Genomic DNA, 144,179 nt, shown 5'->3' on the forward strand with positions numbered 1-144,179 from the left:
CCATTTTCTACATTTGAAAATGCCTGTACCCAGTCAAAAATATGACAGTTGGTGTTCATTCGTATGATATTTTTCATCATTTGATTTTGCGATTAGATTAGTGACTTTCCGTTTTGAATTTTCTTCGGAGTTAATTTTTTTTGTGATTTTACTTTTTTTGTCGTTTCCCCAACTACAAGATTGAATATAAACAATATAACTCTGTATGCCAAAGCTATTACAATGTCGTTTGTTATGCTCGTTTTCCATTTATCATTGGTGTGAAATACCAGTTTGTCTCTCGGGTTTAATCAGGTTTCTACTATAATCCCAATCTTTCTGTGATATTATTTCAAGGTTTTGTCCGATTTAAGATATAAATGCCGATCTATGTCGTGGAGATTATTATTATTATTATTATATGTCGCAGCACCTAGACGAAAGTTGAGAGGATTTAAGGCCTGTATATGTCTTTTTTTAATTTCTTCTTTTCAATTTAGATATTTTTCTTTTATGTAGCCGTCCATGACATATATTCCACTGAACATTGTCCAACCGACATTCAACCATTTATATGGTACAGTAGTTAGATTTCACCAGTAAAATAAGACAATTTATATAGCAAAACTTAGCCAATCATGAGCATACACAATCTTCCGATTTATTTTTTTCTTACATTTATCGTGTTATTCAACTCAAAGACTGCTGTTGTCTGTTCTTTGGTCGGGTTGTTGTCTCTTTGACACATCCCCCATTTCCATTCTCAATTTTAAATATCATCCCATTAGCCAGTACTTCGATACTATTATGACACACGGATTTTGTTATTGAAATTTGCTAATACAAAATGTAGTTAGTTGTTCTAAATCAAGGAATATATCATCATGATCATGTAAAGCTCTGGTTCCTTTCTCAGCTTTGGATATACCTTTTTGTCCTTTTGGTTTATAATAAAATTAAGAATGGGCATAGAGAATATGTCAAAGAGACAACAACCCAACTAAAGAGCAGACAACAGCCGAATGCCACCAATGGTTCTTCCACGCAGCTAGAAAATCCCGCAATCAGAGTTGTCCTCAGCTGGTCCCTAAATAAGATGGTGTACTACTTCAGGGAAAACATTCACCTTTGTAATAAGGTTTGGATGTTCAAATTGTGGATAGTTTTCTCATTGGCAATCATACCAGGCGTCACGGTCATAAAACTTTCGAGTATGATTTTTGTACTCAGACTCGAATATCAACCAATCAAATTGCTGGATTTCATGTTTCGAGCATGATTTTTGTGCTCAGAGTAATGAGCAAAGTTTTATGCCTTCAAGGCCTGATCTTCTTTTTTTATACTTACCTTGGGCGTCACTGAAAAGACATTGTTTGTCGAAATTCGTTTCTGGTGCAGATAAATTTGTACCGCTTATGTTGTTATCAGTATAAATAGCATATAATGAAATAATAGAAATGCATAAATATTATGTAATTTATTAAATGTTTCAAAACAATATGAATATTCTTAATAATTAAAGCGTCTCAATTGTCTACTGGAAAAGTTTAAACAATTCTTCCAGTGAATGATCCATTCACTTAATGCCACGATCCACACTTTGGAAAATTTAGCGGTGATTTTGGATGTTCATGAAGCTCACCAACTTGGAAAACTAGGCCCATACCAATCTCTGCGTGAAATTCTATGTGACAGTGGAAAAACCAAAATCCTAAAAAAGACAAAAAAGTTATTGATTTTGAGATAGGACTACTGTATACTAACTTGTTATATGTTTTCCGTCCTTTAAATGTCTTGAATTCGTCTAAAAACCACCCAAGTCACACTTTTGTATTATTTTGTACATAAATCATGTCGTTAGTTTCCTCGTTTGAATGGCATAAAAAATCGTTGTTAACCGATGTGTCATTTAGTCTCTTGTGGATACACGTAAACTATAATAGGTCAAAGTACGGAATGGTCGAACATATTTACCTGGATTAGTAGCATGGAACCTGACAATCGTGTATTCGCCATCTGGTAAAGTTATAGTATCTTAAGAGTCGAACTTATTTACCTGGATTAGTAGCATGAAACCTGACAATCGTGTATCCGCCATCTGGTACAGTTACAGTATCTTTAGAGTCGAACATACTTACCTGGATTAGTAGCAAGGAACCTAACAATCGTGTATCCGCCATCTGGTACAGTTACGGTATCTTTAGAGTCGAACATATTTACCTGGATTAGTAGCATGGAACCTGACAATCGTGTATCCGCCATCTGGTACATTAACGGTATCTTAAGAGTCGAACATATTTACCTGGATTAGTAGCATGGAACCTGACAATTGTGTATCCGCCATCTGTTACAGTAACGGTATGTTAAGAGTTGAACATATTTACCTGGATTAGTAGCATGGAACCTGACAATTGTGTATCCGCCATCTGTTACAGTAACGGTATGTTAAGAGTTGAACATATTTACCTAGATTAGTAGCATGGAACCTGACAATCGTGTATCCGCCATCTGGTACAGTAACGGTATCTTAAGAGTTGAACATACTTACCTGGATTAGTAGCAAGGAACCTAACAATCGTGTATCCGCCATCTGGTACAGTTACGGTATCTTTAGAGTCGAACATATTTACCTGGATTAGTAGCATGGAACCTGACAATCGTGTATCCGCCATCTGGTACAGTAACGGTATCTTAAGAGTGGAACATATTTACCTGGATTAGTAGCATGGAACCTGACAATTGTGTATCCGCCATCTGTTACAGTAACGGTATGTTAAGAGTTGAACATATTTACCTGGATTAGTAGCATGGAACCTAACAATCGTGTATCCACCACCTGTTACAGTAACGGTATCTTTAGAGTCGAACATATTTACCTGGATTAGTAGCATGGAACCTGACAATCGTGTATCCACCACCTGTTACAGTAACGGTATCTTAAGAGTCGAACATATTTACCTGGATTAGTAGCATGGAACCTGACAATTGTGTATCCGCCATCTGGTAAAGTTATAGTATCTTAAGAGTTGAACATATTTACCTGGGTTAGTAGCAGAACCCTAACAATGGTATATCCGCCATCTGGTACATTAACAGTATCTTAAGAGTCGAACATATTTACCTGGATTAGTAGCAAGGAACCTGACAATCGTGTATCCGCCATCTGGTACAGTTACGGTATCTTTAGCTGCCCGTTTTGTAAGATTTCTGTGCAATAATCCAAGGTCGTCTAGTTTTTTTACTTCCTCTAAAGTTGTAGTGGATCCAAGCTGTAAGAAATATGTAATTGCAAATTATCAAATATCTCTTTAAGTAAGGGATTTCCTCATATAAAAAAGATGTGGTATGATTGCCAGTGAGACAACTGTCCACAAGAGACCAAAATGACACAGACATAATTAACAACTATACTCATACTCAATTTTGTAAAAACTACAGGCAAAATGGTGATTTATAAAAATAGGCAGATATGGTATGAATGCAAATGAGAAAACTACCCACAAGAGACTAAATGACACATAAATTAACAACGAATGTTTATGCAATTCAAACGAGGAAACTAGCGGCATGATGTATGTGCAAAATTATGAACGGAAAATAAATATGATATACAACATCAAACAACAACAACCGAATTACAGGCTCAGATATTTCAAAATGTTTATGACTTCATTGTGAAAATAAAACTGATATTTCATTTTCAAATTTTTAGATTTTATTCACTGATACATATGTACTAGCCCATAATTTTCTATCAACCGCGGAATTTGACTGTTTTTGTAAGTTAATGCTCTTATCATACCCTCTACTTTAGTGTGACAAAAATTCAAGTGAAGAGAGAATCTCTTAACTATGCATATGCATACATGTAGCTTCAATTTCTCAGTCGAGGTTTGTTAATCGTTTTTGTTAATCGTTTTTATTATTTTTTATTTGTTAGTGTACTTCAAAATTGTATTACGTGTCGGTTTAAATTCTGATGGAATATATATCATACATCACATACATCAATCACAGACGTTGGCCTCTTGTTCATTCAAAAGTTTTAGTGTTATCACATAGCTTCATTAAATGTATATATTATAACATACAGTACTACATTTCAATCGCTAACACATACAAACGATCTTTAGTAACACAACAAAAGGTACAATTCTACCTACCCTATCCATACCAACTACTCGGAAGTATTTCTACCTACCCTATCCATACCAACTACTCGGAAGTATTTTTACCTACCCTATCCATACCGACAACACGGAAGTATTTCTACCTACCCTAACCATCCCAACTATTTGGACGTTATTTCTACCCACCCTATCCATACCAACTACTCGGAAGTATTTTTACCTACCCTATCCATACCAACTACTCGGAAGTATTTCTACCTACCTTATCCATCCCAACTACTCGGAAGTTATTCTACCTACCCTAACCATCCCAACTATTTGGACGTTATTTCTACCTACCCTATCCATACCGACAACTCGGAAGTTATTTCTACCCACCCTATCCATACCGACAACTCGGAAGTTATTTCTACCCACCCTATCCATACCGACAACTCGGAAGTTATTTCTACCTACCCTATCCATACCGACAACTCGGAAGTTATTTCTACCCACCCTATCCATACCGACAACTCGGAAGTTATTTCTACCCACCCTATCCATCCCAACTACTCGGAAGTTATCTCAACCTACCCTATCCATACCGACAACTCGGAAGTTATTTCTACCCACCCTATCCATACCGACAACTCGGAAGTTATTTCTACCTACCCTATCCATACCGACAACTCGGAAATAATTTCCATGTAAATGCATAGGATGGTTTGCATCATATGTATGTCCTTCATCAATGAGCACCAGTTCTACTGTATCTCCCAGTGACACTTTCTGTACATGTACACACTCACAGTACTCCTTGGTACAGTCAGTTGTTTTATTTAGTGTCTCTGGATTACATAGTAATTCCTGCAAGAAACGAAATAATTGATTAATTAAGTTATGAAATGCACCTGTGCTTTTTTGATATATTTCACACGCATGCGTTTTCAAACTTTCTTTTTGATTAGATTAGGTTTTTTTTGTACAGTGCAAGTCTTAACGTTTCATCTATTAGGCTTTATTTTTGCAGCTATACATTTTCCAATGACGTAACACAACAATTGAAGAGGTTACTAAATGACTTATGACAGCCACATGCGGTATACGTAGGATTAAATTACTGTATCGTGATCTTTTCGAAGACTCCTAGTGTTTAATATCGGTTAAAGTGCACAAACTTTAATAACAACTAAGAAACATTTGAAATTATGCTTGAAGATATGCATTCTGTTTTACCATTGTTTGCAGAATTTTTCATTTAATCAATTTAAACAGGTCGATGAAACCGAAATAATATATAAGAAACAAAATTTATTTGATATTCTGACAAAAGTAATGATAGTCTTTCTTGGAATAAAATCCACAAGATCTAAGATGTCTGTTAGTTGTCTGTGCTAATGGGTAACAGTATCATTATCATATACCCATTAGCTCATTGTAATAATACTAATACATATAACAATAAGTGTATAAAATAATATCACTGTAACGTGTTGGATAGATGCTCAAAGAGTAATGTGATGTTTCAACTATAATTGCTAGAACTACAGCTGTATATTAGACAGACCACATTATCAAGACTCTAATCTTCAGTTTTTTTTCTATATTGCATGTATTTAATAGAGTATCTGAAAACATACGATGCATGCTTCTATTTTATCCGTTTCTGTGTGTGTTGTGTCGTTGTTCTCCTCTTATATTTAATGCTTTCCCTCGGTTTTAGTTTGATACCCCGATTTTGTTTTTTGTCCATGGATTTATGAGTTTTGAACAGCGGTATACTTCTGTTGCCTTTATTTAAAGACTATTTTAGTTATATATAGAGAGCATCTTTTAGTGGACCGACGAGACGGTTTGCAATCCTTGAAATAGTATGTTGTATTTTTGACTGTTTTAGTTATACAACAAGAAGATGTTGCGTGATTGCCAATTAGACAACTCTCCACAACATACCAGATAACACAGAAGTTAACAGTTATATGTCACCGTACAGCCTTCAGTAATGAGCAAAACCCATACCACATAGTCAGACATAAAAGGTCCCACAATGACAAATGTAAAATCATTAAAACGAGACAAAACTAATGGTATAATTAATGTACATAAAGTTAAACGAAACACAAATATATAGCAACAAACGACATGCAACCAATGAATTACAGACTTGGTACAGACACAAACATAGAGAATCTAACCTTGGGCAGTGGTCTAACAGTTCATCATAAGAACGAACTATTAGTTTTCTTTCGACTTACCTTTGGGATGTCATTAAACTGTGATAACACTGGTGATGGTGGTAATGTGTTAGATATGTGATTAATCTGTGGTGTATAATGGATATGGTCATGGTCATGCATTTGGTACACATCATTTAATCTGTAGTTACTGATATTGTAGAAGTCCATTGCCAGATAAAACCGTTTGTCCGGAACATCTTTCAGTGATGCATCATCGTCAAGTTTTGATACCAAACTGGAGACTGGTATAAGTGTCTCTGTCTCTTGAGAATTCAATGGGTTCAGTGTCTTTAATTAAAACGACGGTAAAGATAGATTATGACTGTATTGGCATACACGTTTAAACGAAGGATATGTACAAATAACGTCGATATCGATATCATAATATCAAACACAAAACAATTAACCTTTTCATGCCAAGAAACCTAGCTAAAAATTCCGGTCGACCCCCCTATCAGTCATTCATAGATACAGATTTAATTCCATTCAACAAATTAAATTATGACCTTTATGTTCGTGTCGCATAGAACTACACGGTTATATACCAAATGGTCAATTTTAATCATCTATGTAATTTGCTCTATGGAGTGTTTGCAGAATTTCAAGGGAGGCAATTTCTTGGCATGGAAACCATATTACAATTTATTGTCATAAAACGAACATTCTTACAAGGTATTCTTAAGAGTTAAATGTTTGTCTATCGTTTATGATGCACGGTTTATTAATTTGAAGTCATATCTGTATCATTTATTTAGTTTAGCATGTCTTTATGCCATTTTAAGCTTACTTCTTTGAATCCATTAACAAGCAATTGCCAAACATTGATCTGAAAGTGTTCATCTTACTTTCTTTCAACTGTAATCATTGAGTATGTATAGTTAGATCATATCGTCGTTGAGGTTTTTCGATATCCATTTTCGTTTATAAACTATTTATGTAATTTATGAAAACTTTAAATGTATTTTAAGAGGAACAGCATTTTACAGAAAGTCAAAAAATGTATTCATTTATATATACCCTGCGTGTAACTTTATGTACTACTGGGTTGTTTTAACAATTTTCACTACCGATAAAGTCCCCCATGGTCAGAACTTATGTATACCACCAAAATAGAAACTTCTATATACCTTTCCATCTCTTTTTCTATCATCATGAAATCTTGACTCCGATGGGTCAGTCTCGTTGGCTCCTCGATATCTTATGATAGCCAGCTGTGAAGCATTTTTCACTCCACAGTCTGCAAGTCCTACAACTCTCATCCAGTAATTGTCAACCGGCTGATCACCGTTTATGATGACGTCATAACGCTCACCGTTGTACATTACCAGACTTTCCACTTCTATTGGTTCGATTGGAGTTCCGTCGGTCGCTATGACTGTTAAGTTGTGGTCATCAACAGAGATATGTTTAGGACAATAAAGCAGACCGTTACTGATCAGTCGAAAGCGGTATCGGCGACCAGAATCGATTGTAAAAACTTCAAATGGCGTGTACACTTCACTTCCTGTAGGCGTCGTAAACTTTTGAAATGCTCCCTTTCCTAAAACATAAGATTATGAGTTAAAACAAAACTAATTGTTTTAAAAACTAAACTGTTGATAAGTGTATCAAAATATTCGATAAGAGATATAATTTGAAAGAGGCGTGTATGACTGAGAGAACCAAAAATAAAAAAAAAGTTACTGAAATACGTGTGTGACACTTTAATCAAAAGAAATATATTACGCAGTGGCGGATCCAGGGAGGAGGGGGTGGGAGTCCGATGGGTAGAACCCCATCTTTTTCAAAATGACTGGATCCGCCCCTGTAAGAAAAACATGTGTGGTCGTTAATTTTGTAGACGTATTCTTTTATGAATTCATGAATAGTTGTTTCAAGATGGGTTTACAATAAGACTGGAATAATGCTGGCGATCATTCATTAAATTAACAGAACCACCATCATCTGTTATGCACATCAATAGGGTCTATTTCAGATGCTCCATGTACATTCACACGTTGTGATGAATCTTACCAATTTTTAGTTCGACATAGGAACCAATTGGTATTGTATACAGTTGGAAAAACATACGCTTAACTTCATTATGTCGTTGGATATTGCTTTTTTTTTTAAATCATGGCCCATTCATGTATCTTGCAAAAATTTGCTAAAATGACGTACCGTTTATAAGCATTGATGCAGGTTTGTTGTCGCCATCCGCAAGATAATGATGGGCAAATTTGTTGATTGACAGCTCTGTCAACCAATCGTTGATGATTACTGTATACTCTGGTGTGTCGATGTCGTACATGTTGTATTGTTGATCTTGTTCTGGGGTTTGGCGTATGACTAACGGACCAAAGAAACCATCAGATCTCTGTAATCCTGAGTGAGCATGCCAAAAGTGTGTTCCTGATGTCGATGCCTTAAATCTAAAAATACAATATTATAATTGTATTTAGATTTGTCTGTCTCATCTTTATTTGGTTATCCTTGACATATTTGGCAAAGTGAATACCAGTTGGATACAGGGGTTATTACTCTGATATTGCTACTGTTTTTACTCGAAATTAATAAATGTCTAAAATAAATACAAGTATATTTGAAATTTAATGTCTTATATTTTCAAGCATTATTTTTTTTTGCAGATTAGATCAGATAAAGTCAAATAAACATTACTGCTAAATAACTACACAGCTGTTTTTGCAAAGGTACTATTTCTGTACTAAAAAATGCAGTACTGGAAATTTACTTTTAATATTTTACTATTTCTTTACTTTAAAACTATTGTAATATTAAGGTACTTTTAATTTACAGTACTTGATTTGTACTAAATGTTTTGGTACAGAAATAATATAATATTCCATTTTTGAAAATCATAACTTTAAGAGATTTGAAAAAGAAAAAAAACTTTCAAAATGCTGAAAATGTAACGGTAGTACTACAAAAATCTGTAGTACCTAAATTTCAAGTACAAAATAAAGTACAGCACTGTAAAATACATGTACCTAAATAGTACAATAATTTAAGAGTAACAAAATAATACTGAATTTTAAAGATTTCCTTACAATTTTAGTACAGAAATAGTACCTTTGCAAAAGTAGCTGTGTACAGTAAATTATTAATGATTTATTTATATAAGGCTGCGTTTATCACCGAGTTTTTTTTTTAAATCTTCAAAAATGAAAATAATACTAGTTTTTCACACTGTTTTGAATATACTTGATTATCTCTGAGTTTGTTTTTAAAATCCTCCATAATGTAAATAATACTAGTTTTTCACACTGTTTTAAACGTACTTGTACTGGAATGAAGTGTATGGTAGTATTGGACACTGTGTTACCATGGCTACACCATCCATAAACTGCGATTCTCTCTGGTGTATACCATGCCAATGTACAGATGTTCCTTCGCTACCCTCCAGCTTATTGTGAACATTTACAACTATTGTATCGTTGTAACATACCTGAAAACGTACATGTATATTGGGTTATTGTAGTTTGAAACATATGAATACTATACAATCACAAACACATGTAAAGAGACAGTAATGAAGAATAAAAGCAAAAGTTTAAGACCGAAAAAAACCAAACTATTTGAATTAGAATAAATCAATCAATGGAGGAAGACCAGATCTGTATGATGACGAAGACCAATCAGAAATGTTAAAAAGGGATCTGTATGATCTTTTGTTCAAGACTATTTTCCCGATTTTCATTTTCAGATTTGTTGAATTGTACTGTATTTGCAAACCAATCACTCAATAAAGGAATTACGTGCAACCGAACGCATACACGCATACACAATTGTTCGGATGACACATTCAAGTATTGATTGGACATTTATTGTCATTTTAATGATTACGTAAGGTGTTTTAACTTACTAAAGAATAAGGTTACACTTTGTACTTTGTTTCGTTTTATCAATTTATCTGATTTTAGGGACACATGCTCTCTTGGTAAAACGATTCCTTGATATACGTGTACCTGGTTACTCGTCCTTGCAACACACGAATTTCATTACAGATATTACATAAGAGGTTAACATTTCCTTTAGATCGATTTAAAAAAGTTTTATTTGTAATATCCCTATGATGAAACCAAATTTAAAGTCTAGACTCTTTATCTATTCAACATTCAAAAAATAGTTTGAAACATAAAAATCTAGGTTGGGTAGAACGTGATGAGGGTTTGCTGACATCATATTATTTTTTAACCCTAATAGTAATATCTTGTATTTAAATGTTGGTGTTTTTCACAGTTCATGTTTGGATAAATTATACCTCATGTAAATTTGAAAAAGAAATTAACTCAAGAGAAACTGTGTACAATTGGTGCCCATTGTAAAACATTATAAATCTCTGAAAAATCAGTGTAAATAGGCGCATCATATATACATAAAATGTTTTCTTAATATTTGAAATAAGGTTTAAATAATTTTGATTCCTGACAAAATACAAATTTTAATCTTCGTAATAAAACTAGATGTGCGTGAAGTAATGAAGTTGTACAATGTAATAGTGTATGGAGCACTGATACATGATATTTTGTCTTTTAATACAATGTATACTAGTCAGCAAAAGAAACATACAATGAAACATAATGACATTGGCTACACTGTTCCAAGATAGATAATTAATTGCCAAATTGGTCTAATATTTAGATAACCCGAATAATTCAGTCGTTATAATCCGCTGATCTACGAAGGCTACATTAACGCCTGAACGACTTCCTCGATCAAGACCGTCAACCACTATCATATATCTTTATTTCTCAACAAACCAAATTACAATGGTATAGAGATATACACAATAATTACATAGTGTATATGTACAGACATACAAAAATTATACGAAAGCAAGAGGAGGTACATATCATATATTACGATATACATATTAAACTAAATGATATCAAGTACATGAATTACCCAGGAGAGCCTAAATGAATATTTACAATTCTTATATATTTGCACAAGTTATTAAGATCAGAAAGATTTTTACTATTCATCAGTTCATTAAATTTCAATGCATTTGGTTGATTTCTATATTTTTTTCTCAAAAACTGTTTACGCTCATCATTGAATACAGAACACATAAACATATAATGAAATTCATCTCCGATGTCACCAGAATTACAAAGTAAGCATTTTCTATTTTCTCTTGCAACGTTTTGCCATCTACCAGTCTCAATAGGAAATCTATGACTTCCTGTTCTCAATCTACATAATGTAATAATATTTCTATCATCTAAATGTTTAAAATAATATTCAAATTGACAGTTTTCTTTATACATACGGTAGTTTATAGCTTTTGGCGATTCTTGCACGTTAGTGTGCCATTTCTGTTTAAATTGATCAACAAGATTTTGTTTAACAATAGTATATAGCCATGTATCGTTTACAAAATATTGGGTATCCCACACAAATGATAAACCAGATTCATCAAGAATGGATTTAACATGTTTCAACCATGTAATATCATTTTTATATTTATACAATGAGTACTTGTATAGTATTGCAGGAAGTTTTTCTTGTTTTACAGACAACAATTTAGTCCAGTAGTTAATTATACGGAGTTTTATATCAATCTCCAAAGGATATCTGCCCAATTCTCCGTATATCATGAAATTAGGTGTAGAATTTTTAACCTTAAGCAAAAGTTTGCAGAATTTCATATGAACCCTTTCTATAACCGAATTATTACCAAAACCCCAGACTTCACTCCCATAAATTAAAATAGGTTTAACAATCTTATCAAATAATTCAATTTGACATTCAATAGAAAGATTGTGCAATCTGCCTTTTTTGATAACGTCGTACATAGCACACATTGCTTTATTTGCTTGTGCTTTTTTAGCCTTTAAAAAATTCCTGTTCTACTGAATAAGACACCTAGATAAGTAAACTCATTAACAATTTCTAGTACAATATCTTCATAATTAAACTTAACATTATTAGGTAGTCTACCTTTAGAAAAAAATACAATTTTACTTTTTTCTACATTCTCTTTCAGTTTCCACAATTTACAGTATTCAGATAAAGTATCCAGTTGCTTTTGTAAGTCAACCTGAGACTCAGATAACAAGACTGTATCGTCTGCATATAATATAATAAAAAGTTTAAGATAACAATCTAGTTCAGTTTCTAATTCATCTGATAGAGATTTCAAACCATCTATGTTCTTTTCTATTAGAAAATCTTCTAGATCATTTACATATAAAGAAAAAAGTATAGGAGATAAATTTTCCCCTTGCCTAACACCAACATTACATGGGAAAAATTCAGAATATTCATTACTATAAAAAATTCTAGATTTTATGTTACTGTACATATTTGTAATAGTATTAAACATTTTACCATTCACAGAGTATTTAAGTAATTTTGACCAAAGTCCTGCATGCCAAACAGTATCAAAGGCCTTTGCAAAATCAATAAAGGCACAATAAAGTTTTTTCTTTTTCTGTTTTAACAGTTCAAATAATAGATGAAGTACAAAAATGCTATCGGTAGTAGAATATTTTTTCCTAAATCCAAACTGGTTTTCCTTAAGTAATAAGAAATTTTCTAAAAAAGAGCTTACTCTAAAATTGAGTACTGAAGTAAAAAGTTTACCCAAGCAGCTTAAAATAGTGATGGGTCTATAATTTTGTGGATCACACTGATCTCCTTTATTCTTGTAAAAAGGTATAATATTTCCAATAAGCCAGGATTCTGGTACATTTCCCGAACTAAATATAACATTAAAAAGCTTAACATAAACAGGCATAAAAATATTACATGTAGACTTTATATATTCATTTATAATTAAATCATCACCACATGCTTTTCCATTTTTTAGTTTTTTTATACATGTAAAAATTTCTACCTCAGTAATACTACTGTTAATAATTTCATTCAATTCTTGCAATTCTTCTGAAATAGGTATGTTTTCATCTTCAGAAGTTGAAGAATTAAGACTTTTAAAAAATTCGTAAAGAACATCAACAGAAATATTAGCTGTTTTTACCCCCCTGAAAATTCACACCGCTTTGCAATATGGGAATTTTGATTTAAATTGGCAGCTAAGGAAGGAGGAGTTCTGCATGTTAATTGATGTTAAATTATGTAAACTGATGTTGATTGATGTTAATTGATGTTAATTATTTATTATCGGATTTGTGTTAATTGAACGCACGTGGTGAGACTTTAATAAAGTATTTGTCTTGTCTGTCTTGTTTGGTAAGACAATTAAAAGACAGTTGCGCAGACTCATTATCCTGATCACCGCTGATTGGCTCACTCTCTCAGAGAGCAGGCGACGCGGCCAATGATCATAAGGAGTTCAAACCCTCGTGTGGGAGAAAATCGGACACGGAAAGGGCTTGAATTATTCGAGATAATATTTAGAGTGGTATTTTCTTAAGGCAAAAACCCGATTTTTTGGGTTATTTAAAAAATCGTTTTTCACCCCATAAATTAAAAAAATCGATATTTAAACTTATAACGTGATTCATAGACATTGTCTACATAAAATTTTGAATGTTTTTGCAGACACTTGAATACTTAATTGTCATTTTCGAAAGTAGGTGTCGACTTTTGTGAAAATTTTACCCCAAATAAATGCCAAGCTCCCCTAAGGGTGGACACGAATTAAGCTTACAATCCTTGTTTGTAGAGGTTTGTTTTGATTTTAGAACAGAATAATTTGATAAATTTATTAATCTTACATGTATACCAGGGCCCGGTAACATCCTGTTCACTGTGATTATTCCCCTTTGATTCCCATCCGCTGGAACACAATGAGGTCGTCCACAGTCTGTTGTATTGTAAGGACAATCGTAACAAGACTTTGTAAGAGTATAATAGTATTCTACTGTAAAGTTATATTCACACGTCATTGGACGATCTGTCTTACATGGTCTTATGCACGGATGGTCCTTGTAGTCTGAAACAAATATGTTAGAATGCAAACAAAAATACGTCAAAATAAAAATAAAATGGGTTTACCTATATCCCCACACTTGACAACCTTCAACAATGAGAAAAAGCCAAAATCATGTGGTTGGCTATAAAAGACTCCGAAATGACGATATAGAAAACAAGTTGAACCAGAAAACTTCGGGCATGTGGACTTGAAAAGTTTTAGGTTAAGAAATGTTGTACTGATTTGTGAAAATATAATTTAGTAAAATACTATGGATATTTCTTTACAAAGAAATATCGTCGAAACCAAACAATGAATCAGCATGCATCAGGTCATGTAGTACCATTTGTGATCATTTATAAAGCAGCATCTAATTTGATGCGTAGTTTGAAATATTGACTTCTGATGTAACAGTAGCACCAGTAGCACAACATACAATCTATATGGTCGGTCTCGTATGATTGACAATAAATGTCCTTCAGCTTATTGGCTGAAAAATTCCTAAAGGGCTTATGGCTAACTGATCGTCAGAACTGTTTCAGAATTATTAAAGTGAGAACATATTGATTTTAAACAAAAACAGGTTAAGAAAAGAAATATCTTTTTATTGTAATATTCTATACAGAAGTTTATTTCATTGAATTACAAAGCAAAAAATAAAAAAAATACCGAACTTCGAAGAAAATTTAAAAAAGAAAGTATCGAAACAAAAGGCAAAATCAAAAGTTCAAGCACATCAAACGAATGGATAACAACTGTCATATTCCTGACTTGGTACAGGCATTTTCTGATGTAGAAAATGGTGAATTGAACGTGATTTGAAAGACTTTGAAAGCAGACTCAACCTCATGTTGTTATTAGAGTCGCATAAAATTCTATCATATTGGCAACGATGTGTGAACAAAACAAACAAACAGACATAATAGAAATAAATGTCAAGAATAGGGGTACAATAGTCAACATTGTGTTATAATCTTTATCACTATGAAAGTTATCATGTCGCTAGTGTTGATATAGATTGTTTTCATTTTTATGAATTGGTTTTCGGCATCTTTACACTTAAAATGTTTTTGCAGTGCTTCATGGTTTCAATACAAGTGTATTTCTTTAAAAAAAAGAGATGTTGCTAGATTGCTTTACTGTCCAATTTTCTAATAAACCACACATACTTTCTTGTATATTTAATAAAACGTGCGTTTGCATTTTTTTCTTTAAAAATACAAAATGATATTTATTTTTTTTTGTAAGATTTCTCATCTTCTACGATATCTATGCTAAGTTGCATTTTCTATTTTTATGGTCAATTGGTAAAACATATCCGTCTCCCAACATTGATAATTCATACCTTGTAATAAAATATGACCATGCGATTCCACCAAAAATATTAATATTGTCGTCTTCAAAATAAGTAAGTTTGTTTCCATAAATTGTGCCATTGTATTGTCTTATTGACCGATGCGTCTTTTGCCTTAATTTAGATGATATGTCCCTTTTATAGCATTCGGGAAGTTTAATTAATTTGATAAGAAAATCTTGTGTCAATTTACCCACTTTTTCGTTATGTGAAATAAAGTTCACCCCTGTTCATATATGACAAATTATTGATTTTAAGTGATAGGTACTTTAATACGTGTATAGTATATCGTATACATGTACTTATGGTAATTGAAAACGAAGCTTTTATATCATAAATTGCATGTGAAATAATCGAAAAGAAAATGCATATTAAGATACATTTAAATTAAATTAACGTCACTTCCCTCTTTCGATCAATGATATTTTGCACTTCTTTTAAAGAAGCCTGATTTGGGATGCTTCTAGCTACACTGAGATACCCTTGGTTTGTCACGGTTTATATCTTACTGATTTATGCAGATTTCGACCACCCTGCATCAACATTGACATGACGTTCGCTGTTCGAAGTTACAACTTGTCAAACATTTTAACAAAGTATAGAGAAATTTGTATATATATAAATATGATTGCAATTATCATCATTATATTCTTGCCTCTATTTTTTTTAAAATTTAAGCTTTGCAAAGAGTGGAATATTTCACATTTTACCTTCTTGTACAGAGTGTGAGAGCATGCTGGTCAGTTTCGGGAGAGGTTATACGATTTTGATTGGTTTACGGTGTTTTCGGTGCTACACCATTATCAAGTCGTATAGCATGCAATTGTCCTTTTTAAAAATAGTTTGAATCTAGTCTATGGCCGTGTTCACACCAATCGCCGTGTAGAGTAAACATGTTTACAATTAGTTTAGTGTAGTGTACACTGGTTTCACATTACATTTGTTCACATCTATACACCTTGTTTAGCTACCTGTACATAAGATTTGTTCCCACTTGTAAACTATATGTCATTTAAATGTTCATTACGTAGAACTGAATCCAAAATTTTTGAACAATTTTTCTAGCGGTAAGGGAACAACCATTTTTCTTCAAACGGGGGGTGGGGGTGGAAATGGAAATATTTCGATCCCCAATTTGATAAAAAAAAAAAATGGTCATACAGATGATAAAAAAAAGGTCATACAGATGATAAAAAAATTCTGAATCAAGAGTTTCCCCATACATTAGTAATAGTGTTAAATTTTGAAAAAAAAAGTATGTGATCACCAGCATCGAAAAAAAGGAATAAAAAAGTACGCGCGAAAAATTCTGACTCAGATAAAAAAAATAACCCTCCCCCTTTTTTTAAGTTAAGTGGTTGCTTCTTTATGAAAGCCATTTTTATTATTTGTAGTGGTTTGAATATACTAGAGATGTCTCGATTGCGCATTAGAAAACGTTAGCTTCAGCAGCGTGCTTACAGCCGAAAAAAAGGATTGAGATATTAGGGATCTGCCCGATCACTACATTTTTATCTTTTCTGTTTGTTTCAAATGGTATTTCTTCTCTAATGAGTATTTGGTAAAGGAATAGGGTTACGTTTTTTAAATTTATTTTAAGTGGTATTTAACGGATCTGAGATACTAGACAAACATATCATTTACCTCACACTTTTTTAAGTCCTGCATTTATGCGTGAATCGTTGTTTGAGTAAAGACCAGTGGCGAATATTTCTGTGTACGTCAAGTCGATTCGGGAAGACCTTTTCAAATGAATTAGGCAGCAACTATTTACTTGATTTTTTTTGGGAAGGGGAGGGGAGCGGGGGTATGCGGTAGGCTATTGATTTTTTTCAGGACAAATTTTGATGACAAGTTGAATCAATTTTAGCATTATATATAGTGGCAGCTGAGGGTGAAACAAACAAACAAGTTTTCAGGGCCAAAAACTGGAAACATTTTTGGTTTCCAAAACAAAATCCGTAGCTCACCACCCCACCCACTTGCCTTTATGTTTTATACTCATCTATAATTGAGTCAGATTTTTTTTACCGAATATATTGATCAGGGGTTAATAAAGTACGTTAATTTTTTTTAACAAAAAAAATCTTTAAAATTTAGACAATAATTTCTGTAAAGAACTATACTTATAATTATCAAAAATAGTTTCCTCCTTAAATATATACACGGTAAAACTAATGTCCTAAATGCCTAGTTTTGTGTACACTTAACCTACACAAGGCTTACATTGACTATCGACTGTGTGTAGATAAAACATGATTTAAACTACATGTAAACATTGAGTTTTATCAATGGGAACGCAATTGTGTTTAGTTTACGTGTGAGTTACACTAACACAACACCGAATTTAGGTCAATATGAACACGGCCGTGTTCACACCAAACGTCGTGTAGAGTAAACATGTTTACAATTAGTTTAGTGTAGTGTACACTGGTTTCACATTACATTTGTTCACATCTATACACCTTGTTTAGCTACCTGTACATAAGATTTGTTCCCACTTGTAAACTATATGTCATTTAAATGTTCATTACGTAAAACTGAATTCAAAATTTTTGGACAATTTTTCTAGCGGTAAGGAAACAACCATTTGACTTCAAAAGGGGGGTGTTACCCGGGTGGGAATGGAAATATTCCGATAGGTGGCGTGGGCTATTATTTTTTTTCAGGACAAATTTTGGTGACAAGTCGAAATCAATTTTAGCATTATATATAATGGCAGCTGAGGGTGAAACAAACAAATGTTTTTTCAGGGCCCAAAACTGGACACATTTTTTGTTTCCATAGCTCACCACCCCAACCCCCTTGCCTTTATGTTTTCTACTCAACTATAAAAGCCCCCCCCCCCCCGAAAATCAATTGGTTGCTGCCTTATGGGTTCGGAAATGATGCGGCTTTAAGTCTTGATCAGGGGTTAATAAAGGACGTTAATTTTTTTTAACAAAAAACAATCTGTAAAATTTAGACAATAATTTCTGTAAAGAACTATAGATACTAATAATTATCAAAAATATCAATTTTACTCAAAAATAATTTCCTCCTTAAATATATACACGGTAAAACTAATGTCCTAAATGCCTAGTTTTGTGTACACTTAACCTACACAAGGCCTACATTGACTATCGACTGTGTGTAGATAAAACGTAATTTAAACTACATGTAAACATTGAGTTTTATCAATGGGAACGCAATTGTGTTTAGTTTACGTGTGAGTTACATTAACACAACACCGAATTTAGGTCAATGTGAACACGGCCTTAGTTATTTATATTCAGTGAAAATAGAATATGGGTTCAATGTTTTTACCTGTAGCGGTTTAGAAATTCAGATTTTCATCATTGCCGTTCTTTTCGTTTTATAGCACACATCTTAATGTAAATCATTTGGACAAGCTAGTTTTCTTAAAACATGTTTATATTGTTTGTGTGTGCAGCGTCTGTGTCAACTAAAGACCCATCGATAGTTATTTTTGTTTTCCAATAGTCTTAAACCACACAAAGTATACCAGTATATAATTCCAATATAATTTGGCGACTGGTACCTATAAACAGCACTCATCAAGGTAACATAGATAGCAGTAGTCCTATCTTTTATCAGTCTATGTTAAAATACAAATATCAGCATTAACTAGAAAGGCTAAAGTCAGTAGGGCAGTCAGTGTCCGATACTTTCATTTGACCTTGAAACCTTTAAAAGAACTTATTTTTAAAATATTTTTATTATTTCCCAAATTGGTTCAAGTTTCTATATTTAAACCACTGTTCATATTCTCACAAGATCTCCCAGCTCTATCTAATCAATTTAATCCTCAATGTTCATCTTATCAGAATATAGAAACCTTGAACAATGACAGACAGTCTAGATACCGTCGACTATGTTGTTATAGGGATCTATTTTATTGCAGTTTTATGTGTCGGAATTTGGGTAAGTGAAATTTCGTCCCTGAAAATAACATGTACTTTACGTTTGTTTTTTACATTTGAAAAGTACTGTGTACAATTATTGGGTCTAAAAGAATCGATAGATATAGAAATTAACCTCTAGTGTCGTGTTTGTAGTACCTAAGATTTCTGACCTAAAACATAGAGTTTGATCTGAATGTAAGGTGATGTAGGTATATGACAGTTATTGATGAGTATATACTTTAGGATTTTACTTTAGGGTATTTAACTATAGAAAAATGTAAACACATGAGTCATATAGGAAACTCTGATGTCCTTAGTACATGAACTACAATGTAGACTAGTTGCGAATAAAATTTGCAGATACAACTAGAACACCTAGTATAACATAAAAAGCACAAGACAATCACTTGTATTTGCGATTGTATTTAGCTTATGCTGTATTGATTTCAAAATACTGAAAATCCTAAATTCTGCCAATAAGCCAATTCCACTATGCAGCAACAAATGTTTGAACAATTCGTAAAATGTAAAAAATCAATCGAAATAAACCTGATAAGTTTTAAGAAGATATTGATTTTGTACATATATTCATAGATTTTTATGCAGATTTTATAATTGTGTGATTTTAGTCAACATGTCGTCCAAACAGAGGCAACACAACAGGATACTTTTTGGCGGGAAAATCAATGCACTGGATTCCCGTGAGTACAAAGTAGGAGAGATGCATAATCCCATCAAATGGGACGTATAAGTTTTAAAGTCAAGTATCATAAGCCTGTATTGGCGCTGGTGTTGTTTGTAAATAAATCAGAATACAAATATCTTAAACTGAAGTCGTACTTTATTTGTAATGTTTACCAATACTGTTTGCTGTCATCTTGAACTTTTGTATATTGTACTTATATGGAGAGGATTGTCTTAAGTTGTTATAACTTGTATCTAATCCTATTGTATATTTAGACAATACAATAGGTTCAAACTGAAACCAATACTAGTACTTGAAATCCATGTTGTAATTATGCGCCTCTTAGCTAGGGTATTTGCAGTGGCGGAGCTCCCCTTTATTTTACGATCAATGCATTTGAATTTGGACAGATGAGTAGACCCCCCCCCCCTTTTTTTTCAATTTAACACTTACTTGAATTATAACTGGTAACCCCCTTGTTTTGAAAATCCGGACTTGGTGTTAATCAGATCATTTTTAAATGTAAAATGAATGTGGATGAGTTTTATGGTTCTGTTTTAATATTTGTAAAAAATGTCCTTATATATTTTGTTTTTGTATTACATATAGTTCTTTTAAAAAGCTTCATTGAATACGACTTTTACAATTAGGTTGGTGCATCAATCTATGCCAGTAACATAGGAGCTCCAATGTTCATTGGTTTAGCTGGCACAGCTGCTGCTTCGGGGTTGGCTGTCACTATTTATGAATGGATTGTAAGTATGACGTTTTTAAATGTCTATGCAGGTGGATTTTACAAGAAAAGCTTCTTATGTTAGTGACTATAGTTATTGAAATATACAATATTTTAAAACCCACATAGCTAGTTCAATTTCAGTGTAAAATATATGGCTTAAAAATGTTTCCTACACTTCAATAATGTAATCGGTTTTTTTTGTATCATTTATATTATATTTATTTTATTAATGATAGTTTATTGGATCTCATTTTAGGCGGTATATTTCTTGGTAGCACTCGGATGGGTGTTTCTACCGGTTTATATTTCGTCTGGGGTAAGCTATCTTATATACTCAGTATATGCCAACAGAAAACAGGACATTAAAAATACCTTAGATATAGTTCATTGCAATTTTAAATGTGCTTTTTGATAACGATAAAGCAATTATTTTGAGTGTGCATTAATTAAATATGGTACATTGGTGTAAGAATTTCAAAATCTATCGTTTTGCACTCAAAAAGAAATTCCACAGTTTTCATATATGTGCATGTAGCTTACATTGAAATCTCAAATATAAGGAATTTCAATCCTTTATTGAATCAAATTGCGTTTTGCAGCAACATTCAAGTGTCAAAAATTTGTAACACTTATTACATGTAAACCAAGGCACCTGGATTTGTGGCTAACCAAACCTCCCGCTAATATAGAAATGTTACAAAATATTGATAAAATGACAACACTACGTGTCAGAAATAAAGCACAAATATACACAAGAACACTTATCACTGAAAAACTCACAAACCTTTATTTAAGTTGGATGGATTTGGATTTTGTATGTCCTTTTTGGTCGTAGAGCTCCTTAACTGTTTCGGTTCTTATTCAGCCTTGGTTTCAAATATTTGGCATTGAGCGTTCCTTATGTCGATAGATCCAGAAAAGCACCTCCAATAAATTTATAACGTGTTGTTTTCATTTACTTAATCTACAAGAACGGGACTAAACTTAGTTGTTCTAAAAGGCTTCTCAATTACTAGTCCTAAAGCGACATCCATTATGTTCCTCATGACAAATACAAACTCGTTGATAAGTTGCATTTTGTTTTATTATATACGAGAAAAGGCGAATGGAACTTTGGCTAACACTTATCGTTCACTTTCTTATCATGTTTATATGTCCTATCAAATGATTTTTTTTTTCTTTACTTTCATTGATATCTGACATACTTCTTTTGCAATTTGATTTTGTTTTTAAGGTTTTTACGATGCCAGAGTATTTGCGGAAACGATTTGGCGGGAAGAGAATAAGGATGTTTTCGTCGTTCTTTGCGTTAATAGGATTTATTCTTTTTAACATCTCGGTAAGAACATGTTATAAAATACTCCCAAGGTTGTGGTATCCAACTTTTGAGATCCAACTCGAATGTTGACTTTTATACATCATCGGTTTAGTCATGTTCAGCCACTGTCTCTATGAAACATCACTAATCATAACAAAAACCATTGAACAAATTACACAAAGACATGGAGGGAAAACACAAAAAGAAATAGGTATTTGACCAGCTGAAGGACGCCTCCGCATTTGAAGACCTGTTGGTGACCTTCTGCTGTTGTCTGTGCTATGGTCTGGTTGTTGTCTTTTTGATAGATTCCCCATTTCCATTCTCATTTTTATTTGAGATCACCTGAGATCACCCCCAGTTTTTTTATGGGGTTCGTGTTGCGTAGTCTTTAGTTTTCTATGTTGTGTTTTGTGTACTTTTATTTGTCTGTTTGTCTTTTCCCTTGCATGTTTACCAATAGCGTTGTCAGTTTATTTTCAATTGATGAGTTTGGATGTCCCTCTGGTATCTTTCGACCCTCTTTTGTCATAGATTTAGATGTTTTTTGCTAAGCATGCACATATTTCACTCGAAATAATTCAAAATACAATTATTATTTAAACATCCTTTTAGTAACATAATGTGCTAGTGACGTAATACGGTATATTTGGGGTCAATAAATTCCATATGGGGATTCGAGCTTCGTTATCACTCCATATGGAATTTACTGACCCTATAGAATCATATTCAAAACAGTGTGGTCCTGGCCATTGATTGACGACCTAAATTATCCCATTGACTGGGACAGATAAGGTGAACGTTTGTCGGTAACAATCACTGCTCACTATGTACTTGTTAAAGACACTGAATCTGTGGGGTCACCAAAGGTTCTCAACACCTAAATAAAGCAATTCGAAAAACTAATCCGGAATAATACGATGTGTTGATTTATATCAATAATATAAATAAAAACATAAAGGTTATTCTGAATATTTTTTCGAATTATTTTATTATTAAAGGCGTTAAGAACCTTTGGTTACCCCACAGTTTAAATTCTATAATAAGTAAAAAGTGAGCAATGGTCGTTACCGACAAACGTTCACTTAATCTGTCCCAGTCAATGGGATAATTTAGGTCGTCAATCAATGGCCAGGACCACACTGTTTTGAATATGATTTTATATACGAATTTATCTTACCGGCTAGCTTAACGTGTGAAATTTATATTAATGACCTATAAAAATGAGTCTTTAATACTGTTAGATAAAGAAAGGCAAGCATTAAGAAGCTACTTTCATTGATCCTACAAAAACAAATGCAAACAAAAACAACTTGTTAGGTTTAAATGTGTTTTATGAATTTAATCATCAACTTTTGTGTCTGTTGAAACCTTTAAGATTTGTTTCCAGTACCGTTTTGTTAAAGGGACATAACACCACTTCTAACCGTGTATGAAATTATCTCTGCCCCTTCTAACCTTATTTGAAATATAAAGGGACGTAACACCACTACTAACCGTGTATGAAATAAGCCCACCTCCCTACTAACCTAATATGAAATATATACGGTCTCCACGCGGACGCTTTTAAACAATCATATTCTTAGAAATGTATAGGAGGTAAGATAAATATTATTATCCATCAAATAAAACATGAACGTTTTTTTCAGATAGAAATATACTCGGGCGCCATATTTCTGCAACAGATTTTGAAATGGAATATGTATTTATGTGTTGTCCTGATATTGATTGTTACAGCTATATTTACAGTTGTAGGTAAGTTATTATACATACTTGTGCTATGAGAATGCGTACCCAAAACAGTATAATTATTGCTCTCAAGTGTATTAACATTTCCATTTTTTTTATGCTTCGCTTCTATAGCATACTTCTTATTTGCACCATAACCCATACACACGGGGCACTCATAAAATCAGTATACGTAATTATTATAATATATAACAGTAATATATAGCATGCGGACAAATCCATCACCATGTAAACGAAGTTATCTTTATATATTACACAGCCCAAACGTCCATAGCCTTTCAAATTTCTATTGCTTAATTGCCATTTCGTATGAAATTGTTAAGAAGAAAAATAAAGAAAAGATAACTACATCATTCTCAATCATCAAACAAAATATCCGTAGAAAATACAAAATCCAAAACAAAATGAAAGTTTTCTAACAAGAAACAACAAAGATAAAGGATCGTTGCAGTTGATTACATTAATTATGCTTCTGACCAAAGTTCAACAACTTCCATATAAGTAATTGTATATTATCTCTTCAGGTGGTTTAGCGTCCGTTATTTACACAGACACCTTACAATCAGCAGTTCTTCTTATCAGTGCTACAATATTAGCAGTCATGGGTAAGAATATTCAAAGACATAATACTGACAACAATCAGGTGATACTACTTAACATGTTATACGTAAAGATGGTAAAGCTTATCCCCTTGAGGCTTCATCTGCAGCTGCACATAGTGAGTGTGTGTCCTTTCTCTGGCTTGACTACTCTAACTCGTTCGCTACTGGAATCATTGTCAGCAGTAATTATGTCAAAAACAAAGTGACAAAATGAAATGACAGAAAAAAAGTTGTCAGCAATTTAATGTTATAAATAATATATGTTGATATGAACGCATACATGTCAAATAATTCATAATCCTTTGACAATTGAACATCTCTTATTTGAAGCTGGTAAAACTCGTATATTGTATACATATAAGTGAAATGAAAAAATCTAGTCACACGTGTTATTTGTGCGTGTCTCGATACAAAATTGACAGAGTATAATTATATCACAGTATTTCGGTGATTTTTACTGAAAAAACATATTTAAAAGATTACTCCCAACAATAGTATGCAGTAAACAAACAAAACAATTCAATAAGAGACTTAATCTTGTCAGCTATTTGATATGAACAATAACATTTTTTGAGACAACAAATAGACATGCCTTCATTTACAGTAAATTGAAAACTCTAGCCATTCCTTAACAACACACACACAAGCATGGTTACAATTGACAGACCACACGTCTAGTTCTATTTTAAAATGTGCAAAATCCTTTTAACATAAGTAGGAAGAACTGAAAAATTTAAGTTGAACTTGTTAGTGTAACACATTTGACCGAAAATAAACATCACCATAATTTGATAAGTGACATTCTAAACAGGTCTGAACGAGGTCGGTGGTTGGAGTGGTATGACAGCTAAGTACATGACAAGTATCGCCAATCAAACTTTCAACAACCAATCTTATCAGGAATGTAGTAAACCACGTGAGGATTCGTTTCACATCCTCAGAAGTCCAGTTTCCGGCGATATTCCATGGACTGGTGCATTTTCAGGATTATCGTTCTTGGGACTATATGTATGGAGCCAGGATCAGGTAATAATAATAATAATCTATTTTATTAAAGTGTCACAATCTGTTAGTCTTTTTAAAGTACACACATTTTTGTATTGTGTCCTTAACTAACTACAAAATAACATTAATGATACCACCGTACAAAAGGAGCTCATGCTTTTATATTTTGAATTTCAAGCAAATCGTTTGTATGCAATATAAGGAGTTGTGCTTTTGTGAATATCTTGCCAATAAAACAACTTGAGAGGACGTGTTTTTTTTACAAACAATCAGTATTCCAATGGAAACCAACTGTTCTCTTCTTTTTGTCGTCTTGTTAAGTTATTCATATGAGACTGACTTCATATGCGAATTTCTTAGGAAGAAAGAAAAGCAGTTAGTGGTATTCTTCATCTATTTTGAATACACATATCTCTACTAACATCTAGAAGTTGCGGGTCATTTGAAAGCAAACCATTGCGACAAATTAAATAAATTTATCTTCTCAAGTGTAAACGTTCTGTTTTCATGTAGCACATTGAAGCAGCGCCTGCAAACGAAGTACATGTATAACTCAACTAGTTGAAACGATACTCTATGGCTTATATTTCCTATCGCGATTTCCTTGATAAAGGGATTGCTACTCACAAGGAAGCCAACACATCAAGAGTTCCAAGTGGTGGAGTTGAAACCATCCCTTTATCCATTTTACGAACGCCATCAGTTGGTTGACCGTTATGGGTCATCTGTTTCATAGATGACGAAGAATATGTTCAAATTGTCGTCAGTATAACCCCGTCCCCAAATGACATACTAAACTAGACTTCACCGGGTGTGTACATATATTTCAACTTGTTGAGCAAGATATAATTACCCATTTGAAACACCATATATCACCCCCGGATTTTAGTGGGTGTTTGCTTTGCTCAGTGCTAAGTGTTTTATGTTTTGTATACAATTTTTTAATCTATGTTTCTCTGTAGATATGGCGTTGTCAGTTTAGTTTCGACTAATGATTTGAATGTCCCTGTTGTATCTTTCGCTTCTTTTTTAGCTTTATATTGACTGTAATATGATATCGCAAAAGAATATAACCCCTCATCTGAAGTCTTATATCATTTCAGTTGATTGTACAAAGAACTCTTTCGGCAAAGAATATGGTGCATGCTAAAGCGGCAACATTGTTTGCATCTGTATTAAAATTGACCGGATTATTATTATTTATAATCCCCGGAATGATCAGTAGAATACTATACACAGGTTAGCAGCAGATAGACAATCTCGAAAATAATATAGACTTTATATAAAATTGACCCATTGGTGGCCTTCGGCTTTTGTCTGCTCTATGGTCGTGTTGTTGTCTCTTTGACACATTCCCCATTTCCATTCTCAATTTTATAATGAATATACAGATAAAAATTTATTGACGTAGATTTCAAAACAGTATTATACTTATGAATAAAAAGAAAAGTAATTGATTTCTATTAATGATAATCCCATTAATAATATAACTTGGAGATAACATGCTAGCAAATGACAAAATAGGGATAAATATTCAAAACAATAAATATCAAGAATCAATACGAAGTAAATAATTAAGTTATGTTATGAAACGTTGTTTGTTGCTGTTATAAGAATATACAATTCTTCAACATTAAACTTAAATCTAAAATCTGTGCAGTTTCTTGTGTACAATTTGGAAATTGGTATGTCGTTCATTATCACTGAACAAATATATACTTGTTTAGGGCCAGCTGAAGGACGCCTCCGGGTGCTGGAATTTCTCGCTACATTCATGACATTGAAGACCTGTTGGTGACCTTCTGCTGTTTTTTCTATGGTCGGGTTGTTTTCTCTTTGACGCATTCCCCATTTCCATTCTCATTTTTATTTGGACGTTTTTCTACATAACATTTTCTTTTGGTATAATCATAGACTTATTATTTAGATGACTTAGCCTGTTCTGATCCTAAATCATGTTATTATTTAGATGACATAGCCTGTGCTGATCCTAAATCCTGTGAGGAATTCTGTAATAACAAAGCAGGATGCAGTAACTTTGCGTATCCAGTGTTAGTCATCAGACTACTACCAAAAGGTAATATATTTGTTAATACTATGATAAACACAAACGTAAGGTTATACATGGATTTCAATCAAACTAAATTTATTAAAGAAAGAGATATAGCAGCATGGCCAACATTTGAAGTCGAAATACAATTTTTCAAAATATTACAAAAAGAGAAAACAATAAAGAGTGACCAACACAAACATAGTAAAAAGATAGTGAGCTCATTTAATTTGCTCTAGATATGTTAAAGTTTTTGTGTCTTTTTATAACCACGGCATGTAACAAATTGTTCGAAAAATTAGAAGTTACGATGTTTATGCATACCCTTTTTTGGGGTACATCTTTTACATAATATCATCAATTCTGTGGAAATATCGTTAGCAACAGTAGTATACTGCTGTTTAAAACTCATAAATCCATGGACAAAAAACAAAATCGGGGTACAAACTAAAACTGAGGAAAATTAAGTCAGTAATATGACAATTGTTTGATGTGATAAATCTTCTGATTTTGATATTCAATATTGGACTTTTTGTTTTATTTCCCTTTGAGTTTGGTATTTCTGTTTTGTTACTTTTCATTATGAGCATTTCGTGTAGTACATGTATTTGCTGTGTTTTGAAGGACTTCGAGGACTAATGTTGGCAGCACTGTTAGCAGCGTTAATGAGTTCGATGACATCTATATTGAATAGTGGTAGTTCTATTATGACCATGGACATTTGGAGACAATTCCGAAAGCAAGCACCACAATCCGAACTGATGATTGTAGGAAGACTAACAGTTCTAGTACTTGTCGTACTAAGCGTGTTATGGCTCCCGATATTAAAGTCGGCGGAGGCAGGAATCATTTGGTTTTACATGCAAGCGATCAGATCTTACCTGATACCACCGATGTGTGTTCTGTTTGTCTTGGGTTTGTTCTGGAAGAGATTAACAGAACAGGTAATTTGCTCCTGGTAAATAATAACCGTCTACTATAGAAAATGCCTGTTTCAGGAGAGGAATATGACAGTATTTTTATTATTCATTTGATGTATTTGTGCGTTTAATTTTGCGATTTTATTAGGAACTTTCTGTTTTGAAATTTCCCCGGAGTTCAGTATTTTTATTTTATTTTACTTGTTACTAAAAATTACATACTTTAAAGCATGACAGTCATGATCAAGATCAAAACAAAATTGAATATAAAGTAAGCCATCAGAAATAGAACCTATGCAAGATTAGCTGTGTATGTCGTAAATATTTTGTTTTTTTTGTATATGACACAAAACTATGGGGATAAACGAAGTTTACAACATATTATTCTGTAGATCATGTCTGCTTTGTTACTCTTGTAAAGAACCTGTGTGAATGTGAGTTCTTTCTTAGAGATGATGGATTTGAGAACGTCGAACAGATCAATCGATGCGTACATGTACTTATATATCTACTGTTACAGTTTACACCAATCGACACTGTAACAGGTATGTTTGTCTAATATATAAACATAAATAGTTATATCATTTGTTTCAGGGAGCCTTTTGGGGACTAATTCTTGGACTTATTGTTGGAATAATAAGGATGGTCTTAGATTTTTCCTTTCGTGCACCTCTCTGTGGTAGTGGAGATCCAGACAACCGCCCAGCAGTAGTGAGCAAAGTAGATTTTCTACATTTTGCAGCAATATTAGGTTTAGTCACAACAGGAGCAATGATTATTATTAGCATGTTTACTGAACCAAGACCAGATAGAAAGGTAGTTGCACAGACCTTTTTTATAGAAACGTAGAAACTTATGTTATGTAAAAAAGACTCTTTGATAGTCAAATGTTACTACAAATCACATTCTTAAGTTGAAATCATGAAGTCGGTAGTCTTTATCTATGTCAATGTGTGATTGGATGGTTGTTGATTAAAATTGATAAAAGCACCTGTGGCCAAATTTCAGATATTTATTTTTTGAAATAAAAATGATATACTTGTATCAGTATTTACACTAATAAGAAAAGAAACAAATTGAATAATTTCCAAATTCACTAAACTATAATCTAGCTGCATAAGATTTTCAAGCGACAAGTTACAGACTCACAAATAATTTTACAGGTACTTTCTTTTAAATACATTGTACTAACGTTAAAGGATCTTTCAAAATAATGTTCAATAATGTCAAACCTACTATTATAAGTAAATCCAATAAATTCGTCTTTTTTATATAGCTGAAAAGAGTAACATGGTGGACCAGAAACGATGAGGATGAACCTGAATTATCTTCTGATGAGGAAGAGGATTTGGGGTTTGATTCTGAAAATGAACAAAGACAATCCTCTGAAAATGACCAAAGACAATCCTCTGAAACATTGAAAAGTAGGTATCAATCATAGGATTTTTTTTACATTGGAGACATTTTAATGGGTTTTTTTTAAATTTGATATTGCAAATCCAAAAAGAGTATGAAAGTTCAATGCCGTAAGTTGGAAACTCTCCAAATTGCACGTTCATTTTACACCACTTAAAAAGTCAACTGTCAGTTACTACGAGCACCATAAGATGTATTCGTCCATGTCGATGGTTGAACCTTCCTTTTGATAATGCCTCAACCTTATTCATTAAAAATGTATACTTTAACAAATTTTATTGTAGACAATACATTCGTTTACCACATCTGTAACGGATACAAAGTATACGAGTAAGTAAAGATCTTTTTACGAGTATCGCTATGCAATTTAACCTAATTATATTTAATGAAAGCATTAATATCCGTATTTTTAAAACAGATGGAAAATGTCAAATGCTACAGAAATGCAAAGATTGGATATGTGGTACTATAAAGGAACCAAAATCTAAATTATCTCCTGAGGAAAAATGTTTACTGAGAAAAAAGATGACCTCCCTATCAGAGAAAACAAGGAATAGACGAATACTAAACTGCACAGCTGTGTTAATTATAATAGGAACAACAGTTCTCATAGCAGCGTTTCACTGAAAGGACTCCAGTAATATAGCAGTAATATAGCAGTTTCACTGACATGCTGTACAGCATTGATATTTCACTGACAAGAACTATAGTATTTTTAGTAGTGTTGCACTGAAAAAAAAGCTACAGTATTTATTGCAGTGTGGCACTAATTACAAGAACTGCATAAAGGATAGCATGGTTTCACTGACAATAACTACAATATTTAAGCAGTCAATGGCGAGAATTGCTGTAAATGTATAAAACATTTGATCACACATGTACGTGTAACATACGGCTGCTTATGTGTCTTGTTTTTATATCGGAAATATTTATTTTGAAATAAAGAATAGTTTTGACAGATCTCGATAAATGAAGGATTTCCTCTTTTATTATCATATCAGCCCGTAAAAGTCAGTGGTATCGTGTTCTATAACAAGATTTTTTTTAAAATAGAATTACCAGACATTCTCATTTAAACCACCACAAACAAACTACACTATTAATTGATATGTCCATGATACAGACTATTATACACATAACGGTCAATAAATTGCATTTAACTTGCAGGTCGTAATTCTTTGTTTTCTTGTTTAATAATTGTATTTAATATTATTCACTAGTGGAAAGCACTAGAAAACAAAAATAATAGGTTGAAAATATATTTATAAAACTGAGTTTTCCATAAACTGCTTTTTTTTCTATTTTATCAATACGGCTATTTATATTTACAACCACTGGGTCGATGCCACTGCTGGTTAAGTTTTATTCCCCGAGGGTATCACTAGCCCGGTAGTCCGCACTGTGCTGACATGAATTTTCATTGATATGGTCATACTTATAAATTGACTTTACTGAAATACTTAAGCTTTTCTATTTCAGGAATAGATTACCTTAGACGTATTTGGAAAAACTTTTAAATCCTAAAATTTGGTCCTCAATGCTCTTCAACTTCGTACTTTATAAGGTTTTTTGATTCGAGCGTCACTAATGAGTCTCCTGAAACTCGCGTCTGGCGTAAATATAAAATGTAATCCTGGTAACTATGATGAGTTTATAAGACAAACTACGGGCGTCGTTTTCTCTTTTTCATTATAATTAGAACTTACATTTTACTATAGACAGTACATAGGATTATTGTTAGGAAGTATTTATATGAAAGTATGCTTAAGTTGTATGTATATCTTCAATATAAATACTAAGTTCGTGAAGGTTAACTATTTATGTACCTTACTTTACATGTTTTAGTTTCAATAATAATTATGTACAACAAAATGTATTCTTTTTCCATTGAACTATGTACACTCTTGGAAATAGTGGTAATAGGTGTCCACCACTTTACACATAGATCACATATTAGACCTTTACATTCAATGTGCAAAGATTCATTTCTACTGGCGAGATATAGTGAATTAAATTCCAGCTTATCAATCTTAAGGATGTTATCTCCTCTACTTTTTTTGATTTTTGCAAGATTTTCGGAATCCTCTGGTTTTATCTATGTATTAGCATTAAAAAAAAATGCCCACTAACGTCTACTTTTCTTTTCATATTTTTATAACCTCGAAAAGATTGTGTGTAAGGATTAAACTTCTTCTGCTTAGCATACACAACCCACCATCGAAATCAGACTCTGTAAACATTTATCAATCAGGAACAGGACAAAATCAATTAACCATTGATAAACTTGATTGTAATTTATAGCAAAAAGAAGGTAAAAAATTTCAAAAGGAAAATCGACCTTAGATAAATTAAGCCTTACTTTTAAGTCACGTTTGATCATATAACGCTGTATGTTCACTTTTTATTTTATGGGGTTTGAGCGATGCGGATGGTATCAAATCATGTAAAGCGCTTCATACGCGCATCAAAATTCAAACATTCAAAATTCAGTCTCATCAAATTCCGTTAAAAAATAAGTCCCATGATATTATAATAAGTTCTAAATAAAAGAAAAATATGCTTGGCAACATGAATCGGAAGGCTGCCTTCACATAATACTTTGACGAAATAATTTTACAATAACAACTAGACGAAACTGCATATATCATATATGTTGAAAAAAAAAGTATGTGTCCAAAGTACACAGATGCCCCATCCGCATTATCTTTTTCTATGTTCGGTGGACCGTGAAAATTGGATAACATTTCTAGTTTGGTATTGAAATAACAACGATCATATCATTGGGTACATGTTTACTAAGTGTCAAGTTGATTGGGACTTCAACTTCATCAAAAACTACCTCGACCAAAAACTTTAACCTGAAATAGGACGAACGGACGGACGGACGGACAGACGGAAGCACAGACTTAAATTGGGCATACAAACATATTGGACTCTTGTAAAAGGTAGCATTTTCATAAAATTCTGTATCAGTCTGCAATTATACGCATTTTCACAAAACCAGCATACATGCGAACTATGCCATCTTCTGATGTCTAACTGAATTTGCCTATAAGAAATGCTGTTAGTAAAGACATAAGTATGGCAGCACCATTTAACACTTTACGATAGAAAGCAGTTTCATCAATTGATTTCATCTGTCTCAGGTGGATTATCTCCCGTTGTGTCAAATATTGATGTTTGTTTACTTCATCTGTTGTTCCACAAACCCAGTTTTTAAATGCTTTACAAAAGCGTTGTCCAAACGATACAGGAACTTCTAAATGAAAAAAAAAAAAACAGTTTAAACTCATGAGAAATAAAATGTAAATGTGATACAACAAAAAATTATTAGAATTTTTAGAATCTTTATACTTAGTCCAAATTTAAACTTTCGCTTTCTAATACACGTTTTGTTTGGAGTCAGTTGAAGCCCTCCCACATGTGCGGGTTTTCCTGCTGTGTTGACGTCCATTGGTGGCCTTGGGCTATTGTCTGCTCTTTAGTCGGGTTGTTTTCTCTCTCACACATTCCCCGTTTCTATTCCAGAGTAGAATTTAATACACTTGACTTCATTTAACGTGTTTATACTAGTGAGAATTTCTTGTTGACTCGACGATCACCAATGAAATAAGACGGACCGTAAAAAAACTGGAAATTTCTAGTCTAAGATATGTGAAGATTTGAAAATGACTTAATATCTACACAAGAAATGACTGCACCAAGTCAGGAATATAACAGTGGTCATCCATTCGTTTGATCTATTTAATCTGTTTGTTTTGCCATTTGGTTACGGACTTTCCGTTTTTAATTTTCCTCAGAGTTCGTTATTGTTTATATATATTTTACTTTTTATAATCTTTACTCTGGTACAGAATCGGCTATCGTGTAGTACACAACTCTGATTGATGGATCCAATGCAAAAACAATTCTAACTAGTGGATATACAACAAGAGTACCTGTTCTAACGAGTGGATATACAACAAGAGTACCTGTTCTAACTAGTGGATATACAACAAGAGTACCTGTTCTACCTAGTGGATATACAACAAGAGTACCTGTTCTACCTAGTGGATATACAACAAGAGTACCTGTTCTACCTAGTGGATATACAACAAGAGTACCTGTTCTACCGAGTGGATATACAACAAGAGTACCTGTTCTAACGAGTGGATATACAACAAGAGTACCTGTTCTAACTAGTGGATATACAACAAGAGTACCTGTTCTAACGAGTGGATATACAACAAGAGTAGAGTACCTGTTCTAACGAGTGGATATACAACAAGAGTACCTGTTCTAACTAGTGGATATACAACAAGAGTACCTGTTCTAACGAGTGAATATACAACAAGAGTACCTGTTCTAACGAGTGGATATACAACAAGAGTACCTGTTCTAACGAGTGGATATACAACAAGAGTACCTGTTCTAACGAGTGAATATACAACAAGAGTACCTGTTCTACCTAGTGGATATACAACAAGAGTACCTGTTCTACCTAGTGGATATACAACAAGAGTACCTGTTCTAACGAGTGGATATACAACAAGAGTACCTGTTCTAACGAGTGGATATATAACAAGAGTACCTGTTCTACCTAGTGGATATACAACAAGAGTACCTGTTCTACCTAGTGGATATACAACAAGAGTACCTGTTCTAACGAGTGGATATACAACAAGAGTACCTGTTCTAACGAGTGGATATACAACAAGAGTACCTGTTTTAACGAGTGGATATACAACAAGAGTACCTGTTCTAACGAGTGGATATACAACAAGAGAACCTGTTCTATCTAGTGGATATACAACAAGAGTACCTGTTCTACCTAGTGGATATACAACAAGAGTACCTGTTCTACCTAGTGGATATACAACAAGAGTACCTGTTCTACCGAGTGGATATACAACAAGAGTACCTGTTCTAACGAGTGGATATACAACAAGAGTACCTGTTCCAATGTTTTCAATTATTTCATCTTTGTTTATTCTCGGTTCGTCTACCTCTTCGTCTTCCTCTGAAGATAATTCAGGGTCTTCGTCGTCGTCTTTCGTCCACCAAGTCACCCTTCTCAGCTGAAATATATAGTTTGTATAATTAGAACATAGTTTTTTACATTTACTTTTTTTTTTAAATTATCATGAAAGATACTCGTATGTTATATTCGTGTTGTTTATTCTTTAGTTTTCTATGTTGTGTCATGTGTACTATTGTTTTTCTGTTTGTCTTTTTCATTTTAGCCATGACGTTGTCAGTTTGTTTTAGATTTATGAGTTTGACTGTCCCTTTGGTATCTTTCGTCCATCTTTTATAGTAATTTTGTTTTCAATCAGACTGTTTTTGCTTCTTTCACATGTTTTTAAACAATAAACTGTACACGATTGTAAAAAAAGTTTGATAAAACTAGGTTTAACCCATTATTTTGTCGGTATGTTCCTGTATCTACCAGGAACTTGACAATCTATAGCAATAAGGAGATCTGGTAAGATTGACAGTAAGACAACTATCCCTCAATTTGCAAATGAAGTAGATACCGTATAGTAGTAGTCGGCTATAAGAAAATTATGAAAGTATTCAATTTAGAAAACAAACGGGCTAATGGATTGTAAAGTAAATAAAAACGTTAAATTGTTTTTATATTCCTTTTAAATTTCGTCTTTCATTGTCTATTAATAGTTTGATTTGTTTATATATTTCAATGAATAACTTTTGAATATTCTTTTCTTTGTTTATCTAAGATTTTTTTTCTTTTTTAAAATGGTTTCCAAGTTTTCATACTATAAGGATACCGAAATGTATATTGAAAGAATCGCCCACATATTGAGAATGAAATTACCAGGAAACATCAAATCTTATTGCTAAATTTACTTTGATAAATTCTAAGAAAAATTAAATCACAAATCATTGAGGTTTTGTTCCTGTAGTTTTGAGGAATATGACATAGATAACAATAAGGAAATCTGGTATGATTTGCAATGAGTCAACCGTATGGCATTTGACAATGAGTAAAACCAATACCGTAAAGTCGGCTATAAGAGGATCGACAAGAAAATCATGAAATATTTCAATTAGAAAACTAACTTTTACTGGATAGCAAAGTTAACAAAAACGTTTTTCCCATTCATTTTGCATTTTGTCTTTTAATTATTATGTCTATTATGTCCTTTTTTAATCTAAAGTTTTTCCTTTTTTATACCGATTTTCCAAGTACTCTTACTGAAAGATACCGAAATTTTTATTGAAAGAACCATCCATATATATAATGTAACTAATAGGAAACACCAAATCTAATCGCTAAATTAACCTAGATAAATGCTTAGATCAATTGAATCACAAATCAATGAGGGTTTATAGATTTAAAATGATTTATAAAGTTTCTTTCCACTAAATTGTAGTCACAGGTTATAAAGCAAAAGTTGTAGAAAAGGGTTTCTATACTGATTTTATAAAATATTCAGAATGGATATGGCGGAAAACTACGAGACAATATTAATAATCAATGCGTGGTTTCTAAAGATTACCAAACTTAGCATTATATAATTTAAAAGTGATATCATTTTTATAAATTTGTGATATAATATTTCTGTTATGATTGTACTTAATTAAATGACCTTCTCCGAATAGAAACATTTTTCTAAAAATTAATAAATGACGGGATACGCATTAAGGATATGCAAAATCCATCTTCGGCTAACTACATTAAAATGTGTTCAACTTAATAAACTTGATAAAAACATCCGTATATTGTCCACAATGGAGGTTTTAACCAGATTAAAATGCACTGCAACAGCTTCACGGAAGATAATATTATAAATTGATACCCTAATATTTTATATAAAAAAACTGATAAAATTTACTCACTTTTCTTGGCGGCCTTGGTCTTGTAAACAGACTGATAAAATTTACTCACTTTTCACAGCGGCCTTGGTCTCGCAAAAAGACTAATAAATTAACTCACTTTTCTTGGCGGCCTTTGTCTCGTAAAAAGACTGATAAAATTTACTTACCTTTCTTGACGGCCTTGGTCTCGTAAAAGACTGATGAAATTTACTCACTTTTCTTGGCGGCCTTAGTCTCGTAAAAAGACTGATGAAATATACTCACTTCTCTTGGGCGCCTTGGTCTTGTTAAAAGACTGATACAATTTACTTACTTTTCTTGGCGGCTTTGGTCTCGTAAAAAGACTGGTGAAATTTACTCACTTTTCATGACGGCCTTGGTGTTGTAAAAAGACTGATAAATTTTACTCTCTTTTCTTGGCGGCCGTGATCTTGTAAAAAGACTAATAAAATTTACTCACTTTTCTTGGCGGCCTTGGTCTTGTAAAAAGACTAATAAAATTTACTCACTTTTCTTGGCGGCCTTGGTCTTGTAAAAAGACTGATAACTACCATAGAAATACAACATAAAACGGCTAAAATGGCGGCAAAATGTGAAAAATCAACTTTGCTGATAATTGACGGTCTGGTGTCTTGATCTCCACTTCCACACGATGGCTGTACAAATGTAAAATCTAGAACCATTCGGATCAAGCCGATCACCAAACTGATCATAAGACCCCAAAATGCACCCTAAATGATAAAAAATATAGTATCAATATTTTAACCACATCTTTTTATATCTATTGAGATGATTGTCAAAAGTGTTAAACAATCAACGATCGGTCAATAAACCAAGTTTCAATAGAAAATATTTCATTTTGTGTTGGTTCGTAATGAAGATATTGAAGAGAAACAAGCCGTCTTTTATCATTAAATGTTTCTAAATTGCTGCTTTTCTATTTAAGATCTGAATAATTTTGGATGAAATGTCATTCATACAATTTATTCCTTTTTCGCCTTTTTCATATTTCGAAGAAGTCATTCCGAATTCGCTGGATACATGATTTGTTTGAACCCGACGTTCAGCAAGCTGTAACTCATACCTATTCAGAACGAAAATATACAATAATTGTTTTAAATAAAATCATTTTCCTTTGGATTTTTTATAAGTGTTTTCATTCAGTGTTGTCGATGCTTCATTTCTATTTACTGTAATCCATTAATAGTAACAAAGTAAATTGGAATGTCTTTGTGTTAACCTTTTTATTTCATGTAATTGAATTTTATAAAATCAGCATTTTTTTTATTATATTATAAAATTTGAAATACTCCGTTCACAGATAAAAAAAAATTTAAAAACTCAAAAACGAAATCGATCTATTAATTTTGTGTCATTTTGGATCATGTAGGTCTCTAATTATTAAAGTTTCTATTCAATCGGATCTTTCTGGGTTTGAAGCTTAAAGTTTCGAATGAGGATAAAATTCAATAAATAGCTTCAAACGCACAAAGTTAATAAATTGTTACTGTCATTATTGCTTGTCTAATTTGTATTCTCTTATTTCTTTTCCATTTAAGAACTATAGTACCAGTCCCAAGTCAGGAGCCTGTAATTCAGTGGTTGTCGTTTGTTTATGTGTTACATATTTGTTTTTCGTTCATTTTTAGCTCACCTGGCCCGAAGGACCAAGTGAGCTTTTCCCATCACTTTGCGTCCGTCGTCCGTCGTCCGTCGTCGTTGTTAACTTTTACAAAAATCTTCTCCTCTGAAACTACTGGGCCAAATCAAACCAAACTTGGCCACAATCATCATTGGGGTATCTAGTTCAAAAAATGTGTGGCGTGACCCGGTCAACCAACCAAGATGGCCGCCAGGGCTAAAAATAGAACATAGGGGTAAAATGCAGTTTTTGGCTTATAACTCAAAAACCAAAGCATTTAGAGCAAATCTGACATGGGTAAATATGTTTATCAGGTCAAGATCTATCTGCCCTGAAATTTTCAGATGAATCGGTCAATCGGTTGTTGGGTTGCTGCCCCTGAATTGGTAATTTTAAGGAAATTTTGCTGTTTTTGGTTTTTATCTTGAATATTATTATAGATAGAGATAAACTGTAAACAGCAATAATGTTCAGCAAAGTAAGATCTACAAATAAGTCAACATGACCAAAATGGTCAGTTGACCCGTTTAGGAGTTATTGCCCTTTATAGTAAATTTTTAACCATTTTTCGTAAATTAAAGTAATGTTTTACAAAAATCTTCTCCTCTGAAACTACTGGGCCAAGTTAATCCAAACTTGGCCACAATCATCTTTGGGGTATCTAGTTTTAAAAATGTGTGGCGTGACCTGGTCAACCAACCAAGATGGCCGCCACGGCTAAAAATAGAACATAGGGGTAAAATGCAGTTTTTGGCTTATAACTCAAAGACCAAAACCTTTTGAGGAAATTTGACATGAGATAAAAATGTTTATCAGGTCAAGATCTATCTGCCCTGAAATTTTCAGATGAATCAGTCAATTGGTTGTTGGGTTGCTGCTCCTGAATTGGTAATTTTAAGGAAATTTTGCTGTTTTTGGTTTTTATCTTGAATATTATTATAGATAGAGATAAACTGTAAACAGCAATAATGTTCAACAAAGTATTATCTACAAATAAGTCAACATGACCGAAATGGTCAGTTGACCTGTTTAGGAGTTATTGCCCTTTATAGTCAATTTTTAACCATTTTTTCGTAAATCTTAGTTATCTTTACAAAAAACTTCTCCTCTGAAACTACTGGGCCAAATTAATCCAAACTTGGCAACAATCATCTTTGGGGTATCTAGTTTAAAAAATGTGTGGCGTGACCAGGTCAACCAACCAAGATGGCCACAAAGGCTAAAAATAGAACATAGGGGTAAAATGCAGTTTTTGGCTTATAACTCAAAACCAAAGCATTTAGAGCAATCTGACTTGGGGTGAATTTGTTTATCAGATCAATATCTATCTGCCCTGTAATTGGAAGATGAATCTGACAACCTGTTGTTGGGTTGCTGCCCGTGAATCGGTAATTTTAAGGAAATTTTGCTGTTTTTGGTTATTATCTTGAATATTATTATAGATAAAGATAAACTGTAAACAGCAATAATGTTCAGCAAAGTAGGATCTATAAATAAGTCAACTTAACCGAAATGGTCAATTGACCCCCTAAGGAGTTATTGTCCTTTATAGTCAATTTTTAACAATTTTCATAAAATTTGTAAATTTTTAATTAACATTTCCACTGATACTACTGGGCCAATTTCATTATAGATAGAGATAACTGTAAGCAGCAAGACTGTTTAGTAAAGTAAGATTTAAAAACACATCACCATCAACAAAACACAATTTTGTCATGAATTCATCTGCTTCCTTTGTTTAATATTCACATATACCAAGGTGAGCGACACAGGCTCTTTAGAGTCTCTAGTTTTACATAAATAAGGCCGTTAGTTTTCTCGCTTGAATTGTTTTACATTGTCTTATCGGGGCCTTTTATAGCTGACTATATGCGGTATGGGCTTTGCTCATTGTTGAAGGCCGTACGGTGACCTATAATTGTTAATGTTTGTGTCATTTTGGTCTTTTGTGGATAGTTGTCTCATTGGCAATCATACCACATCTTCTTTTTTATATTAATCTGTTTACCTGTTCTGTCAATCTTTTCCAAAACAAGCCCAAAACAAACATGACACACATCTGAGGTAAGAAGTACGATCTTATTCCTATAAAGTAAAACCAAAACATGCCACCTTGGGCTGCGTCCATGATTGGTAGCCAAACTATACTTATAACAACTAGAATCATCACAGTTACCCTGCCAACAACCATTAGCTCTGCCTGTGTTGCCTTCTTACGGAACTGTTTCCAAATATCCATGGTGGCGATAGCGCTTGCGCTGTTTAGGATAGATGTTAGTGAGCTCATAAGAGCTGCCAATAGCGCGGCCAGCATCAGCCCTCTCAGACCTAAGGTAATAAAATAAATTGTAAAGCTGCCCAAGTTGTATGAGCATTGAGATTCAGTGTAAACGACAGCAACCAAACAAAATAAGTCGGCTAAAGAAAGATAACAAGAGTCTACTAGGGTTACTAATACTTCGTTTCATATTTTTGATTAATTATTTGAAGAGCTTTAAGAACATGAGAAAATTACATAGTGACAAGATTAGTGTTCAATCTGGTTTTATAGTTTTTAATTGCTTGCAACAATGCAATAAGAAATAAAAAAAAACCTCACATTTGTGACGAACAATGTGATATCAATATTTTGTCGGTTTTTCTGTGAATGAAATTGAATCGTTTTGAGTATTTAGTTTTCTTTTCTTTTTATTCGCCCCATTTCAACTAATGTATTTAATCAACCACAAACACATGTCATTGAGTATATTAAAATTGATGTCTCTGCATTGTAAAGCATTTTACAAGAATATAACTGTTACAAGATTTAGGATTTAGATTTTACATACCTATTGGCATCAACCGGAGAACGAGAACAGGGTAAGCAAAATTGCTGCAACCAGCTTTATTGTGACAAAACGCTTCACATTTGTCTGGGTCGGCACATGCAATTTCATCTGCAAACAATTTTTCCAATAGTTATCAAAGTTACCAGGATTATAATTTAGTACGCCAGACGCGCGTTTCGTCTACATAAGACTCATCAGTGACGCTCAAATCAAAATATCTATAAAGCCAAACAAGTACAAAGTTGAAGAGCATTGAGGATCCAAAATTCAAAAAACATTGTGCCAAATACGACTATGGCAATATATGCCTGGGATAATTAATCCTTAGATTTTCGAAAAATTCAAAGTTTTGTAAACAGGAAATTTATAAAAATTACCACATTATTAATATTCATGTAAACACCGAAGTGTTGACCACTGGGCTGGTGATTATTCCGTAACCAATAGTCTTTACAAAATAGGCTATCAATTGGGAAAAGATAGATGACCACAAGTCTTTTTCTTAAACAATTTACAGTTTTTGGTACTGGGAGTAAAGTCTCCTATAAAGAGTGTTTGTTATTTGTACCATTTTCATAGCCATGTTTGTTTTTCTTAATCGGCTTTTTTTGTCTGATAACTATTTGATAAAAGAAAGATAACTCATATTCATATCAAGTTACATATTTCAATTATTAAGTATGAATCAGTACATGTGTGTCACCGTCATCAGAATTTTCTTTTAGTTCCAGTCGTCAATTTACTGAAGCCGATAAGGGTCATTAAAAAAATTCATGTTGTAAGTACGACATAATGTCATCTCAAGAAAATAAACTCTTATAGTAATGACAAAAATTCAAAGGAACGCATCGAAACCGTGAACAAAAACATTTCAACACAGTATTTTTTTTTACTGTTTTTAAATAATTTAATTAACAAGTACACATTTGGTACAAGAAAATCTCAAACATATACACATACAATTAAACAAAGAACACAAAGTTTTATATTTTACTATGCATACAAATAAAACAAACAAAAAACAAAAAAATCTAGCATTGTAAACCAAATTATTGAATTGGGATAAAACACATTAATCAAAGTAAAGGGGCTTGCTACATAATCAAAACAAATGCATATGAGACAATATCTGAAAAAGTCGATTTTTTGGCAATGAGAAAATACAAAAAAAATTTTTTTTAGACCCGGTATTTTAATAGCACGAATCGAAGAAAACACATTGTAGATCTAGGAACTGTTGTCTGTAATTCAAACAATTGTTTAATAAGAAAACAATGGCTATTTTAAAAATGGTATAAACAAAATCCAGTTCTTTCCTGTTACCAAAGTGAACCAATTTTAAAAAGTTTCTAATGGGAATAAGAAATAAGTTTAAGACACTATTTGTGGTTTACTAGTATATCCTGCAATAGTTTATCAAATGCCAATTATTGATTTTAGCATTTGCAATACAAAAGGTTTAGAAATATACTTAAATATAGTCAGATATGTCGGTAACATGAAAGAGTCTTGAGTAACAGGACAACGGTAACAGGATAGAGTTGGTAACAGAAAGGATTTTTCTGCTTTATTTGAAAGTTTAAGAAAAATACATCATTTTTAGATTGGTCACAATTGGAAGATAACAGCAAACAATGTCATTTATCTTTTGAAACTGTATTTGCAAGATGAAAAATCTGCCTAGGTAATGAAAAATTCTAAAATAAATTCCTTGCTGTTACTATCTACTATACTAGAATTGCACAATGTTCTCTGCTGTTATCAAAGGGGAAAACCCTATTTATTTATTCAATATACTGTGTATTATTTTGAAATTTATTTGATAAGGTGGTGATAACATAAATTAAATAAAATGGTTGGCATATAGTAGATAAACTTTTCGATTCTTTAGTGAAATTGTCTTTAGCATCCTTCCTGCTACTGACGATGGTTATGCTGTTACTTTTTATCAGGTAACATGACAGAACGTAACAGAAAGGAATTACGCGATAGTTTTTGTCCTTTTTATCACATTAAATGTAAGTGTATTTCCTGTGACATATAACATTTTAAAAGATGACATAAAAACACACCTCATGTTGTGGTGCACACTTAAAATTATTCTCAGAAAGTGTAAGAAAAGGCTATAACAGGATAGAATACCATAAAGTATTTTTCTATAAATTCGTACCTTTGATGGGCTTGAATTTTCAAACCTGGCCGCCTTTCCATCTATTTCTTTGTACTAATGCATTCAGAAAATGATGCTCTTCAAAATACATAATGGGAAAATAACTCTTGGTCTTGTAAACGTTTCCACAGGTAAAAAAGACCTAGTGGTAACAGAAGGGAAATCACCCCTGGGGACAAATTTTTTTTCTCTTAAAATTTGCAAAATTTTATTACATGCTCTAGTTATAATATAAAAAGACAAATTAGGGGCAAGTTTATTATATAATATATCATATATGTGAGAATCGGACGCCTGTTGATTTAATTTGGGTATTATTTGAATGATTTAGTTTAAAAAAAAACCACAGGGGACAACATGATTTTAGGGGGGGTTGGACATTTAAATTACAATATTTTATTGGAAGAAATACAAAAATTAGTGTTTAATTGGCAGGAGTTGGTGTATTATATAATTTAGTTTATACTGAAACTTAAAATTTTCAAAAAAGATGGTTGAATAAAAAAATAATTGCTGGTGAAGTGGGGGACATGGAAAGTAGACTTTTTCAGATATTGTCCCATACACATAAGTAAAATTCAAAAACAATAAAAGCAATGGCACTGTAAGAAAAAAACAACATTTGCAATGCTGATACACAAAGCATCAAACTAAGACCAAGAACAAAAAACTGCAGGCAAAACATAAGGATGGGTTGTCAGACAACAAAATTGTTAGTTTTATTAAATTTTGCTCACCTGGATATAATATACGACTGATCATACCAGGAACAATAAATGTAAATAACCCCAAAAGTTTTAAAGCGCCACCTAGTAGTGTACCGGCCTTAGCATGAATCATGTCTCGAGCTGATAGGGTTCTCTGTACTATAAGCTATCAAAAGAAATGGCACACACTTGAAAACAACATCGCAAATGTGAAAAATTTCTTTAAACATATGAAATTATAGTATAAAGTAAATGTTTTTTTGTTGACGTTGTGAATGTTTTTATTTGTATGACTCTGTATGCTTATGGCTAACCTCTAATTGTGTAGTTTTAGTGAGTAGTAATTATACATGTACATACATATACATTCCAATTGTTTTATGTTTATTTTAATATTTTTACTTTTCGCAATATAATTGTCCGTCTGTCCAGATTATAAACAGTTTCTTGATAACGCTTTGTGTTACAGGTTTGATCAAGTAAATGTTGCTTTTTTAAATATAAATAACATGCAACAACTCTTGATTGTATTAAACATTAATCCTAAACCTGATCTTGACACCAGACATAAAGTCCCATGACAGACAGTCCTGTTAAAGCCCCTGTCCATGGAATATCACCAGTCGTAGCACTTCGGAATATATGTAAAGCGTCTTCCCGAGGCATTCCGCATGAGTACAGGGACTGGTTCATCAGACTGAGTGTATAGTTGGAAGCACTGTGCATATACTTTTCGGTCATTTCGTTCCATCCGCCGACTTGTACTATACCTGCAGATTAAGGTAAACATGCTAAATTACTTCTAAAACACTTAAAAGAAAGGTATATTTGGCTCTTTGTTTATCTAATATAGGACACGTTTTCTGTGAATTCAAATATATATTAGAAGATTGTGATTAGAGTGTCAATGTGAATGAGACAACTTTCCATCCAAGTGACAATTTGTAAAAGTAAACCACTATAAGTATGTTCCGGACCATATGAGTATTTGGATTATATGCGTATGAGTATATATGTTTGCAAGTGAAAAGATCGCCTTCTTAATTTGCAGCTACATGCAGTGATGCAGAGCTCTTGGGCGATTCCAAAGTGTCTGCGGTGTCTATGCAGATATTTCAAATGTCTTTATTTATAATATGATAATAAAATGACCTATATCAAAGCGTATTTTAATGAACGGTCATACCATATGAAGAGTTTAGAAGTATTCAAAGTAAACTGTAACAGATGTTGATTATACCGACCATACGCGTACGGTCGGACCATACGCGCATGATCGGACCATATGAGTATTTACCTATATGGTCATGACCATACGCGTATGGTCTAAATACTCATATGATCCGGAACAAGTATATGTATGGTCTTCAAAACAGAGCATTGGATTTCACCGAACAGCAAGCTATAAAGTGTCTCACAAATGACTAGTGTAAAACAATTCAAACGGGAAAATCACCGTCAAATCTATATAAAAAAAACGAGAAAAAAATCAACAAAATGTATGTTGCTGCTTTACCCTTACAACACAAAATGTACCATCGTTTTTTCTAAGTAAGTAAAATAGGTGTTTACTTCTTTATCAGATTTTGAAAAAAAAAGCTATCTCGCAATGAAATGTAATCATTTATAATACAAATAATAGGTTACGGTAGATATGATAATTTTGAGGTTATAAAGGCAGCCAATAGCACGCACTTAAATAACATCCGTCCAGCGGTAACAACTGTATGCAAGTTAGAAAATTCAAATCTTTGTCCATATAAGAATAATGAGATTTTATAATACTGCCAATGAGACAACTATTTGCCAATGTTCAAATTCAATGGATGTGAGCAATTATAGGCACCTTCTACAATGAAAAAAAAACCATACAGTATTGTTGAATATAAAAAGACCATTCTTACAAAATATATTCTATATCCACAATTTATAAATATGCAAAAGCTACATACCAATGACGAATAATATAATGAAGCTGATGATTAGAACAACGGATTGTAGAGCATCGGTGTACATTACAGTTGTTAGACCACCTACAAATACATCATACTTAAGACTGTCAATACACAATGAGAACAACGGATTGTAGAGCATCGGTGTACATTACAGTTGTAAGACCACCTACAAAAAAATCATACCTGTTTATGCACAATTTGTTCATATATCGTACAGATTTGGTAATAAATGCGACAAACTTTAAAAAAAAATTACAAATAAATGTTATTCACCTTCGCGTTTTTTTTATTAATTGTTTTGTTTCTCAGACACAAGCATTTCTCAAGATTGTAGACTTTTCGACGATAAGGAAGTAGAATGTCTTTTTCATTACCATATGGAATGAGTTTGAAGAAAAAAATGTTTGATGGTATTCATATGTGTTGCTAGGCAATAAAATTAGTGCGTTGGTAAAACAACTAAGAGGGGTAGTATTTCTATAATATGCAAATGGGTTGCTCGGCAATAATACATTCTACAATTGAGTGTCAAACAAAAACTAAGCAGCAACTTCATTATCAAGTAAGTACAAAAAGCAAAATGGTATACATTTTTACAATATCTTGTTCAATACTGAAAATATTTGAACGTAAACAAATTTAAAACAGTTGAGATGGTTGACATCCAGTCTGATTTTAATTTTAATGATACATGCAAAATAACGTCGTACATGCTATTTAATAATTAATTTTTTGATTGATGGATGTTAAATGTGTCAACAGGCACTAGGTGTATTCCTGAATTTAAAATATTCACAGAGGATATAGGCCCATATTCCCCGTCAGTGATTTGTCTTGAGAGATTCAAGCGAAAGGGGGTATAGAGAACTGACAAGAAATATTATCCAATGCCACCTGTACAGCCTGAATATTAGTTATATTATACAATTGACTATTCTGATTTCCAAACTGTTAACGTTTTCATTTTGATTTTTACATCGAAATGACCGTGACATGTGGTTTTGACCATCCATAAGAACTTGCAGTCATCCGATGTTCAGTACTTCAGCACTTTGGTTCTTTACAAAGGATATGGGCTCGCAACAACTGTTTTGGTAACCAATCAAAATTGAAATTGCACAATTAGCGGTGTACTTCTCTCAGTATAGCAATTACTTATCAGTCAAACAATGCAATGTATCTTACCATTTGGTACTTTTGATAACTATCTTACCAACAATAGTAAAAACAGCTGTCACAGCTAGTATGATAACAACACAAAGATACATGTTCCATTTTAGTATGTGTCGGAGAAATATTGCTCCTGAGTATATCTCTGCCTGCAGTTATTAAAACAAATATTTGGTCTTTTTATTATTTTCTGATTGTTCTAATTCTGACTGAGGATCACAGCGGTGCATAACAAATAATATTGTAAAGTCTTTTTTTGGTCATCCAATTACTTCAATCATTGAATATAATGATACTCTATTCCTGTTTCAATTTTAACTTTCATATTCATCCTTTTTATTATTCCATTTCAATTTTAAACTAAATGTGATTGATTGATAGCTACTCTTCTAAACTACACATATTTCATTGGATGTTCATAGCCTGAGATTTGTTTCCACCCAATCCAACAAGTTCATGCATTTGAATATTTGTTTAAATTTAAAACAAATGTAATTTTATGTTTTCATATTTAAAGTTCCGATACATGTATGATGTGTAAAGCTCCGATACATGTATAAGTTGTAAGATAATTTCATTCATCATAGAAAATTAAAAATATAAAAAAAACAATACGTTATAAACTTTTAGGAATTTTGGTCCTCAATGCTCTTCAACTTCGTACTTTATTTGGCCTTTTTAATACTTTTTTGGATTCGGGCGTCACTGACGAATCTTTTGTAGACGAAACGCGCGTCTGGCGTATATACTAAAGGAGTAGTCCGGTAAGACCCCTTTTTGGCCCCAAAATATAGCAGTTTTACAAAATTCTTAAACAGTTAACTTTCAGTTATTTATTGGACAGTAGAATGCTTCTACTACATAAATATGGGCTGGTTTTTTTACAATACAGTGCACATGTATCGGATACTAGCACCATTAAGTCATGCTAAATCCCTGAAATCTTCACAATTCTAGCATATTAGTTAAATTTTAGACGAAAACTAAAAGAATCAAATAAAAAAGACACTTAAGTGTTTAAAAAAGTGGTCAAAATCTTTCGTCAGATGAACCTGAAATTTGAGGCCAAAATCGGTCCTTACCGAACCTACTCCTTTAGTCCTGGTATCGTTGATGAGTTTATTTCATACCCAACGTGTTTTCTTGATTTCCCTTCTTCAGTAGAAATAACTAATACCTACAGATATGTTGAAAAATATATATCCAATTAGGGCAAAGAATGAGCTGTACATTCGAATACGTGTTCCACCAAATCTCTTCCTGAGGTATTCTGGCATAGTAAACGCCTGTAATTCAATTGTCATATAAATTTAACAAAAACTATCAATCTTTGTGTGAGAATGCTCAACATTAACAGTGGACCAAAACTATATCTTTCTTTGTATGGCTCGGCAGAGATGTGTATTAGTGCAAACCAAGGTTGATTTTAAATACGGACTATCATGATCGAAGTTGATATAGAAAGTTCTGTTAAACGTGCGTGTTCGACATCAATGTTTTTTTAACTCATCAAACATTTTGTATGCCAGAAGAGATGATTTGTGTTCATTTTCCTTATATAGAGTTAAATCAATAATCACTATGGATACGTTCTCTATCACGGAGTGATTCATTATTTCTGTGTCTTATAACCCTATAACAAGACACTTCTCTCAGTCATAGAGCTCCACCATTGTCACTTACCGGTTTTATGATTTCGTTTCTACATTTCTTTTTAAAAGCAAAGTGAGTACATTTGAGTAACGAATTTCAAAGTAAGATAGTAATTTTACATATATCCATTTCAACTAATTGTTTAGTTGTTGTTTATTTGAGTTTTTTTCATATTATCATAAACATAGTCGTTTTTGGCGTGTTGTCCCTAAACAAATTGTATATAACTAGACTCTTCTTCTTTTCAGTTCAGAAACGACGAAATTGTCGTCTATGAGTCTTGACTTCTCGAGATTTTTTATCTTTCTATAAATATAAAAAAAGAAGATGTCACGATTATGATTGCAAATGATACATCTCTCAACAAGAGACCAAAATGACACACAAATTAACAACTATAGGTCACCGTACGGCCTCAACAATGAGTAAAGCCTATAAAGCATAGTCGGCTATAAAAGGCCCCGAAATGACAATGTAAAACAGTTCAAACGAGAAAAGTAACGGCCTTTTATAAAGGCAAGATTAGTATAGTCAAAATTTTTAAAGTCATAAATCGATTGAGAGATAACAAATCCGGGTTAAAAATTAATTTAGAAATTGAGGTCAACACATTAACTATAAGAGGGGGAAAAAACCAGAAATACTACAGTGCAACAAAAAACCAAAACGACAATGCAATACAACACAGAAAAAAGTACTATAAGATGACAACTGTCTTTGTACAGGACATTTTAAGAACAAATGGTGTGTTGAACCTGATTTTGTGGCTAGTCAAACGTCGCGCTTTTATGGCAATATAAAATAGAACACTAAAATGATAAGATTACAGGACTGCTGCACAAATAAATACAAGAACATTGAGGACATAGAAATACACAAATACAATTGAAATTACAATTGGACATTTTGACATGCTAATAGTTATCAAAGGTATCAGATTTATAATTGAATACACCATACGTGCGTTACGTCCACATTAGATAGTGACGCTTAGATTAATTTGTCTGTTTCAATGTTTTATTATATATTTATTTCTTAAATTTCACGGAAACAACACTTATTCATTGAATTTGAACTTAACTCAAAAAGAACCAACTTACTCCACTTGATACATACACTGGTACAAAGATCCATCCCAGAGCTATCAGTATAAACACTGCCTAGATGTAAAGAAAACGTAATAATAAATAATAATATATTGATATTATGACACAATAAAAGCTAAACAAACAAACCAAAAAAACTCAACTTTTTTGTTTTGTGCTGCAGTGTTGCAGTGGCTAAAGGAGAACTTCGATGTATTATTTTTCTCTGGACAAAACTGTTCTATTTATTATCAAGAAAAAAGTCGTTAAATTCAGACGGCGTACCGGAGAACGATACTCAATCAAATAATGGTTTTACGAAAATTTGTAAACAACAGAGAGTCTGATATTTCAAAAAAAAAATAAAGATAAAAAATACTGACGTATCTGTTTAAATCCAATCAAGGCTGTACAAGCCAAATTCTTTGAGAATATAAAAAATACTTAATAAACTTGTCTCCAAGACATCCTGTAGATATAAATACAGAAAGAAAATAATTCCGGTATTTTCTCCAAGAGGAAGGATGCCACATATTACCCATTTACCACAATATATACAAAAGCGACAAACCAATATTTTGAGGATTTCTCGTTTACTTTTGGACAATTCTATATTCATCAATAAACATTGTTGTTGCCCTGCAAATGCAAGTACTTATCCATATGTTCATTCATTCGAAATTTAAGTACTTTAATTCAAAATCGATTCTTACATGCCATTCATATATAGTCACAGCCAAACCGGAAGCAGCAGCTGTTCCAGCTAAACCAATGAACATTGGAGCTCCTATATTACTGGCATAGATTGATGCACCGACCTGAAATATGCAAAACAATCCCACACAGGACTATTGGTAAAGTAATTGTTCTTACCCCAAAATGAAAATAACGTTACGCCATTAATTTGATTTCTTTTGTTTAGAACGTTTTCAAAAAACAAATCACAACGTTTTGGTTTCGAAAATATTACCCAGAATGCATCTTTTGTGTATAGTTGTCTCATTGGCAATCATACAACATCTTCTTTTTAATATTGGATTCGGAAGTATATTGAAACTAGGTTCATGTCATAATCTATATAATGTACATTATACTAGCACACTAACACGGATGTTGAAGTATAAACAAAGTACAATAAACGGTACATTTACACGAAATCACTGAAGCTCTGTTCATAAGATACGGTGTGATTGCCAATGAGACAAGTTGAACACTTCACCAGAGACCATATGACATAAATTAACAACTATTATAGGTCACCGTATGGCCTTCAACAATGAGCATATTTCATACCAAATAGTCAGCTACAAAAGGCCCCCGAAATGAAAAATGTAAAACTAACGGCCTGATTTATGTACAAAATAATGAACAAAAAACAGATATGACATACAGGCGGGGTTAAACTTATGTGTGACAATTGTAAATCATACGCGTTCATTTTTACAATGAGCCAATATTTCTTACAATAAATTGAAACCCTGACACACAGTATACAAGTTATTCAATATCGTAATTTCTACTTCACTACACATTATTCTAATACATTTAAAATGGAGAAAGGAAATGGTGAATATGTCAAAGCGACAACCACCCGACCATAGAGCAAACAACAGCCGAAGGCAACCAATGGGTCTTCAATGTAGCGAGAATTCTCGCACACGTAGGTGTCCTTCAGCTGGCCCTTAAAATATGCATAATAGTACAGTGATAATGGACGTCATACTAAACTCCGAATTATACACAAGAAACTAAAATTTAAAATCATACAAGACTAACAAAGGCCAGAGGCTCCTGACTTGGGAGAGGCGCAAAATTGTCTTTATTACTATGCGAGATTTGTTAAAAGTATTACCTTTACATTACTACATTAAACATTGGTTTTCCAAGCTCAAGAATACATTATCAAATACCAAATACATCGAATAAACAGTTACTAAGAGTTGATTGATTGATTTGTGGTTGCTTAACTACTGTCCAGTGATTGATTTGTCATAGATGTTTGAAACGAAAACAATAAATACAATATTAACCCTGTACATGTATAATAAAATTTGGACTGCCAGTAGAAGATGATGGTATATCGTATCGGAACAGAAATTATGCCGTGCAACAGGCCACCTATGAACCAAACAAAGTTGTTGCAAGGGTTCTAAGCGTGCACAGAGCGTGACATTCACTTTACACGAATACAGACCAGACGTGGCTGTGTACTTTTACATCCCGCATAGCCCACTTTGACAAAGATTTTACCGACGGTCGAAAGAAGATCTATGTGGCAATATTATTATTACTCAGTCAGCCCTTAAATTGAACAAAGCAAATGAACAACTACCAATGGAAATTTGTTATCTGAGATGGTTTGAAAAACCAAATTACATCACCAATACTATGATAGACCAATTGCTTATTTATAGCAATATTTAAAGAAAACCTTACAGAAAAAAAAATGTTAAATTTACTTTTAAGCTGTTTGCCTTTTGTCTGATTCACATTTTCATCGATCAGTAATAATGCAATGTTTATGTAGCTTTAAAATGGTCGAGTGGGTAAGAATTCTAAATATGCACATTTTGCTCGTCTAAAATACTTACTGGTATCCAGTGCATCGATTTTCCCGCCAAAAAGTAACCAGTAACATTTCCACGATTTGGACGAAATGTGGACTATAAAATGTAAAATGGAATATCGCTTATACATGTAACTACATATATTTTATAAAAAATAACGCTTTATAAGTTTGGTGTGTCGAACTACTGTTACAGTAATGAATGTAAGTTACTAGGAACTCTTAAAACAAAAAAATTGAAGGCAAATGATTTGTGCATTTAAATACTAAATTTAATGAATTATAAAATAAATGACGAATGGCCAAACACCTCTTCATATATGTAAGGTCATCTTTGTCTTTGTTTGAACTATTTTTCGCTTATTCCTTTTTTCATCTTTCATTGCTAATCTACATTTTTTAGTATAATAAGTATTGTTACATTTTACTCTGTATTCGAATATTTTTGTTGAACTAGTGCACATCTTTTTAGGGGGCAACACGACTCCGGGTGCGGGATTTACTTGCTGTGTTGAAGACCCATCGGTGTTATTCGGCTGTTTGGCAGGGTTGTTGTCTGTTTGGCACATTCTCCGTTTCTATTCTGAAATTAATTTCTGTACGTTTTCCATAATTTGAAGTAATACAACTTTTTGTGCGGAAAGTAGCAACTGAAAAATAGCTACGATTACAATTTTGAATCTCTCATTTCAGATGCAGACTCCGTTCAGTCATTTTATGAAAAAATTGCTTCACTAAGCATTGTTCGTGTACTTTAAATGTTTGCATATAAGACGTTGACAAAACTAAGCAATATTATTTTCACAAAAAAATAAATATGGATTATGTTTATTTACCCATAAACCAACTGCCAAAACAATTCCAAAATACACGGCAATGGTGACATAGTCTTCCGTTGCTAACGTGTCCACCATGATTGGATCGTTTTAAGTAGGGGATATATATATATAGATTGTGATAAGGAACTATAGGTCTAGACAAATAATGCCATGTATATCATATAAGTAGTGTCACAGGTACATGTAATGCCATGTATATCATATAAGTAGTGTCACAGGTACAAATAATGCCATGTATATCATATAAGTAGTGTCACAGGTACTTGTAATGCCATGTATATCATATAAGTAGTGTCACAGGTACTTGTAATGCCATGTATATCATATAAGTAGTGTCACAGGTACTTGTAATGCCATGTATATCATATAAGTAGTGTCACAGGTACATACATGTAAGTGACAGTTTAATATTCGATAATTAAGATGATAACCTTCGTGCGCGATATCGAAACTGTTCCATTTACTGGTGTGTTTCGGAATCAAAAACGGTTTCATCCAAAGAATAAAAGGAGATGTAGAATATGAGTCAATCTATTCCTTTCGGGGATTATTAAAACGAACATGTATGATGAAAACAATATATACATATACTTGCTTTGACACAGAGGTTATTCCAAAGTTCGACAACCTTCTGTCGTACAAGAGATACCAATGGTACATTTGTATATGGGACATCATTAAATTATCCGTATCCAAATATCCTTCAGTCTTGCGGAATAAGGTCGTGACGTTTATAAAAAAGTGAAATATTGTTAGCAATATAATTCAAGCCAATAATATAATTGCAGAAAGACAGGCTATTGTATAGTTATTTACCTCATTACCATTGGTCAATATACCAGCAGTTTATAGCTAACGTTGTGTATTTCTTTTTCTCTAATTCTATGGGAATTTATCCCTTTCCGAACCCATTGTATAAAAAAATTTAATCAACGTGTGGTTGCTGGTGATCTCAAAAGATCATTGGATGATTTTAAGGGTCATGACCTTTTTAGCTAACTGGATGAATCAAAATTTGATAACAGGTGTTCATGAAATTGACAACCTCGTGCAATGTGAAAGGCACTCGAAGGGGATTTTCGGTTAACAAAAAAAGAAAATGTCTTTTTAATCATTAGAGAAACAGATTCTTACATAGTAACTCGTGGATTATCGGATTTATCCAATCTCGATAGTTAAATTATAAATTTTAAAGTACTATCTCGATTGGATAAATCCGATAATCCACTGGTATCAATGTAAGAATCTATATATAACATTACACTATATTTGAATTTGTGTTCTGTTTAGATGTTATTTGTTCTTTTTACAAACATTTTTTTATCAGTTTCATCTTGAAGGTCACCTGGCAATATGTTCTCCATTTAGTTTGACACATTTGCATTTTTTACAGTTAGGAGGTTTTCATGTATTATTGTTTAAACTTTATTTTTGACGTTTGATATGCTGTAGATTTCATGCAAATGTTTTAAATGTTGTATACATACAATCTGTTTTGTTGATAATAATGACAAATCGTTAGAATCCTATATGTCATTTAGTTTTGATTTCAATGGTACTCAAGGTTTACCAGTTTAGATAAATGCAAAGAGACTTGCGTTTTCAAAACGCAAATATAAATAAAGGCATCAGTAGTATACCGCTGTTCGAAATTCATAAATCGACTGAGAAAACAAATCTGGGTAACAAACTAAAACTGAGGGAAACACATCAAATGTAAGACGACAACATCGACACAACAAAAACACAACACGAAAGTGTAACACACACACATATGAAATAATACAACGATAGCCAATAGCCAAGCAAAATAAATGGTGTAACACATACATGTATGAACAATGTTAAATACAGGTCGGATATATTTTATTTCCAAAAATATTTATCTTTTTTGTGCATTAACTAATAATGTCTATATAACTTTTAAAAACTAAAACATTAATAGAAAAAGCCAATTAAAAATGTTGTAAATATCGCAACTATTATTGCAGCAATGTTTAATAACTTTCGATAAAGAGGCTTTTCTTCTAGTGACGTCATTTTTGTACGCAATTGTTGCTGTTCTTCTTGCGTCAAGTATTTTTTAGAATCTTCAACTGTTCCACAAACCCAGTCCTTGCAGCTTTTTCTTAGTCTTGATCCCATGCCATCGTCTGTGTGAATAAAATGGTGTATTGATACATGTGTGAATAAATACGCAAAACTATGCATTAAATACAGTCAGAAGTTCATTACTAGAGTATAATAATGGACGTCTGATACCAGTTTTTTTTAAACAGTTTAGTTTTAATGGTAAATTATTTTTTAAGAAAGCTATGACCACATAGGTTTTTTTCTACATCTATAAGACAGCGACCATACGACACAAACAAACACAAGATATATAAAAGATAACATGATACATTCTCAAAATTCCAAGGATTTGGATGTATATACGTACAAAATTATTCCTTGATAGAACAAAATAGATATTTGCACATTCAACACGCAATTATCTAGCTATATAAGATTGTCCCTAGAGCTCAAGTCTGTATACATTATATTAAGTTTAATTGGTCATTATCAAATAAAACAATTTCCGATATACAAGGTTTACTCCGCCTACTTTCATTGTTTGCAGACCTCAATCTTAATTACAATGTCTAAGATAACGTTAATATAAACAACGCAAGCAAGCCAACCAAAGTTTTATTCTTCAAGTAATGAGAAATAAGCTGTCATCAACATTAATTTCTCTTAATGTAAAAAAAATTTAAAAATGATAAGACATGAAGGATTGAAACAATTGTGGACATAAGTTGCAGGATTGATTTTGTATCTTGATTTTATGGTAGGAAGATGTTTATAATTTTCTAGATCTTAAGCAAAATACTTTTAAATAAAGGTTTGAGATATTGAAGTGGACAATGAAGTTACTGTGTACTTAACTTGAAAAAGGCAAACGGTATGATGAATTCCATATCAAGACTCGTTTCGGCAGTTTTTGTTGTTTCGTGGATTTTTTACTTTAACTTTTGAGCGCTCAATGACTAACTCATATTATCAGTTTAACAAGTGTTAAGCATTCAAAGGTTGTTTTACTAGGATTTTGTATTTAATGATATCCTATATAGGATTTTTTTTCTCTGAAATACAAATTTGCTAGTTATCTTCATCAAGCCTAATTATATATGAATTTACCTTCGGTACCATCATCGTTTCCTCTATTCTTCCTTTCTTTTTCTCTGTCGTCTTCTTCATCATCTTCTGACGATAGCTCTGGTTCTTCTTTATCATTTTTAGTCCAAAATGTAACACGTCTTAACTGAAAAATTGCATAGTTTACATTACACATGAATTTGTATTAGACACGAACGGATGCTTTCGTTGGACATGTAAATTTGGATTTACTAGCATTGATTATAACTTCGTTCTATTCATGTACTTCTACTTTTGCTGACATTAGGTACATGACAGGTGCATCCAGCAGAGAAGGAACTGCTTTGCATTCCGATGTTTTTTTTAGTGTGTCCCCCAATGTCAGTGTTTTATCGAATGTTTGTCGGTTCATATTGATTTTTGTATTGCTTAATCTGTAGATTTCTAAGTGGTATTATTTGGACTAAACATTAGCGAAATCAGTGTTCGACTTCTAGTATTTGATTACTACTCGATACTTTCTTATTAAGCATTAAGTGGGGCAAAATATAAAATCTAAACAGACAGATTAGCTTCAAACGAAATGTTGTTATGTATGTATATTAAACGAAAGGATAAGATTGGATGATTACTGACAAAAAGTACAAAAAGTTTTAACGGTTTACATCTTAAGGCTATCAGATTATCTTTTGATATTCATTATTTAAATGTTATTTCTTTTTCTTGTTTGTGTACATTATGTCAAAGCAAAATATGACACTTAATAAACCTACTTTTCTTTCCGGTCTTGGCTGTGTGAACATGCTAATTACAAACATAGCAATAAAACTAAATATGGCCAATATGGCGGCAAAGTGAAGAAAGTCTATATCCTTGACGATAGCTGGTCTATTATCTGGTTCTCCACTACCACACACTGGCGCCACATAGGTGAAGTCTAACGCCATTCTCACGATGCCAACTACTAAACTTAACATCAAACCCCAAAAGGCTCCCTGCAAAAAAAATTAGCAAAGAGTTCAGAGGTTGCATTGTAGGATTTAATAATGTCCCCAATGAAATAGTGTCCACCGGACATTATTTCCTTGTAAATATGGCCTCGGGACAATATTTACTTATTTATATGTGTCCTGGACACATTTTCTATTAAAACGTGTCCTTAGGTATGAAAAAGTGTCCCTGAAAGTGGACATAATTAAATACTATACTATAGTGATAAGATGTCCACCTAGACATTTTTTCACAGGACTTTTTTGTCCTCCTGGACTTTTTTTTATATATATGATTAAATAACATTCATTGCTAAGTTATATTACTAAATGTATTCTAATCTATAATTGCTAATTTTTAATACACGCATTTTGTTACTTTGACAGGAATTACTTCAGTTATCTCATTAGCATTCATACCATGCTGATGTTCCTATAATATATATATATATATATATATTAAATGACTGAATAAATAGTCAACGATAAATCTTACGGGGCGATGGATCATATAAACATGATGCAGTACACTACATAATATAATATATAACAAGTCTAAAAGAATACAACATCACCAAAAACACAATAAAACGAACAATATGTTAGATATTTCGGATAACAGATATCCTTCTTCGGTAATTGCACGATGAAAAATGAATCATGTCAATTCAAATTAAGACTCTATCAAAATCTTGATTTATACAATTCAAGCGAACGCTGGAACAATTTTAAAATTTTCAAACACACTGCAAAGACTACAAAAATATGCCAAAAATAAAAAAAGTTATTTACGATGTGAACTGGCACAACTCTAAATTCCCAAAGGTGTTGACAGTTGAGATGTTAAACAACTGCGTGGAAATACAGTCCCAATAAACAGTCCTGACCGATCTAAACTGGTATGATATTTAAAATATGACAACGGTAGGGCAGTTGCATCAGAGACTGCGTATTTAAACATCTAAAAAATATAGTAATTTGATGATAAGAAAATTGAGTAATAAATGTTTACTAAGGTTAAGTAATAGAACGTGGCTGCGTACTTACACATCCTTGCCAACTGTAATCAAAACTTATATAATTCAAAAATTCCTGAAAAGTGTAAGGGTCCAGTACGGAAGCCGTAGTAACTGGCCACAAGTGATGACAGGAAATTAGTGATGGTAGGAAAAATGAGTGACTCTTCTATGTTTTTTCATTAATGCCCTCTGGGGAAACTGTCCTCAGCTTTCTTATCCAAAAACTTTCCCGAGCAAGTCTGTCGGCCTTTGACCAATCCTCGTTGTGATCTATGATAGTGATGGTAAGTTTTTTAAGATCAGCTTGGGCGTGCCCATGTGATCTTAAATGACGACTTACGGGGAGGTCGGGCTTGCATGTGTAGTCGCTAAATAAATGGTGTAACACATACATGTATGAACAATGTTAAATACAGGTCGGATATATTTTATTTCCAAAAATATTTATCTTTTTTGTGCATTAACTAATAATGTCTATATAACTTTTAAAAACTAAAACATTAATAGAAAAAGCCAATTAAAAATGTTGTAAATATCGCAACTATTATTGCAGCAATGTTTAATAACTTTCGATAAAGAGGCTTTTCTTCTAGTGACGTCATTTTTGTACGCAATTGTTGCTGTTCTTCTTGCGTCAAGTATTTTTTAGAATCTTCAACTGTTCCACAAACCCAGTCCTTGCAGCTTTTTCTTAGTCTTGATCCCATGCCATCGTCTGTGTGAATAAAATGGTGTATTGATACATGTGTGAATAAATACGCAAAACTATGCATTAAATACAGTCAGAAGTTCATTACTAGAGTATAATAATGGACGTCTGATACCAGTTTTTTTTAAACAGTTTAGTTTTAATGGTAAATTATTTTTTAAGAAAGCTATGACCACATAGGTTTTTTTCTACATCTATAAGACAGCGACCATACGACACAAACAAACACAAGATATATAAAAGATAACATGATACATTCTCAAAATTCCAAGGATTTGGATGTATATACGTACAAAATTATTCCTTGATAGAACAAAATAGATATTTGCACATTCAACACGCAATTATCTAGCTATATAAGATTGTCCCTAGAGCTCAAGTCTGTATACATTATATTAAGTTTAATTGGTCATTATCAAATAAAACAATTTCCGATATACAAGGTTTACTCCGCCTACTTTCATTGTTTGCAGACCTCAATCTTAATTACAATGTCTAAGATAACGTTAATATAAACAACGCAAGCAAGCCAACCAAAGTTTTATTCTTCAAGTAATGAGAAATAAGCTGTCATCAACATTAATTTCTCTTAATGTAAAAAAAATTTAAAAATGATAAGACATGAAGGATTGAAACAATTGTGGACATAAGTTGCAGGATTGATTTTGTATCTTGATTTTATGGTAGGAAGATGTTTATAATTTTCTAGATCTTAAGCAAAATACTTTTAAATAAAGGTTTGAGATATTGAAGTGGACAATGAAGTTACTGTGTACTTAACTTGAAAAAGGCAAACGGTATGATGAATTCCATATCAAGACTCGTTTCGGCAGTTTTTGTTGTTTCGTGGATTTTTTACTTTAACTTTTGAGCGCTCAATGACTAACTCATATTATCAGTTTAACAAGTGTTAAGCATTCAAAGGTTGTTTTACTAGGATTTTGTATTTAATGATATCCTATATAGGATTTTTTTTCTCTGAAATACAAATTTGCTAGTTATCTTCATCAAGCCTAATTATATATGAATTTACCTTCGGTACCATCATCGTTTCCTCTATTCTTCCTTTCTTTTTCTCTGTCGTCTTCTTCATCATCTTCTGACGATAGCTCTGGTTCTTCTTTATCATTTTTAGTCCAAAATGTAACACGTCTTAACTGAAAAATTGCATAGTTTACATTACACATGAATTTGTATTAGACACGAACGGATGCTTTCGTTGGACATGTAAATTTGGATTTACTAGCATTGATTATAACTTCGTTCTATTCATGTACTTCTACTTTTGCTGACATTAGGTACATGACAGGTGCATCCAGCAGAGAAGGAACTGCTTTGCATTCCGATGTTTTTTTTAGTGTGTCCCCCAATGTCAGTGTTTTATCGAATGTTTGTCGGTTCATATTGATTTTTGTATTGCTTAATCTGTAGATTTCTAAGTGGTATTATTTGGACTAAACATTAGCGAAATCAGTGTTCGACTTCTAGTATTTGATTACTACTCGATACTTTCTTATTAAGCATTAAGTGGGGCAAAATATAAAATCTAAACAGACAGATTAGCTTCAAACGAAATGTTGTTATGTATGTATATTAAACGAAAGGATAAGATTGGATGATTACTGACAAAAAGTACAAAAAGTTTTAACGGTTTACATCTTAAGGCTATCAGATTATCTTTTGATATTCATTATTTAAATGTTATTTCTTTTTCTTGTTTGTGTACATTATGTCAAAGCAAAATATGACACTTAATAAACCTACTTTTCTTTCCGGTCTTGGCTGTGTGAACATGCTAATTACAAACATAGCAATAAAACTAAATATGGCCAATATGGCGGCAAAGTGAAGAAAGTCTATATCCTTGACGATAGCTGGTCTATTATCTGGTTCTCCACTACCACACACTGGCGCCACATAGGTGAAGTCTAACGCCATTCTCACGATGCCAACTACTAAACTTAACATCAAACCCCAAAAGGCTCCCTGCAAAAAAAATTAGCAAAGAGTTCAGAGGTTGCATTGTAGGATTTAATAATGTCCCCAATGAAATAGTGTCCACCGGACATTATTTCCTTGTAAATATGGCCTCGGGACAATATTTACTTATTTATATGTGTCCTGGACACATTTTCTATTAAAACGTGTCCTTAGGTATGAAAAAGTGTCCCTGAAAGTGGACATAATTAAATACTATACTATAGTGATAAGATGTCCACCTAGACATTTTTTCACAGGACTTTTTTGTCCTCCTGGACTTTTTTTTATATATATGATTAAATAACATTCATTGCTAAGTTATATTACTAAATGTATTCTAATCTATAATTGCTAATTTTTAATACACGCATTTTGTTACTTTGACAGGAATTACTTCAGTTATCTCATTAGCATTCATACCATGCTGATGTTCCTATAATATATATATATATATATATATTAAATGACTGAATAAATAGTCAACGATAAATCTTACGGGGCGATGGATCATATAAACATGATGCAGTACACTACATAATATAATATATAACAAGTCTAAAAGAATACAACATCACCAAAAACACAATAAAACGAACAATATGTTAGATATTTCGGATAACAGATATCCTTCTTCGGTAATTGCACGATGAAAAATGAATCATGTCAATTCAAATTAAGACTCTATCAAAATCTTGATTTATACAATTCAAGCGAACGCTGGAACAATTTTAAAATTTTCAAACACACTGCAAAGACTACAAAAATATGCCAAAAATAAAAAAAGTTATTTACGATGTGAACTGGCACAACTCTAAATTCCCAAAGGTGTTGACAGTTGAGATGTTAAACAACTGCGTGGAAATACAGTCCCAATAAACAGTCCTGACCGATCTAAACTGGTATGATATTTAAAATATGACAACGGTAGGGCAGTTGCATCAGAGACTGCGTATTTAAACATCTAAAAAATATAGTAATTTGATGATAAGAAAATTGAGTAATAAATGTTTACTAAGGTTAAGTAATAGAACGTGGCTGCGTACTTACACATCCTTGCCAACTGTAATCAAAACTTATATAATTCAAAAATTCCTGAAAAGTGTAAGGGTCCAGTACGGAAGCCGTAGTAACTGGCCACAAGTGATGACAGGAAATTAGTGATGGTAGGAAAAATGAGTGACTCTTCTATGTTTTTTCATTAATGCCCTCTGGGGAAACTGTCCTCAGCTTTCTTATCCAAAAACTTTCCCGAGCAAGTCTGTCGGCCTTTGACCAATCCTCGTTGTGATCTATGATAGTGATGGTAAGTTTTTTAAGATCAGCTTGGGCGTGCCCATGTGATCTTAAATGACGACTTACGGGGAGGTCGGGCTTGCATGTGTAGTCGCTACGATGACCATTCATGCGTTTGTTGAATGGCTGTTCTGTCTCGCCAACATACTGCATGCCACATCGACACTGAAGAATGTATACAACATTCTGGGTTTTGCAAGTTACATTACAAAATATTGTGTACACAGACCCAGTGGAGTGGCAAGTAAATGTTTGAGTATTCACTATTTGTTGGCAAGTCAGACATCGTTTGTTACCACACGACTTGCACCATCCTGTAGTTGAACAGCTTTTATTAGAGGAGACGGCAGCTTTTACAAATAAGTCTTTTAGACTTGCTGGTCTCCGAAAAGCTAAGACAGGAGGATCGGGAAAGATTTTGGATAATTTTGGGTGATTGGCAATACTTTGCCAATTGGCACGGATCAAACGTGAAAGGTTTGAAAAAGCGGGATTGTATGTTAACACAAATGGGACATAGATAAGGGGTTTGCGCGTGCTAACAATAACAGCCGCAAAGACCTGTTACAGTACAAAAAGAAGAGGCGCAGCAAAATAGTTCCATTTGTGTTAACATACAATCCCGCTTTTTCAAACCTTTCACGTTTGATCCGTGCCAATTGGCAAAGTATTGCCAATCACCCAAAATTATCCAAAATCTTTCCCGATCCTCCTGTCTTAGCTTTTCGGAGACCAGCAAGTCTAAAAGACTTATTTGTAAAAGCTGCCGTCTCCTCTAATAAAAGCTGTTCAACTACAGGATGGTGCAAGTCGTGTGGTAACAAACGATGTCTGACTTGCCAACAAATAGTGAATACTCAAACATTTACTTGCCACTCCACTGGGTCTGTGTACACAATATTTTGTAATGTAACTTGCAAAACCCAGAATGTTGTATACATTCTTCAGTGTCGATGTGGCATGCAGTATGTTGGCGAGACAGAACAGCCATTCAACAAACGCATGAATGGTCATCGTAGCGACTACACATGCAAGCCCGACCTCCCCGTAAGTCGTCATTTAAGATCACATGGGCACGCCCAAGCTGATCTTAAAAAACTTACCATCACTATCATAGATCACAACGAGGATTGGTCAAAGGCCGACAGACTTGCTCGGGAAAGTTTTTGGATAAGAAAGCTGAGGACAGTTTCCCCAGAGGGCATTAATGAAAAAACATAGAAGAGTCACTCATTTTTCCTACCATCACTAATTTCCTGTCATCACTTGTGGCCAGTTACTACGGCTTCCGTACTGGACCCTTACACTTTTCAGGAATTTTTGAATTATATAAGTTTTGATTACAGTTGGCAAGGATGTGTAAGTACGCAGCCACGTTCTATTACTTAACCTTAGTAAACATTTATTACTCAATTTTCTTATCATCAAATTACTATATTTTTTAGATGTTTAAATACGCAGTCTCTGATGCAACTGCCCTACCGTTGTCATATTTTAAATATCATACCAGTTTAGATCGGTCAGGACTGTTTATTGGGACTGTATTTCCACGCAGTTGTTTAACATCTCAACTGTCAACACCTTTGGGAATTTAGAGTTGTGCCAGTTCACATCGTAAATAACTTTTTTTATTTTTGGCATATTTTTGTAGTCTTTGCAGTGTGTTTGAAAATTTTAAAATTGTTCCAGCGTTCGCTTGAATTGTATAAATCAAGATTTTGATAGAGTCTTAATTTGAATTGACATGATTCATTTTTCATCGTGCAATTACCGAAGAAGGATATCTGTTATCCGAAATATCTAACATATTGTTCGTTTTATTGTGTTTTTGGTGATGTTGTATTCTTTTAGACTTGTTATATATATATATATATATACCATTGTTCAAAATGAAATAAGTAACAGATGTAGGTAAACAAAATAATTTCATTTCCTAAACTTCATGTCAAACAATTGATAATTGAATAACAAACATTTAATCAATTAGAAATATTCATATATACTGTTTTAAACTTTTCACATTTCCTTCTTATAGTTCTTCTTTCATTTAGATTTGTATTATCAGGATATTTCAAATGACTTATATAGTTGTAAATATCTCTGTATTCCTTTCTACCATTTTTTATTTTGTTTATATTAATCAATTTCTATTTAAACTTTCTTATTTTATTAAAATTCAAGCATAATAAAACATTATAATGACCATTGTATCACTTCACTTTGAGGACATAATTTGTTAATAATAGTAGGATTTAACAATGTCCACCATGAAATAATGTCCTCTATTTCATAACATTCTGTAGTCAAGGGGACACTATTTTATATTGCTATAACAATCTGTTCATTTAGGGGACAATGATCCATGGCAATGGACATTATTAAATACCAAAATTCTAGGAAATAGTGTCCATGTGGAGACAATTTCCCAGGACACTATTTTGTCGTCCAGCACGATGATGTGACAATATTTCTGTTGACATATTTGGTTTTGTTTAAACTGATTAGGAAATTATAACACAATGTTGACTGCTGTATCCAATGTACGCACATTGAACGACAAATTTATGTGACGTATATAATTTTTCTGACGTCAGACACTCAAATCAATCCATGTGTTCGTAGATAGTAGAGGTTTTTGTGTCCTGTTAAATTGTTCCTTTTAAAATTGTTATACGATGATGACTGATGTACCCATATTTTGACTATTTTATTAATTGTGACTGTTTATTTAACGCATCATGTAAATGTAGCGGAATTTGATGAGACTGTTATTAAAGTGAGAGGGTTAGCGCTATAGAACCAGGTTTAATCCACCATTTTCTACATTTGAAAATGCCTGTACCAAGTCAGGAATATGACAGTTCTTGTCCATTCGTTTTTGATGCGTTTTGTTTTTTGATTTTGCCATGTGATTATGGACTTTCCAAATTGATTTTCCTCTGAGTTCAGTATTTTTGTGATTTTACTTTTTAATATTGTACCTATTTTGTCAGTTTATTTTGTTCACACAATGATTATCAATATGATGACATTTTATGCGACTAATATAAAAGGTAGAAGTTTAGTTATCTATAAAACCAGCTTTAATCAACTATTTTCTACATAAGGTGTATACGTAATGCCTGTGCCAAGTAAAGAATATGGCAGTTGTTTTCCATTCATTTGACGTGTTAGAGCATTTGATTATGTCATTTTATAAGGGAATTCCGATTTAAATAGTTCTTGGAGTTCGATATTTATTTTTATTTGACTTTTTACATCATAGAGTTGCGTTTGTGTAATGTTAATTGACGGACGCAAATACATTTGAATTTACTCTTTTTTATATATTTTTTTAATTCTATGCCGAAATTTGTTTTATTACACTCGATTTCTTGTTAACTTTCCATTTGAAAACATAAAAGACATCGTACTTGCCTGTTCAGTTAATCTTTTCCAGAAAAATGCAAGAAGAAATAAAACGCACATGGGTGGAATCAAATATGACCGGATAGCCTGCATATAAAACCAGAACATTCCTCCCTCTACAGCTTCTAAGATAGGTAACCAGATTATACTGATACCAACTAGTATCAAAACTGTTACCCTACCTACAATCATGAGTTCGGCCTGAGAAGCTTGTTTTCGGAACTGGCGCCATATATCCATCGTCATTATTGCACTTGCACTGTTTAAAATGGATGTTAGTGAGCTCATAAGAGCTGCTAATAGAGCGGCCAACATGAGTCCTTTCAAACCTACAAATAACATCAAGCAAATCAATATAATGCTGCTGATAGAGTTAAAAAAAAAAATTAAAATCTAAGTGTCGTTGTTTCAAACCTAGTTACTATTTATACTAAGACATGTTTTTTACAAAGCATATACATTGTATTGTAGAAGTGTTTACGAAGGACTTGAGGGGTAAGACATATTGGGATGTATGTACGGGGACCTGGCAAATTTAAAATGATTTCCGTGTTGTTAGAATCTTTCTACATACAGCACTAGATAAAAGCTTCATTCTCAATTTTATTGATACCATAAAATAGAAAGATAAAATCATGATTTTAAAATCTTAACAGCATTGAATTCATCTGCGTCACTTACCTCTTGGCAAAAGTCGCAGAACCAGTAATGGATAAGCAAAGTTACTACATCCTGCCTCATTACTACAGAACTCTTCACATTTTTGTGGATCTGCACATGCTATTTCCTCTGTGGAACACATGCAAATGGTTTGTTTAATTATGTAAATTATATATTGTTAATTGGATTGTAGGAAAACAGTAAAATATATGTAGGACTCAAATCTATGGCGGGTTCGTAATCTTTGGCAGATTTCTAATCTATGGCAAATCTGACGCTACAAACGCCAAACAACTCAAATCTATGGCAGATTTTTGTTATCTCCAAATCTATGGCAGGTCTTTTTCATAACATCACAATTAAATAACGCCATATTACATCTTCACAGCCGATTACGATGGTGGAACCCATAGATTTCTTCTAAATATAGAAAACAGTTTGCGGAAGATTTAGAGGAAATGTGTCCTTTTATCCGAAAGAGGAACAAAATGTGCTGAATAAGGACACCGCTGATTTCAATACCGGACATTTTAGAAAAGGATTTATAATAAATATTTTACGGCTGGCAAAGAGAAAATATTCAGACGAAAACGAGAAGTTCACCTGTTCATTGGTCGTATATGTACTGTATTGTTTTCCATTTGCACAACATTTGCCATAGATTTGGAAACAACAAAAATTCGTCATAGATTAGAAATTTCAGTACAAAACTTGCCATAGATTAGGATTGTAAAAAATATGCCATAGATTTGAGATGGCATGACGTCACATCTGCCATAGATTAGGAATCTACCATAGATTTGGAACCCACCATAGATTTGAGTCCTACATATATATTTGGTCTTAAAAAAGTGTCGGTAACAATGTAATGTTGCAATGAACAGACGTTTCACTTTTCAAAAAAGTCCTAACATTTTCTGAATCACTGAAATAAATGTAAAATGTGTATGGTTCTAAACCAAGACAAAACAAAAATATAAATTCATATTAAAAGTAATAAGTTATACAAATGAACGTCGGTGGAGTAAGAAATAGGGGAATAACATTTTATTACTAATTCCCTACCTGGATATAATATCCTGCTGATCATTCCAGGAACAACAAACAAAAGAAGTCCTGTAATCTTCAGTACAGCACCAAACAATGACCCAGCTTTAGCATGAACCATATTCTTTGCTGACAATGTCCTTTGTACAATCAACTACAACAGACAATGAAGCCTTACACAAAATTTCTTTGATCAAACGTTATGTACTGATATTCAAAGTAATAGTGGATTTCAGTTTTTGTGCTTTTAACTTTTTGCACAATGTTTCCACAATTTGGTTTTAATGTAATTTTCTAATTAAGACATTCATAAACAAAAGAAAGAATGAACGCAATTGATAGCTTTATTATACATATTCTAATAAGATCTAGAGGTTAGTATTTCATTAAAGAAAATGTTTGCTTTTAGTTTAACGTGGAATCAATCCTTCTTTATTTCTTCATTCCTCTTGATTATTTCAGTTTGACATAATATAGATTAGTATGCATAGTAAATGTCGTCTATCAAATAAGAAATACCTGGTCCTGGCACCAAACATACAATCCCAGGAACGATAATCCTGTTAGAGCACCTGTCCACGGTATATCACCAGTCTTTGGGCTTCTAAAGATGTGTAAAGCGTCTTCCCTTGGCATACCACAAGAGTAAAATGATTGATTAAGTAATGTGTAGTTAGCAGCACTGTTCATATACTTTTCTGTCATAGCATTCCAACCCCCTACCTCTATCATACCTAAATAGAAAGAAATATGAGTTTTGCATAACAACAATTTGGTCTTGTATTGGAGCAAATTTTAAAACAGATTTCGAGTTTAAACAAGTGTAAGAACATTTGTAGTAGTACTTGCACTATGATAAAGCGTTTAATGCAACACCACACTAAATATTATGTCTCTATTTTTTCTCCGAAATTGCAGTTTACTGTCACATACTTTCTTGCAAATTATTTTATTGTGGTAAGCAGAAAATGTAAAGTTAGTTTTTTTAAGTCTTTTTCACAGTTAGAAAAAATACTTATATTGTAATATTATAAATAACTCACTTAAAATAAAGAGAACTGTTGCACTCACAACCAGTATTACTGATTGTAATGTGTCTGTATAGATGACAGATGCAAGTCCTCCTACAAACAAAAAAGGCATACAATTACCTCCTTACAGATCATATAATTATAAGGCACAGGCTAATTACAAATAAAAGACAAATACAACTTTGACTTAATTCCTTCATATTACCATTTGGGTTTTAAATTGGTTGTACTGGTAGAATTCTTTGAGGGCTTTCACATCCTAATTGTTAAAATAAAGTTATTTAAAAAGTATACAAATTTATATACAATCATAACAACTTTAAAATAAATCCATCAATAAAGTGTTACATTTGAACACCCTCGTAAGATCATTTGAAATTGTTTGTATCGGTTCTACAATTGATTTTTTAACTTTGTTTTAATTCGAGCATAATTAAACTTTTTCATTGTCATACATTTGTAGATACTCATGTTCTTGTATGATTTTATTCTACTTTAAGCTTTGACTGCACTATATATTAGTTTTCAATTGTATATTTCTTACCTACTACAGTATAAACAGCAGTTACGGCTAGGATGACCACAACACTCAAATACATATTCCAATCAAGTATATGTTTAAGAAATATTGCACCGGAATAAATCTCAATCTAAAATAAAATTAAAAAAATATGTGATTGTTGGGCTACATTATGACGATAAATATTTTATTCTTTTACCAGATTTTGTGTTATATATATTGATTTGTTTGAGGTTTATGTTTTTACCTTTTGTTTAAGGACTTTCTTTTAAAATTCGGTATTTTTGGTATTACATGTAACTTGTTACTTAATGACTTGGTTCTTTAATTTGTGCAACATATGTTTATTGAAAAATATTGGAACAGTACTACATGTATTAAGTAGAAACTATTCAAAACCAGACTGAAAAACTGTAGATAAATTTCTGACAATACACAAAGACGTTATCAAGTTGAATGTTATACAACAAGGCCTATGCATATATTCAATCTTGTTTAAAAATCAGGGTAAATAGTTTGGGACGTATTCAAATGTATTTCAATATTGTCCAAATTATTACTAGCTAGTAATGGGTTTCCCCTTAATTACAAAAATTCCGGGTTTCAGATTATCAGTCAAAAAAAATGAAAAACTATGAACTAGAATAATATGCATAATCCTTACATGACCATGTAGCATTTTGGAAGAAACAAAAGAGATATGAGCACTTAAAATCAGAACACCGTGTTTCACCAGGAAAGCTATTACTTTTACATAGCATGTTAAATGACTGACTTAGCGTGATGATCTTAGTATTGAGCAAGATATTTTTGTTTTATATCATTATATAATCTCATTTAATTTCTATATATTTGACTACGGATGTAAAGCACAAATGCATATCAACCAACTTTTAAGAATATATGTTCATAATCGGTGCTTGCTAGCACACATACTTTAAAGAAAAATGCATTTAAAAAGAATTATTATAACTTAAACAAGTTATTTAATCTCAAATTCCATAAAATCTATTATGAACATGTAATAAGTACTAGTACATTGCATTACCGTTATATTAAATAGCACATATCCAATGAGTGCAAAGAATGAGGAGTACATTCGGATTCTTTTCCCGCCAAACCTCTTTCTGAGATACTCCGGCATAGTAAAAGCCTAAAATAAGAGTTAACAGTTAAATATATGCGGATTTAAAGGATGTGGGTATACGCCAATTAGACAGCAACAAAACAACACAACTAACGAAAAACAATAGCAGGGTGTCTTTACAATATATTAATTTATCATATACTAAGAATTAATAACATTTGATGTTTATTTTTTCGAATTGGTGCTTAGCGGCTGATATGAAAAGTTTATAACATGCTTCGATTGTTATCACATGCCGTTCCGTAACGTTATTGCATGGCATTCCGGTGATACTCGGCAAATTTCGGAAAATATACCTCAATGCTATGTTTTCAATGAAAAGCATTACAAAGTACGGTACAAAACAATAATTTAGATACTGGAACATATTTTTTGTAAAATAATAAAAAAAAAAAAATAATAAAAACAAAAAAAAAAAAAAAACAAAAACCAAACAAACAAATTATTAGATAAATGATTTTTTAAAAGTTTCAAACAATATTTAGAAAGTTACTTTATAAACAGTGTTTATTATGTATATTTTTGTCAATTCGTCCATATTAGAATATTTTTCGTCTCTATTGAGTCGTATGATAGAAAGATTTCATATCGAATGTACTAAATTTGGGGTCCGATGTCCGTGAACTTTTCACTCTTTGACTTACGTTTTATCACATAATCAATGTAGTGTTTAACTTCTGATTTTTTTTGCCTTTTTTTTTGTTTGTTCTTCGTAATTTTTGTTTTTTGTTTTTGATATGTATTATAATATTTGTTCTTACAAATACGATTAAACTTTTTCTTTATTTTAATGAATACGAAACAAATGCATGAAGTTGTTTTTCACATAAGGACTTGTATACTTGTAGATGTCATGTCAACTAATTAAAATTAGTATGCTGTATAATAAACTGTTCAATGTAAAGATTGCATAACACGATACAATATTTATGTATATAATCACAAATTGAACTAATAAACTACTTGTATCAGAAGACGTACATATATAATTAATAGGATATTCTAATAATGATTATGTCATACGATACATACTTGTTTCCCAGCTTTTTCAATTGTTGTATTATTAATCAATATCTTACCCCACATGATATATAAACAGGCACAAATATCCATCCTAAGGCAATCAGAAAAAACACAGCCTGCAATGAAAATCATAATTTACTAAGAAAACTTTTGGGATACATGATATATAAAACAGACAGACATATCCATTCTTAGGCAATGCCAAAAAAACACAGCCTGCAAAGAAAATCATGATTTGCTAAGCAACGCTTTAGAGATGACATAATATACAAAAAGACACAACTAAATATCCTAAGGCATTCAGAAAAAACACTTGCAATGAAAATCATAATTTACTAAGCCAAAACGTCTGGGGTCACATGATTTAAAAGAAAAAAAAGATGAGTTGAAAATCATGAAGACACCATTATTTAAAACCAAATAAGATACAACTCATACCATCAGATGGCCTTTAATTTCATATTTTTGTCAAAACAGATTATATCAACACCAAATGTAAGTAACAAATATAACGCATACGAAATTTAAAGTCAATAAACATTCTTAAATATGACAATATATTGTAAACTAACATGCCATTCATATATAGTAACAGCCAATCCTGATGCAGCAGCTGTTCCAGCTAAACCAATAAACATTGGAGCTCCTATATTACTGGCATAGATTGATGCACCGACCTACAATATAAGAGCCAAATATAGTACTGTAGTTGTTTACTTTTAAACTTAAAACAGCCCCGTACATGAAATTGTAAACAGGCAAGCAATTAACGCAACAATTTGGATATTAAACGGATTGTTAAATGTGACTGACAAATTTATTTTGTTATGTTGTTTGCAGAGAATTAATACGTTTATGTTAATTTTAACGTTAAGTGGAAAATATTTCAAGCATAAATTTCAAAATGAGAACACCTCTATTCGTTGAAGCCTATCAATCCGTTTGAAACTGATGCAGATTTGCAAATAAATAGTGAAGTGAACAATGCGGACAACGACACACAAGACGACAGCAGTTATCTATAGGTTTTGCTCGAAACGTACAACACCAAAAGGTATCAAACTATGTGTGTCATGTCAGCCAGTCTAGTGAAACAATAACGAAAGGGGTTAAATTGTGTTTTGTCGACTTTTGTTTTAGTTTAAAGAAAACTTGTTCTACATATTTGCTATTCTATTGTTCGAGTTTATATGTACACAATCTTGAAATGCATACAGTTTACCCTCTCGGTCTAAATGATAATATCGTGGGAATTGGTAATATATCTAGAACCAATTCCGTTAACATTTTGGATATTGTTTCTAAAACTGTTCGTAAAAACCGTTCTCACGGTTGTAGAACAAATCGCAATCAAAGAAAATTTCGGGCCAATCATACCAATATTTCGGACCTAATTTCTATTTCAAAAAACAACGGCAGACATTATCTGTTAACAAAACTCTGTTCGTTACCGGTTAATAAGTTAAATAAAATTTTGGAGGATTGCAACACAATTTCATATAGCAGTCCTAAGTATGAAATTGTTCAAATTATTATGGCATATTGTTATTCTAAATTATTTCCCAAAATTGATCGCCCTGAAGATCATAAAAAACATTTTATTAAAATTAAGTATGTCAATAAAGGCTTTGATTTTGTAAATATTGCCGGTATATTTAACGACCATTCTGTTAAAGAACAAATTCCTGGATATTTTGACAATACTGAACTACCTCTTATTTGTTATATTTACAAGAAATCTACCCGGAAATTTGTGTTTAATTATAGTCAATTGTGTAAAGATGTTAATATCAGTGAAAATACACCTACTTCATGTAATTGCAGTCATAACAGGAGATCTTAACATCGTTCAAGACCGAGAGTTAAAATCATTTCTCAGTAAAGGACCTAAATATCGTCCCCCGTCAATTATTAATTGGAATGAGTGTCGTAATATCATCCACGACTCACTCCATACTTACTGTATGAAATGGATAAAACGGGAAAAAGCTGACAAAAAATCTTTGGACTCTTTTTTTAATTCAGTAATGAAGATAGTTGATATACGTATTCAACATTTTAAAGAACATTTTACTATTAACAATAACCACAATAAACCTATTTCTCGTATCAAACATAAACTAAAAGAACTAGCCAAGGAATTTGTTTTTGTCCCGGCCGATAAAGCTGCTAATAATATTATTATTGTTTGACGTAAATTTTACATTGAGGTTCTGGAAAAGGAAATCACCAATTCACCAACATTCCAACTGACTCCATTTTCAGAAAACGAAATCTGTAACAAACATAAACTTTTAGCCACCGCTTTACAAGCAGAGCCAAATACAATGAATGTCCCAACTATGTATTGGCTTCCGAAGCTACACAAAACCCCTTACAAATATAGATTTATTTCGTCTTCAAGCCATTGTTCAACTACTAAATTGTCTATTATTCTTACCAGCACACTTGGTACAATTAAAAACCTTATAATAAATTGTTCAAATAAGGCCTTCGCAAATAGTGGAATAAATTACTTTTGGAGTGTCAAGAACTCGTTGGAATACTTGATAAATTGCATGCTTATATTGGTGATTTTGAATCTTTTCAAAGTTTTGATTTGTCTACCCTGTATACCACATTGCCTCACATTCTCATTAAGAAAAAATTCACACACCTAATTAAATGGGCATTCAAAAAATCAGAATGTGAATATATATGTTCAAACCCTTTTAGGTCATGTTTTAGTAGCAATAAACAAAAAAACTATGTTAATTGGACATGCTTTGATACTATATATGCCCTGGAATTTTTACTAGATAACATTTTTGCTCGCTTTGGGGATTCCGTATATCATCAGATTATCGAAATTCCAATGGGGACTAACTGTGCACCACTTATTGCGGACCTCTTTTTGTATTGTTACGAGTTACAATTTATGACAAAAATAAGCAAAGACCCATCAAAACAACATCTGATAAACAAATTTAATAATACTTTTAGATATTTGGATGATATTTTGGCTATCAATAATGACGACTTCAGTATGTATATTAATGAAATTTATCCTGGTGAACTTACTTTAAATAAAGCTAATACTAACAATGACCACTGCCCTTTCCTTGATCTTGATATCTATATCACTAACGGAAAGCTGAATACTAAAATTTATGATAAAAGGGATGATTTTTCATTTCCTATCGTTAATTATCCGTTTTTAGATGGTGACGTTCCCTTGTCACCATCTTACGGTGTTTATATATCTCAACTTGTACGATTCGCTCGTGTATGTAACAATGTTTTAGATTTTAACGAGAGAAATGTATGTATTACTGAAAAATTATTACACCAGGGTTTTCGATATCACAAACTAGTCAAAACATTTACTAAATTTTATCATCGGTATAAAGACATCATTCGTAAATATAGCTCAACATGCAGACTTTTTATACGTTCAGGTATTTCACATCAATTTTTTATGGAAATATTCTTTATAAAGCACAAAGGTGTCAGTATTCACCTCATAAACTTACAAAACATTTGAATAGACTTATTAAGAAGGGATATAATTACGATACTGTTGTCAAGTCATTAAAGATTGCATATTTTGGCGTTAATATTGAGTCACTGATAAGGTCTTTGCGTCGGAACTAAACACATTTATTCTAAAAACAGTTGTCGGCATGACACGGGTTATGTTCTTCTCATATATGTTATGATGGTATGATACTAATCCCCTTACGGGAAGGATTGTGCCTGATGTTCATATGATGAAATCATAATCTTTCAGTCAGTTTAATTGAAGTCTGGAGCTGGCATGTCAGTTAACTACTAGTAGTCTGTTGTTATTTATGTATTATTGTCATTTTGTTTATTTTCTTTGGTTACATCTTCTGACATCAGACTCGGACTTCTCTTGAACTGAATTTTAATGTGCGTATTGTTATGCTTTTACTTTTCTACACTGGTTAGAGGTATAGGGGGAGGGTTGAGATCTCACAAACATTTTTAACCCCGCCGCATTTTTGCGCCTGTCCCAAGTCAGGAGCCTCTGGCCTTTGTTAGTCTTGTATTATTTAAATTTTAGTTTCTTGTGTACAATTTGGAAATTAGTATGGCGTTCATTATCACTGAACTAGTATATATTTGTTTAGGGGCCAGCTGAAGGACGCCTCCGGGTGCGGGAATTTCTCGCTACATTGAAGACCTGTTGGTGACCTTCTGCTGTTGTGTTTTTTTATTTTGGTCGGGTTGTTGTCTCTTTGACACATTCCCCATTTCCATTCTCGATTTTATTTAAATTGACCTGGGTTAATGAATTACACTTATTCAACATACCCTCTGTAAAGCTAGGTCGATTTACCACAATACATATTTAAGACTTACGGGTATCCAGTGCATCGTTTTTCCTGCCAAAAAATATCCGGTTGCATTTCCTCTGTTTGGTCGAAAGGTAGACTAAAATATAAAGATATATTAGTCCGAGCTTATAGTTTTTGTACTTTTTCAAAATAACATGTAGAAATACTTGTACAAATCGTTAACATTGAACCCCTGGTATGAATTTCCCATTGCCAAGGAAAAACTAACTCTCACAATGACGTTATCTCTGAATTCAATTGTTAAGTATTTTATACCTACAATTTTGTAAATCTATTATAAATTTAAATTGTATTACGTTATCTAAATTTAGGCGTTGATTTAAAGAAAAATGCATGTAGAAAACGGAAAATATGTTTTAATTTGTAAACGTTTCAATATTACACAGATATATAACTTTATATTTGTGTTTGTTTACTCAAAGGTAAATTCAACATTTACGATCATTACATAAAGGTAACAATATGCATTTATTATTTTGTACGTATTTACACAAACAGGTAAAAAAGTTTCATCGATATAAACTTATAATCTTAGATACATAAAAGTTGGTACTTCAAAGCTAGACGAACAACATTGCTGCATAGATGAAATAAGTAGAAACTGAGTAAAGTCAATGCTTGTCGAAAATATATATCAGATAACATGACTATAGCTAGTAGTATATTCATATACCTCCCGACGGTAATTAGGTATATAATAATACATCCCGGCTTTCAAATGTTTCAGCTTGAGCGTTTTGATAAGCACAACAAAATAACGCGCATCGAATGCAGGAATATTTGCAAAATTGCTTTTATAACATTAACGAGAGGTAAACGATTATATTTGCCTTTATTTGCCAATAAAACACCTGTCCTAAGTCAGGAATCTGATGTACAGTAGTTTGATTATGTAATTTATACGTGTTTCTCGTTTCTCTTTTTTTTTTAAAGATTAAACCGTTGGTTTTTCCGTTTGAATGGTTTACACTAGTAATTTTGGGACCTTTTATAGCTTGTTGTTCGGTGTGAGCCAAAGCTCCGTGTTGAAGGCCGTACATTGACCTATAATGGTGTACTTTTTTAAAATTGTTATTTGGATAGAGAGTTGGCACTCACATCACAACTTCCTATATCTATTCGCTCGGATATAAGGGTCAATATAATATATCATTGGACGGCCTCAGACAAATTTGATATAAGACAAGGATTGAAGAGACGCCCGATATATTTTATCTACATGTAAGTTACATCTATTAAACGTATGCAGAATTATGTCATGATCCTTGTTAGTCCTACTCACCCACAGTCCTACTGCTAAGACCACCACAAAGTATATAGCGATAGTAACATAGTCCTCTGTATGGAGTGTTTCCACCATGTTTACAAGTATAATGTACAATAAACTCCTATTTTCACCGTTTTGTTACCTTTCTAAATGTCATTTTAAACTCATCAGTTTTGATGTTGAATTGTCTTCTCTTATTTACTGCACGCTTCAAAATTTTTAGAATATAACACCGGTGTCGTTTGTAGTATCGTGTTACTGAGACGAATTGGTCAGTTAATGGTAGATTGTCCATATGAATTAAAATTCAGATATTCAAGGACACGATCGTATTTACTTGTAAAAGAATATGAAATATTTATGGACAGGTAAACGAATTTATTCAAGTGTAGAAATAACAGTTACTTGTCTATTCTGGTCCCTGTAAACATTTCATACACAAACTAAAAATAGTACGTTTGGTTGCACTATTATACTTTGTTATTTTTCGCATTTTTTACTTGAAAGCAAAGTCTAATCTGGTCGCTGTAAACATTTCATGCATAAACTAAAATAGCATATTTAGTTGCACCATTATACTGTATTATTTTTCGCATATTTTACTCGTAGGCAAATGTCAGTAAGATTTTTTGCTTCACTTTTTAACTCTTCACTTTCATTATATTATAAACGAAAAAACAAAATTCTACGTTATTAACATTGAAGCTGAATTTTGATATTTGTTTTATTATTTTGGTTAGGTAGCAACCATTCAACTTCAATGCGGTTGAGGAGTTAAGGTTTTAGTCAGAATTGTTTATTATTTTTTCGAAACTATCAATCAAATTATTATTTTCAAATTTACACCACTTGTATAAAATAACGAGAAATTCTGGATTCAAAATACTTTGTGTTGTCCTCTGCTGGACCACAGTATTTTTTTTTAATTGGGGATCGGATTATTTTTTTAAGGAAAAAACCATACCCCCTCCAAACCTCCCTCCCTGTACTCATATGAAACGTATAGTTGTTGTTTTTGCACAAAATATAAATATAGCAGTACTTTTTCACAAGGTAATAAACGTTTGCTATAACTTCTATATTGAGTATAAGAATACATTTTCGTTTGTATTTAAATGGCAGGTTAGCGGTTTATTTGCCAAAGCATAAATCCTACATTGCTGCTTTTTTTTTCTAGTCCAGTGGATATCTAACTTTCAAATCACATCAAAATGCAGGAAATAGTCGAGTTCACACTCTATAATCAATGCTATTACTTATAACTCTTCATATTGTCGCTTTCACACGTAATTCGAATTACTATGGACTCATTTATTTTCGTGTGTGTCAATTTTCGTGGATTGCTGAGAACTTGCATGTTCGTGGATATTTAATTTCGTGGTTTCACCAATATACAAAGCCTATTTAAAAAATGATATGTGTTGAACATTTGAATTCGTGGTTCACCTGTACCTACGCCAAATTCGCTTTACTGTCCGAACGACGAGCTACAATTCGAATTGAAATGCGCGTCTAATTCGCTTTATTGTCCGAACGACGTTTGCTTTAATTTGTATTAATAAAAACACATTTAAATGCGAATTGGATAATGTGATTTAGCCGATTCGAATCAAATCGAATTGAATAAAAAGAGTGTGTAAACGTGATTAGCGATTTCGATCGCATTCGATTCGGATTCCGATAATGTCAGATTCTTTAATTTATTTTTGTCCAATTTATAATGTATGTTCTAGGGCAGAGTTAGTTTCCAGTATATTAACTATACATACAAGTCTGTCTCTATTATTTTGTAGGTGGGTGCATCAATCTATGCTAGTGATGTAGGAGCTCCAATGTTTATTGGTTTAGCTGGAACATCAGCGGCTTCAGGATTTGCCGTTATTATATATGAATGGCATGTAAGTATATTATAACTTACCATATATGATATATTGATTTTATGAGTTTCAATTGTATGGTTTTTATTCTAAATTAGTAGACATTAAGCGTCTTTTCGTTCTGTAATTATTTATGGTTTTTTTTTCGTTTTAAAGTCATGCATTTTTTATTTCTGACCAACAAAAGTAGAACAAGTTATAAAGATAACACCGACACTGTACTTAATTGCTACAGTAGATATTACTATATTCACTGGAGCGATACTTTAACTGTTGCACTGGTAGTCCCCTTGGGTGTTACTTACACAGGAGATAGTACTCGGATTAACTGGTATAACAATACGGATATTGTTTTGTATTAATATGTGCTTCAAAATAAAGTAATACAACTGAAAATTCAGAAATGTATCCGCATTATTGCATCGGTGTGGTGCCTTGAATTGCTTTTTAGATGTGTCTGCTTTATAAATATTTGAATACGGTTTTGACTTTTGATAACATTTAGTCCGAGCATTGTGAATAAACTCATCAAAGATAACAGGCTTGGAATTTTATAATGACGTCAGACGCGCGTTTTGTCTACAAAAGACTCATCAGTGGCGCTCGAATATAAGAATGTAGAGAGATGAATTATAAAAGTCACGCACATTGTGTAGTAAAAATTTAATCTGTTAACCTTACATAAAGCAGTGATTTTCTTTCGTCAACGTTAATTTCCAAGGCATTTCGTAATTCATGAATGTAACATATTTATTCTATTTCCTCTCTATATCTTCTTCTTTTTTCAGGAATCTGACATTTGAAATAAAAATTGAATAATAATAAAGGAGACTAAGAAAGCTAAGAGTCAACATGGTATTCATTTTTCCTTGCACAGATAATTGGCATTGAACGATTCTAGTCAAGATGTATTTTGTTACCCAAACGGCTTTTCTCTATGAAAATTATTAATTTCATTGCAGGCTGTGTTTTTCCTGATTGCCTTGGGATGGATATTTGTACCCGTTTATATTTCATGTGGGGTGAGACATGGAATAAGAATTAAACGATACAACAAGATTGGGAAACATATTGCATCACCTCCTATTTTCAACTTAAATACAACTATAATTCGTCAAAATGAAGAAATATTTTTTAACCAATTTGTGAAATCAAACGGAATATTACCTATAAACTAAAACCTAAAAATACGAATAAGTTTTAAAAAATCAAGAAGAGGAAATCAAAGAAAATGAAGTGCAGACAAAATGAGTAGAAACATAAAAAAAAAGATATTTGAACGTTATCATTATGTGAGAAAGGTTTTATTTGAATGCATTTATTAAAGATTTCTAGATTCAAAATGCTTATAGATTGACCCTCTTTTAAGACACCAGTCACTGTTCGTCCTAGCTATTACGAAGAGTCGTATAACCCTAAAATTTCTTTTCAGGCTTTTACTATGCCAGAGTATCTTAGAAAGAGATTTGGCGGGAAAAGAATCGGAATGTACTCCTCATTATATGGCCTCATTGGATATGTCCTATTCAATATAACGGTAATGTAATACATTTATACTGTGTTACAGTGTACAGAAGTGATATTCTGTAATTTGACGATAAAGGAAACACAATTAAAAGTCTTTTATATTTTCCTTTAAAATTTAGTTTTTGGACGTTCTATTTATGACTATATATAATATATTGTTTAATTGGTTAACATATTAGTGCTTGACGCTCAGTGGTTAATATTATTTTCATATTCGGGAATATAATACAAACATAGATATAGGAAGATGTGGCGTGAGTGCCAATGAGACAACTCTCCATCCAAATAACAATTTAAAAAGTAAACCATTATAGGTTAAAGTATGTTGGTTTTCCTGTTTACATTGTTTCACACTAGTCAGTATGGTAGCTCTTTCTACAATGTTAACACATTATCCCTTCTGATGCACAATTTCTAATTATTATTTGATATATATTGTATTTTTTTGTGCTTTCCAGATCGAAATTTATTCCGGAGCAATATTTCTCCAACACATACTTGATTGGAATGTGTATTTAAGTGTTGTGGTGATCTTAGTCGTAACTGCTGTGTATACTGTTGTAGGTAAGATGTATACAATAAAACACAGGGGGAAGAGAGTAAGGGGACAAACGAATCACAAGTCGAAAAATATAGACAATGACATACAAAAAAAACATCAAAATAATCATCTCTCAACTTTACACTGCACCAACACTTGGGATGGAGCAGCACAAATCAAACCAAAACCAGAAGACTGTGATGAACTCAGCGGCTATCATATACCCTTAACGATTATTTGTTACCACAATAATGTAACATTAAAACATAAGAATAAAATGGCTTGACTCATACACACAGGACAACAAATAACTAACATACAAACAAAAGACACAAATTACATAGCAAAAATAGTAACTACCATTCAAGCTGGCAAATCTTGATAAATATGGATCAATCATTGACTTCTGACTTCACCAGATCAATTATATCTGAGATAAATATACTAAATATATGACTTAATAAACCTGGATGTCTGGTATTAGCAAACAGGGACTTTTTACAGAAATTGCATTTTGTATTTGTTGGATTAAAAATAAATTTGACCTATCTCAGACGTGTTTTATTCGGGAATCGAAAATACGAAAACAACTACAAAAATTAAAAAAAAAACGTTTGAACCGAGAAAATATTATTTTAAAAAATATGAATGGTAATGATCGAAAAGATTGTGTTTGTAGGTGGACTGGCATCTGTCATATATACAGATACATTACAGTGTGTTATTTTGATTGCAAGTGCAACAGTTCTCTTCATTTTGAGTGAGTATGGTAGCCGTTGATCGCCTAAAAATATTGTTTGTATGTGGACTGGCATCTGTCATATATACAGACACATAACAGTGTGTTATTTTGATTGCGAGTGCAACAGTTCTCTTCATTTTGAGTGAGTATGGTAGACGTTGATCGCCTACAAATGTTGTTTTGGTTGCTTTTTGGTCTTGAATGTTTGTCTCTAATATTTTATTAACTGTGCATTTACATTCAGATATCGCAGATCAAATTTATTCGTTCATTGTGTATTAATTTACGTTTTTTGATTGAGTTAAGTCTGCCAATTGATATTTTATCGTGTTTTTTTTTATGTTGTGATTTTATGCTATTGTTGCAGAAAAGGGAGAAGGTTTGGATCCATTAAAACGTTTAATCCCGCTGCAAAAATTTGCATCTGTCCTAAGTCAGAAATCTGATGTACAGTAGTTTTCGTTTGTTTATGTAATATATAAGTGTTTCTCGGTTTTTTTTATATAGATTACACCGTTGGTTTTCCCGTTTGAATGGTTTTACACTAGTAATTTTGGGGCACTTTATAGCTTATTGTTCGGTGTGAGCCCAGACTCCGTGTTGAAGGCCGTACATTGACATTTAATGGTTTACTTTTTTTAAATTGTTATTTGGATGGAGAGTTGTCTCATTGGCACTCACACCACATCTTCCTATATCTTATAATAAAATAAAATTAACGGTACCAATTTTCTTGCACCAGATGCGCATTTCGACAATACATGTCTCTTCAGTGATGCTCGTGGCCAAAATATTTGAAATCCAAAGCTTAAATAAAAGATGAAGAGCTATAATCCAAAAGGTCCAAAAAGTTTAGCCAAATCCGTGAAAGGAATCAGAGCTTTGCATGAGGGAGATACATTCCTTAATTTATAATAATTTCTAATAGTTTGTAACAGTAAATTTTAATAACACAATAAATCCGTATTTTCATGCCAGTACCGAAGTACTGGCTACTGGGCTGGTGATACCCTCGGGGACTAATAGTCCACCAGCAGAGGCATCGACCCAGTGGTAGTAATAAAATAACAGTTTTGGATAGCAAAATGGAACATGAAACCAACAATACTAGTATTTTCAATAAAGTGATTTTCAATAAATCAACACATTGTTCAAAACAACTCCTGTTGTAATTCAAAATATGATTTGCATTTGTTTAAAATGAATTTATGTTTTGTTTCTACTACGGTATTATAGAGGTAGGGGTTGGAATGCTATGACGGAGAAGTATATGAACAGTGCTGCTAACTACACATCACTTAATCAGTCATTTTACTCTTGTGGTATGCCAAGGGAAGACTCTTTACACATCTTTAGAAGCCCAAAGACGGGTGATATACCCTGGACAGGTGCTCTGACAGGATTATCGTTCCTGGGATTGTATGTTTGGTGCATGGACCAAGTATTACCTCTTTGATATACAAGATTCAGGAAAGATATTTTAAATGAATTGGAATGAACTTATTATTTGTTAATTTTTATAGGCAAATTAAAACTCAGTTTATACTTTAGTATATGCCCGTAACATTCATTCACTTTATTAGAAAACTATCATTTTCATTCTTTCATTTATTGCTGATTCGAATTTTACTTTCAAAGCAGAGGATATGCAATTATTTTGTAAACAGTTGAACCAGTAATAAACACCAGAAATCCTCTTTCACTTGTTGATACTTAAAATGTGCTCCAAAGACTGGTTTGTGATGCCAACATTGTCTGTTGTAGTTGATTGTGCAAAGGACATTGTCAGCAAAGAATATGGTTCATGCTAAAGCTGGGTCATTGTTTGGTGCTTTAATAAAATTAAACCATTGTGGTGACGTCAACCTATTCATTTACCGTGGATTCTTTTTCTAGAATCAACGCTTCCTAAATCTGTCGCTGAAATGGACTTACCAAATTATATTCAATTGCGTTCTTTGTGTGTCTAATTTCATTAAGTTTGAATTGGCCAATTTACTGATGTCTGTTCACTAATGGAATTATTTTAAAAACTTACCTTAATTTTTGTAATTTCTATATGCCTGCACTGGGAATCGAACACATTCATGAATTTGCTTAAGTGTCATTAACATCAACATATCGACGAAACCTCTCGTCTACCAATTGGTTACGATTTATTTGTCTAACTTATATATATAAATTAATATTTGATATACATCGGTACAACGGACACAAATGGATTGTACCTTTATATATACAATAATAGGCACTCGTAGTATATGAGTTGGTAGCCGCAAGGTTTCATGGTTATACTTAATGAGTTAGAACTTGGCGGTTGAGGTTCGAATCCTGGTATATTTTTTGTTGTTGCTTCTATTCTCTAGTTTGCCTGTGTTATTCTTGTTTTTTAAGGTATTGTGGATATTTTGTTTAATAAAAGCGAGTTTCTTCGTTTATAATCGGATCATTGTTAGCTATTCCACATGTTTGAAATGAAAATGTTTACATTCTTGGTTTTCATTTTTGTTTTATAAACCACTATTATTAGTATGATTTCATCTGTTTATTCGCAAATTTCTATGCTAGAAAATCGTGATATGCCTATAATAAGACTTCTTGTTAGAAATTTCAGACACATGCTTTAAAATATATGCTTTTTTGTTTTTTGTCAAGTTCTTGTCCCCGGCTTTGACATATTCCCCATTTTCATTCTCAATCTTATTAGAAAAAAGATAGAATATGTCTCATTTTGTCAAACATGTTCAGATAGATATAGGAAGATGTGGTGTGAGATACCTGATAAAGGAAAATCTTAAAGGGCAGATGTGGTGTGTTCAGCATGTATTTGTATTGTACTACTACTACTAAATAGAGTTTAATGGCGACTACCCTTGCGGGTATTGCGCCAGATTACCTTATAAAAAAAACATTTTAAGTAAATGTTTTAAAATTATCATTGTTTAGGTATAAGCCTATATTATATATTCATATTATAGCCCTGCGGGCTCATGGTTTCTTTTTCAAGAATCAACGCTTATCCATTGTATCTATATAACTTAACAGGGCTTCTTTTGTGTGTTGTACCCGGTATGATCAGCAGAATATTATATTCAGGTAAGGATTTTATGTATAATTTTGTGATGCATATTTTTATTATTAATCTTATCTTACACTCTAAATTCCATTGATGTAAATAAATACTATTAAATAATGACCGAATGTCTTTACTATGAATATGTATTATTGTTGTTGGGTTTTCAAATCATTTATTATGTTAACTTAGTACCTTAAGACAAAAATATACTTTTTTTTTCTGATAAGAGTATTAAATAAATTATGATTGCATTCCAGTGCCATAATCAATTTAAAATGATTTTAAATGTTGTTTAGATATTATATTGTCGTTGATAACGTGAAACAGCTGTTAAGTGAACCCTATATGGTTTCCCATACTTTTTGATATAATCAGTTAATATAGATACAAATATGTCGATGGTAAGAGAACGAGGCGGTTTGTTTAGATTTTATCCATGATAACACTATTGTCCTTCAACAAAAACAAACAATGTAAAAATTTTAAATTTTAAATTACCAATATGCGCATGTTCTCTACAGAAGAAATAGCCTGTGCAGATCCGACGAAATGTGAGGAGATTTGTAGTAATGAGGCAGGATGTAGTAACTTCGCCTATCCATTACTGGTACTGCGTCTTTTACCGAAAGGTAATATTGTATAAGTGACTAGGATTACTATTTTGTCTAAAATGTTACAAATAGTAAATTTATTGTTCTATGTTTTAGGGTAATATAGTTTTCCTAGAAATAAGTCAATTCAAACTAGACGGCATTTTTTTTTTCATTTGCAACGTCTTCATACAACCATACCCGTGTCAATATTTTGTTCATCTCTAGTTGTTCTTAAACAGTACACCACGAACCAGTTAATAAATATGAAAATATACTTGATATCTCTCAACACCAAGCTCAACCATGATTTTACCCAACTTGCCAATACCATAACGTCTAAACTCGTACTCGACCAGGAGTAAACATGTTTAACTCGTTGTCATTCTAAGCAAACGAAATAAGAGATAAGATTACGATTTGGTTGAGGAAGTTTTAAGACTAAGTTGAGTATGGTTTAGACTTGTTCGAAGATGGTTTAGATTTGGCTCAGTATGGTTCAGACTTCAGCAGAGTATGATTCAGATTCTTTGAATAATTAAGAAACAGTCAAGTGAAGTTCGAATACAAGCTTGGTTTAATACGATAAAGTCTACAGTCGAATAATATCAAGTAAAATTCAAACAAATTCATGATGTGGGAGTCAACACCAGTACCGAAATTACAACTAATTGCATATTGCAGACTTGTTTTGGTTTGTAATTTTTGGTATAAATGTCAACTATATGTGAAACAAAAAAAAAGTAAAATTACAAAAATACTGAACTCCGAGGAAAATTCGAAACGACTGACTTGGTACAAACATTTTTCAAATGAAGAAAATGGTGGATTGAACATAGTTTTATAGCGCTAAACCTCTCACTTGTACGACTGTCGAAACAATTTCCATTATATTGACAATGATGCATGAACAAAATGTCACAAATAGGGGTACAAAAACAACACAGACCCCACCAAAAACTAGGGATGATTTAAGGTGCTACGGAAGAGGGATAAAATTGAGAATGGAAATGGGGAATGTGTCAAAGAGACAACAACCCGACCACAGAACAGAAAACAGCAGAAGGTCACCAACAGGTCACCAACAGGTTTTCAATGCAGGGAGAAACTCCCGCACCCGGAGGCGTCCTTCAGTTGGCCCCTAAACAAATATATGTACTAGTTCAGTGATAATGAACGCCATACTAAACTCCAAATTGTACACAAATAGTACACAAGAAACTAAAATTAAAAATAAGACTAGCAAAGGCCAGAGGCTCCTAATTTGGGACAGGCGCAAAAATGCGGCGGGGTTAAACATGTTTATGAGATCTCAACCCTCCCCCTTTACCTCTAGCCAATGTAGAAAAGCAGATCCTGTTTCAAATGTGGCATCCGTCGTATTGTTATAAAGTAGGTAACTAGTCTTATTCGGTGGGTCACATTCATGAAGGGAGGAGGGGATTGTAGTTACGACATAAGGAACATATCCGATATCATCTGTATAACGAATATTCCATAACGTTCAACCAACACGTGATGGCGGCCTTAGTTGTTACGAAGTGGTGATTACAACTTCACCATTTGGATCTCTTGGTTTAAAAATGAAAAGGTAACAATTGGAAATCTGAAATCATATCTTTCGTCGTAAAGTTTGGTTTCAACCGACCCTCATAGTCAATTTCTAGATATAAGTTCAATCGAAATGGCAAAATCAAAAGCTCAAACACTTCAAACGAATCTGAACAAAGGTTACGGATTTTTGCATACAAAAGATATAATGAGTGTTACTCTGATATCAGTCGTGATTGTGCCTTTTAGATTTCTTTATATTGATATCGATTTGCTTGATTTTACTTTAGGTATAAACGGATTGATGTTGGCCGCCCTGATAGCAGCTCTCATGAGCTCACTAACATCCATTTTAAATAGTGCAAGTGCAATTATTACGATGGATATATGGCGTCAGTTCCGTATGATTGTAGGCAGGTTAACAGTTTTGATACTAGTTTTTATCAGTATAATCTGGTTACCTATCTTAGAAGCTGTAGAGGGAGGAATGTTATGGTTTTACATGCAGGCTATCCGGGCATATGTAATACCACCCACGTGCGTTTTATTTCTTCTTGCATTTTTCTGGAAAAGATTAACGGAACAGGCAAGTATGATTCATGTTTTGAATTCAAATGGAAAGTAAACAGGTTATAAGTGTTATCAACAACCAGTAACAAGTTGCTTTGAAGATTTCCATATATTCATTCAAACTCCAGCTTCGAAAACAAATTTGTTAAACGCAGAGAGTAAATTTCCCTGTGTTCTCATCCCACGGTTGCTGACATTATGTTAAAGAGGACAATACATATGCGAATGGCGTTAGACTTCACATACGCAGCGCCAGTGTGTGGTAGTTGAGAACCAGATAATAGACCAGCTATCGTCAAGGATGTAGACTTTCTTCACTTTGCCGCAATCTTGGCCATATTTAGTTTTATTGCTATGTTTGTAATAAGCATGTTCACAAAGCCAAGACCTGAAAGAAAAGTTGTAGTGGTATATGATCTTATTTTAACTTTTAAAGGAAACATGTAAGGGAACAAGAAATTAGTATGAAATAAACAATTCAGACAGCCATTATGCTGATCAAAGTATCTACACCGTTTGACGCCTTTTGTATCTATTTAAACAGTATTATTTGTACCTCATCATTTATGATGAATTAAGGACACAGTTTAGTTTGATACTGCTAATTTAGATAGTTATCAAAGGTACCAGGATTATAATTTAATACGCCAGACGCGCGTTTCGTCTACATAAGACCGATCAGTGACTCTAAGATCAAAATAGTTATAAAGCCAAACAAGTACAATAGTATTTCCAATAAAGATAAATCTTCCAATACATAAGAAATAAATAGATGAACAAGTAAGAAGATATCAAGGTTACAAACCACAAACCAACAACTCCATTGTCTAAAGTTAAATGGCGGACACATGAAAAATAATCAACAAAATACAACCCGAAAACTAAAGATGCAATACGAGAAAAATAACTAAAACAGAGGACAATAGAAAAACGCCTGTCAATCGGAGAATGGGCTAAAGTTTGCATGCAGTTTGTTCATCCGTCATATGCTCGCCCCCTTTTGAACGCAAATCTCCTCTTAGAACTCATTTAACTAAATTCGTATACTTCGTAGGATGTTTTTCAAAAATGTGGTGTTGTCAATATATCGAGCAGACATCTATATTAGATCAAACATGTGCGAGCTAAGTCTTTGACTGTGTTGGGGACGATGGGGGTACGGTTTAACAATGAGCCTTGTAAACGGAAATCTTCTTGTATCATTTGTCAAAAAGAGGATTGTGTAGTTCCTTAATGATGCTTCAAATTGATAAATTGTTTTGGCAATGTTATGAGTTTGATAACAATTTACTCATTTGCATGAAGCGGGCCCTCAGTGATGACCCCATCACATTCCTCTATCATGAAATAAATCTTTTTGTTGTGTGTTATACACATACAGAATGTACAATCGAATGTTTCAGTTAAGACGGGTTACATTTTGGACAAGAAATGACAAAGAAGAACCAGAACTATCATCAGAGGACGACGAAGAAGACGAGAGAGAAAAGGAAAGGAAAAATAGAGAAAACGATGAAGGTACCGAAAGTATGTTTATATTTTAATAGGCTTATTGATTATTTTTTATCTAACTTACATTTTAGGAAAATGATATGAACATCATTTAGCAATGTAACTTATGATTTTTTACCAATGATATAAAAGTGACTATAGTGCAAACCTTTCAACATAAAAACAATCATTGATTTATCAAATATCGAATGCTAGCAAATCTTATCAAGAGATTTAATGGAACCTATTAAGTGGATGTTTTGGTCGTGTTTTAACTTTTTGTCAATTTGATAGGTTATGTTTTGTTTTGTTTTAGTTTTTTTAGTAACAATAGACAGCACATCATTTATTCTTTCTCTGTGTAATTGACATACAGCTGTTTAAAGGCTAGGGGTGATCCAGATCTTGACATACTGTATATCGTCAACTGAATTTTACTATACAGATTGATTGATTGATTGATTGATTGATTGATTGATGTTCGCCTCATTAATTACTGTTGGCTATTTTCTGGCGGTTCGTTTGATTGGTAAGACGAAATGTCCGGTGAGAACCACCAATATTTGGCAAGATAAATGACAACAAAGTCTATAAATATGTCTGGTGATAACAACCAGCCTTTGGCAGGATAAATGACAACCTAGTTAATAAAGCTTGTAGTTGAGTGCACTGAAGGTGCGGTATTCGTACTCATAACCACATGCTAGTGATACAGGACGCCCACCGAGGTCTTTTACCATAAAGATGTATTTTTGTATTTTTGTATTTATATTGTGTGCTGTCGGTGTTATAGAGGTGACTTAACATCATCTTTTATGTATTTTTGTCACCATTATTGCAGTTAAATCCTAAACAGTTGAATTCATTAAAATCAACAGATTAAATATACTGGTACACATCGGATAAAAACTATCGAATATCATAACTCCATTTTGTTCACACAGATTATGGCATGGGATCTAGACTAAGAAAAAGCTGCAAAGACTGGTTTTGTGGAACAGTCAAAGATTCTAAAAAATACTTCACGCAAGAAGAACAGCAACAATGACGTCACTTGATGAAAAGCCATTTTATCGAAAACTATTAAACATTGCTGCAATATTTCTTGCAATATATACTACATTTTTAATTGGCTTTTTTCGTACAGTTGGAGAAAATTATTTTAGGTAATAAAAAAATCCGACCTGTATTTGTGTATATGAGTCATATTAGCTATTGGAAAAGTAGTTTCTATCCATTCATTTAAACTGCTTGACATTTTTTTTTAAATAATTTCAACATGAAATTTAAGTACATGTTGCTATTTTAGTTATATATTTATACAGATTTTTCATGATTAACAAAATAAACAGAGTAATATCCTACAAGGGACCTGATGTTCAGTAGTTTTTATATAGATAAGACTGTTGGTTTTCCCGTTTGAATGGTTTTACATTAGTATTTTTTGTGGACCGTACTCTGACCTATAATGGTTTACTATTTTAAATTATGACTTGGATGGAGAGTTGCCTCATTTGCACTCATGCCTCATCTTCTATATCTTTAATAATAGCTAGCTGTAAAACCAGGTTAAATCCACCATTTTATACATGCCTGTTATAAGTAAGGAATAAGACAGTTGTTTTCCATTCGTTTTATGTGTTTGTCATTTGATAAGGGATTTTCATTTTTTAATTTTTTCCTTCGATATCTTTTTTGTTATTGTCCTTCATACTGAACTAAAAATTTACAAATAAAATCTACAACTTATTAGAATGTCAAAAGTATAGTCTGTACTATAAATGGATACCTTCAAAATATAGAAATCGCGCGTCGAAATCTACATGTACATAATAAACCGATGAATATTTTTCTTTGTAAAGAGAACAACTGCAAAATCTCAAACTAAATATAACAAAAACGTCGCCATGAGGTTCACACTATTAGCTATGTGATTTATATGGATGTCTACGAGAAAACCATGCAAAATCCAAAAAAAATTATGAAAGGGGTTGTTGAGTTTTCAGCTGATTTTGGGTTCATAGTAAAGTATTAAGTATATTTAATAGTTCTATGTATAAAAAATGACAATTTATCTCAAAATATGTGAATACAGGGCAATTCTATTTTAGTACCAAATTTGCTGAAAAACGTTGTTGAAAATAGACATTTTTGGTTGTTTTTTATTGAATAGTTAAAAGTATTATATGGTATTATATGACCAAAAAAATAGTTTTACCTCAAAATTCGGACTTTCTACTAAAATAAACTGTAATTTTGATCTTATTTCAACCTTTAATTTTGTTTTTATTTTTATTGACATAAATGTGTTTTTCTAAATTTTGAATTCAGCCTTTACTGAAAATGTCTATAAAACCTCAAAAGTCACTCAAATTGAAACAATATTTTGTTAAACGTTATGGTTCACTACAAACTACTATTCCTTAACGGGATTTTCGTTGCAAATTGATATAAGCTTATTTGAATAAAAGATGAAAAACTGAAAAATATACCTAAAATTATCTCCCTTTGTAAAACTCTTCACAATAAAAGGTAGATTTAATGTCAATAACAGAAGGAGGGAAATCAACAAATGTGCAGAAGGATAGAAAATAATGGTATTTTTGATGAATATGGTGTAGCCAAAAACTTATTTTCATTGAAAGAGTGTAACAAAGACATAGTAAACCATGTGGCTAAGACATTCCCACTGCCATTGGGATAAGTCTGATCCTGATCAGATAGTCTAGACATGTACATGACTCATGAGGATAGACTATCACTATCATGTCTAGGTTTTAGACTCACATAACATAATTTTAAATGCATATGCTGCAAACATGGACAGGAGTTGGATTGCATTGGACAAGAAGACAAAATGAGTTGCTGTCATTCTTTCATGACCATTGCAAATCTAGCAACGGAAATTCGAAGACAAAACTTTCAGTTTCATTTGGTTCTGGTAAGTTTGTTATTTATTTCTTTTGGTTAAAAAAAGCAATGTGACACCATAAAAAGACCTACTGTAGAAACATCACATCAACTCATAAATATAGGAAGAAGAGCATTGACCATTTGTCTCTGGGAGAAAAAGAAGGGGGGGGGGGGGGGGGGGGGGGTGGTATAATTTTTCATAATTTTCTTGAAGCAAACACTAATTTAATTTTCATTGACATACATTTATAATGATTCAGAATTCTTCTGAAACTAAAAGATTGATGTGTTTGCCTTCTTAATTTTAATAGAAAGACTTTTTTCTTTCTCTCAAGAAATCTATAATAATCATGATAAAATATATATTCAATTACAAAGTTCACCCTGAGTTTGTTTTCCAAATTGTCAATGTTAAAGAGTCTGTTGACTCAGGTTTTTTTCTCCTAATTCAAAATTAATGGTTGCTTCAAATCCCTGTTTTTAAATATAACCCATTGAAATAGAAAACATTCAGTAGATAGATATAGGAAGATGTGGTATGAGTGCCTATTCTTCCAAATTACAATTTATAAAAGTAAACCGTTATAGGTCAATGTACATGTACGGCCTTCAACACAGAGCCTTGGCTCACACAGAATAACAAGCTATAATAATGATAAAGGACCCCAAAATTACTAGTGTAAAACCCTTTGAACAGGAAAACCAATGGTCTAAAAAGTAATAACAAGAAACATGTACAAATTAATGTACATCATGTACATAAACAACGAAAACTACTGTACATTTAGGCCAACTTAAAAGTATGTGTGTTAACCGCATTACCCTAACCTACAATTATTTTTTCCCTTACCTAAAGATTTTTATGAGGTTTTGATTAAGCACTGTTAAAGTCACAATAAAGCTCCCAAAGAGTTGTGAATTTCCTGTCTTAATTCATTCCTTCATCGATACTACATGTACATTGTATGTACAATGCAACTAGATTGATTCAATACATGTATATGGTTCTCAAACTCAAAAACATGTTTTACAGAGCTTGGTTTTTTTTTCTCTAAATATTTGTTACTGTGAAACTTTTTCTTTATATTTCCTAAGTGAAGGTCATGTATTACAGTTATAAACATGGAAAGAGAACTTGTACATGTATTTACTTCTATCAGTTAATAAAATAGAATCAGAATAGAATATGCTTACAAATGTATTCCAAATTAAAGGGCACAGAAGCGGCAACATGAGATTATAACATTACAGATTACTCAGATAAAACAAATTCAAAATAACAACACTGAAGAAATGAACTACATTTTTTTTGTACTTTACACAGATTAATTATCATATCTACAAAACTTTTTTTTTCAATGATCCAATGCATTATTTTATAAAGCCAACTCAATGTACAATGTAAATGTAGATATAACTCACTGTACTGATCATGCAAATGCACAAATATACAATATTTTATTTCTTATCAACAGGTTAATGTTGAAGATGGAAAAGCACAAAAAAAAATTGAAAATGAAAGCAGATATGATAGGAGATCATATAGGTAAATATATGATATAATTGATAAAAATATGAATCAAACAAGTCATAACAAGAGACTACTAAATATACAGCAAATAAGAAATTGGAAATTGACCAGTTACATTTATTATTGTAAAACCATGATAAATGTTCAGTAAATTAGATAACCCTTCAATTTTGAATAGTTGAATCTGATAAACAAAAAGTAAAAATAACAAACAGTACACTCAAATTCTTATTTTATGATCAATTAAGGGCCATATCAGTACAATTTTCACAACAAAATTTTCCTTACTCATCAAATGAAATAGTTTTTTTTATAAGAATTAAACCTAGAAAAAAATATATGTGTTCTTGTCAGCTTGAAAGATCCTCATTTATAGTATACATGCATATATTGTAAACCTGAAGACTACATTTGTATTTTTCATTTTTGAAAGCATTATTACAGCTATTTTCCTACTAAATGTAGAGTAAAACTTTGGAAGGTTTGCTTGCTCTGTTGTATAAATATTAATTCAAGCTTTGTAATTAATGTTGATATCTTCTTGTAGAGTACTTTTAAATTTGATTAGACGTTATTCTAATTGCAATTGTACAATATACAAACAAACCATGCAAGCTAACCGAAGTCTTATATTTACATGCCTTAGGAATTTAGCTGTAAAATTAATTATATATTTGTTTTCAATGCTTATTGTTTTACCAATTTCAAATGTTTTGGCTTGCTTTTAAATGATACATATCAGCTATAGGGTCAAAAGCGTCCAAAGTTAAACTTTAAGTATGTTTTACTTGTGTCTAATCCTTTTTTGCTTTGAGCAAATAAAATATGTTTAAATCTAAATAAAGTTAAACTTGATTTGATAAAACAATGGAATAATTGGTGTTCTTTGATATTATGCAAAATTAAACAGTGCATTATAGTCATATTTTTTCTAATTTCGGGCATGTCTTAAAAGCTTCAAATTGAACCACATCAAGGTATAAGTGATTCAGAACTAAACTTAGTTTGATTTTTTTGTCGAGCCTGCAACTTTTGTTGCAGAAAGCTTGACATAGTGATTTGGCAGTGGCGTGGCTATGGCGGCGGCGGCGTTAGCTAACTTCTTAAAAGCTTTATATTATAGAGGGTAGAAGACCTGGATGCTTCATACTTTGTATATAGATGCATCATGTTACGAACTTTCCGTCGGTCACATGTCCAATGTCCTTGACCTCATTTTCATGGTTCAGAGACCACTTGAAAAAAAAGGTTAAGAATTTTTGTAATGTTAAATTCTCTCTTATTATAAGTAATTGGATAACTATATTTGGTATGTGCGTACCTTGCAAGGTACTCATGCCCATCATACAGTTTTCACTTGACCTCGACCTCATTTCATGGTCAGTGAACAAGGTTAAGTTTTGGCGGTCAAGTCCATATCTCAGATACTATAAGCAATAGGGCTAGTATATTCGGTGTATGGAAGGACTGTAAGGTGTACATGTCCAACTGGCAGGCGTCATCTGACCTTGACCTCATTTTCATGGTTCAGTGGTTATAGTTAAGTTTTTGTGTTTTGATCTGTTTTTCTTATTCTATATGCAATAGGTCTACTATATTTGTTGTATGGAATGATTGTAAGGTGTACATGTCTAGCTGACAGGTGTCATCTGACCTTGACCTCATTTTCATGATTCAATGGTCAAAGTTAAGTTCTTATTCTATGTACTGGAATGTCAGAGTTGTGATAATCAAAACACATTTACACTAAGACCAAGTTAATAATTAATTTCTTTTTAGGAAATTTCAATCATTTAATGGATAACAATTGTGTTCTTATTATTTTTTACAGACATTTGGTGATCCAAAAATAACTACTAGAGTTCATGAAACAAGACTGATTGCTTGGACACATTTTTGTTGATAAACATGTTTATGATGAAGAAAAACTTAGATAATATTACGGATACTTGAATAAGGCTCTGATCTGTCTTTGATTTTTCCTGTTGTGGTTAAAAAATTGCAATCTCAAATAAAAACAAATTGAAATGGACTCATAGATATGCTTTGAAATAAAGAAAGAAACAGCAATGTGAATCTCGCCGAAGTCTTACCAACAACCAAGTCAACACACAGTTGCAACACAAATGAGAAGAGAGAGATATTTGCAAGGAGTAAGAGTATTCTCACTGCCTCACCATCAGAATGGCTTTCTCATCAGCAAAGAAGAAGTCTAAAATTACTTCTGTATAAAAAGGTCATCAATATTGAAGACAATCAAGAAGATTACGGTTGTACTTGGCCATTTGATAAACATTATAATATTTTCATTTGTCAGAAATTGTTACTTAGATTGACTAACTAGTTTTATTGATTGAATTATTAATAAATTAAGTTTCGTAGTTCATGTAGTTACATGTATGTAAATTTTTATCAGATAGTATGGAAACAATTTAATATGTCCCTAAATTCCATAGATAATGCAACAATTGTCTTGTGCTGCTAAGTCAATTTGAATTAACTTTCTTGTTACTTTGTATGTTTATAGTAATCTTATTCTTGCATTTAAGCATCATTTTGTGTTATTGTATCATCTTCATTGATTGTTAAATATAATACTAATTAATGCTATAAAAAAATTAACATTTATGATCATTTAAACAGATTGAAATATTTATAAATATATCAATGCTAAAAGGAATTTATAAATTTAGACATTTTTCGAGGAGAATTTTAGAAAGTACTACCAATAGTATATGCTCAAATACACTATTATCTTTCTCACCAGATAACCAAATAGAGATATGTTTATATTTTATTAAATTGATGAAGCTTATGTTAGTTTAAATAAATATGTACATGCAATTTTAAGGTTTTAAAAAACGACATTTTTATTGGATTATCTCCCTTTGTACAATAGAAATTCAGATTTTATCATCACTGTCTCAGGTACTCATGATCAAACTGACTAATATTGTTACCAGCATGCAAGTAAAAGGTTGCAACTGTCTTAACTTTGTTTACCTGTAGAACACATATTCTGAATGTCAATACTTAAGATTTTTCAATATGATGAACTTGACATTAAATTTCATATCATTTTTAACCAGAATAAAACTTTAGTAATTAGCAAGCTGCAATAACCAAAATAGGATTACTAGGAAGAAATGAAAGGATTTTACTCTTTAAAGAAATAAGGACAAGGGTACTGAAGGAATTTGGAATAAAAAAAATACCAAAAAAAAATGTTTTTGGCAGCTCCCCCCTTTTTTAAGCCTGATGCTTACTATTGTTTGTGACACAAAAATCCATTTCACTTTGAATTTTCTATTTGAATTACCTATTTTGCATAATACAATCTGTATAATTCAAGTATTTGTTTTTGAATGCTTGGTTTAATTAAAATATGAGACTTTCCTCAATTTATTGCGAAAATACCCTTAAAAAAGGGGGGAGGCTATCTAAATGATCAATAAAATCTATAAAATTAATTTGCAACCGAAATCCCTTCAAAATATTTTGAACCAAAGAAAATGCAATGTATGTCTGACATTTAGGGTAAATTAAAGCGACTTTTGGGCTGTAGTGTCTGTTTTAGTGTGATTTGATGAAAAGGCCATATTTTTTATCACTTTATGTGTTTTGCCACGCCCTTATTTTCTATATATATCATTATCTTTAATAAAATTATGTGATTTATACTTCATACACATCCTATCTGTGCTATTAAAGTATTTAAACACTCAGAAGTTTTATAGTATTTATTTTTATTTGAGAAATCTATGAAATCTATGCATTTCAGTATATGCATCTATAAATAAACTTGGAAATACCCTAAATCTCTATCGTTGCCATGGTTACCAGCAGTGTAAAGGCTTCAAACTTGCATGACTTTCATATAAGGTCAAACTAAACATGTCAGCAAAGTTTTATCAAAATCAAACAACTTTGCATGGAGCACCATCTGCATGGTTTTCTCATAGATGTCCATTTATGGTATATATCTTTTAATGTTGATAGGATCAAATACGCCTGCAATGCTTTCATTGGCTGAACCAACGTTTATCTATAATACTAAAATTACGAGGTCCAATTTGTCAGCCGTCATCACGTAAAAACGACGAATCAAAGAATTCAACTTTATATTTAACTAATATAGTACAAAGGTGTAGATTAAAAATTACACCACTTCAGGCCCTTTTGTTTTCCACGTAATTAATATTGCCAATAATTAAGAAGTTCCGGGTCGAGTCCGATACCGATACCAATTTACCAGTTACCTATTACCTCAAACTCCCCGGCAGTTCCAGTTCCGATCCGCATACGGACCCGAATACTACTCTACACTAATTGTATTAATTAAAAGATTAAATAAATATTGTCAACATTTCAAACATTTAATTTTTGTGTCGAGTATTACCATGCTTTTAAATGAGAAAATGCAGCAAATACTGGTCAATTGAAATTTTGTTTGGAATTTATTTTAGAAACTGTTGTTTTAATCATTAAATTATCACATCTATCAAAGCACGGTGATACATGTAGGTAATATGACATTTGTAACTTCATTTACTTGAAATTTTATTCACCTGTAAAAATTATGCACTTTTCAATATTGATTTTAAAATGTCTAAATTTGTAAAGTAATTACTGGTAAATAATGGGGGTGACAAATGCTCCATGATCTTGAAGGACAAGCAAGTCTCACATAAATTTCCCAATTTCTCTTGATTACCTGTATCATTACATCTTTTACTTTGTAGGCTTTAACAAAACTTTCTCAATATGGACTTGCCCTTTCGCCTACCTCAAAATTGAGATTGCAGGACGAGGCAGGAATAGCCAGCAAAAAATTAATTGTCAACATGCTGTCCTGCAACCCTTTGGCTAAAATCACTGGAGACAATTTAGATGTTTATATAAAAAGAGATGTAATTACAGCCACCACCAGGAACAAAGATCTGCATCTGTTCGCCTCAAACATAATACTGCCAAGAATTGCAAACACTACCATTTCTAATGAACAGCCTAGTAAACTGCCGCACATATCTGCAAAAAATTTAGAAATAAAGAGTCAACAACGAGTTCACCTAATAAACTCGTATAAAGTAAGGGTTTAATTTCATGTTGAGATTTCCAGATTTCTTAATCTAAATATTAATTCAAAATCTAATGATTTGTATTTAAAAATAAATCAAACCCTAAATATTCCAAAAATTATGCTTTAAAATTAAATCAGATGGATTAATAAAATAAAGATGAACTATGCATTCCAGCAATTGTAACATGTATAAACATTTTTCTACTAGCAACATTATAACTTTACTGTATTCCCTTTTCTGGTTTATTTAGTATGCATCACAAAATCCAGAGATAATAGTTGAACTATCTTATTGTAAACTGAAAATAAATCAAACTGACATATAGCATTATTTCCCTTCCTTTTTAGGCAATCATTGCCAATATTTTTGCCAAAAATATTGATGGCTGTGGATGGATGTGTGATGTCTTGCAGATAAATCACAAGTATGACAACTACATGTCTCAAAAAAGTCAGACAGCACAATTACCTATCATAGATGCTAACGAGTCCAAGCATGAAGACTGTCTAAAGATAATGGATCACTATGAAACAGTCCTCACACAACTATATAATGAGGCTCATGGTATTAACAACAATGTTACGGCTGTTCCTGAAAAAACTACCCCCCCCCCAAAAAAAAAAGGAAATAATAATAAATTAGAGCAACACCCCAGGTGCATTTTAGTATCTCAAATAACCAACTGCATGGAATTAAAACAAAATCTCCTGTGAAGGACATAGTAATTATTAGGAACAGCCGTTACCATAATTATCTAAATATTATAAGACATTAGCCGTCTTCCAGCTTGTAAGCAAAGCCATGTTTAAATAAATAAAAAATTGGGTACACAAATGCAAGGTTCCGATGGAAACAGTAATTGATCAATAAATTACACTATATGAGATTTTTTTTAACAAATAGAGCTGAAGAATTTAAATTTTACCTGTACATGTCCAGTATGATGTTGTTACTTCGGTCTTGTGAATATTCTGGAAAAATATATATATAAAACAAAATGTACTTAAGGTAACCTATTACTGTATACATGGTATATAAGTGACAGATATTCAACCTGTGTTTAATTTGGAGGTACAGACTTCTGGTCTGTGTTGGTCTTTTTGTTTCTCATAAATTATTTGTCATAAATAAGGCTGTTATAAATTTAATTTTCCATAACATTTTTTATCTCGTGGACTTTTGCAGCCGTCCATTAGATTTTGTTTTTTTTCATTTTCAAAGGAAGAATTGATGCATGTAGTTGCAACCAAGAATTTTATTTATATCCATCTGATGAGTTAAGCCTTTTTCATCTGATTATTATAGTTCATTCTTATGTTAAACTGTTATACCACTGTCCCAGGTTAGGGTTTGGATCCGGCTACCATGTTATGCCTGCCACATTATTTATGTATGTCCTTGTCCCAAGTCAGGAGCCTGTAATTCAGTGGTTGTCGTTTTTTGTTCTTTTTTTTACATAAATAAGGCCGTTAGTTCACTTGTTTGAATTGTTATAAATTGTCTTATCAGGGCCTTTAAGAGTTGACTATGTGATTTGGGATTTGCTCCTTGTTATAGGCTGTACAGTGACCTATAGTTGTTAATGTCCATGTCATTTTGGTCTTTTGTTGATAGTTCTCTCATTGGCAATCATACCACATCTTCTTTTTTATATATTCAACTGCACAAGCTAACAGAAAACAAACCAGTTTCTCTTTACAAATTTTTCAGGTTCAGATGAAAAGTTGAGGCAGTTCCAGGTCGTGACAGGAGGAGATCAATTGACAAGGATTCGGCTAAACGAGTCGAAAGCCTTAAGAAGCTTGTCTCCAAACTACAAAAAACGTTTTGAGGATATTAATCCTATTGTTGTTGAACTTTGGCATGTGAAACAAGATTTGCTTGAGGTATTCTTCATTAACCAAAATATTAATGTTGAGTGTAGTAGGACACTCATTGTTAAACTTTCATTTCAATATAGAAAAAAAAATTAAATGTTTTATCATATTTCTAAGGTTGTAATTTTACCACATAAGGGGAGGCAATTCAAACACAAGGGCAGATAATTCAGATAAGGGTACTTTTACAATAGAATGTATTCACTATTAGGAATTTACCGGTTCAATAATGTCATGAATGTAGCAAGGAAACAAGTCTGGTGAGTGGTGACCCCTTTTTTGGTTTTTCTTGACTGAAGTATACTAAAAGCTGTCTCCTATAAAGTCATCCCAAAATTTTATGGTGTAGTTAACGCTTCAATGCAGAAATTTGGGTTACCCATGCATAGTCAGTACAAAATCTGTCAATTTAGACTCCATTATTGCAAATATTTAACAAATTCTATGGATAATAATTTAGACACCCCATCTACTTTCATGACCTGAAATGCAACAGTAAAATTGAAATGGCATATTCAAACACTTTAACAGGTAAATTCCAATTTCTCTTTTCATTAAAGTCATATTCACACATATATATATATATGTAAACAAATATTGGTCCATGTTCAATGTTACAGAACAGAATACAACATTTGTGTAAATTTTTACCTTATTTAAACTTCAGAAATTCTACAAGGCCATGTATGACAAAGGAAGTGTACGTGCTGAGGGCAGTTTAGCATATTTCAAGGCCAAACTACAGAGAACGGATGTGTCTGGCAAAGTGAAAGGGCACTTCAAATCCCACATGGCGTTTCTTTCATTCATAGGTGAATCTGTAATTGCAGAACAAGGAAGACAGTTCATTAGTGACTTAGATATTGAAATAGAAGATGGTGATGATAAATTTGAAGCTTTGAATGAAATTCTAGATTTGTTTGTATCAAAATTTGATTATGTACCTTCTGTAAATGATAATGTTTTTTTATGCCATGAGAAGGATGAAATGTACAATTATTTTAACAATTTAGCCCAGTGGTTTGTACATATTGAGCTACTTAACAAAACAGCAAAGGATGGTGACATAAACAGCATCATACCTAATTTGTTAATGTCTTTGCCCTTATTTTATAATCATTCCACTTTAAGCAAATATCTTGTGGAATGTATTAATTATGTTATACAGGTAGAGTACATATTGTCACCCCTGATGAAACTGCGTGTTCTTGAAGGATCATTTGTGAATGTTAAAGGAGGAAGGTCGAACAATGTAGAAAGTGATCTCCTTCAAGAACACTCAGTTAGAAACCAGAAGTGTTTAATTAAACAGCTTGGTGCTAATAAGACACAGAAGGCAATAGAAAGAGCATCTGCAGCTGCTGGAGCCATTGCTGCTATCAATGACAACATTGCCATTTCGTTGGAAATTACACCCAAGTCATCAAGGCATACAAAAACATTATCACCAGGTGAACAACAGGTTGTGTCGGACGTGTTAAAAAACTTGAAACCTTTCAAGTTCACTCCAGGAAGGAAGTATGAAGGATTTGAGAAACTTGGTGAAAATGTTTTTGCATGCATTGATGGCAATAAGATGAAGATTGACCTTGACATCTTGTCAATCGTCTTCTTTCGGGCCATGTAGATTTCGGTAATGATGACATTGAGAGCAACAGTGACTCTGACAGTGATGATGATGAATTGCCCGACTTGTAATTGTTTTAATATCCTTATTATCAATTAATTCATACTCACTTTTAATCCAGAATCTTATGAACTTTTACTGTTTAAAACCTTCACCTGAAAAAACTTAAGTATTCTGCATATTATTATCAGTGATTTATATTTACTTCCAAGTAGATGTTAAATATCCTTTAGAGTTAAATATTCCTTCTGTGGTCTTATTTTCACCTAATCTGAACCATCTATACTTCATTCTAATGAATCTTGATTAATTTTTAAGCATATTGAAATGTCAATAGACATCAGTTGATCTTGAATGTGTTCTTTTCCTTCAGCATTTTTTTCCCTAACAAGTAGGATATAATATATAAACAATGAAGGCTGTTACAGAAAAAAACTATGTCTCTCTCAGAGATATTACTGTTTTAACACAAACCACACACAGAAATAAAAATAAATTATAAAACCACATGATTTGCATTGAAGTATTTTGAACAGTGTACAACAACCCAGATATAATTGAAAAAAAATCTCCCTGGAGGAGACTTAGTACTTTTGGATCAGCCGTGAGACACCTTTTTATTACAGAGTATGCATTGCGTGGATTCAAACCATTATATTTTTTGGAAATCTTCCTAAATTTATTTTTTGAAAATTAATAGGGTTGTATTTTTTTGTAGTTAATTGTTTCATATTTTTTGGGTGGATACTTGACACATTGCCCATCATACCACCTGAATTTTATTTGTACGACACAAAAATTAATTATATGTTATAGAAAGGACCATATTATATTAAAAGATAAACTAATAAAGACCGTTTAAAATAACCATATTTTATTTATGTGTCAATTAGACATATTCACTAACTGTAGTAAGTAATATTGACAGGTAAATATCTGAACACTTACATGTATTTTAATACAAATGTATTACTAGCAAAATACCAGTTCACCTTACATTTCAAGGAAAACAGGACACTAATGGTGCAAAATTTCTGCAATACATAGATTCCAGGACTCAGTGTAATTCTTGATCACATTATTTTTTACATATGATATAAGAAAATTACAATCAAATGTTGTTTTCAGTTGCTGTAGATTTTGTTTGACTTGAGAAACCATAAAAATTTGATGTTGAGCATAGTTAATCTTTCATTGCCATTTTTGTGCAAAATCCAGTGAAAATAAAATCTTAATTGACTTGATGTAAAAGTGACATTGAGGGAAGTAAACATATCATGTGTGTTATTTAAAAATTTCTCATACTATGTATCCCCCCTAATTTGCCAAGTAAAAACATAAATACATGTATAATAAGTAGACAAGATTTTACATTCTTAAATATCTAAGCTTGCTAATTCACAATTCTCACAAGTACACGTTTTTTTACAAAAGCAGCAACATGCACAACCCTGTAATGAACTAGATTTTAAATAACCAAATACTGAAAGTAAATTTGTTCTCAGACAAGATTCAGTGTTACAGTAAGAAATAATGTCATCGGAAATTCCAGGCAAATTTTTGGCAATATCTCTTTTATTGTAGTACAAGATAGCTTCAGAGGCCTGTCCTCGCCTTCCAGCTCTACCAATTTCTTGGAGATACTGAGAAACAGATCTTGGGGGACTGGCATGAATCACTCTTGTAATACATGTAGGATCAAATCCCATCCCCGTAACAGAAGTGGTTAAAATTAACCTTATACGGGGATTTTCTGTATTTAAATCCTTTAATGTAGCCTGAATAACCTCATCATCCTGATTTGCGAAGATTGCAGAATAACAGGATTCCATAATTTTGTTTTCACCAAACAGTGACTTCAAAAAAAAAAGGGCACAACTCATGTAGTACATGGGTATAAATAATAATGTAACAGGGTAGCTGGTTGGATGTTTCTGCAACTCTAAACATTCAGTTTTAAAAATATGTTCATAAACACTTGTAACATCTTTTGACACAATTTTTTCCTTTTTTTCAAGAAAAATGTTTTCCTTATCAGGACTTATACAAATAATTTTAATGTTCTTAAAGCCTAGTTTCTTGGGTAAGTTCTCTACCTGTTTCTTCGTCATGGTGCCACTCATACCAACAAATTTGGCCTTGTTAAAGATGGCTGGTAATTCTGCCAATTTCCTGTAATCAGGTCTGAATTCTTTATGCCTATAAAATACAAATGTGATGAGGTTAATGATAATTCATACTCTAAAAAATAAGCTACATATTTGCCTTATTTTATTGGTTTCAATCAACATATTACATTTTTCACTTTCAAAACACAAGGTTTCACAATTATAATGTATTTCATGACATGCTTTCACAATTATTATGTATTTCATGACATATGCTTTTATAATTATTATGTATTTCATGACAAGCTTCAAATTTATTATGTATTTCATGACATATGCTTTTATAATTATTATGTATTTCATGACATATGCTTTTATAATTATTATGTATTTCATGACATATGCTTTTATAATTATTATGTATTTCATGACGTAAGCTTCATATTTGCTATGTATTTCATGACATATGCTTTTATAATTATGTATTTCATGACAAGCTTCAAATTTATTATGTATTTCATGACATGCTTTCACAATAATTATGCATTTCATGACATATGCTTATATAAATATGTATTTTATGACATATGCAGTTATAATTATTAAGTATTTCATGACAAGTGCTTTTATAATTATTATGTATTTCATGACATATGCTGTTATAAGTATGTATTTCATGATATAAGCTTCACATTTATTATGTATTTCATGACATATGCAGTTATAATTATTAAGTATTTCATGACATGTGTTTTTTATAATTAATATGTATTTCATGACATATGCTTTTTGTAATTAAGTATTTCATGACAAGCTTCAAATTCATTATGTATTTCATGACATGCTTTCACAATTACATGTTTAATCTATTTCATGACATGGATTTATAATTATGTATTTCATGAAAATCAGAATGTGAAGTTATCGTAAGTATTTGAATTAATGACCCAATTTACTGTTTTTGCAACTTTTACAATTAATAGATTGTATTTCATGACACATTTAACTAAAGTCTCAACAACACCAACTTACATGTCTGTGACATGAGATGTCTTACTTTAGTGCATCATCAGTGAACATTTCATTGTGAAAATGGTTTTATTTACTGTTAAATATCTAATGAAATGGTATATATTTGAATTTGCCTGTTAAAAATGTTATAAATAAATTTCTTCAATTATTGTGTAATTTTTGGGCTTTGTAAAATGTTTTCTTACTCAAACGAGAAAATTAGCTTTATTCATATTACTACATCTAAATGAAATAATTTTGAGGTTAGAATACAAAGTGTGGCTAACATTGCCAAAATGTACATCACTTTAAAATACATATTGTACAGGTGTAATCCATTGAATGGAAATATGATAATGAATATTTCACAGTATTTGTTTGATTACTATCAATGTAACTAATAAAGTAATAATAAATATCTTAAGACTTATTCTTAGAAAAATTCTGTCATTTTTCACTTCCATGCATATGGGTTCAAAGCATCTGCTGTAGGAATAACCAAAATATTTCTGAAAATAACTAAGAGTATAAAATTAAAAAACATGCCAATAGTAAAACATATATGTTTGTTATGGGTTGTTTGAAACCACAGAAAACAATACAGTGTATATGTATAAAGAACTTTTTCAACAAAATAATATATCAACTTCAATAAAAATTCAAGTGGTTACTTTAGATGAAATTCTCCAATAAACAGAAATTTTCAAAAGATATGCCATTCAATTTTAAAAGCATACCATGATGAAAAGTAACAGTTCATAGAGGCCTAGGTATACTAACCAATCCATCCATTTGAAAACAAAATACAAAGCTATGACAATATTAAGGTATAGCAAATAATATGAAAACAAAGCTTTTTTATAATATCATACATTAGAGGAAATTGGTGCTGAAAACCCCAACCAATCCTTGTAGGATACAGGACTATAATTAGAAAAACTTTTATTGAAAAACTCCAATCATACATTTTTAGTATCTCAACAAAAACCAAATACATTATATGCAAGTAAAAAAAAATTATAAACCAAGAACTTGTATAGATAAGTTACATCAAATCCTTGTATAAACTACAATATATAGCATACATTTTGTAGTTTGATTTTAACTAGGGTCTACTAAAAAACAAACGATACAAAAAAGCAATTATTTTCATATTATTATTAATGTAAAGAAACAAGAAAACCTTTCAAAGGCAGTGCTCACCACTTATCAAAGACATGGCATTCATCAATAAAGACTGCCTTTACCAGTGATGGAAACTCAGAAGAGAGTAACAGAGCTTGGCCTATACTATTAGAGAACAATGATTCTGGATGACAGAATATGACCTTGAAATCACCATCAATAATCTGCTGTAACCCACAACTGCACATATCAGTGGCATGAAAGTTGCAGGTTATATTACCACTCATGGCTATCTTGCAAGCTGGTATAGATCTAACAAATAAATATAGAAAAGAATAAAAATGACAAATTTATACATGTACACTTGCCCTGTAGTATGATCATTCCAAATCATCATGCAATAGAATATGTCTACAAATGAAAATCAATGTTAGATATATGAGAATTTCAATGAGTAAGCAATTATGGTGATTATACCTCTATACCTATACATATATATAAGGCTAATTTTCTTTAGAGGTATAAAATTATCCCTGAAAAGACCAAATAAAGGGGTATATTTGTTTACATTGGATTTAAAGCAAATTAATAATCCAAGAATGGCATTTTCTAATATTTTGGCTATAGACTTTAGCATTATATGCATCTTCATATGCACTTTACTATCTACTTTGATCTAATTCAATACCTTCAAACATCCTGTATTGTCTATGAATGGTGACACAACACTCTTTGATGAACTTTGTTAAATTTTCACCATATTATTATTAAACATTGGCATTGTTTAAGAGAATGAGAATCATTACAGCTAATAGAAATACCACACATCATTGACCAGGTATATTTACTTTTCAATGCCAATTATATTTTTATGTTAATTCTGCTATAGTTAGTTTTAAGAAAATAATTTAATGGAACTTTAGTTTGCCTTCATGTTAGCCTGTTCATACATTTAAATATATTTTCCCAGTTGCAAGGCATCGAGATTTTTTTAACACCTTGACAAGTGACTGTCATCAAGAAAAATGTAGCTGATATAGGACACTGTTACCGTAAGTTTAAGCTTGCTAGCTGTTCAGTCTGAATGATGTTGAGCGGTGCAATGACCAAAGAGGATGATGAATCTTGGAGAAATGGAAAGGCTTGGTACACCAAACTTTTCCCATAACCAACGGGTAAATTTAACAATAAATCTCCCGATCCCCTCTTCATCAAGTGCTCCAGTGCCTCCTCTTGCTTGTCTTTCGGACGGACACCAAACACACTTTTTACAATAACACTTATCTCCTCTCTGTCCATTATTATGATATGGCGGGCTTCAGGAAGATAACGCTGAAGATAATACACACAAAAATAAAGTCCTTTCGTTGAGCATTAATTTAATGCTCATTTTTTATATTTAGGAACAGTTATTTAAATTTTGGGAAGAAATTATAAAATCGAGGTTTTTCAAACCGGTAACTAATGGTTCTGAGGAAATTTATTGCGTAGATAAACGTTCCAAAATTTGGAACGAATTTCGAAAGCCGGTGGCAGTGATTGATGGAGTAAAGGAAAATAGTTCCGGAACGGAAACGATCACTGTACGGAGTTTGTTGATGGAGTAAAGGAAAATAGTTCCGGAACGGAAACGATCACTGTACGGAGTTTGCTATTACCTTTTCTGTACGTTCCGCATCTGACAGGCGCACCACCAAACTATATACACGGGTCATAATCACAGGGTTGACACTACTAAATTGTTAAATTGTTACCTATTGTAGTATTTTTGATCAGTAAGACTTTCTAAGATAACAAATCTGGACTAAAAATAAGGCGTATAGGTAGTTTTCAATTTGTTTGTGGTCATGCATGACATAAAACAGCGAATCAAAGAATTCAACTTTATTCATAACTAATATATTAAAATGCTGTTGATTAAAAAATACTCCAATCCAGGACCTTTTGTTTTCCAAATAATTAATATTACCAATAATTGATAAGTTCCAGTCCGACGGGTTCAAACAGAAAGATTTGAAAGCAGAGAAAACTGTGTATCATATAATCGGCATGACTTAATCAGATGGCAATACTAATACTAAAATAAGGCTTGCGCATAGTTATATATTATAGTTTCCCAAATAATTAATATTACCAATGATTGATAAGTTCCAGTTCGACAGGTTCAAACAGAAAGATTTGAAAGCAGAGAAAACTGTGTATCTTATAATCGGCATGACTTTATCAGCTGACAATACTAATACTAAAATAAGGCTTGCGCATATAGTTATATACTTTAATTCATTCAGATACCCATGATATCACGGGTGTGTTCTAGTTATTTTTAAAAAGAGAAACGATATCTACATTGTAGCTTTCTATAGAAAACTCTAGACGTCAATTGGTCCGAGTACACAGTAACTGCGTAGTGCATTTCTTTTAGACAATAAATGAAAATTTTAAAAAAAATCTTACCTGCGCGTACTCAATAATATTGTCACAGTGTGTTGTACTACTTTTGGGACAAGTCATATCGAAATTATAGAAAACTTCATCGGCTCTAACTCAAAATACGGACAATTTTAGGTTGAGGGGGTCTTCAAATCTTTTGACAGCTTCCGACGTGCTAATTTTTAACCTTTTTCAGCTGAACCAAATCACTACTTTACTTTAAAATTCAAGACCAAATTTGTTTTTCAGTATCATTTCATCCCCCTACTTGCTATTTGTGGTATAAATCACGACGAAATACATTTGGAAGAGGTATAGAAAGAATTGGCAAGTAACACACTGGTCACACTAGGGACTCTATTCGTATGACCAACATTTAATAAATTATGAGACTGCTTACAAAGTTTTATGGCAATGGGATATATATTACAGACAATATGATAAATTATATATTTAACTTTGCGTGTTAAATTTTGACGTTAAACAGTTGGGGCTTTAAAAATTAAAATATTGTAAAAAATTACTTTTAGAATGCCTTAATATATATAATATATCATGTGATAAAAGCAATAGAATACTCATTTGATTTATCAGACTTATCACAATATTTCAAAATTCAAATAATTTATATGAGCCTGTGTAAACAAAAAATGGAGGTTTTCCAATGAAAAAGGGGGGGGGGGGCTTTCATGAAGATGTAATTTTCTCGAGGAATTTTAAATTTGTGAAGTTTTTTTGGTTACAAGTAATTCTTACATATTTATTTTATGTACTTTAAATGGAAAGAAAAATTTCAAATAGCATACCATATTAGTATAAAAGGGTCTTAAGCCAAGTTAGACTGAAAATAATTTAGGGGGAATTTAGGCTGTAGCACTCATTTACATTAAAAATGCATACTGAAGCTATAAGAAATAAAAATTTGTGTTTTTTTTCATAATTTCTATACTCAGGTTACATGATACAATAAATCTGAGCACTAAAGGACTCTTGCATTCACCTTTTCTTCCAGACAGTATGGTCTGATACACAGATTTTTCATTTTTTTAGTGAAAAACTGGCATATAATTTCAGCCTCAACAGGCTTATATTTGAACCACTTGCTATTCTACAAAAAAAAATATATATATTATGTGACATGAAACAGGTACAAAAGGTTTTGTAAAGTGCTTTTTATACAAATTTAGTGAAATCTTTTATTATGGAGTTCAACTTTTATGTACCAAGCTCCTTACATTAAACTTGATCCAAACAGTGAAGCCAATGAAAACGCTTGTAAATTTCAAATATTTTTAAAAAAAATTATTATTTTATTATAATGATTAACCTTTATCGGTTTGAAAATGAATTTTCAAACTTCTCTCGACAACTCTACGCTTGAATGATTTCGGAAAAAAAGTTACGTGTTTGGTTACAGAAAAGGGGGAGAGTCCAGTGCACCGTTATTTTACGCACGAGTTATTTTCTCATGTTTGTTTTGGAAAGCTTTGCTACAGAATTGAAATTTCCCATCCTTTTTTGTAAGCCACTGCAATAATTAAACTAAAGCGTAGATGCCAAGACCTTCAGACTACCAAAGACATAAAGTTTGGGGCATGGTGCAAGGAGGCATTTCAAGTCGTGAAATTGTACGCATATGTAATAAAAATATTAATATAGTAAAATAAAAACAAGTATGGCAAGATTGAATAACTTTAATTACTAGTACATGGTTTACTTTTTCATAGATCTCATACTCACAGCGTGGGAACGGAACTGTACGGTTTTCTAATAATTTGGTCATTCGGGAGACTGTCAAGCGGTGCTCCGACATTCGAAAAATAACAAGTTGCTTGATGGAAACTTTGACGAACTTTTATGTTCCTATATAACGTTTCTGCTTCAAGTTTTGATAGCTAAAACATTCTTTATGTAAATATGAACCAATTAAATAATAAGAAAGATATATGCATCGAAACGTTTTCCTTAAAATGGTGGAGCTCCCTGTAAAACAATCAAAATGGTCACACAACAGCGATCAAAAATGTCAAATAAACATCGAAAAATCAATGTTTGCTACCTGGATTTTCACATGTACCTTTCCTGATATATAGTTTTACCTGTCTGAAAGTTTCAAAGCCATTGTCCCAGTAGAAATCCAAATATATTCATTTTCTCCATGTTAGATATTTTTATTGACTGTACAATCGCTCGCAAGTTGACTGTAATATCACTCGGAGCCTTCCTGTACAATCACTCGGAGCTTTTCTTTTCATCGTTTGGCCTACTAGACTACTCCGAAAGGAGGGTAACTTACTTAACCTTCTTATGACTTCACGTTCCAGATAGCAAGCAATCTAGTTAATGCATGTTGCTGTAATAGTTTCTAGTGGCATATGACTAATTATACATTTTAAGTAGATAATGCTAAACTTCTTCTGCCACATTCATGATCAGTTTATGTTTTCCATGATACTTTTGTCATCTAAATATTTATTAAAACTACTGCAATTCAATACAATATATGTCTGGTATGATTTTTCTCTCCTTTTTCTGTTACGATTTTTGGTATTGTTATCGATTTTTGTTTTAACCTAAATAACACACTCAAAAGTGTTAATGATTTTTGAACGTTTTATTTGAATGGCTGCAGCCTGCATTTGCGGATCTGGTATGCGGGGAGAGGGAGTTTTGGGTGGTTGAAGCCTATTTTTTTTCGATTTTTATGGTGTTCCGTGGTTTGGATCCCCCTTTGTAGAAAGGCGGGATCATTATTTTTATGTTGAAAATATAAATTTGGTTTGATAAAATGTTGTTTTCCCTAAATAAAAACAACTGTTTCGTTCGTTTGTCGGATGCTATAGTTGGGATTATTAAAAAGTTCCTGAATCGTGACATTGATATAAAAAAAAATGTTGAAGAATTTTGTGTTTTCTCTGTCTTTCAGATAACAAGTCCTCTCCCATCCTTGATAAAATTTAATTTTACTGGAGCTTTTTCTACCAGTAGCTACATGTATAGCTTGTAATAAACAGACATCTCATTTGTAATTATACCACATCTTCTATCATGTTTATTGACATATACGTGTCTTTTCTTGGGTCAGTGGTTAGCTACCACAATTCCACATTCGAATTCCTTGTTATACCAAATTAAAAAGTGTTGGGTATGTGTAGATACACCATAAGAGAGGCTAAATTTCACGATAAAGCTTTGCTTTGAAATTTAGTTCATCCTATGGTGTATCTACACATATAGCCAATCACTTTTTTATTTGGTAAATGACATGTGTCAAAGTTCTCAACTGATATCACAGGAAAGAAAATGTGTTACAATGTAGTTTCTTGCTAAAAGTGTGAGGTATCTAACATACACCACATGACCATTTTCAATCTTCTGGTAAACCAATCAGAGGGTCGATATGGAACTGTGGTGTATGTGTCGATTCCCTCACACTTTTTCAAACAAACTATGCATATATCAAGTTACAATATCCCGATCCTGTGCTGAAAAAGTCTTTGTTGTATTGTTCAAATATGTATTTATTATTTTTCTAAAATTGCTGGTGAATAATATGTAACACTCCCAAACGTTTCCTTCCCCCCAAACGTGTCCGATTCTCCCAAACGTGTCTTTTCTCCCTAAACGTGTCCGAAATGCACACTATTCCCCAAACGTGTCCGATTTCATAACCTCCAAACGTGTCCGATAATTGTTTTTCGCCTAAACGTGTCCAATATTTAACGTCAAAACGGCACACGTCTTTTAGCGCTAATACATGTATCTCCTAATTAAAAAATCTCTGATAACGTTAACGGTAATTCTTTGATGGGAGATACACGTGATGAAGTTGTCATTTATCAGATTAAGTTCGATGTAGGTTTTTATTGATTATAATAATTGCAAAATTAATCTGTTATTATTAAATAATTCTTATATCATTTGCATATCTATAAATACTTGAATTGGATTGGTCAAGTAGAATTTTTCTCTTGGTTTACACTTCGATAAACCATGTTTCCGAAACTAAATTTTTAGAAAGTCAAGATGGCGGCGTACTCCTTAGTTACGACATGCCATTGTGCTTCTGATGGTACATATAGTAGCCATCAAAGTAATAGTTTAAATTAATAATCGCGTATGTTTGGCTGAAGAATTATGAGGATTAAACACATTTTTTCTAGAGGTTATTGATGTGTAAACCGGGGCGGTTAACTCACAAACTGAATAAAAGTGCTTATTGTCCAATTGCAAGTATTTCATATTCATTTAGAGCGAAAATACACATGGAGTTGAATTAATCGTTAACTTTGTTAATTATTAATTATTTTGTACTTACATGAACTCCGATGATGCCTTTTATATTTATCCGAATATTGCATGACGGGCTTTTAACAGTATTTTTTTTCTCACTTCTGTCAATAGTCTTTGTGTATTTCAAAAGCCCATCAAATTATAAACTTGTTATCCGGTTTTTTAATAAATTTTATAGATTCTTTTTTTATGAATATGACTGTTATGTGATCAACGCCGGTTTTAATTGCAACTTTGTTTTGTAGTGTATAAATAAACTTTAGACTGTTGATTACTATTGTCCAGTTGCAAGTACTTTATGTATATTTAGAGCGCACAATAATGTTTTTACAGTTGTACTGTACAAATTAACTTTAAACTGAACTTTAAACTGATGATCGCGTATTGTCCAGTTGCAAGTATGTCATGCATATTTAGAGAGAACATACAAGTTTTAATGTTTTTGCAGTTTTATTTAGAGAGAACATAGGCTACCTGTTTTTATTTTTTTACATTTGAACATACATGTTTTAATGTTTTTAATGTTCTATTGTTAAGATAAACTTTTTACTGATGGTTGCGTATTGTCCAGTTGCAAGTATTTTATGCAAATTAGACAAAACATGCAAGTTTTAATGTTTTTTCAGTTCTACTGAATTTTTAGACTGTTGCGAATTGTCCAGTTGTCAATATTTCATGCATAATTAGAGAGAATATTAAAGTTTTAACACGCAGAGAAAGGGACACTTTGACCCGTTAACTGTACAGTTTAATTCAACATGTTTGCTTACAATTTACATACGATATAGCCGAAATGACGCCCCCACTTTAACCCAATTTAATTCTTCCGTTTTGAAAAAGTACTAACGTGCTTATTTATATTTTTAATGAAATGGTAAAATTAGTATACGTTAATGAAATAGCAATAACCAAATAACGCTTGATATGGACACGTTTTGGGAATTGGACACGTTTGGGGGTTAGTTTAGAAATGGACACGTTTGAGCGTTTATACAAATGACACGCTTTGGCGCAGTTTTCAACTAGACATGTTTGGGGGAATCGGACACGTTTGGAGGGAAGGACACGTTTCTGAGTGTTACAAATATATTAAGTAAAATTCAAAATATGCCAATTAACTTTCCAGAGAATCTTTTCGGTATATATAAATATTTATATATATTTTGTACGAGGATTATTTTCATTTTTATTTAAGATTAGATTCTTTGCATATTTTGTACTGTCCTTTTCTTTTTGTCTTGTATACTTATTCAGTGATTGTTTGTTTATGTGTTACATATTTGTTTTCGTTCATTTTTTGTACATAAATAAGCCGTTAGTTTTCCGAAGTTGTTTTCCATTGATATTTCGGAACATTTTAAAGATGGCTATGCGGTATGGGCTTTATTCATTGTTGACGACCTATAGTTGGTAATTTCTGTGTCATTTTGGTCTCTTGTGGAAAGTTGTCTCTTTGGCAATCATACCACATCTTCTTTTTTATGTGTAGTGTACACGTTTTGTTTTTGTCTCTGATATAGTCACCTTAATAGGGTTTCTTGATAGAATCTTAATTGTCAAAATGACTGGTTTTGTGCTTATTTTCACTTCAAATACCATAGATGAACAAATAGGACAGCAATACACAACCAATGCAATGCATATGCAATGTATTTAATAAATTTGGCCAAGCAATTCTACAGGAAAGCTCCGAGTGATTTACAGGAAGGCTCCGAGTGAAATTACAGTCAACTTGCGAGCGATTGTACAGTCAATAAAAATATCCGACATGGAGAAAATAAATATATTTGGATTTCTACTAGGACAATGGCTTCACCATTCTAAGGAAAACGTTTTGATGCATATATCTTTCTTATTATTTTATTGGTTCATATTAACATAAAGAATGTTTTAGCTATCAAAACTTGAAGCAGAAACGTTATATAGGAACATAAGAGTTCGTCAAAGTTTCCATCAAGCAACTTGTTATTTTTCGAATGTCGGAGCACCGCTTGACAGTCTCCCGAATGACCAAAATATTAGAAAACCGTACAGTTCCGTTCCCACGCTGTGATACTATTGTCAGCTTTAGATAAATTGAAACTCAGATTTGTACAAATATATTTGAAACAGAAAAATGAAAAAGAAATCGAGTAGAAAGTGACGTGTACATGTATTAAGTCAACAATCCACTGCTTTTGAGAAAGATATAAAATATAAAATCGGATGGGCAGTTTCAGCGGCGAATATGTTGACAATTTTGCACATCTTTCTATCCTTTCTATATATGCATTATCGAAAACATATACCACTGGACTAATATTCCCCATCTTGCAACACCTCTCCCTTACAAACACGAATATTACTGGATTCAATGAACGAGAAACTGCGACGCCCTATGGTTGAAACGACAATGATAGGTGTTCTATCTATTCCTACATGCAGAATACCGATTGGGACTCATCACTGACGGGTGCCTATGGTGCAGCAGGAATCTGCTAACATTTCTGAAGCACCTGGTACCACCATCAGTTTTTGGTGAGGTCTTCATTTTCTATGTTGACGTGTTTGGAAATTTGCTTATCTTTAAGTCGTCATTCCTTTTTTTCTGTCATGATATTGTCAGTTTCTCTCGACTTGATTTATGAGTTTCAATGTCCCCTTGTTATCTATCTGTCGCCTTTTATTTTTTAAATTGCAGGAGAAACTAGAACAGTTGTTTATATATCTTAGTACTATATATTAATATGTAATTAAATATATTTAAAAAATCATACAAATAATACATCCATACAAATGTTATTTTGCTGTCCAGAAAGTTTACACATGCAGTTATGTCATTGCTGAAATGTTTGTTCAATCCTAAATTATTGAACAATTAACATAATCATTGCTTGACACTGTATATGAATAGTACGAATTTTCCATTTGTACCAAAATGGATCCTAATATGGTTATACCTTTTCTCAAACTTTCCCTAGTTTTAATAAAGTAATGACAAAAATTACTTACGTTATAATTGGCTGTATTTGTGTACGTCAAATAGGGATGCCTTTTGTCGTATGACAGCCAGCATTTAGAAACAAATTATAGAAATATAGAAAGCATATTTAAAGATCGCAGACGCATGGGTCGAATAATATGCTTAACAACGTACTATTTTCTATACATTACATGTTTCAAGATTACCTCTCCAACCTTGTGTTCGCATTTTGTTACAGCTATTGAGCGATATGTGAAAGAATGTTTTTTTTTTTTATAAATCTTTACAATGTTTAAGGTTATGAATATCATTCTGAAATGTCAATTAGCCTTTTGCAAATATATAGATCGGAAAGATAGTCTTTACATACCCTTTAAACTATAATGATTGTTCGGTGGTAATATAAGAATAGTCAAACTTAAATTGCTAAATTGTGATTTTATGGAAGGTATATTGATTCGAAATTTCCCGAAATGATCATTTTGGGAATTTATAAAGGTAGTCACGTTCTAAAAATTATATTTTAAAGGTAAGAACTAACATGAATGAATATATATTTATATGTATACATAATGAACATATTTCTTCCTGTATAAGAAGTTAACTCTTGTAAGTATTTTATAGCCATTATGTTTTGTTTATAGCTTTTAAAAGTCATATGATTATTTTCAGTATATACTGGAAAAATATACATCTCTGAATGGAAATAAGATACTTGGTTTGGTATAGGTGAGCTAAGGTCTTAATCGAGTTTGCATTATAGAGAAAGATAGCAAAACAATTATAAAATATAACGTACAATAGAGAAAAGTTAAGAAAGTCTGATAATTTGTCAGATGACACGAATGCCCCCACTCAAGCTTGCTTATATGTGTCATGAGACAAACAAACAGATTGACGGACGGTACGACAGGCGGAAGGATGGACGGTTCAGGGAAACACTTACTGCCCCATTTGCCATGCGGCGGGGGTATTTAAAAAATCGGAGAGACTGTTGTTTTCAGAGGTCTGTGTAAACAGAGGGGGGTTCTCCGTCCAGTCCACTATTGCACGTAGGAGGGATGTTTTGACACTTATGTTACCATAGGGTCACCGATATGCTTTTTTCAATCCTTTGGCTATCGGTTTGTTTGTCTCCCTGGAACTTGTTAAACATTTTATCTGCGGTCTATCAAATATCCACACATACATATTTTGTACATATACTTGTTGTATTATAAGTAATAAATATTCTATATTCTTTCTACAATTTGTATTGTCTGTTTTTCAGCGCCAGTAGTCCGTTTATTAATTATAAAATATAACGTACAATAGAGAAAAGTTATTAAAAAGAAAAGAATAATTTGTCAGAGGACACGAATGCCCCCACTCAAGCTTGCTTATATGTGTTATGAAACAAACAAACAGATTGACGGACGTTTGGACAGGCGGAAGGATGGACGGTTAAGGGTAACATTTAATGCCCCATTTGCCGTGCGGCGGGGGTAAATAAATGATAGAGGATAATGAAATACAAAAGTATAAAGAATAACAATGGAAAATAAATAACTAGATTATGCAATACTGATTACGAAAAGTCTGGTACAGAAATGTACTATGTACAGAATGAATAAATCATATAATTATGGATAAATTTAGAAGTGTAATTGTCATGAGAATTTTACAGAGAAAGCGTTATTTTTAAAGATAAAGAAATATGACCATTAAAAAGTAAGGAATGTGGAAATGAAGAACTCCCTTCAAGACCCTTATAAAACATTGAAAGCCCTTATAGAAACACAAAACCTCGCTTTCCAGGACACCCCTCCCCTCTGATCATATTACAATGTGTATAATGACAACACGAAATTGTTCTATTAGTACATTTCTCGAAATTTGAATTACTCTTTACTCGAACAAAATCAAAACTCACAAATATGCTTACAAATGTCAATGTACCAAATCCAATGGATAATTTTTAATCTGCAACACCTTTAATACCTTTGCAAAAGGTGTTCATAGTTATTTATAGTAGGAGAGATTTTGTAAACAATAAGGAATTTGAGAACTAAAGGATTTTCTTGAAATGCCGTTTATACCCTATATATACAGATCATATGGCGTCTTTAATATTCTACAATGGTTGACCAACTTTCTAAAAATATCTCTTGATTTAAATTTTTAATATTCAGATTACACACATGGTTCGCTTATATATTTGCACTCATTGCACTCATATAGAATGAAGATAATAACATCTGTGTCTTAACTTTTTATTGTTTCATTTTAGAACATAAAATGTTTTTCTGTTACAAATCATGATGTATCGTGTTATGTGTACATGCTATGCTGCCCATCAAGGGAACTTGATTGGAATAATAAATATGCTTCTTCTTCTTCTTCTATATTCTAATCTTAAACAAGAAGCATTTAAATGACCAATTGTGCAAAATATCAGTTTAAATTAACTCCAATTTACTGCATTTGCTTTACCCCATTTCTTGAAAATTCACGAATAACAGGCAAACAAAATTTGTTTTGTACAACCTCACAAACGGCACCGGCTGGTTACCCGTTATGTAAGGAAAAAAGTAAAATATCATTTTTTTAAAAGATGCTACAGGTCCAAGGTTTCCGAACATCAAATAGTATTCAAATTATAAGAGGAATGATGTCACGAGGAAGATGCAATTGTCTAGAGTCTTCATTCACTGTCAGGTCTCTTTCCACTGTATCGAGTCATTCTAGAGTTCAGAATCATATTGTAAAATATCAATTATTTTTCTACAATGCCTGTATTACGAAGAAACTAAGATGTCAAATATCTCCGACATCTAAAATGAATTTGGCTATCATTTGAGGTCCATTTATGGATCATAAAACTCCTATCAATACAACTTTTTCATTCATTCTTGTTTTTTTTTTAATGCTGTAGTTTGAGACTTCGGACGAACGAAGTTTATTTAAGGAAGTTTGCTTAGTTTCAAAATAAATAGCTTTCCATAAAACTATTATATATTGATAGGGGATTAATTAAGGAAGCAAAAAAGCAAAAAAATATAGGGGTCAATGTGCTTGTTTTCAAGATATAAGCCACTGGAATTTTGGCGGGAAAATGTTCTCTCTTGATTTTTCTTAGCTTTCTCATTGACCAATTAAAGTTCTCAAAAACTTTTAAAAAATAAATAAGATTTGAAAAGACTTTTACAATTGGTTTATGATTATACATGTAAAAGATTTATAAAAAGAAAATTGAGGGTCAATGGGCAAAATATTTTAAGGCATTCATATGGATAAAACCAGAGGATTTTGAAAATCTGACTAAAATTCCAAAATATGACAAGCAAACATTTTTAAGTGTAATTTTTAAAGGTTGTATCCCAATCACAGGGCTGGACATAACTGATCATCCAATTTGATAATTATAATCAATAATAATTTGCCTAAAATCAGCATTTCTATACCTAAAATGAATAAAGACAAGGTTTAGCAGCTCTACAGAATGATTTTGCTAAAGTTTAGGTCATTATTAGAAAAGAAAAAAACTCGTTTGACAATAATCTCAAAAAAAATTATTAGATTTATTAGACGTAGCCCCTGATTTTTCGGGATCAATGTTTCTTATTTATTTGTCTTTTGTTCATTGATTGCCCTTCTTTATTCTGTTAGTGTTGCATTCCTTTTGTAATTTAGTAATTTTGTTATTTATTTAACTTGATCATGAGTTTAAAAAAAAAAAAAAGCCACAGACTTAAATATGTGAATTACATTTTTGCTTTATCATGCATAATTGGTCTTTTGATGTTGTCCCTAGAAACTGTATCTACAAAATGTATACATTTTACTTTGAGACCAAAATATTTTCAAAAATTTATTAAAACAGAACTTGCATTTTCAGATTAAGAAAGGGTTTGGGAACTCCCAGAAAGCATGATTTTGCATCAATTGTTCTATCGCTTCTTGGGCCTTAAGTGGCGCCAAAACCCTTCAAAAAAATGTTTGCCTCGCTCCGCTCGGTAACATGTTTGCAAATACTTTTAAAAAAGGCTAGATACAATCAAACTTTAATACTGTGTATGTATGCAATACATGTATATGCAGTTCGGAATACAGTTCTGCACAGCATGATGATAAATTCTGATTAAATGGAACATAATTGCTTGACTGTCTATGTGTTATTATTTATAATAAACAAATAATTTAAAAATTGTATGTTTTCGAATATTATAAATACAGTTGTGAAAATAAAAAATCAGTCCCTAACTTTAATAAAAATGAAAAATCTTGCTTCAATAGTGCAGAAAATAGATAACCTGTCCTCTTAGTTAACAGAAATAAATAACCGATCCAAAGCAGATCCTCCTGCTCCCCCCCCCCCCCCAGAATATCAAATGGTCGTCCCCATAGTCTGAAATGTATGTTCTAAACGGTCTCTGAGTATTGCTATGTTCCGGACAGACGGAGATTAATTGTATAACTCGCGTCGACACGATTGGGAACCCATGATGTACCTGTTGTAACGTGTAACCGGGCGGGGACGTTTAGATGTTTTTATCCTCGGGTTCGTACCAGTTTCCTGGGATTTGAAAAGCAATTCAAAGTTATAAAGTCAATAAAAAGTTTACACTATCACTATCAAATATGAAACAAATACTATACTACATAAAACGAACTTCAACACCTATAAACCTAACCCGAACTTGTTGAATTAAAACTGTTTAAAACCCCTTTCTGTCTGATACTGTTTAAACCAACTGTTTGAAACTAAAGTCTGGAACCTAAATGTATAGAAATGGTTTGAAACCTAAATGTATAAAACTGGTCTGAAACCTAAATGTATGAAACTGGTCAGACGGTTTGGAACTATTGTCTGAAACCTAAATGTTTGGAACCTGTCTGGAACCTTAATGTTTGGAACCTGTCGGGAACCTAAATGTTTGGAACCTGTCTTGAACCTAAATGTTTGAAACGGGTCAGACGGTTTGGAACTATTGTCTGAAACCTAAATGTTTGGAGCTGGTCTAAACCTAAATGTTTGGAACTGGTCTGAAACTTAATAAAAACGAATCTTTGGTAACTATTTAAACTGGTGAAAACTTTCGTATGAAACTTTATTAAATAAACATGTCTATAACTGTCTGAACAACAGGGAAGCACTAAGGCATGGTATGTCAGCAAACACTCACTGCAATAGTGAGAGATGTGAGACGCAAAACCTTAGCACCAGCCCTGTTTGGACAATCTGTACCGAACCAACAGTCTCAGCCCTTTCTATATTCTTTCCGCAGGTTCCAAGCACTTCACTTTACTTAAACTAAACTGTCTGCCTGCTATTCACTACTTTCTTTCCAACCTATACGATGTTAACTGTCTGCTGTCTTCGGTACAAATGACGATTTGAACTGAATAGCTACCCACTATTTATACTTCTGACGCGGACCTCGAAGAGAGCACCCTAGTAACAACTGTACAGGTACAGCGTCTGATAGCAACCAAGGATAAAGGGATGATTTTAGATACAGTTTTCAACGATAAACGGATGATATGGGAAACTTATAGAGATATCGGAAAATATATAACTGTAGAACTATTATAACCTTCTTAAACTGCAAATTCGTAACACTACCCACGCCTCCGATTTCATGCGTCCTCGCATGAGTTTTATAATTTTATACTGACTTGATCAAAACACAATCAAAACTGTTCTTGTTAAAACTAGCTGACACCATACCAAGGTTCTACTTTAAACCTCAATGTATCCACTCATTCCGCAGAATATCTCTCCCAGCAACTGTTTGTACACCGAGGGTTATACCATGATAACCAACTAATGGCTTTCCTACAACAATCTGCCGGCAAGCGTCAGACCTAGGGGTACCTTAGCCTACTCACAGTTCCGGGGTTCCTGTCAGCCTCGTTCGACTTGCATGTTCTTTCTGTTTTGTTAGCTAAGTTTCTATTTTTTCTAAATACTAGTATCATACTTTTATTAACATTTGTACAAGCAACTGAATACTGAACTTAAATTAAATTTTGACCAGATAAAACCGTTAAAAATATTCTATTTTGAATACCACTTGAAAAGTTGTGTTGCCAAAAACCGGTTTAAAACAATTTTGCCTCACAACAGGCCACTTATGGACCGCTCAATGAGAGTTGTTGTAAAGGGTTCTTTAACGTGCACAAGGCGTGGTACTCCCTGAACACGGGACCTCGGATTTAACGTCCCCATCCGACGGACGGACAGTCATAGACAATCACAAAATACTCAACAGAAATGCTCGACAAATCCCACCGCTAAGCCACCATTTGTAACGTGTAACCGGGCGGGGACGTTTAGATGTTTTTATCCTCGGGTTCGTACCAGTTTCCTGGGATTTGAAAAGCAATTCAAAGTTATAAAGTCAATAAAAAGTTTACACTATCACTATCAAATATGAAACAAATACTATACTACATAAAACGAACTTCAACACCTATAAACCTAACCCGAACTTGTTGAATTAAAACTGTTTAAAACCCCTTTCTGTCTGATACTGTTTAAACCAACTGTTTGAAACTAAAGTCTGGAACCTAAATGTATAGAAATGGTTTGAAACCTAAATGTATAAAACTGGTCTGAAACCTAAATGTATGAAACTGGTCAGACGGTTTGGAACTATTGTCTGAAACCTAAATGTTTGGAACCTGTCTGGAACCTTAATGTTTGGAACCTGTCGGGAACCTAAATGTTTGGAACCTGTCTGGAACCTAAATGTTTGAAACGGGTCAGACGGTTTGGAACTATTGTCTGAAACCTAAATGTTTGGAGCTGGTCTAAACCTAAATGTTTGGAACTGGTCTGAAACTTAATAAAAACGAATCTTTGGTAACTATTTAAACTGGTGAAAACTTTCGTATGAAACTTTATTAAATAAACATGTCTATAACTGTCTGAACAACAGGGAAGCACTAAGGCATGGTATGTCAGCAAACACTCACTGCAATAGTGAGAGATGTGAGACGCAAAACCTTAGCACCAGCCCTGTTTGGACAATCTGTACCGAACCAACAGTCTCAGCCCTTTCTATATTCTTTCCGCAGGTTCCAAGCACTTCACTTTACTTAAACTAAACTGTCTGCCTGCTATTCACTACTTTCTTTCCAACCTATACGATGTTAACTGTCTGCTGTCTTCGGTACAAATGACGATTTGAACTGAATAGCTACCCACTATTTATACTTCTGACGCGGACCTCGAAGAGAGCACCCTAGTAACAACTGTACAGGTACAGCGTCTGATAGCAACCAAGGATAAAGGGATGATTTAAGATACAGTTTTCAACGATAAACGGATGATATGGGAAACTTATAGAGATATCGGAAAATATATAACTGTAGAACTATTATAACCTTCTTAAACTGCAAATTCGTAACACTACCCACGCCTCCGATTTCATGCGTCCTCGCATGAGTTTTATAATTTTATACTGACTTGATCAAAACACAATCAAAACTGTTCTTGTTAAAACTAGCTGACACCATACCAAGGTTCTACTTTAAACCTCAATGTATCCACTCATTCCGCAGAATATCTCTCCCAGCAACTGTTTGTACACCGAGGGTTATACCATGATAACCAACTAATGGCTTTCCTACAACAATCTGCCGGCAAGCGTCAGACCTAGGGGTACCTTAGCCTACTCACAGTTCCGGGGTTCCTGTCAGCCTCGTTCGACTTGCATGTTCTTTCTGTTTTGTTAGCTAAGTTTCTATTTTTTCTAAATACTAGTATCATACTTTTATTAACATTTGTACAAGCAACTGAATACTGAACTTAAATTAAATTTTGACCAGATAAAACCGTTAAAAATATTCTATTTTGAATACCACTTGAAAAGTTGTGTTGCCAAAAACCGGTTTAAAACAATTTTGCCTCACAACAGGCCACTTATGGACCGCTCAATGAGAGTTGTTGTAAAGGGTTCTTTAACGTGCACAAGGCGTGGTACTCCCTGAACACGGGACCTCGGATTTAACGTCCCCATCCGACGGACGGACAGTCATAGACAATCACAAAATACTCAACAGAAATGCTCGACAAATCCCACCGCTAAGCCACCATTTGTAACGTGTAACCGGGCGGGGACGTTTAGATGTTTTTATCCTCGGGTTCGTACCAGTTTCCTGGGATTTGAAAAGCAATTCAAAGTTATAAAGTCAATAAAAAGTTTACACTATCACTATCAAATATGAAACAAATACTATACTACATAAAACGAACTTCAACACCTATAAACCTAACCCGAACTTGTTGAATTAAAACTGTTTAAAACCCCTTTCTGTCTGATACTGTTTAAACCAACTGTTTGAAACTAAAGTCTGGAACCTAAATGTATAGAAATGGTTTGAAACCTAAATGTATAAAACTGGTCTGAAACCTAAATGTATGAAACTGGTCAGACGGTTTGGAACTATTGTCTGAAACCTAAATGTTTGGAACCTGTCTGGAACCTTAATGTTTGGAACCTGTCGGGAACCTAAATGTTTGGAACCTGTCTGGAACCTAAATGTTTGAAACGGGTCAGACGGTTTGGAACTATTGTCTGAAACCTAAATGTTTGGAGCTGGTCTAAACCTAAATGTTTGGAACTGGTCTGAAACTTAATAAAAACGAATCTTTGGTAACTATTTAAACTGGTGAAAACTTTCGTATGAAACTTTATTAAATAAACATGTCTATAACTGTCTGAACAACAGGGAAGCACTAAGGCATGGTATGTCAGCAAACACTCACTGCAATAGTGAGAGATGTGAGACGCAAAACCTTAGCACCAGCCCTGTTTGGACAATCTGTACCGAACCAACAGTCTCAGCCCTTTCTATATTCTTTCCGCAGGTTCCAAGCACTTCACTTTACTTAAACTAAACTGTCTGCCTGCTATTCACTACTTTCTTTCCAACCTATACGATGTTAACTGTCTGCTGTCTTCGGTACAAATGACGATTTGAACTGAATAGCTACCCACTATTTATACTTCTGACGCGGACCTCGAAGAGAGCACCCTAGTAACAACTGTACAGGTACAGCGTCTGATAGCAACCAAGGATAAAGGGATGATTTTAGATACAGTTTTCAACGATAAACGGATGATATGGGAAACTTATAGAGATATCGGAAAATATATAACTGTAGAACTATTATAACCTTCTTAAACTGCAAATTCGTAACACTGTTAAATTTAGACCTTTTCAACAACTCTCGACACCTACAATTGAGAACGACTACGACAGGTAAAATGTGTGGGGTCGTCTCAAAAGTAAAAAGAATCAGATCATTATTGATTTTATTGCTTTCATTGACAATGCAATGATACAACTTTTCTACAGAGTCCAAATGACATGGATTTTTAATTTATTATAAAGAAAATGATGGACATTAAGTCACATTTCATATTTTAGACGTTGAGCTTATAGCTGTCCTGGTGGAATTTATAAAATGAAAAGAACATTATTGCAGTTAATATTTTAAATTAAACAATGATTATGTCTGTTGACTAAAGGGCGGCACATATTTCCACAATGTCTGTTAGTTTTGGCCGTGGGTGCCGTCATAATGTACTCAATACTTTGTATCTTTTCAATTTACCAATTTGGTGTTCCACTTGAATTACATGTATGTATTCACCAATCACTGCTCAATTGTTGTAACTTGCATTGAAACGAGAGGTCAATTATAATTTTTTTTACAAAATTCATCATGGAAAAACATCAACTCTAACAAGATATCTTGAAGCCGAGAAGTCCGTCGTTGATAAAAAAAAATAGAGGTGATATTTTCCTTCGACCTTAAAATTCAATATGTGATTTTCCCTCCTGAATTGAATATGAAGCCTACATCAAATAAGGTGAAGATCGGTTGAAAAACACTAAGTTGGTCGTGTTTACAAGTGTTTTAGTGTGATACGGACGGACGGACAGTCTAGTAATTATTTTTCATAAATTTTGAAAAACTTCATACAAGATTTTACACCAACAAATTAATCGTTATTGACATGCGGCAAACATTTGGTGAAAGACTCACATAATCAGAAAAATGAACAGAAAGTGAATAAGGATGCAGAATAATGGCAGTATTTTTCTTAATCAATTCAACATGAAATGTCGTGCAAATACATACGAAATAAGAATATAATATGAATGAGACATATATTTATTTGTTAATATATTCTTTAGCTATATAGTCAAGACCGTATATAACCGCCAATCCAGTATGTTACGTATTGATAATCATGATTGTTTATGTCTTTGAGACGACCCATCCATTTTACCTGTAAACTGTAGGTGTCAATCATTAGTCGGTGTCGAGAGATGTTGAAAAGGTCTATTAACAATACAGTGGTTTCCAATCTTAAACCTTAATCAAATATACGGTTAAAACTTTGTTCAAAATGGTGAAAAAATCATAAAATAATGTTGTCTATTGTTTCTTATGACTATTTTTCATATAAACAGATTTGTTAACACAAAGAATAAGATAGTTTAAAGGCTACGTTTATCGCTTATTGATTGATAATGTAGAACAACAAATACTATAGTAGTCTATAGTAAAATCTAATTTAACGAGCATATTTTTAATTTCCTTCCTTGTGTCAAATCAGGTTTAAAGTTTGAAGAATTAGGTAAGCATAAATTTATAATGCATAAAATCTTGCCTATGTGTTTTTTTTTTCTTCATATTACTGTAAAGATCTGTAAAGTTATCTGGGTCGTGGTTTGAAATGTATTTCTACAATAAGATATATTTACATTATTATATACTCACAGGCCTTCTAGCCAACTCAAATGCAGGTGTATGTAGTTTATCAATCCGTAGTAAACATTAATATTTAATTGACAATTTCATTGTGCATGGGGTTATACGTCAATGTGACAGAACCAAAAACAATACAAAAGCAGAGAACATCAGACTGTACATTATAGGCATTGGATACGTATTAAAATAAGGACCTGTTTGTAAGTATACTAGTCAACAAAAGAAAGTAACGATACAAGGCAATGTATTTTCCATATCAAATGAAATTACATACACAGTACCAAGGTAAATATTAAAAGATTGTTGTTTTCATATCAAAACCATTCGTATCATGCGATTTTTTTAGCTGTATTTTCCTGGAATAGTCGTTTACCAGCACCAAGTTGCAAATACACGATTTTTGGGGTTTTTTGTTCTTCTTTCAAAAACCGTATGTTCACTAAAAAATTTAAAAATCGATGTTGGAACTAAAAGCTTTAAACTTAATGGTCTGTCTAAAACTTTGAAGGCCTTTGCAGATATTTGAATACTTAATTCTCATCTTCGAAATTAAGTGCCGACCTTTTGTCATCAATTTCCGCAAAATAAAATTGACCCCCGTGTTCAATAATTTTTCATTGAGAAAACAGTTTTTCTTTTTTCTTATATTTTATGACAAATTGGAGTTCAAAAATGTGTATCGTTACTTTTGTTGGCGAGTAAACTTATTTTTGTCATTCACTTTAATTTTCTTTATGTAAACCTGAAAATACAACATCTCTCTTTATAAAGTCATTATGACACTCTCAGTGTAATCGATTAAATAATTTACAAAGCACATCAATTTAGAGACATAATTTGCTTTTTATTGATATATTGTGAGGAACGGAGTATGCACCAAAATGCAAACTTAACAGTTGCAAAACTTTTCTTAATAAAAAAAAGGATCATGTTCAGGTTTTTTCCTGTAAAGAAAAAAGTGAAATAACAAAATAATGAACTCTGAGGAAAATTCAAAACGGAAAGTCCCTTATCAAATGGCAAAATCAAAAGCTCAAACACAAGAAACGAATGGATAACAACTGTCATATTCATGATTTTTTACAGGCATTTTCTTATGTAAAAAATGGTTTTATAGCTAGCTTAACCTTTCACATGTACAACAGTCGCACAAAATTCCATTAAATCGATAACGACGAGCGAACAAAAAAAAAACCGCACACAATTAATAGGCAAATATTTCAAAACTAGGTGTACAGCAGTCAAAACCGTTTTATAATCCTAGTAACTATAAAAACGAACGAATATGTCAACTAAGAAACACAAAAAGGCATTTAGACAAAGACAAGAATACAAAATTAACCAGAGCACAATAACACAATGGCGGGATGTATTATAATCGAGCCAAGTCAAATGGATATTTTCAAAGAAAAAAACAAAACAACAAAAACATCGAACTCCGAGGAAAATTGCAAAAGGATGAAAAATAATAGATATGCAGTTTAACATTTTGAAATACAATTAGTTTTCTATACCAAAATAGCTCAGTAAATAAGAGACCTATTAGACAAGAACACTTTTAGAGATCATGCAAAGTTTGACCTATAACATCTAAATACAGGGCTTAGGGAACAACAGTAAACCGATGCTCATAAGTAATTTCGGTGACGATAATAAAGGTTAAAGAATGTAATACGTTTTCTAAACAATGATTAGAATATCAATGATCGCATACTACAAATGACAAATAGTCTAGAGGGTAGTTCATTGTAACATCACACACGTGATTATTTGAAAAATAATTATACCATGGCTTTAACTGCAAAGTCATGCAAACAGAAGTCAAATTAGACTTATAATATACACAGACCTCGTTCATAACAGTAAGGCTGCTTTTCATATCTTTTCTGTTTATGAAGAACTTTGATATCATTTAATCTGTTTAGCTATGTTGTTAGGATCTATGTTTACTAGTATCATTTTTCAAATTGATAAACATTTGATTGAAATGCGAAGACAGGGTGTAAATCAAACAACTTTCAAGTGCTTTATATATATATATATATATATTATTTCAGACTATAGCAAAATATCAACATGGCTGCTTCCGAGGTGGAGAAACCTCCCTTGCTAGTGGTAGCTATGGACTTCGGTACTACATTTTCTGGTTATGCGTTTGCTACACTGGATGACTACAAAACTAATCCATTATTAATATCAACTTATACTTGGGCAACAGGGTCTCAAACTGGAATGTCTTTGAAAACTCCAACATGTATTCTGTTTGATTCTGATGAAAATTTTGTCGCATTCGGAAAAGATGCCGAGGACAAATATACTGAGCTTGCAAACGAAAACATCCATAAAGGATGGCACTACTTTCGAAGATTTAAAATGGATTTGTATAAAACCGGGCCGCAGGTAATTAATTTTTAGTTAAAAGTATCAAACACTTGGTTCAATTCTCGAAAAAGAGAAGCGAAAGATACCAAAGAGTTTTACAAACTCATTATCGAAAACAACTGAAAACGCCATGACAAAAATAATGCCAAAAGAAAATTAATTGTACAATAAACTCATCATAGATACCAGGACTAAATTTAGTATATACGCCAGACGCGCGTTTCGTCTACAAAAGACTCATCAGTGACGCTCGAACACAACAAAGTTAAAAAGGCCAAATAAAGTACGAAGTTGAAGAGCATTGAGGACCAAAATTGCAATGGATTGCCATAAGAGCAGTGAACAGAAAATGGTTATCTCTCGGATTTAACAATTTGTTGTCAAACTGCTGCAAGAGAACAAATTGAATAGGGTTAAAAGAATTTATATACATATATTTTCTTTATAATTCCTGAGACACATATGTTTGAAATTCAACTACACAAACACGAAGACTAAATTCACTGTTGTTCTTCGTGGAAACAAAGAAGTTTATAAATGGACATACTCATTTCATGATACCACGAGTTAAATTCCCATACACGACAGGCGAAATAGTTCAGTAAGCGCTGATTAGTATTGCATGGCGAATTAATAATTTAAGAAACATATAAAATAGAATAAACTTTGTCTTTTGCGTACAAATTCAACTAACCACCTCAAGTCATTACGACTAAACATAGTTTGTGAGTGAGCCAGACGAGTTGATTCATCAATAAACTCCTTCAAAATAAATGTATAACTGCAGGAAATGCCACGGGATCTTAAAATTAAAGACGATCAAGGCAGGTCTATGTCAGCCATGATAGTGTTTGCAGAGAGTATAAAGTTCCTTAAAAATCATATGATGGGTGAATGGGCCAAGAGAAATCTGCAAAAAGCATTTAAACCAGATGAGATCCAATGGGTTTTAACAGTTCCCGCCATTTGGAGTGATGCGGCTAAACAATTCATGCGAGAGTCTGCTGTGGAGGTAGTATATTGTTTAGTACATTGTTTACTAATTGTAGTATAATTGGAATCTAGTTTTAATTTTAGAACGAATAAGGAAGTTAAATACACATTATCAGTTGCAGTTTGAGCAGACCTGTGAATCAACAATCGGTTAGTAAAATAACAAGGGTCCATTGAATGTGGTTGTGGTGTGTTTTAATACAATCCTTATATTATCGACGCTAACTTTTTGTATGATGAAGGAATCATAAGACATTCATAAATCATGATCAGTGTTAATAAATACAAATCTAAAATGTTAATATTCGAGTATTTATGTATTTTATCACGAATAACTGTGCAAAATTTCAAAATGGTACCCATTGCAAATTTGCACAAATCATTATTTTTTTATGTTTCTGACATTCATAATTTGACAGAGTTTTCATTTTAATAAATAATGATTTCAGGGAGGTATACGCAACACTAAGTTGATTTTAGCATTGGAACCCGAAGCAGCTTCTATATACTGTAAACATATCCCTAACGAACTTACAGTTACAAATGGTCAAACTACAATAGATGCACTGTCACCAGGGACAAAATACCTTATCCTGGATGCAGGAGGTGAGTATTCTGTATAGCGCAAACTAAAACTAAAAATGAAGCTATGAATCTTTGATAGAGAAAGAAGAAAGATGCTAGATGGACATTCAAACTCATAAGTTGGAAATAAACTGACAAAATCATAGCTAAAAAAAAATAAAACAAAAACAAACAATAGTACCCAAAACACAACATAGAAAACTAAAGAATGAGCTACACGAACCCCACTAAAAAAGGGGTGATCCCAGATGCTCAGGAAGGGTACACAGATCCTGCTCTTACATATGCATCAAATAATCCTAAGTGACTGGCACATGTGTATAGTATCTTTCTCTTAATTAAAATCATTCACTTATGCTTCTTCTAGTCATATTTTCTTCTGGTTACCAGTAATGCAGAGTTCAAGAAACTAAAAAGTAAAGACAGACTCGTATACTTATTTTGATTGTTTTGGCGACTATATTTTAAGAAATGACTAACTGGAAATTTCGTTTTTTTTTAAATAAACTAAGAATGGATATTATTCGATACATTTTAATTAACGAAAAGGGTGTAGAAAAAATACAGCCAATCGTATAGTTTCTTAATACTATGATTGATTTGATTTGATATTAAATACTATGAATATAATTATACATGGTAATTTTATTATCATAATACATTGTAATGTAAAAGAATTTTGTAGTTTTATGTACATATTTCAATATTGTTTATATCAGGCGGTACCATAGATATTACAGTACAAGAGGTTCAAGAGGACGGATCTATTAAACAACTGTACATGGCTAATGGTGGCGACTGGGGTGGTACGAAAGTCGACCTGGCCTTCGAAAAACTTTTGGAGGAATTTGTAGGAAAGCCTGCTTTACAGAAATTTCGACAAGAAAATAAATCTGGTCAATTAGATTTACAACGTGAATTTGAAACAAACAAAAGAACAATTAAATCTGGTCAGACCAGTAAGACTACAATACGAGTGCCTGTGTCCTTAAAAGATGCTTACACGGCTGTTTCTGGTAAGGAACTGCAGAGTACAAATGTAGCAAAATTACAGAAAGATAAACTGCGTCTGGCACCAGACACGGCCACTGACCTGTTTGCAGAACCATGTGCCTACATTGTATCACATCTTCAGAAGATTTTTGATGACCCAAAAGTAAAAGGAACAGACACCATTCTTATGGTGGGGGGATTTTCTGAATCACCTTTACTACAACATGAAGTCAAGAAAGCATTTCCATCCAAAAGCATTATCATCCCACCAGATGCAGGTCTAGCTGTACTTAAGGGAGCAGTCCAGTTTGGTTTTGATCAAACTGTTATCTCAACCAGGGTGTGTAAAGTGACATACGGCATAGCAAGTAGCAGTCCTTTTGATGAAGGAAAAGACCCGGAAGATAAAAAGTTTATTGATGAGGACGGCGATGTCTTGTGCAGAGGTCGATTTAGTAAGCACGTAGAAATCAGACAATCTGTGAGAATCGATGAGGAGATTACAGAACAAATCTATTCACCGGTTTCTTCCGATCAGACATCAATGGCAGTTGATGTGTGGACGTCTACAAACAAAAATCCGAGATACACAGATGAAAGGGGTTGTAGTCTTCACGGTAAAATTTCTGTCGAACTTCCTGATTCAAAACTAGGCGTTTGTCGGGATGTTGGTGTTAAAATGATTTTTGGCAAGACGGAATTAGAAGTGAAAGCCATTGTTAAGCATACAGGGAAAAGCACTGCTGCCAAATTTGACTTCCTACGTTAATAAAAAAAAAAACAAAAAAAAAACTGTTCAAATCTGGGTTAAATTATGACCCGAAAACTGATTTGTTTTGTATTTTACCTTGTTTTTATATATACATGTATCATCGAATGAAATATTAAATACTCGAATTCAAATCTTTAATTTTAAATGACTGTCTTTTGCAATTGAATCTAAGGCACCGCCTTTTGCAAATTATTGGACTAAATGGCGAAAAAAATTCTTGATATGCACAACTAATCGCGATCTTAAAAGGGTAAACAGATTTGTGATTGCATTATCAAACATAAGCAGAACAATAATATTACTTAGTACATCGTAATTATTATGAATTCAACAAGATTCCACGATTCAAGATTTCAAGATTCAAGATTCTTTATTTCTGAAACACCATAAAATTACAATGGTACAAAGAAGTTATCAAAAGTTATATTACATAACACAAACACACATGACAAGATGAGATGAAAATATCAAATAATACATGATAAACAGTATAGTAAAGAAGAGTGGTGATTAACCAGGAAGACTGACTTGAAAAGTTATCACCCTGGTAAATTTGCACAGCTTTTTCAACTTATTGTTTTTATTTCAACTGAAATAGTTTTTTCAATTTTAGTATGTTACATCTCTGCAGAGACATGTATACTAAAGAGATTAGCGACTTGTAAATCTCGCTGACTTCACGCGTGTAAACTCGTACCCAGCATCCCCTAATCATACGATAACGAGATTAGCGGTAGTCTAGACAATCGATAATAATCACTCGGAACACCCTGTTGTTTTTCTTTGTTTTAAGGACCAGGACAAAGACTCGAAGATGTCAGCAATCGAAATTTCCCCTTTTAAACTTGACTTTCATCTCAATATTTATATCTATATTAAAATTGATGCTTGGTGGTTGCAGAGACATTTAAATACATGTATACATGTCTCTGGTGGTTGTTGTGATATTCACGATGTCCAAGACAGTTTTTTTTTATCATGGGACGACGATTTAGATTTAGATATATTGTTAGGGGAATACACAGACACTGACCAAAAATTGTAGATAGTCAGTGGCGGATTCAGAGGGGCGTAGAGGGCGTACTTTGCCGAGTCCCTTTGCTCGAACTTTTTTTTTTTTTTTGTAAAATGATTAATCAAACTAGAATTCGTGAACTTTGCCATTTCCCGGCCGAGTATTTAATTTGTATACGACAATTCTTTTCTTATAAAGATATTATTCGCTTGTATTAACAGACTGTCAAAGTCATGTGATTTGCTATATGGTGGAGTTGATCAGCGTGTTGAAAAAAAACGTCACTCGGTCATTTTGAAATTCAAATTACAGTAATACACATTGCTTAGGCTGAGGATGCCATGACAATCAGGACACCTTCAAAGCGACACAGGATTGAGCAAGAACGTATTGACTTCTGTTTCACTATTCCACCAAAAAAATAAATAGTAAATACTCTATTATAGACTATTATACTCTCATGAAAAAAAAGTTCCACAATATTATTTACCTACGAAAACATGTTTAACCCAAACACCCCAGCCTTTTTAAAATAGCATAGATGAATAATGATCCCCAGTCAGTATTAGCTTCAGAAAGATTTCAAGCCTCAGGTACGAAGCATTTGATTAGAGGAGGCAGTCTGAGATATTTGAGAGAAAAAAAATTGACTGATCCTTGCCTAAACAAAAACTTTGGCCGTATCTAGATTGAAAACAATAGTCTTGTCCACTTTTTTGCTACTAAAAACAAAAATTTCCAACAAAATTATTTAGCATTAAATGAAAATGATGAATAAATATGGGCGTATTTTTTTGTTGCCGGGGTTTGCATGTCTGACCGGAATGCCTGTTTCGCCGGACTTATATATATTGAATACTTTTCTCAAGACCAGACTGTAACCTGCCTGGCGGGTGTGACCTTTATTGTTCCATTTGTCGACCGTCATTATGTTGTCATTTCAGACACTTTCGTAGTCTTTGGTGGATTTGGAACCCCTCACTTCGTTTCCCTTTATAGTTATGTTGGATGAAACATAATTAATCAGACATTTTGATAAAAACTGTTTGTCTTTTTTAACTCGTGTCGGTCGTATTGTAAATTTCATCGAATTTCCATGTCTATTTTTTTACTGACAAGTCCTACATCAAATATATCAGTTCATAACTTTAGATCAATACTATCATTTTAAGATAGACAATTTTGAAATAGGGAGAATACAGCCCTTTTTGGGTTGCATATATGTCTCTGCAATTGCAAAAAGATATTTTCTTCTTCAAACAAAAAAAATAATACATTTATAATGCATAACAACTTGACAAGATATGTTGGGCTACTTTACACTGTGATAAAAAGTTTCAAGTTTTAACACCAGGGGTTCACACTACCTCACTGTGTATCATCGCCACCGGAAATTGGGTACTAACGAAGCGGAGAGAAATAGAAAAAAAAAGTAAACAAGTTAGGAATTCGTTCAATTTAAAGCATTTCCACTCATCTGATGAGGGTGCCGCTTAAGAAATGATTTTCTGATATATAATTCTTTAAATTATTAGGCCGATAAGTACAAAATAAATACAAACTTTTGTGCAATACTCCAAAACTTGCCACTTAGTACCGGAAAATTTCGAGGTCTATCGTCCTCTGTAGCCCCATTCTCAAGATATTGAACTGTTTTTCATTATTTTTCCAGACACGATTTTAGATTATTATAGTGTGACATCATATTTAATGAAATTTGTTGTCAAAAACATGTTTTTTGAAGAATATGGACAAAAACATTGTTTGTTTGTTGTACGGCGAATTGCAGGACGTTGTACGGCGAATTGCAAAATAACAACTTTTGTGTGTACGGCATCTTGCAATATATTATAACTTTAAGAGGAAATTAATCACTGTTTAGATAATATCAAGTGACGATATTTTGTTGATAGCAAAGCTTTACAGGCTTACAAACATGCAACATGTCTTACTTATCAAATATTATTAGATATATGCCGTTAATTCAGTTCAGGAGGCCTCGTTGCCTTCCGCTTTTCGATTTTTCAACCATATTATCCTAAATACATTAATATATATATCGTTATACTACTAACGACTGTAAATGTTGTCTTATTTGTTATTAGGGTGAAATTTTGTAAGTTCATTAATATAAACCGTCCATTCATCTTTTGTTGGTGCTAGTTTTTTTTTTTTTTTAGATAAAACAGTTAAGATGTGGTATGATAGCAAATAAGATAACTATCCATCAGGATAAAATAAACTCTATGTTAGCAATTATATGCTATTGTACGGCCTTCAACAACGAAAACTCGTCCCTTATAGTCGGCTATACAAAGCACCGACCGAAAAATGTGGAAGGACTCAACAAGAAAGTGAACGGCCTAACTCATAACAAAAAAATTTATGAAAACAACAAATAAGATAGAGATGAAGCAGCGACAACCACCGAACCACAGGATCGGGAATTCGGACAGACACATAAAATTGTTTAATTATTTAATTTCTGAAATGACTCATTTGTAAAAATAAACTTTGAATTAAGAAAATACTTTGTTTTCATCGGAAGTAAGGAGAAACAAATCATGAATTGCATTTCGAATTAATTGTTTTGTCTGTTTCTATCTAATGCATTTTATCTAATGCATTTTTATATGAGGGGGGGGGGGGTAGGGGGTCTGTTAACATGTTAACAACACCTCGTTTTTGGCAAAAACAGTTAACAACAAACTGTAAATGCTGATAAGAGTTACCAGCAACTTTAATTGTAAACACATGGACAAACAATTGAACGGATGGAAAAGCAGACGGAGTGATTGACTCCAAGAAAAAAGACTATGTCATGAATAATCGAAAACGCTTCAAACACCAAAAGGGAGGCTTCTTCTGGTTATGTATATTGTTGAGTAAATGTTTTGTGTCAATCAATCGTAGAAAACTTGGGTTATCGTCATGACGTAGGAAAGTGTAACAAACAGATAGAATGAGTGAATACTATGGACGCGAACATTTTTTTAATGGCGGGGGCTCTTATAAATTATAGTTACATCTCAGTCAGGGTATTCATACGACTCATTGCTTACATGATTTTATTAAAAGGAGTTACGAAGGTTTACTGATTTTTATTTTAAATCATCAAAACCAGTGTATAAATCAGAAAGTAACATGTAAGGTGTCACACGTTGAAGCACTGTTTAATCTCCATCTGAGTTTATATAAAGAAGCCTTGGTCTATCTTTATATAGATTCATTCTGAATTTCTTAGACTAGCAAATTTGATTTCAATTTGAGAACCAATTCCTTTTATTTTTCGGCCTCTTCTACCAGGCCACACTGTTCAGTTATTTTACGAATTGCAAATTGAAAAGGTACTTTATTTTTCACAATTCCGTCCAGGTACTCTGGGTCGATATAACTTATCAAACATTCCATATGCATGTGAATTATTTTCGTCATAGGACTGACCAGGGTTTTAGCTGGATAAGAAGTGGCCTTTCCTTTTAACGTTTTGGATACATTACAAATAGAAGCCAGAAATAACTACATTGGTTAGACGTATAAAGAGGGGCATGAGATATCCCTAAACATGTTTAACTCTGCCGCATTTGTTGCACCTGCATGATCCAACTTGAGTCCGTAACCTTGTATTTATTTCAGATTCATTTATATGTTTCAAGAAACAAACATTGAACTTCGACCCCCTTTTGTAGTTAATTTATAGCTCACTTAGGAGACAGCTTCAGGTATACCATACAAGTTAAGTTTCCCATTTTGGCCATGATAAATTTTCTAAATATGAACGTTTTTGTACAATTGAATTGATTTTTAGATAGTTGAATAATAATATAGCCTTCCTAGTGGGTTTATATGAACATTTAGATTATTTTTAGCATGTTTTATAAGCCATTGTTCAGTTTGACCGTCCAAGAGTTCCTATCCGTACCGCCATATATTTTGAAAATTTTGTATTGTTTTTTCAACCAAGATTCGACGCTCGATCTTTTCAATTCAATTTCATGGGAAAAGACAGCAGAAATGCATATGCTTTTTTTACCTCTTGATAGATATATGTCTATGGTTTCAGGAAAGGTATCACTCTTATTGATTGAAATTTTCCTTTGGACCAAATTTTCAGATCTTTGTGACATGTTCAACCCCCTATTTTGCAATATTTGGTATCAAATAATTGCTCATTGTTGCCATAGTTACAACAAAAAAAGAGATTATATTTCACCATTATTACTGTTGGAAATCAAATCTATGGACGATTCTCTTTCCATAAATATACACATGCATAACTCAAATATTAAGCCTTATTTATTAGGAAGGAAGGGAAAGAGGAAAGAGGGTGTTTAAAAATTATGAGTGTAAATTCTTAGTTTTTTTCCTATCTGTGACTTGACACCCACCCTAGTGCATAATTTTCTCGCTGCGTTGGGTTGTTTCTTCTACTATTTGGTCGGGCTTCTGTTTCTTTGACATTTTCTTCATTTCCATTCTCAATTTAATCAAGGATTTACTATACTTACTGAAGATTTTTTTTTAAAGACATGTACAGTTACATATAATTATGCTGTTTAGGTCACTCCTTTGCGGAAGCAACGTTAAGTAAGAGATGGACAGCAAATTTTAATGTGATTCTTGTTAATAATAGTTAAGATCAGTTAACAGAGAAAATAATGTCAAAAGCAGTGAACACTTTAAGTATAAAGTAACAGATAACAAGAATCTCAATTTCAAATAAACAGTTAACATCATTGCAAATTTTAACAAAACAGATTACAGTTTTTAAAATTTATCAGTTAAATAACAGTTTTAAACAAATTTAAACTTTGAAAAGGACAAAAACAGTTTAACATAAAAAGGACCCCCCCCCCCCCCCCCCCCCCCCACACACCTTAGATATTTGAGCTTAATACTTTATTTTCTTTGAAAGGACGCGGTAAATAACTATTCTAAAATTAGCAAGTTGCCATTCAGTTGAAAACAAGTTGCCATACAGTAAATTTATCAACACGAGCAAGTTGCCGTACCCTAGACTTTATTTTTTATGGTCTATATTCTTCAAAATGCATCTTTTTAACAACAAATTTCAGTAAATATGATGTCACACTATAATAATCTAAAATCGTGTCTGGAAAAATAATGAAAAACAGTTCAATATCTTGAGATTGGGGCTACAGAGGACGATAGACCTCGAAATTTTCCGGTACTAAGTGGCAAGTATTGGAGTATAACACAAAATCTTGTATTTATTTTGTACTTATCGGCCTAATAATTTAAAGAATTATATATCAGAAAATCATTTCTTATGCGGCACCCTCATCAAATGAGTGGAATTGCTTTAAATTGAATGAATTCTTAACTTGTTTATTTTTTTTTCTGTTTTTCTCCGCTTCGTTAGTACCCAATTTCCGGTGGCGATGATACACAGTGTACCTTGTTTTTTATGTTAATAATTGATCTAGAAAGACTTCATCAATTTGTTAACAACAGGTGTCATTTCTGCATATCCAAGTGGTTTAATTACATGAGTTACTAACTTATTAAGAGGAAGAATCATACAGCTACTGATAACATAACATGTTTGATCTTTACTTCATGTACCTTACATGATGTTTACTTATTAATAGGTGTCAAATTATAAATAGTTTTATTACCATGATCAAGGCTCGTTAAACGTACAAAGAAACATAACCATATAACACCAGTTCTTGTGTCTCTTCATTGGATCCCGGTGCAGTACCGAATACAATATAAACTTATTTTGTATACTTTCAAAATCCTGCATGGCCTAGCGCCCGTCTATCTTGAGGAACTTATAAGCGCCTACCAACCATCAAGATCTCGTAGGCCGTGTTCACACCAAACACCGTGTAGAGTTAACATGTTTACAATTAGTTTAGTGAAGTGTACACTGGTTTCACATTACATTTGTTCACATCTATACACCTTGTTTAGCTACCTGTACATAAGATTTGTTCCCACTTGTAAACTATATGTCATTTAAATGTTCATTACGTAGAACTAAGTGCAAAATTTTTGGAAAAATTTTCTAGCGGTAAGGGAACAACCATTTGATTTCAAAGGGGGTGGGGGTGGGGGATGGGAATGGAAATATTCCGATCCCCAATTTGAAAAAAAAAAATATGGTCATACAGATGATAAATGTTTTTATTCTGAATCAAGAGTTTCCCCATACATTATAGTGTTAAATATTGAAAAAAAAGTATTTGATCACCAGCAACGAAAAAAAAGGAATAAAAACATACGCGCGAAAAAAAATCTGACTCAGATAAAAAAAAATAACCCTCCCCCTTTTTTTAAGTTAAGTGGTTGCTACTTTATGAAAACCATTTTTATAATTTGCAGTAGTTTGAATATACTAGAGATGTCTCGATAACGCATTAGAAAACGTTAGCTGCAACAGCGTGCTTACAGCCGGAAAAAAAAGGATTGAGATATTAGGGATCACTACATTTTTATCTTTTCTGTTCGTTTCAAATGGTATTTCTTCTCCAAGGAGTATTTGGTAAAGGAAAAATGGTAACGTTTTTTTTAATTTATTTTACGTGTTATTTAACGGATCTGAGATACTAGACAAACAAATCATTTTCCTCACACTTTTTTTTGTCATGCATTTATGCGTGAATCGTTTTTTTGAATAAAGACCAGTGGCAAATATTTCTGTGTACGTCAAATCGATTCGGGAAGACCTTTTCAAATGAATTAGGCAGCAACTATTTACTTCATTTTTTGTTGAGGGGGAGGGGGCGTGAACTATTGTTTTTTTCAAGACAAATTTTGGTGACAAAGTCGAAATTAATGTTCGCATTATATATAGTGGCAGCTGAGGATGAAACAAACAAAATTATTTTCAGGGCCAAAAACTGGAAACATCTTTTGTTTCCAAAACAAAATCCATAGCTCACCACGCCCACCCCCACCCCCTAGTCTTTATGTTTTATACTCAACTATAATAGCCCCCCCCCCCCGAAAATCAATTGGTTGCTGCCTTATGGGTTCGGCAATGATGCTGCTTTGGGTCTTGATTAGGGGTTAATAAAGTACGTTAATTTTTTTTAACAAAACAAAATCTGTAAAATGTAGACAACTAATAATTATCAAAAATATCAATTTTTACTCAAAAATAGTTTCCTCCTTAAATATATACACGATAAAACTAATGTCCTAAATGCCTAGTTTTGTGTACACTTAACCTACACAAGGCCTACATTGAGTATCGACTGTGTGTAGGTAAAACATGGTTTAAACTACATGTAAACATTGAGTTTTATCAATGGGAACGCAATTGTGTTTAGTTTACGTGTGAGTTACACTAACACAACACCGAATTTAGGTCAATGTGAACACGGCCTTAGATCGGAAAATGCCATGCAGCTGATACAACCTCGTGTACGCACCAAAATCTATGGTGAAAGACGCTTCGACAAAGCTACTGCGAGCCTCTGGAACAATCTTCCTTACCATCTAAGACATGAACACTCAATCGAACTTTTTAAGAAAAATTTGAAAACCCATTATTTTAGACTCGCTTTTAGTGATTACATGTAACTGTTTTTATACTGACAATGACTTTTTAACTTTGTTCTTTTCGTTGTAGTATAATATACGGAAGCGTATTAGCGCCACACATTTTTTTTTTTTTTTCCTATGTTTGCGTTAAAACGCAAACCTTTGCATTACATTAGCATGTGTTCACCAAACTCAAGCTAGCGAACAATAAGATGCATCAAGCTAGCGAACAATAAGCCAGCGAACAATAAGATGCATCAAGCTAGCGAACAATAAGCCAGCGAACAATAAGATGCATCAAGCTAGCGAACAATAAGCCAGCGAACAATAAAAAAACGCGCCAAACTAATCATGCATAAAAACCGAAGACTTGCAATAACACGACACGTACTTATAATTCTGATGTCAAATAATCTACAGTAGAAAGATAAACGAAATTTCATTTTAACACAGACAAAGGAGTATGTTCGATAAGGTACTAAAATGGCCCTCTTTTTTAGCGTAAATTTCAAATTCAGATTTATCGACCAATATCACGATGAATTATAGCTAATACATTGACTAGCTGGGATATAAACTGTTTAGCTGAAAATTCTACGTTTCTGCGTTTCATTATGACGTCACAAGTTGTACTCATTTTGATTTTTTTACGAAAAAATCAATGAAAATGGGTAAATTTCCATAGATTATTGGACAGAAAACATAGAGCGCATACGTCGACAAAAAAGATCTTTTAAAATAATGTTTGTGAAGACATTTCACATGTCTAATTTGAATCTTAAGCTTGTCGACGCCTGCGCTCTATGTTTCCTGGTCCTTTATTTGGCTGAAATCTAGCTGATTTTGTCAAATATCACCAAAATCCCTTATCTTGACCTTTTTTGAATGTAAAAATCAACTTGTTAGAATTAAACTTTGACAAAAACTGTTCTGTTTAACTTTCTAACATGTCTTTAAAACAACTTAAAACATGTATTGTCTTGTAACTATGAACTTTATAATTGGGGCCAAATATGGCCCTTACCGAACTTACTCCTTTAACTATTTATTAATGAATGTAATACAACTTTAAAAAAAAACTGCATCTTAAATTCTTTTAGCTAACCCTTTCTATTTTCTCTCTGATTAGAGTTGGTTTATTGTTTATAATAATGATAACAATTGATAACACCAGGTCTCACTAAACTAGTGTAGCGATACAATTAGATCTTCAAGCTTATATATACGATTGAAAAGTAATGAAGAAACTAAAGCTGATAACAATTATATGCACTTTTTGTCAAAGAAGTGGTATAAAAAAGAAGATGTGGTATGATTGCCAATGAGACAACTATCCACAAAACGACCAAAATGACACAGACATTAACAACTATAGGTCACCGTACGGCCTTCAACAATGAGCAACAAAGGTTGCCTGGGCCCAAATACCCAGGTGGGAAAAGTTACGGAACTTTTTTTTTTGAGGTCCAAAGTCGGGGTAGGGTGACCCTACCATCCCCCTTCTTTCGTTCAAAAATTTTCCCTACGGCAAAGCTTTTTTGCCCACTAGGTACAAATGATAGGCACTTGCCTTAGGTTGCCTGGACCCAAATACCCAGGTGGGTAAAGTTACGGAACTTTTTTTTTGGAGGTCCAAAGTTGGGGTAGGGTGACCCTACCATCCCCCTTCTTTCGTTCATAAAATTTTCCCTACGGCAAAGCTTTTTTGCCCACTAGGTACAAATGATAGGCACTTGCCTTAGGTTGCCTGGGCCCAAATACCCAGGTGGGTAAAGTTACGGAACTTTTTTTTTGGAGGTCCAAAGTTGGGGTAGGGTGACCCTACCATCCCCCTTCTTTCGTTCATAAAATTTTCCCTACGGCAAAGCTTTTTTGCCCACTAGGTACAAATGATAGGCACTTGCCTTAGGTTGCCTGGGCCCAAATACCCAGGTGGGTAAAGTTACGGAACTTTTTTTTTGGAGGTCCAAAGTTGGGGTAGGGTGACCCTACCATCCCCCTTCTTTCGTTCATAAAATTTTCCCTACGGCAAAGCTTTTTTGCCCACTAGGTACAAATGATAGGCACTTGCCTTAGGTTGCCTGGGCCCAAATACCCAGGTGGGTAAAGTTACGGAACTTTTTTTTTGGAGGTCCAAAGTTGGGGTAAGGTGAACAACGTACAAAGTTGCGCACCCTACATTGATACATTATAATATAGTTCTCAGCCATGAAACAAAAAGAAGGACGAAATCTACTTTTTCAACAGAAGTAAATTTTCTCAAACGCTTTTGTTTTGAAAGTCTGTCGTCTAAATAGTTTATACATTGTCTATACGTTTAACATACAGAAAATGTTATTTTAGGAACTACTTGACAACCGAAAGTAAGGAAAGCCATTTCAAACATTACATAATTTCTAGTTGGAAAGTTGATAAATAATAGGAACACCGTTTATACTTTAGATGCATTAACATAACACAGAAATGTATCAGCACAATATAAACAGTCAACTGACGACAATAAATACTAAGTAGATCTTAATGAGCGATTTATTTTTGAGGAAAGTCTTTTGTAAAAGTAAACGAATGTCGGCGGCGGACGACTACGGATTACAAACGACAGACACCAATTTTTTTGAAAAGCTCACACTGACCCTGTAGAGAAGGTTAGATATGATAGTGAATGTGTATTTACATATTATTACTTTAGACTATTATTTTCCACTAAGCTAGACTAATAACCCCATATATTTGATTAAGCAATCTTGTTACTGAAAAAAACAGGTTGTTAGTGAAGCTGATAATACTAATTTTTTTTCTTTTACAGTATGGCACTGTAGATTCATGTGACATAAACATTTTTTTTTTAAATACAGTAGTAGGGAACAACAACAGAACATGTTTAAAAACTTGCCATATTACTGGTAAAATTATTAAGCCAGTGATTTCTTTACCAAATTACTTAAAACCTATACTTAAGAGATTACAGTAAAACTACAGATGGACGTAACTTTACCCATCTTGGTCTTTGGGTCCAGGCAAGCTTAGGCAATTGCCTATCGAGTGTACCTAGTGTGGACAAAAGTTTTGCCGTAGGGACTTTGCTATGAAATAAATCAGGGGGATGGTAGGGTCACCCGACCTCAACTTTGAACCTAAAAAAAAAACCGTAAGTTCACCCACCTAGATCTTTGGGTCCAGGCAAGCTTAGGCAATTGCCTATCGAGTGTACCTAGTGTGGATAAAAGTTTTGCCGTAGAGACTTTGCTATGAAT

At 32.7% G+C, this 144,179-nt stretch overlaps 7 protein-coding genes, 1 long non-coding RNA gene and 1 pseudogene across 10 annotated transcripts; 4 read left to right on the top strand and 5 right to left on the bottom strand.

Annotated features, from left to right (window-relative positions):
- Positions 1 to 1,497: 1,497 nt before the first annotated feature.
- Positions 1,498 to 15,747, bottom strand: LOC134696620 (uncharacterized). Of its 2 annotated transcripts, XM_063558490.1 has the most exons (10): positions 15,550 to 15,747; positions 14,008 to 14,225; positions 9,604 to 9,770; positions 8,486 to 8,736; positions 7,453 to 7,865; positions 6,344 to 6,613; positions 4,761 to 4,955; positions 3,121 to 3,248; positions 2,364 to 2,383; positions 1,498 to 1,690 (listed from the first exon to the last, which is right to left on the bottom strand). In XM_063558490.1, exons 1-10 carry the CDS (start codon positions 15,638 to 15,640, stop codon positions 1,560 to 1,562), a joined length of 1,884 nt encoding a protein of 627 aa, XP_063414560.1. In that variant the 5' UTR covers positions 15,641 to 15,747; the 3' UTR covers positions 1,498 to 1,559. The 2 variants fall into 2 exon arrangements, with proteins under 2 accessions (XP_063414560.1, XP_063414559.1); XM_063558489.1 differs by lacking the exon at positions 2,364 to 2,383 and having other exon boundaries at positions 3,101 to 3,248.
- Positions 15,748 to 19,383: 3,636 nt separating this feature from the next.
- Positions 19,384 to 30,861, top strand: LOC134696339 (sodium/glucose cotransporter 4-like). The gene is made up of 14 exons (XM_063558066.1): positions 19,384 to 19,482; positions 20,093 to 20,164; positions 20,799 to 20,903; positions 21,141 to 21,200; positions 22,119 to 22,223; positions 23,852 to 23,957; positions 24,476 to 24,556; positions 25,365 to 25,579; positions 26,662 to 26,797; positions 27,528 to 27,635; positions 28,233 to 28,552; positions 29,123 to 29,344; positions 29,805 to 29,952; positions 30,363 to 30,861. The coding sequence occupies exons 1-14, from the start codon at positions 19,405 to 19,407 to the stop codon at positions 30,569 to 30,571; spliced, it is 1,965 nt and encodes a 654-aa protein (XP_063414136.1). The 5' UTR covers positions 19,384 to 19,404; the 3' UTR covers positions 30,572 to 30,861.
- Positions 30,862 to 32,979: 2,118 nt separating this feature from the next.
- On the bottom strand, positions 32,980 to 53,456 carry LOC134696698 (sodium/glucose cotransporter 4-like). The gene is made up of 14 exons (XM_063558620.1): positions 53,379 to 53,456; positions 52,568 to 52,639; positions 50,690 to 50,794; positions 49,992 to 50,051; positions 48,420 to 48,524; positions 47,282 to 47,387; positions 46,066 to 46,146; positions 44,663 to 44,883; positions 44,144 to 44,279; positions 41,237 to 41,344; positions 40,417 to 40,736; positions 37,276 to 37,497; positions 34,878 to 35,001; positions 32,980 to 33,203 (listed from the first exon to the last, which is right to left on the bottom strand). Exons 1-14 carry the CDS (start codon positions 53,454 to 53,456, stop codon positions 32,980 to 32,982), a joined length of 1,962 nt encoding a protein of 653 aa, XP_063414690.1.
- Positions 53,457 to 55,131: 1,675 nt separating this feature from the next.
- Positions 55,132 to 57,511, bottom strand: LOC134696436 (sodium/glucose cotransporter 4-like). Its single transcript, XM_063558248.1, has 3 exons — positions 57,293 to 57,511; positions 56,562 to 56,685; positions 55,132 to 55,534 (listed from the first exon to the last, which is right to left on the bottom strand). Exons 1-3 carry the CDS (start codon positions 57,494 to 57,496, stop codon positions 55,320 to 55,322), a joined length of 543 nt encoding a protein of 180 aa, XP_063414318.1. The 5' UTR covers positions 57,497 to 57,511; the 3' UTR covers positions 55,132 to 55,319.
- A 1,427-nt stretch (positions 57,512 to 58,938) lies between these two features.
- On the bottom strand, positions 58,939 to 77,341 carry LOC134695638 (sodium/glucose cotransporter 4-like). 2 transcript variants are annotated; one of them, XM_063556954.1, is made up of 14 exons: positions 76,989 to 77,341; positions 75,711 to 75,782; positions 71,918 to 72,022; positions 71,402 to 71,461; positions 70,224 to 70,328; positions 69,200 to 69,305; positions 68,668 to 68,748; positions 68,144 to 68,358; positions 67,643 to 67,778; positions 66,599 to 66,706; positions 65,923 to 66,246; positions 61,001 to 61,218; positions 60,270 to 60,393; positions 58,939 to 59,242 (listed from the first exon to the last, which is right to left on the bottom strand). In XM_063556954.1, the coding sequence occupies exons 1-14, from the start codon at positions 77,064 to 77,066 to the stop codon at positions 59,028 to 59,030; spliced, it is 1,947 nt and encodes a 648-aa protein (XP_063413024.1). In that variant the 5' UTR covers positions 77,067 to 77,341; the 3' UTR covers positions 58,939 to 59,027. The 2 variants fall into 2 exon arrangements, with proteins under 2 accessions (XP_063413024.1, XP_063413023.1); XM_063556953.1 differs by having other exon boundaries at positions 61,001 to 61,222; positions 65,927 to 66,246; positions 76,989 to 77,340.
- A 245-nt stretch (positions 77,342 to 77,586) lies between these two features.
- Positions 77,587 to 89,986, top strand: LOC134696918 (sodium/glucose cotransporter 4-like; annotated as a pseudogene).
- Positions 89,987 to 91,295: 1,309 nt separating this feature from the next.
- On the top strand, positions 91,296 to 96,084 carry LOC134696087 (uncharacterized). Its single transcript, XR_010102892.1, has 3 exons — positions 91,296 to 91,879; positions 93,327 to 93,397; positions 95,214 to 96,084. It is a non-coding gene; the product is annotated as an uncharacterized LOC134696087 (long non-coding RNA).
- A 7,259-nt stretch (positions 96,085 to 103,343) lies between these two features.
- Positions 103,344 to 107,510, bottom strand: LOC134696919 (probable ATP-dependent DNA helicase RecQ). The gene is made up of 2 exons (XM_063558885.1): positions 107,263 to 107,510; positions 103,344 to 104,166 (listed from the first exon to the last, which is right to left on the bottom strand). Exons 1-2 carry the CDS (start codon positions 107,508 to 107,510, stop codon positions 103,344 to 103,346), a joined length of 1,071 nt encoding a protein of 356 aa, XP_063414955.1.
- Positions 107,511 to 126,459: 18,949 nt separating this feature from the next.
- LOC134696725 (heat shock 70 kDa protein 12A-like) lies at positions 126,460 to 132,415 on the top strand. Its single transcript, XM_063558650.1, has 5 exons — positions 126,460 to 126,536; positions 128,728 to 129,070; positions 129,840 to 130,064; positions 130,495 to 130,651; positions 131,350 to 132,415. Exons 2-5 carry the CDS (start codon positions 128,747 to 128,749, stop codon positions 132,390 to 132,392), a joined length of 1,749 nt encoding a protein of 582 aa, XP_063414720.1. The 5' UTR covers positions 126,460 to 126,536; positions 128,728 to 128,746; the 3' UTR covers positions 132,393 to 132,415.
- The last annotated feature ends 11,764 nt before the right edge of the window (positions 132,416 to 144,179 follow it).

The sequence above is a fragment of the Mytilus trossulus genome, chromosome 14 (assembly GCF_036588685.1).
Source record: "Mytilus trossulus isolate FHL-02 chromosome 14, PNRI_Mtr1.1.1.hap1, whole genome shotgun sequence".
NCBI lineage: Eukaryota > Metazoa > Mollusca > Bivalvia > Mytilida > Mytilidae > Mytilus > Mytilus trossulus.

Excerpts from the sequence above, each read along its gene's own strand:
- LOC134696436 (XM_063558248.1), bottom strand. The coding sequence starts at position 57,496 with ATGTTAAGTTTAGTAGTTGGCATCGTGAGAATGGCGTTAGACTTCACC. Across the intron at positions 56,686-57,292 it reads AGCCAAGACCGGAAAGAAAA|TTAAGACGTGTTACATTTTG; the intron begins GTAGGTTTATTA and ends GCAATTTTTCAG. Across the intron at positions 55,535-56,561 it reads AAACGATGATGGTACCGAAG|ACGATGGCATGGGATCAAGA; the intron begins GTAAATTCATAT and ends TTATTCACACAG.
- LOC134696620 (XM_063558490.1), bottom strand. The coding sequence starts at position 15,640 with ATGGCACAATTTATGGAAACAAACTTACTTATTTTGAAGACGACAATA. Across the intron at positions 4,956-6,343 it reads AGTTTAATGACATCCCAAAG|GAATTACTATGTAATCCAGA; the intron begins GTAAGTCGAAAG and ends CGTTTCTTGCAG. Across the intron at positions 1,691-2,363 it reads GTTCCATGCTACTAATCCAG|GATTTTGGTTTTTCCACTGT; the intron begins GTAAATATGTTC and ends TGTCTTTTTTAG.
- LOC134696919 (XM_063558885.1), bottom strand. The coding sequence starts at position 107,510 with ATGGACAGAGAGGAGATAAGTGTTATTGTAAAAAGTGTGTTTGGTGTC. Across the intron at positions 104,167-107,262 it reads CTAGCAAGCTTAAACTTACG|GCATAAAGAATTCAGACCTG; the intron begins GTAACAGTGTCC and ends TGTATTTTATAG.
- LOC134696725 (XM_063558650.1), top strand. The coding sequence starts at position 128,747 with ATGGCTGCTTCCGAGGTGGAGAAACCTCCCTTGCTAGTGGTAGCTATG. Across the intron at positions 129,071-129,839 it reads TGTATAAAACCGGGCCGCAG|GAAATGCCACGGGATCTTAA; the intron begins GTAATTAATTTT and ends GTATAACTGCAG. Across the intron at positions 130,065-130,494 it reads TGCGAGAGTCTGCTGTGGAG|GGAGGTATACGCAACACTAA; the intron begins GTAGTATATTGT and ends TAATGATTTCAG.
- LOC134696698 (XM_063558620.1), bottom strand. The coding sequence starts at position 53,456 with ATGGTGGACACGTTAGCAACGGAAGACTATGTCACCATTGCCGTGTAT. Across the intron at positions 47,388-48,419 it reads ATATATTTTTCAACATATCT|GCAGAGATATACTCAGGAGC; the intron begins GTAGGTATTAGT and ends TAATAACTGCAG. Across the intron at positions 41,345-44,143 it reads CAGTCGTATATTATATCCAG|ATGAAATTGCATGTGCCGAC; the intron begins GTGAGCAAAATT and ends AATTGTTTGCAG.
- LOC134695638 (XM_063556954.1), bottom strand. The coding sequence starts at position 77,066 with ATGGTGGAAACACTCCATACAGAGGACTATGTTACTATCGCTATATAC. Across the intron at positions 71,462-71,917 it reads TTACTATATATGAATGGCAT|GCTGTGTTTTTTCTGATTGC; the intron begins GTTAGTTTACAA and ends TTTTCATTGCAG. Across the intron at positions 70,329-71,401 it reads CTGTTTATATATCATGTGGG|GCTTTTACTATGCCGGAGTA; the intron begins GTAAGATATTGA and ends CTCTTATTTTAG.
- LOC134696339 (XM_063558066.1), top strand. The coding sequence starts at position 19,405 with ATGACAGACAGTCTAGATACCGTCGACTATGTTGTTATAGGGATCTAT. Across the intron at positions 20,904-21,140 it reads TCACTATTTATGAATGGATT|GCGGTATATTTCTTGGTAGC; the intron begins GTAAGTATGACG and ends ATCTCATTTTAG. Across the intron at positions 23,958-24,475 it reads AGCTATATTTACAGTTGTAG|GTGGTTTAGCGTCCGTTATT; the intron begins GTAAGTTATTAT and ends TTATCTCTTCAG.